This window comes from Gossypium arboreum, chromosome 4, assembly GCF_025698485.1.
Source record: "Gossypium arboreum isolate Shixiya-1 chromosome 4, ASM2569848v2, whole genome shotgun sequence".
NCBI lineage: Eukaryota > Viridiplantae > Streptophyta > Magnoliopsida > Malvales > Malvaceae > Gossypium > Gossypium arboreum.
In genome coordinates this window covers 120,816,791-120,943,932 of record NC_069073.1, presented here as the reverse complement: position 1 = coordinate 120,943,932, position 127,142 = coordinate 120,816,791, and the positions used below count along the sequence as shown (strand labels likewise).

Below are 127,142 nucleotides of genomic sequence, written 5' to 3'. Positions count from 1 at the left end.
TTATAGAGGGTCATATCCTTAAATGTCAACTCGAATGAATTATGATAGGATTGAGCGAAACTCACGTGTCGTAAAATTAATGAGGTATTTCAATTGCACATCGTTAAATGTAACTTCCTGATAAGGTACAGTTGATACGGTGATGTACCTGTGATGGGCGAAGCGTGTCCTCTACGAGATATACTTCTAGCAAAGCCTTTTGACAAGAATAATTGAAATTTATACCAAAAGTAAATATAAAGCAATATTTTAAATTTGACTACCACATAATTGAAATAAAATACAAAAATGTATAATTCTTTTAACTACAAGAATCCAATTTTATTTTTAATTTATTAGCCTCCAAATATAATCGAAGATCTCGTGAATTGTTTTAGGATATTAATTAATTTGGGAGAGCAACCAACGTTATGTTCCCTCGTTATAACTCATATTTGAGGGCACAACGATGAATAGGGAAAATCCAATTATGAGATGCCAGCAAAAGTCTTCCTCCATCAAAATCAAATCAATATTTTATAAATAATGGTTAAACTGTGTTATCAGTCTTTATACTTTTTAAAAGTTGTGGATTTAATATTTATAAGTTAATTTGATCAATTTTAGTTCTTATATTATTTGAATTGGTCAATTTTAGTTTTTGTACTTTTCGAATTTTGAAATTTTAGTTTTGAACCCAAACAATAACAATTAAATCTGTTTGGTTAAATTCAAGTGCTAATCATGTACTATTCGTACAATTGTAAATAATATGTGTAAGATTATACTTTTCAAATTTTTGAAAATTTATTTTTGATACAAATGACAACCGTTAATCCATTGATTGGATTTGTAGTGAGTAATATAGGGAAATAACAAGCCGATATGGTATTACACATATGATAATATGTTTCTCATATCAAATTTTGGAAACGCTAGAACTTAATGAATTTAACAATTATCATTTGGTGAGGGTTAAATTTTGAAATTTTGAAAAGTACTGGGACTATAAATAGCCAAATTAAAGTACAAAGATTAAATCCACAACTTTCTTAAAGTACAGGGACTAATAACAAAATTTAACCTAAATAAAAAACATTAGTAAGCTGTTAAATAGTAGCAGGATCTCTAATTTTTCTACAATTTCAACATTATTGCACATGCATGTTTGGTCAATGTGAGCAATTTGTTTGACCAAAACAGTTTTACATTCACTGATTTTCTTGGTCTTTTTTTTTTCTTTTGACTTATGTAAGTAGGTTCATGTATATCATTGTGTTGGTTGCTTGACACACATGCATGCATATAATTTATATATATATATATATATATATATATATCACATTCTAAGAAAAATAAATTATGTTTATTAAAATTTTATATAAAAATCAAAAGAATATTTTAGTTGAAATTGCAATGTTAAACACTTAAAATTTATTGTGTCATTTAGGGGTGTTTATTTTCAGTATGGTGTATTTAATTTTCTTTTTGTCTTACATTACAGTATCATTAAGTATTTAATTTTACTGTCACAATTATCTTTATATCGACTGTAAGTGAATTCACTGCTTATCTAGAAAAAAGATTTGTGGGTTTTAATTTAGGTCACCAAATTGAACCGGGTTCAAATTAACAGAGAATTCTAGATTTCAATTTTGGCGTCCCCACTTCGATTGGACCGGTTTTTCATGTTCATGTCTCACCTCATCAGCTTCCTTCGTCAATAGGTCATTTCATGATGCTGTCACTTAGATAACGAAATAAATTAATGTTGTTGAATAAAATAGGGAAAACAATTCAGATTAGGTACATTTCAGCTTTTAATATTGGCTTGGATAAATTGCACTTAAAGTCATTAAACTTTTAATAAATTTACGTTTTGGTCACTCAACTTTAGAAAGGTACAAAAATGTCACTAAACTATTCAAAAGTGTTCATTTAAGTCATTGGGCTGTTAAAGTCAAGGATGTATAGCCTTTTCTATTCACACTGTCTACAGCAATCGAAAGCTCTCATTCTCTTTCTCCTCTACAGTTGAGTTTTTTTTTTTGCCATGAAACAACTTTAAACGTCATAAATTTGCAACCAAAAATCCAAACAATTTTCTTTTCCGATCTCTGACACTATCTGCTAGATTAGTTTGGTTCTAAACTATGTTCTTTTACTTATCGATAGGTACTGATCCATCGTACCTATTATCGAACTGTCGTTTGGAGCTTGCTAGCAAGACTTAAAAAAAAAACAAATTTAACAGCCTAGTGGCTCAAATAAAAACTTTTAAATAGTTCAGTGACTTAAATGAAAACTTTCAAATAGTCCAGTGACTATTTTGTAACTTTTTAAAATATAGTAACTAAAACGTAAACTTACTAATAATTTAATAACTTTAAACGTAATTTACCTTTATATATATGTTTTTGCCTACACTCGTGAGATGTCCTGTGAGCTACAATCATTTACAAGAATAAGTTTTCATTTTTGGCCCTTCTTTTTTTTAAACTTCGTCCCTCCCATTTTTATTTTTTATTTTATGCCAAGCTCTCTCTCAAATTCACGTAACATCTATCAATTCAATCAATTTAATTGATTTAACCAAATTTTGTCTACATTTTTCCTTCCAGAAATGAGAAATAAAAGCAAGAATACAAAATCCAAGTCAACTTTTGTTAAAAATTTATAAATTATATTTAAAAATTAAAATAATATATATAATCGAAGTAGATTAAATTATGAAAATTTATAACCAACTTAAACTTCTTTTATTCGTCTACAATCAAATTAACCATTATAATCGACTTAATTACTATTAGTTAAATTGATTAAATCAATCAATCAATTTTCGTTTTAAAAAATAAATATTTTAAAATATATATATTTATATATATATATATATATATATGATATCGATGTTTTAGAATCAAATTAATGATCAAACCTAATCAGACCACCAATTCGAACAATTTAATTAAAAAATTAAAAATTTAATCGTTAATTCAATTAATCTATACCCATTTTTAGTCTAATTTGTTCAAAACCACTAATTTAAAGTGCTCCAATATTTCCAACAATGAATTTAGACAAATAATCCGCTCTCATTACTAAATATAACACAAATTAACTAATGCAATAAACCAACAATAGTATTCGCGTTTGCAATAATGATGTTGAAAGGGAGAGATATGGATCTATATGTCTATCAAAAATTTAAAACGCCAACCGCGTTGAAATTAGGTTTGTCAGTTAAGTAGGCCCTTGGACAAGGATTTAAGTAGAATTATTATAAATAAATAATTAAAATTATTTTTATTTAAATTTAACTATTAAATATATATATATATATACATTAATATTTTTTTTTACTAAATGAACTTGAAGTAAAAAATAAAAACAAAGTAAGTTGAACTTAGTTCGGTTAATATTATTGTTATAATAATTAAAAGGACGTGATTCTGAGTATGCTTAAGTACAGGGGTTGGCAAGGCCCGACCCTCTTAAAATAAAAACTATCAATTTGATCTTTTAAAATTTATGAATTTTTAAATCAGTATGTGGTAAAATTGTACTTTAACTCCAATAATAATAAAATTTTGATTCAGTCCTTTAAAAATATATAAAGATTTTAACTATTGCAACGGTAAAATTGAATTTTAACTCTCATAAAATTATACAATTAAAATCTATCCCCAAAAAGAATATTTGTTTCGCCAATGCTTAAGCACTTTTCTTCCAATTTAAGGCTTTGAACGATTATGGGTACTAGTAGGAATTGTCTAATAAAAGAGTAAAAACAGAAAATTTTGTGTTGTTGTGGTTAGCATCATTATTGTTGCAACAATTTAAACAACATGATTTCGAGCACATTTAAATGCTTAATATCTTCATTGGAGGGTTATGAGTAATTTAGACATCGATAATAAAAAATCATGGGCAAATATAAACGAGTACCGGTTCATAAGAATTAATATAAAAATTAATAGAAATTATTTTTATAATTATAATAATTATATTTATAATGCTTTAAGATAAGTCATGCAAAACAAATAAAAAAAGACATAATAATAAATTTAGCTCCTAACGTTTATCTATTTTGTGATTTTGGTCATAATTCTTTTTATCTAGACCACTTTGTCCCTCAACCTTAAAGTTTTAATCAAATTGGGTTTTTTTTTATTATGAAAAAGCAGATTGATTTGTGGCACTCAACGTGTACTTCATTATTGACATAAATATTTTTTTTAAAAAAATCTTTATGAACTTCTTTGAAATTCATTTTTTGAAATTTTTTATTAATTTCATGAAATACATATGGACTGTCACACGAATTATGACACCGGTCTCATCAAAATTTTAATAGTATAGTCAAATTTTCCGCCTAAAATTAAAAAGTAATTCGATTAAATTATGAAATTTAAGCGCCGAAGTAATCTAAAAAAATTAGGACCAAATTGATAAAAAATTAAATATTAGGGACTAAATTTATAATTATGCTCATAAAATTACAGCTAACAGTTTGAAAAATTACTATATATGTAACCAAAAACATCTATGGCGGCCGTAATGTGAACAGTTGATTGTTACAAAAATACTGAGTATTAATCGAAGTTACTGTCAGTCCTTTGTAGGCGTTTGATTTCGCTTTCATAGCATAAATTAAGGGCCAAAAAAAAAATAGTAATATAATCATCTGATCATTGAACCTTCTAAGATAGTCCCAAGCTATATATATACGTACATATATAGATGTCCTCATCATTGATCACTAACTTGGAGGCTTTAGCTTTCTTTTTCCTCTAGGTGAAATTACAAGACTTTTGAAACAAAGGGTATAATTGTGTAAAACCATGGACAACGGCAATGTTGCTTCAATGAGGATCAGTCGGTGTTTGGTCGAAAGAGAACGAAGGAAGCACATGAAATCTCTCTTTACAAAGCTATCTTCTTTGCTTCCCATTCAACAAACCAAGGTAATATATGAAACATATCCACTTGTTTGATTATATTCCGCTTTGGGGTTTTTTTGTTTTTTAATTTAGAAGCATTTGGTTTTTTAGATGTCGGTGCCGGAGATGGTGGATCAGGCGACGGCGTACGTGAAGGAGTTACAAGGGAGGTTGGAACAATACCAAGGGACTAAGGTGCAATTAGAACGGACTTGTGAAATGAGGAAGAGGAAAAGGATGATAAGGCCAGTTCTTAATGTGAGAGATTTGGGGTATAATTTGGAAGTGAATTTGATCACTGGGTTGAATTTGGAGTTTGCATTGTCTGATTTTATCAACATTCTTCAAGAAGAAGGAGCTGATATTTTGAGTGCAACTTGTCATCAAGCAGGAGATAAGGCAATCTATACAATTCTTTGCCAGGTACATAACCATATGCCTCAAAACAATGATAAGCATGATTTTGAGTGTCTGTGGCACCTTATATTAAGGTTTTCATGAAGATAATTAGGTTAAAAGAAGTTTGATACAATAATCTCAAATGGTTTTAAAAAAAGGGGTCATTTTATGTTGAGGTTGCCAAATATTATATATATATATGTATATATATACACACACACACATCAAACTTGAGATCATTCATGCAACCTCTCTTGTCCAGCCATATATATATATATATATATATATATGCTTGATCTCATTTTAAGTTTTTAACTTTCAAGCATATTTTAATTGGCTTTTTATCAATAATCAATAGTGGTCTTCTTCTATTATTTTTTATCTTTTAATATATTAGTAAATCATATAAATTGGTTCATGTTAAAGGGTGCAATATGGCTAGGGTTCTTTCTTTATTTTGATAATATTGAAAGAAAGATATGATATAATTAAACCTAGTTTGGATAATCACTGTATTTAGTTCTTAGTAAATGTAAAAAAGCTTTTGTATAGCAAATGACTCTTTCTCTCATCATTACATGCAAATAGCTTGCCTTTTCATAATCTCATAGTTTTTTTCATTTTTATATCCTTTTAACAGGCAATCTACCCTAGGATTGGTATTGAAACTTCAAGTGTGCATGAAAGGTTGAAGAGTCTAATATGTTGAAGAAGAAGAAGCAAAAGAAGAAAAATGTAGCATTTTCCTTGTGTAAATTAAAGGTGCAATTGCTACATATATATATATATATATAGGATGGGTTAGATAATTTGGATAGATGTTATGTTTAAATCATAATACTATTCTCTAATTGTATGGAAAGGGAAAGATGTAATTGCACCCATGTAATGTTGGTGTATCTCAATGTAACAATGGTTTTCCTTTTATTTTATGGAATATCAAATTCCTAAGTTTCATAACCATAATGTCATTTGATTTCCCTTTATGCATGCCTCTATAAATCCTTATTTTATATATATATATATATATATATATATATATAATATAGAATTACTTATCATTATATGTGTATCTTATCATATATATAGATATATGATACGATCAAAATTTAACAATCTTACCGATAAATATTAAGTGTAATGGTAAGGTTTATTGCACTTCTAATGAGAGAACTTTTGTTCGAATCTTAGAGATGACGTTATTGAGAAAGAAAATTATGAATCCAAAAAGGATTGATCTCCATTAACCATAAAACTTAATTATACAAAAAAAAAATTTAACAATCCTAAACTTGGTTTCATAATGATAATGTCATTTGATTTCCCTTTATGCATGCCTCTATATAGCCATAATATATATATATATATATATATATATATATATATATATAATACGATCAAAATTTAACAATCTTATTGATAAGTATTGGGTGTAATGGTAAAGTTTATTACACTTCTAATGAGAGAACTTTTGTTTGAATCTTGGAGATGACGTTATTAAGAGAGATAGTTACAAATCCAGGAAGGATTGAACTCCATGAACCATAAAACTTAATTATACAAAAAAATATATTTAACAATCCTAAACTTGGTATTGCAACTTCAAGTGTGCATGAGAGATTGAAGAGTCTAATATGTTAGGGGAAAAAAGTAACATATTCTCATTATAAATTGAAGGTGCAATTGCTATGTAATATTCATATTAGATTATTTAGAGAGATTCTATGTTTAAAGTATAGTGTTATTAGAAAGAAAAAGCATTTACACTCCGGGGATGTTGGAGTATCTAAATGAATAATAATTTTCAAAAGAATAATGTCATTTCATTTTCTTCATGCATGCCTCAATTCATAGAATTCTTACTATATATATTGTAAAATAGATTTATATAACTTTATACATGTATGCCTATTGATATCAAGTAGGATCACAGTGGTTGGTGACCATTCATCCCATAGGCAGAGAGCCTTAAGAGGTGTTATGAGTGCTTAGGAGGAAGAAATGAGGCTGGGAAAGAGGAGGGAAGGAGGGGAGAGAGAGAGAAACTGAAACATTAACCTTAAGGGGTCTTATAAAAGGTATCATCGACCCTTCCTAAGGTCTCACATGTTGGTCCTTAGTTGGCTTCGTACTCTTTCGAGCTCAACCGACCTATCAACGTTGCTTTCTCCTAGGTACGCATTGTCCTCTCAGGGTAACGATTAATATGATGTACAGATATGCTGCCTCAATTAGAGGTGTGGTCCTCACTATATGTGCACACGTTGTTGTAAACCCACGAGGTGGAGTGATATAATGATACAGTGACAACGGAAGAAGATCATATTCAAGTTGTTTAACTCGAAATAATATTTGAATTTAACCTAAAAAAAGAAACAAAACAGATTAGAAATAATGAAAATGAAGAGAAAAACAAAACATAAAATCAAGAAAAATAAATATTACGGTGGGATGAAAAAGAAATATTGAATGGAAGAAAAACGAAAATAAAATGGATGATGAAAAATTTGTCCCCCTTAAAGCACAAAGTTTCAATAAAAACAACCAATGATAATGAAAAGTCAATGTCCCATAAAAACCTTTGAAGAATGTTGTTCAACAAGCTCCACAAATGGCTCTAACCAACTCTCACCCTAGTAAATTGGAGGGTGAAGAGTTCTCCCACGCCTTCAAAACCAAGAACAAAACCTACTTCTATAGAAATCTCACAAAGAAAAATAGCTCAAAGAGTTGAAATTTATTAATCAATATATGTCTATAATAAATAATGAAGAAATCTTTGTATAGGCTAACTAATTACATTAAAATAAAACTCTTAACTATGATTAAACTCTAATTAATCTAAATAAAAAGTAGTTTTAGTAGAACTAACCTTTCTTGTTAACTAAGAAACATAAAACTCCTAAATAACTTTAAATATTCATATCGAATAAATAAATAATAAAATAATAAAATATAATAGATACAATATTGTGTTCCAATATAATCAAAATTAGACCTTAAACTCAAACCTAATATGATTTAAACTCGAATTAAAGCTCAAAACTCGTAATTTCCCATAATAAACCCATCCAAAAATTTTGCTCGCACAGTCTTCAATAAAATAGTCATAACTTGAGCTCCCGGACTCAAAATTGAGTGATTCAAAGTGTATTTTAAAGCTAAAAGTTGGCTCTTCAAATGTATGCAAACATCTCAGCACATAAATGTCTGGATCCTATCTAAAAATTAGTCGCAAGTTGATTATTCTTTTGAGCTTAAAAATTGACAACTTGATTAACTTGGCTTTAATGAATTTCAACCCATCCATGCATGTATCATGGATGTTCCCTATATCCTAATTGGTAGGATTTCGTGCTCGCAAGTCTCTAGCTCGTAGGGTACTTAACAAAGTCAACCGGATCGCAAGGTAAAGGTATAACAATATCTAACTTATTATACATATAAAATTAGAGATATTCTCACAATAAAATAATTCTAGAATTGGTATTACAACTTCAAAGGCTCAAGAGAGAAAGAAGAATCTAACATGTTGAAGAAGGTGTTTCAGCTTATGTCTTTATCCAAAAATTCAATAACTGCAAGGATTTTAGGTCCTTTGATAGGTAAGAAAATGTGGCATAGCCTTAACACACATCAAATTATCAAATTGAGATTATTTGGAAGTGTTTAATTTGCTAGTCTTTCAAAACCCACAAAAAAAATAATTTAAACCAAAATTTTTGTTCACGATCTTAATCAAATTTACCCAATTTAGAGCATAAAAAATATTTCTATTCAAAAATTTTACTCGCGCAATCTTCACCAAAATAGTCATAATTTGAGTTCCTGAACTCGAAATCGAGTGATTCAAAGTTCGTTTTGAAACTAAGAGATAACTCTTCAAACAATATGTAAACATCTCAGTCTAAAAATGCTTGAATTCCATCCAAAAATTCGTCGCAAGTTAACTGATCTTTTGAGCTTGAAATTTAACAGATTTGGTAATTTAAATTTAATAAATTTCACCCCATCCATACATGTATCAAAACTTGTTGAATAGATATTGCTACAGTTAAAAGCAAATATGTTATGATGCAAGGACCTATGGTATAAAATCAGTGACAGATTATGATGCATGGGACTTTGGTATAAATTCGAGTGCTGGACATGAATATTGCCAAGCGACAAAAATATGGCATAAACTAATGAACCAAAGGATCGGTGATGCTGTGAAATTTGAAATGATGCTGGAACGTGATGCCTTTGTTCTCCTATTCACTTGATTTTATGGATGCAATGGCAGCTGAACTTTGGGCCATTCGATATGCACTTGGAATGGAAATGTAAAAGTAAATGTACATTGATGAGAGTCTGATTTTTTGGTTGCCATGCGTAGTCCATGGCAATTGTTGGACTTATTAAAAGAGGCGACTGTTTCACATATATTTAGGGAAGCCAATGGGGGGAGGAATCATCTAGAATTTTCTTTGATTTGAAGGTGTCTGATGGCTACCAAGAAATTAAAAGGGCGGCATATTTCGGAGGTGGTGTTTTCTTCATGATTTTCGTTGACGCTCTAGATGTTCTTCATGGTTTTCCCACTAAGTTTCCTTGCATTGTCCCTTTGATTCCAAGGTGTCTGATGGCTACCAAGAAATTAAAAGGGCGGCATATTTCGGAGGTGATGTTTTCTTCATGATTTTCGTTGACGCTCTAGATGTTCTTCATGGTTTTCCCACTAAGTTTCCTTGCATTGCCCCAAATATTCTTTTACCATCTCCTCCGACGATCATGACATGGACATGCTCATTTGATGGCTTTATCATAGTTATTTTTAAGCATAGATGCCAAAATTATATATGAACTTTTATTTAATATGTAATTTTATACATAAACTTTAATTTTGTGCAATTTTATATATGAAATTTTGAGATTTATATTAAATCAAAGTTCATATGTAATTTAACATTTATTTTATATTGGATAAATAAACATAAAATGAAACTATATCAATAATTACAAGATTTTATATTTATATATTGCATATACAAATAATTATAGTTATCTAATATAAAAATAAAGGTTAAATTCTACCATTAGTCCTTGTACTTTACAAAAGTCGTGGATTTAATCCTTGAATTTTTATTTGGTCGTTTTTAGTCCCTGTACTTTCCAAAATTTAAAGTTTCAGTCTTCACCAGACAGTAACTGTTAAATTCATTAAATAAAGTTATGCTATTACTAAAATTTAATGCGCCAAACATATTATCGTATGTGTAATATCATGTCAGCTTATTCTTTTCATATATTACTTGTTTAAAATCCAGTTAATGGTTTAATAATTGCCATTTGCGTCAAGACTGATATTTCAAAATTCAAAAAATGCAGGGACTTAGAATGATCCAATTGAAAAAATTGACTAAATTAGTACAAGACTAGTAATTGAATTTAACCAAAAAGATTTAATTGTTACTATTTGGGTCAGGACTAAATTTTCAAATTTTGATAAGTACAAGGACTAAAAGTAACCAATTCAAAAAGTACAAGGGCTAAAATTGATCAAATAAAAGTACATGAACTAAACCTACACCTTTCATAAAATATAGGGACTAATAGTACAATTTAACCTAAAAACAAAGCAATGTATTGTTTTCTTTAAAAGTGTATGATTGAACCAAAATTAAAGTTCCATGTGTATACACTTGAACCAAATCAAAATTCATGTACAAAATTATACATTAAATCAAAATTCATATATATTCTTGAGATTTTTCCAACAATTTTTCCTTACGTTTTATTTATATATATACAAAAAATCTAATTTATGATAGGCATACAAAATGGATCCAATAGTCTCATAAGCTTGAAACTAGTTTCACATTTCAAATTCCATTTCAGAAGAAAAAAATTCAACTAAAAATACTAAAAAGAAAAAAGAAAAATCTGATTTGTTATACTCCTATTGAAAAGGGATAAGGATGAAATGGAATCACAGTTTTGTACATTTCTTTCTCTTCAAAAACAAACATTTAATTTGAATTTAAATTCATGATCGAAGTTATAATTGACAAAAATATCAAAATTAAGCCTAGAAAGAGAAATCCGAATTAACCTAAATTATTATTACAGCTATTTATGGACAGGGTGGCACAAAAAATATGTGTCGTAAAATTGATGTTACTAACCTGAAATTACTTTATTTCGCAATTTTAAAATCAATTTTATTTATGAATCTCAACATACTATTATTGTGAAAATAATTTGGATTTTAAAATTACAATTGAATTAATTTTGACTGAAAATAAATTATAAGTTTATATTTCATGGAAGTCTCTGATCTTTGAAAACTGAGAATAAAATTCAACCTAAAAACTAAGAAATGTCAAGTTCTATATAATGTACTACTTAATTTTAATGGTATTCTTCATTTCCTTCTTTTTATTTTCGTTTTGAGGATTAAAATGTTGAAGAAATTTTCGTATTATAGGATCAAAAGTTCAAAAATTTTATAAATTTTATAGAGAATATACACATTTGGACTTGGGCTCCAATTCATTACTTTTTATATATTTAATACATGTTTAATCACCATTCATAAATTAATTTTCACATTTAATAGATAAGTTCTTCACATTTAAATGATGACAATTATTGTATTGGATATTAATGGATAAAATAATAATAATAAAATAAATCTTTACCCCATTATCTACATGTAAAATTAAAAGTAATTTTATATTTTTTATAATTTTATATGATTAATATTTTAATAATTTAGCCAAATATGATTATGCTTCATTCACGTAGATTTATCAAAGTTCAGAATGAAATAAAATTTTACAAATATTTGTTTTATGTAAAAAAAAACATTACTACTGTTAAATATATTAAAATATTATCGTGCACTTAATTATATATTAACATATATTAATCCACTCATATTTATAAATAACTAATCTAAACTTATTTTAAGCCCACCCATTAATTTTTAAATTCTTTTAGAAAAAACTTGTCATTCTTCCTAATTTAATATTTAATAATTTTATATATTTTAATACATAAACATTAAAAATATTTATGCTATAGTATTATATATTACTATAGATTTAATTTATGTTACAAATTACATGATATATAAAACACATTGAATGGTCCATATTTTAAATGATAATTATTTAATCGCACCAAAAATTGTAAAATTGTACGTTAATATACCGATACATTTGCATTTTGACCTAAAAAAATTACTATTCAATTCTAACCCCCAAAAAATTAAAATTCAATTCTAGCCCCCAAAAGATATTTTTTTCTTCGCCCCTATATTATGCTATTCATATTATATTTTCATATTTTTTCTTGTTAACCATATAAACACACACAAAACACAAACTCAAGGTTTTCAGGAATGGGCTAGTGATTGAACCAACCAGGCCATCAATCCAACCGGTTCAACCGATATGTCCGGTTGAATTAAAAAATCATTAAAAATTTTAAATATATATTAAAAAATCCAGTTCAAGTTCAACCGCTAAGTTCAACCGGTTTGTACCGGTTCTTGGGTCAACTGGTTCAATGCCTTTCTCCGGACCCATACCCCGTCCAATTCCCGGTCCAACCGGTCCAGTTCAAACAACCTAGCACAAACTATAAATGTCATGTTGATAGTCAATCACTATACTAAAATTCCTTGATTATCAAAAACCTAGTAACCTGTTAGCGAACAAAAGAGATTTTGGATAAAAGGGCTCTTAAACTCAAATGAATGATTGCCTTAAAAACACCATGATCACCAGTTTTTTAAAATCCTACGTATTGAAAAACCGGTCAATTTGAATCCTAGCCTCCATTTGTTCACTCTTTTGCATAATAACAATGACAATTTTTTTTTCCCGATTAAACTATACAAAAGCAATTACGAAAGTTTTCTTTAAGTACCTGATTTTGCCATTGATGCATTTGAATGTGAGGACCATAAGGAAGCTGTACAAAGATGGTACCCTATCTGCTGGTGTGTCATTTTTCTCTGGCACCAGATTCATGCTGGAGCACCAACTTAAAAAGGAGTTAGGATGAAGGAGAAGATTGTGAACCACCCGTATCCTCGGTTGTGGTTTGGAATTGTTCCTCAGTTGTAGTTTGGAATTGTTCGATTAGTAAGTTCCGTATTCTCGTTCTCAAGCTAGAGGCTTCTTCAGGTCTGAACCATTGCTTGCCAAACTGAAAATTTGAAATAGGTTAACCGAGTAAACAGAATGAGATCACTTCTGTAACAGATCAAAGAGGAAGACACAGGTACCATTGCTAAATCTCTCTTTTTCAGTCTTTCAGGGGCCTCTTCAATGAAACGCTCCATAAAGAAAAGAACAAAGAGACCACAATCATAATCATTCTTTTGCTGGGGAACCTGGCAATATATATATCAACAGAAAACCTATCTGTTACGGTTTTAGAATGAGAAACCAATATTTATATCTACGAAAAGATAACCATATGTGATTTAGTCCTCAAAGTTGACCATGCCACATAAGTACTCCCCCCAAGATTGTTTCAAACATAAATTCTTGTAACAGACGTCAATTTATTTGCACCAAGCTACCAAGTTTGTTAGCAAGATGCTTTATTCGGCAAAGTATAAAGTTGAAACAATTTTAAAAAAGCAAAAAAGAAAAAAAGGATTTAGTGATTTGCTAAGAAAACAAACCGGTTTTCAGCAAACAGACTCAATGTTGAAGATTTTTATGTTTAGAAAATCTAAAATCTGGCAAAGGACAGTAGATTAAAGGGAAATATATATACACTTCAGCAACTTGAGGTTCAAAGTCCATATACAAATGAGGTCATTTAAGACCTTGCAAGTAAAAACTTACAGCTATTGTTTTCTCGTCAATCCTTCGTGGGAGATTTTCCCATATTCTGTCCGCAATTGGAAGATCTGAAGGAGCAACCTCTTGATTCAAATAGGTCCATTCTTCCCTCATGTAGCTAAAACCAAGATTTAAATTGTCTATTAGGTTTAAGAACCCAAGCATCGGTTACATATGTATGCTACAATATTACCAATAAAATAAACACAAAAATATATATATATATATATCAGGATTGTATGTGCTATGAAATGCATAAGTTAGGACATAACTGAAATCCACCCAAGAAGGCTTCAATTTAAATATTGATAAAAGGTGATTAGATAATGCAAGAAAATTCTAAAAAGAGCTCCTTAATATAACCTTTCCACCAACTCCAATGTTATACAAAACATTACAAAAGTAGTAATAGTTTGTATAATAGGGTAATGTTTTGTGTGATTCATGTTATACAAAACATTACAAGATTTGTAATAATTTGTCTAATTACACAAAACATTATGGAAGAAGTGATAATTTGTGTAATTATACAAAAGATCGCAAAGGTTGTAATAATTAGCATAATTGGGTATTGTTTTGTGAGGTTGGACCTGACGGAAAGCTTATTTAAAAGCTTATACTAGAACTTCTCAAATAATGGAACAGCTGAAAGATGCTGAAGATTCCCATATAACCAAATCCTTTTACTTCTATCACTTAAAATGAAACCTTTTACTTCTATCACTTAAAATGAAATGAATGAAGAGGTGTGCTGGTATCAAAAGCATGCTATTATAAACAGAAAAACCACTATCCTTATGATATTTCCTTTTGCAGTATCACATGGCTAATTATTGTTATGAATCTAGAGATAAAAGACAAATTATAGTACTACATGACCATTTATAATCCTTTGGCTTATTTTGTCTCACCTTTTAATGTTCTTAAAAACCAATCTGCTAGAATGAAGTCCCAATGAATCCAAATGAAGGATAATTGGTCCTAATTCCTCTTCTTTGTCAGGTATACAAATGATGACCAAACTCCAATGGTAACTGGATACAAGAAAAGCAACAACCAAATCAAAAGGTATGAATAAGTTCAACCTAATTTAGGGAGGCGTAAAGGAGGGAAGTATGCAGAAAGGTACTGAATCAACTTAATCAAACAAATGGCTTAAACCATTGATCCATAAAATTTTATCCTTTTGAAACAACCTATCCAGTTTATTTCATTAACCAATTTTCACTCAGAAGAATGGCAAATAGAAGCACTCATTAACCAATTTTCGTTGTCTCTCATTTTGAGAAAAATGTCTTTGCATGTCTACAGGCCCTCTTTCTCTCCCCTCTTCTTTCCTCCATTCTTTGCATATTTGAAGATGCATAATGCCTGTTTCCAGTGGCCCACCATATTGAAACAAAGGGCCACATTCTACCCTTCTCCAACTCCTTTCTCGTTTCCAAAGTTAATTTTTTCCTACTTTGTTACTGAATCGATTCTTTCTCAAAATGAAAATAGTGCTTTTTCCTAACAGTTAAAACCACCATTTTGGCATATAATTGTAGTTTCCAACCCATTTTCAAACCCATATCTATGTAATGTCACGCAAATGAAGTCCTGTGGCAGGACATTTAACAGGAACTCAGCAAGCATCAATCGATATAGGTTTAAATGGTACATTATACATGCTTGAAAGTACATATCTATAGCAGGAAAACTCACTCTTCATTAATTGGAATAAGTATATATGCTTTCTGGAAAATATTGACACCTTTCCACCACCTTCTGAACTTGATGAATAAGGAATCTTTGTCACTCCCCTATTTGGTAGAAAGCAAAAAAAGGACCTCACAAGTATGAGTTGGAGAACTATCAATCATAATAGTCGAATAGTTTGAGAATTCAGCAAATTACACACAGACACTACATTACAATCATTGATCTGGTGGAAGCACATATTTGAAACTAAATGCAGTTTCTAACCCACCAGTGTGAAAAAAGGTTAGATAAAAACTTAAAATAGCACATACATCAGACATATACTGTATTCTTCTGAAATTTAAAATTATTGTTGATCTCAAGTTGCTCTATCAAAAAACAAAGCTAGAATGTCTTGAAGAGTGAAGCATAAAATTATAACATTAGCTTATTATATATATAGCATAAAAGTAGCACAATACAACTCAAGAACCCAGTTCCACCAGATCAGGTTCGATAAAATGATTCCAGAGATCCCAAAGCAGCATAATTTATTCACCTTACACCGCGAAAAAGGCAACCATCTATAAGAGAACAGGAAAGATAAAACCTTGTATGATACAGCTTCCTTCAGCTTCGGGTAAAAATATGTGTTAAAAATATGATAGTCACATATAGCCCTGTTTGTTGGGGATGCCTGCTGCCGCAAATATCTGGCCAAAAGGACAAAACTGTGGCTATAACTAGAAGTACAGTGCTGCATATAGCATGATCTATTATCTAGCAAAAACAATTATATATTGATCATGTAGTAGCTATTCAACAAAATTTTCTAACTAAATTAAGCATTTAAACTTATTTTTCCCTAACAATGAAATTTTAACAAAATTGGGCTTTCCATGCAACCAAAAGAAAGATGTCAGACAAAGTATCAAATTTCAAAACTCAAGCAGACAGTTTTTTATGCTCATTTCACAGAGCATTCAAAGGCACAAAATCAATTGTAGAGGAAACCATTAGTTTCCCAGCATAAACATTGCTTCAATAAGCTACAACTTTAAAATTGAGCTTTTGTTGTCTAGCACTAACGTGCAAGGCATAGATGTGCCAAGGTGCACACCTTGACAACACTGCAACTGCCCAACCCACTTGAAACCAAATCTACTTCTACTTGAATAGTCCAAACCAAATTTATCTTCTATCCATAAATTCAGAACGTCAAGACTCAAATTGGATCTAACAAAATCCAGGATAAAATAAAAAATCGAAACCAAAGCTGATTAGAATTCAAAATGACCCAATGCAAGTTGAGAAGCTTGTCATGCGAGGAAAAAAAGATTTATTTGTAATCACTTAAACACTTACCGGATGTAGAAATTCATAATTTGAGATGTCAAGAAGGTTTCAGGAGCAAGGCTGTCAATATCACCAAAACAAATTTCAACAGATTCTGGATCATCCCTGTGTCCATAGACAAGGCAAAAAAGATATGATAGACCAATTACATTCTGCTAAAATTGTCTGCAGAAATAATCCATTCTCACCAAAAAAAAAAGGAAAAATCACAGACCTTGATGGATAATAGATCCTAGCATCCTTTTTGCTGAAAAATTTTCAAAATGATCAGATGTAGCTGGAAGCAACCAAATAATGATAAGCTATTATATAATGGGAAGAAAAGAACATATTGGAAGTTCCACTAACCAATTCGGAAGTTTAACTTCAAGCTCTGTTGTCTTTACTAACTGTGGTTCTTCCTCATCTACAATAACAACAGTCTGGCCCTGTTTCAGTTATATACCATTGAACCAGTCAATAAATAAAGACGAAAACCTAATTACAGTGGCAGCAGAAATTTTCATCACAGCATGGCAAAAAGGTACACGGACTACTTACAACAAAACCTATATTTACATGGCAGGACAAATCCCACATTCTTTCACTTTTAAGATTTTGAATTTAGAAAGATAGTCAAGACACCTACAATCATGCAAAGCTGTCCTTTCACCCAAATCCCAAAATCACCAAAGTAACCAACTTATATGAGTTTCACAGAGGGTCTATATGATCTCAGTTAGAGAATATTCGACAAAGTGAATAACTAATAAGTTCATTGGAAGGGATCAATTTTCAACTCTAAAGACCAAACAAACAAACGAAGAAAGAAAAGAAAAAAGAATGATCACAATATGGTACAAAAATCAATCTCCGAGCATAAAAAGCATTTTAGCATATTCTAATGTCCAGCCAGAAGCCTTTTTATTCTTTCGATAGACTTTTAAATTGCTCACAATAAGACAAGTCAATAACACAGGAATGGAGACACATGCCCTTCTATCATTAGTCAATAGAACAAGACAAGACAATACAGAAGCCAGGCCTCTTGAATGCTAAATCAAGACAAGATTGACAATTCCTAGAATGTGACTTGAAAAATCACAAAAATTAGAATTAGATCATATAGGATAGGACCTAAAAACTAAACCAAGAATCTGTTGTAGCCCTTAATGTTATTGAACAACAAAGAAAGCATTACAATAACCTATGATATCCTAAGCATTCCCAAACTACATTGATATTATCTGCACTACCGCAGTAACACATTATTACATTTACCTTAAACTCTGAACCTAAACTACTCCTGCATCAATAGTGAAATTCACAAACTGGGCAGGTGTTCAATATTAGATAATCATGACAGTTATAGAAGAAAGAGAAGTATGTGTACCTGCCTACACTTTGAATAATTTGATGGTTGGACTTGAATAGCATCCTTCCTACACAAAAGGAATGGGGAAATTCAACATGGAGGCAAGGCAATAATTGAACTACTCAAGTTAACTGAAAACAATCAGATCAAATAACAAAAATATGTCGAACATTAAAAACAATATCTTTAATGGACAACAGACAGTCAAAACTAAAATGTCGGAAAGAGAGAGAGGAAGAGAGCTGCAAGATATCAGAAAAATTGTTCACCAGATATTTTCAATTTCATCCAAAATGAGAAAGGAAACACAAGTGCACAAGCACACAGGAGGAGAAGAAGGAAAAAGAACATTTATGGAACTAAAATTGCTTACTTTGCAATGCTTGTCAAGTTGTCATCCGTGTTAAAAAGAGAAGATAATGTAGCTGTCCTACCCTTTTGATCACCAAAAGAAGGCTTCATTTGGTGTTGTGAATTCATCCGTCTTGGTGATCTTCGAACTTTCACCCTTTCACTCTGTGAAAACTCCCCATTGCATCTCGGTTTTCGGGAGTCACAACGATTCAAAACTGATAAACTTTTCTCAAATGTGTTGAGTGACCTAGAATCTGTCTGTAACATAAAGTACAAAAGCAAGTATGTTCCCTGGTCACATTCAATTACGAATTCCTATCCTGCAATCTATCATTTAACTTAGAAACATCTAGAAGAAACAGCATTTTGCACTGAACAATGCTAATAAAAGAGTAATATTTCAATTGAGTAGTAGCAGTTTACATTTTCTTCCAACTTTTTACAAAAACTAGCACCAAATGCAGATTGTGAGAAAGCTTCTTGTGATTTACACTGATGTTCAAAGCCATTAGAAGAACCTGCAGGAAATATTTAACTTCCTTAAATAGATTTCAAAAATCAGAATTCTAAAGTTACAAAGAAATTGTCCTGCTTATGCACGTAAGTCATCACTACACTAATCCTTAAAAGATAGCATATCTTGAGCTTGAAACAGTCAGAGCTCTAAGTACTAATAATGGCTGGATCAATAGAATATTACCATCATCATGGTAACCATACTGAGAAAGGAGGAAAATAACATAATATAATCCATCATACAAGGTTGATTTCACTCTAATTCAATCATCTACAAAAAGGGGGGAGGAGGGAGAGATGGTAACCATACTGAGAAAGGAGGAACATAACATAATATAATCCACCATACAAGGTTGATTTCACTCTAATTCAATCATCTACAAAGAGGGGGGGGGGAGAAATTCATCTGTTGCAACCAAATTCAGGCTATTTGATCAATATGGTCTTAAATAAAAATACAGTTTTCCCCACAAACCAGAGCAGGAAAGCTTTGGCCATTCTGCGACATTATCTCACGTTACACCCTTCTGTGTCATAAACCATTAGCTCTATTTCAATGCAGTAGAGCACAACAACAAAGGTTCATCCCATCTAAGATTACCAGCATCATCACTTATGCCACATTATCTCACATTTAGTTACATAACAGAAATGAACCATTTCAAGCTGAATTCTGTAACATATCAATAGCACAGTGTTAAGCATAAACAACGTCACCACAGTAGAATCTCAGAATTCAACAAAATTTCCTCGCTACTTGGAAACCAAAGTTCACCGAAGACTCCCACACAAGACTTGAAAAAAAAAACTCAAATTATTCAAAACCTTACCAACAAGATCTGAGCTCGGAGATTGCCCAGGCTTCTCACATTCATCAGCATTCTGTCCAACAAAAAAACAATGCAAACAATCAATGTTTTACATAGTAAAAGGGTCATCTTATTCTGAAATGTGAAACAACCACCCCAATTCTATTACCACAAAAAGAAAGGCCCTCTTTCCTTCTAAATAAATAATACTTGACAAGCAACAATGCAAGCAATTATTCATCAAGTATACTAGTAAAACACCTATAGCAAAAGGGGGAAAATTACTTTAAAAACACAACCATTGTCGCTTTACCCTAATTTTAGAAAATGTAAATCCAAACTCACTAATTAGTTAAATTAGTACCCAAAAAAAAAGTCCATTTCCCAAATAACCCATCATGCAACTTTCCCTAATTTCGTTCTTCCCTATTGTTTTCACTGAAACACCAAATTCTAGTCAAAGAACAAACCATTTTCGCTCGCGAAACCGTTCTCCGTCTTTTCTCCTCCTCGAGAAGCCGAAGCTGATCGCTAATCTTCTTCCCTTTATCCGGTAATTTAGAGCCAAAGCATTCCAGATTCCTTTGCTGCCGTAGAATCTTCTCTTCCAGCTTATCATCAGGCAAACTCTCCCAAAATTCCTCTTTCCCTTGATCATCGCCGCCGCCCATTGTGTCCGATTTCCTCGGTGATGGTTGTGGCTCAGCCTTGATAACCACTAACGGCGGCGGTGGCTCTTCATCTGCTACGTCTTTAGAGAGTAACTTGTTCCAATCAAGGTCTAGTTTCCTCTTCTTTGCTTCCATGCAAAATCAAAAATCAACCTAACATAGACGCTACAAAAAAAAAAAAAATTCTCCCCTTTGTACTTTTTTTTTTCGTGGATACTCCGATTTTCCCACTCTTTTCAGCGTTGCAGGTCTTTTATATATTTTTACTTTTATATATATATATATACATTTCCCAGATATTTGGTAAAAAAAAAAACTCCACTGTAATTTGAGATAGGTCCTGTACTCTTAAAAATTTATAATTTAGTTTTTGTATTCTTATTTTCATGAATTTAGTTTTTCTACTTTTCAAATTTTAAAATTCATGTCCAATTGTTAACATTGTTAAATTTTTTAGGTGACATTTTGAAATAAAAATGCTCCATTGGTAACCATGTAACTAAAAAGATGATGTTAAATTCAAGTCCCTATAATCTACGTAAATTTAGAATTTAGTCCTTATACTTTTATTTTTAGGAATTTAATTACTTTTTAGATTTCAAATTTTAGGTCTAATTATTAACGTTGTTAAATTTTCTTTGTTAAATTTATTAGTGTGATATTTTAAAATAAAATAAAAATAAAATATACTCATTGGGTCGTCATGTAACTAAAAAATGACATTATAATAAACTTGAATTTAACAAAATAAATTTAACAATGTTAACAATTGAATCTAAAATTTGAAATCTAAAAATAGAACGATTATGTTCCTATAAATAAAAGTACAGAGATTAAATTCCAAATTTATGAAAAATGCAGGGACTTATGGCATATTTTAACTAAAATTAAATAGACAAATTTGGGTAAAAATACAATAGTAGTCCCTATACTAGGGCTGAGCAAAGAAACCGAGTAAATCAAAAAACTAATTTGAACTAAATCAAAAAACTAATTTGAACTGATGTATTTAATTCGATTTGGATTTTGTATTGTTTGGTTAAGTTTTGAGTTAGTGTTATCACCCAAACCACACAATTCGGTTCGGGTTCAGATTAGTGCTTATTTTGGTGTTTTATATACAAAAAATAATAATAACTTTAGCTCTTAATTTTTACATATTTATTCAATTTTGTCTCTACTCTTTTATTTCGAGCAAATTCTCATTACTCTATTATTTCGATGGTTTATATTCTGCCATTAGATCATGTACTTTACATAATTTGTAGATTTAGTATCTATATTTTAATTTAATCAATTTTAGTATACTTTTCAATTTTTAAAAACTTATTATTGACCAAATCGCAGTCGTTAAATATGATTGGTTAAATTCTACTATTAGTCATGTATTATGCATGAAGTTAGAGATTTAGTCCACGGCCTCTAACTGGACTTTTTGAATTTTAAAATTTCAGTCTTGAAATGATATTTGTTGAATCATTTAAATGGCTTTTTTTTTTCTAAATAATATGTGGAGATAACAAGTTGATATAGCATTACATATGTGATAATATGTTTGAGGCATTAAATTTTGAAAATAACAAATTTAATGAATTTATCCATATTTGAAAATATGTTGGACTCGAATATTGAACAAAAGGCGTAACTAGAGGGGCAATTCAAGTCTTGGCCCTCTTAACTAAATGAGAAATTTTATTTAAGTCCCTTCAAGAAGTAAAACTATTGATGTAAGTCTTTCTTTTATCAAATAAAAAGATTATACCTTTGGTTCTTTTAATAATTAATAATTCACAATTTAAGTATTTGTTAACATAATTTTTAGTTATGGCCCTCTAACATTTTATAGTTTTATCCCGGCTCCTCTTATAAAAATACTTAACTTTGCTCCTATTGAATATGGTTATTTTCGTAGACAGAGTACGAAAATAAATAAAAAAATATTTATATATATTGAGATTGGAATCTATATTTATTGAATATTACGCTTTATGGATTATTGCATGAATCAACTAAGTCTAGGATTTACAATTTCTCCTACTTCCACATCAACCCTTTCTAGCCTACCATCTTTGCAATGATAGAAATACATCACACAAACCACCCATTTTATCACCTTCCCCAGACAAATCAAGCTAACCTCTAAAATCATCCACCACCTCTTTCCATAGCTTCCGTTGTTAAAACATATAAACCGTAACCCGATTCTCGACACAAAGAATACGAACGTCAACAAGAACCCTCGTCTTTCTTTGCCTCGGCAAAGATCAGCCGAGTGTCCTAGAGCATCCACTCCATGTACCTCCTCCGACGTCGAGATCACGATACTCATATTCCATATAACCATCCATTCTAAAAATTTCACCACCAAACCCACACCACCTATTCGAAGAAATGCCGCGGTGAACACGTTATAACAAAAGCTTCTCACAATAACATAATAGTTCATCATCAACCATGTCGAACCGAGTAAAAACCCATTCGAAACGAACTGAACATACGTTGAAGTAACAAGGATTCCTCTCCACCTTTCTTTGTCTACAAGTCTTCGTACCATCTCCGATTTTTTCTTTCTTGATACCGAGTCAATAGTAACCACCGCGACACAAAGCTCCGATAGATGAAGTGGAAGTAGCCGGAGGAGAGCGAGTTGGATCAGTTTATAAAAGAAACTATTTGCCATTGTTTTGGCATTGGGTTCTCTCAGCATATCCATGGCTGCAATGATTGTTTGTTGGAGCATCATTTCATGGAAAAGCAAGGTGAAACATAGGGGTATGGAGACCAAAAAACATAGTACGATGATGTTGGGAGATTTGTAAGGGATCATAAGAGCTTGTTTGAGTGTATTAAAGAAATTTAGCTTCTGGTTTATTGTATGGGTATGATTCTTTATCTCAAATTCCATCCATGTTTCCATTGAAGGGTCGTTTTTTTTATATAATTTAGTAAACGTTTTTGGGTCGTATACTTGGAAACTATGATCTAAAATGTCAAACCAAATGGGCATCTAAGCCATTGTTTAAACTTTGAATCAACTTTTCTTTAAGGATAAAGCCTGCGAAAATTTTTAATTTTAGACTAAAATTTTGTTGTGTACATTAGTTTTAAAATTTGACAAATTTTCAATTTAGTCCTTAAACTGAAATTAGTTTGAAAATTTAATATATATATATATAATATCTAAAAACACAAAAATATATAATTTAAAAATTAGTTCATGAAATAGATGATTATATTTGCTCTTTTTAACACAATATTTAAAACTACCCATAGTCATTCACCAATCCATAATTAAGAGTATAATGCGCTTTAATGCTCTATAGTCCATATCCTCCTACATTGACAATAATATTTATATTAATTAAATTAAAATTCAACCAACGAAATAAATTATTTAAAATTTTTTAAAATCATATCACTTTTGACACTCATGAAAACTTCTTATACATGTATCATATTCAAGTTATATTTCACATCAAACTTCTTATTCATGTACCATATCTTTCTTTTTGACTAAATCTATCTTGGGATTTGGGTACTTGATAATGTCATAAACTCTGGCTTTCGTTGTACTTGGTATTAGTAAATAGTAAACCTCATTTCTTTTCCCTTGCTTAGCCGTCAAAATTTTCATTTTATTAGATTTATAATTAGGGCATGGACTTTCATGATGGATTGAAACCGAATCAATTGATTGAATCAGATTAATAATCAATTGGTTGAGGATTATTATTTTTTTGGAACTTAAATTATTGATTAATTAGTTCAAATGTGATTAGTTAACTGAATTAATTCATTAATCAAAATTAACAATAATAAATAATAAATATATATTGGCACATATATTGACGGCTGAATGGTTAAGGAGTGAAGAATCATATCTAATAGGAGAGGTGTCAGAGTTTGCCGTGGTAGAGGAAGAATGGGACAAAATAGAGGTGAATCCGCTCGATCTACGAAGGTTTGGAGCAAGAAGTGACGTTAACAGAGTCAGAAGGAGGGCTTTGGAAATGAACCATAGGAGATGAAAAGTTACCAGTTTTTGAAGAGAAAAGTAGAGATTAACAGTGAGAGAATGCCATTACAAGTTGAATTAATCAAAAAAATATTAAAATTTTCAATTAATTAAAAAACCACAAATTAATCAAATTAATTCAATTTGAATAAATTCTAAATTAATTAAATTAATTCGATTCGAATAATATTAATATCATAATCATATCAATGGTGTTATATATCATTTTTATTATTTTTGCATAACTCATAAATTTAAGTGAGCAAAAAGCTAATATAAGATTAAAATATATTAAAATTGCCCCCAAGAAAAACTATATATTAAAGGTGATAATGGCGACCTAACCATAAGATTACGTGATTGACCACCAATCTATATACTATTATTTTAATTATTTTTATTTGGTGTTCGTATCACGCTTAATACTTATACCTAATTTTTATCATTAGCTACGCAATATGCACTTTCATATTTTTTATTTACTTTTAAAATTTGTATAAAACATGTCGATTTGGTCTTATCTCAATTGATATCGGTATTGTTGTTAATTAGGAAGACGTGAGTTGAGGAGGAGCTATGGGTAGTTTTAGACATTGTATAAAAAAGAACAGATATAATAAGAATCTATAATAAAATTAATATTAAAAAATTATTTAAAACATTAAAAATTTTAAAATATGCCACAAGTCCCTATACTTTTCAAAAATTAACAATTTAACCTCTCTATTTTAAAATTTTAAAATTCAAGTCCAACTAGTAACTTTATTTTATTTTTTTGAAATTGTTATTGTGACATTTTTAAATAAAAATACACACTTAATATACATGTAATTAAAAAATTGACTTTATAATTAACTTGAAATTTAATAACAAAATTTTAATAGTGCTATTAGTTAGATCTGAATTTTGAAATTTTAAAAATACAATGACTGTGGCACATTTTAACCTTAAAAAACTCATTTGCATTAAGTTGGAACTTTATTTTAATATTTTTAGTATATCATCCTAATATTTTTTTCCATTAATTCTAGTTTCATCTCAATCTCACAATTATAAAATATTAATCTTGTGGTCATTATTGTTTTGAATTTCAATATTCATGTTAGGACGTGAGCAATAAATAATAATGAAATTTCTTATCCAAATTGTTGATAATACTCTAAAATGACGTGTTTTTATATATTAATCATGTGTTTATTTTGAGCTTGAGCCTACTAATTTGAGCTATTTATGTCTTTTTATCTTTTAGGGACTAAATTGGAGGCAAAAAGTAAATTCAAGGGAAAAAGCGTCAATTTGGAGATTAAATGGGCCAATATGCAACGTGGGACAAATATGGTGCCAAAAGTGTGAACATGGAAGGCACAAGGACTTAAAAGCAAATAGAAGAGATTTTATTTTGGAAGACTCTATTTTCTTTTATTCTATTAGGATAATTAATATTAAGATAATTATTAGGATTATTCAAATTTAGGATTTTATTTTAATTATCTTTGTTTATCTTTAATTAAATGTATTTATCTTTTTAGAATTTAAGTTCAATTAGACTATCTCCCTAGCACTATAAATAGGGGGTGAAGTGACTCTATTTGGGCATCTTTTTCTGTAAACACTCTCCCCCAAAAGTCTTTTGTTCTTTCTTATTTCTTTTCAATAAAATTTCTTTTTCCATATTTTTATTTATTTGCTTTCCCTCCATTATCATGAACCACTAAAAACCTTTCTAGCCAAAAGTTGTCAATATTTCCCCAAAAAGGGGTCTTGAGGCCTAGAATCCGTACTTAGCCTTCTCGCCAAGTATTCATCGTTTCTCCGCATTACGGGCTGACGCTTCTGTCCATGGCCCTTAAGAAGTAAGCTTTTCAGCATATGCAAAGGCGGCCGCTTTGTATGTTTTGGAAGGACTGCATAGTCGGTTCGTTAACTTACTGCGTCAGAGGTTGGCGAGCCAATGAGACAAAATGGCGTGGGATTCGCCATTGAGAAGTGTTGATCTAGCATAGATTACTGGCTAGAGTCAAGTTCCCTAAAAATCGTAAATCTAATCTTTGGAGCTGGTGGTCGTAGGCGTCCTCTTCCACTATAACTGGCTTACTTGAGTCGAGAAGGATCATCCAAAAGCCAAGGATTGAGCCCAAGGAGGAATGAGACAACCGGAGGCTGGAACTTTCCCATAAGAATTTCTTTTCACTTAAAACTCTCTTTATTATTTTTATTATTTTCGTAATCATAATTTCAGTAAACTTTAAATTCTGTTTTTATTTTATTTTCGCTTCCAAAATCAATTCTTAAATTCTGTTTTTTTTTTATTTTTTTCCAGGAACGCAGGTTTTCTTGGGCACGATTCGCTTGAGATTTCGAGAGACAAGCATTCGTATAATCCGGTCCCTGAGGATTCGACCCTACTTCCCCTTTACTATTTCTTTTTCATTATTTTACAGGGAATAGGATATTTTTTGTGCTCTCAACGACCGCATCAAATTTTGGCGCCGTTGCTGGGACCGGCAACATACTAATCTTGTTTTTCTTTGTTTTCTATGACCAATTGCTCCGGTACTCTTGCGTTCGACTCGAAATCGAAAAGATCTGCAAAGCTAATCGAAAGGAAACAAAACTAAGGAAAAAGCGATCGATGGTGGTTGGAACTCAAAGCAATCCACCGCCGAAATTAGAATCGACGACGAAGTAGAGTCTAGGGTTAACGAAAACCCTACTCAAACGTTAGAAAGTAAAGAAGAAGAAGTCGATTCCCGAAGAAGTCTGAACACTAGGGTTGACGAAAACCCTAATTTAACACCTTAACTTATGGCTCGGACAATTCAAGAATCGGCAAGCGGCCGACGAACAATCGCCACTATGCATCGCGTATCCTACTATGGATAATGATTTTGAATTAAAGTCGCTTAATTCACTCTCGCCAACTTTCCGTGGGTTACAAAATGAAAACCCCCACAAGCATTTAAAAGAATTCCATATGGTTTGTTTGAGTATGAAACCTCAGGGGGTAACTGAGGATCAAATTAAATTGCGCGCTTTCCTTTTTTCCCTAGCAGATTCACCGGGAATGGTTATTTTATTTACCTCCTGGATCCATTACAACTTGGTGATCTATCTCGTTTATTCCTTAATGTGTTTTTTCTGCATCACGAAAGTGAGTTAAGAAGAGAAATCGTGGGCATAAGGCAAAAAGATGCGAGACTCTATACGACTATTGGGAGCGATTTAAGAAGTTGTGTGCAAGTTGCCCACAACACGGTATATAATGTAACGATCTTTACTCCAGTACTTTTATGAAGGCTTGAAACCCATGGAGATGAATATGGTAGATGCCGCGAGTGGAGGAGCATTAGTCAACATGACTCCACAACAAGCAAGAGACTTAATCTCCACAATGGCTGCGAATTCCCAGCAATTTCGAGCTAATCCTGAACCCCCTAAAAGGGTTCACCAGCTAAGTAATTCTACAATTAAAGATGGACTTGATAGACTTACTAATATTGTGAATTCCCTTGTTACAGAAAAATCGAAACCAGCCCGAGTATGTAGAATATGTGCTACACCTGAACATACGACTGGTGCGTGCCCTAGTCTGTGTGACGATTCTGTGGTCCATTTAGATGCTGTGGGAAATTTTCCTGGGCCACCACAAAGACGATACGACCCTTACGCCAATACCTACAACCCAGGATGGAGGGATCACCTTAATTTTAGTTATGGGGCTAATCCACGATATAACCAGCCATACCAAAATCGAGCCCCACAACAGTCGCAAGATTCAGGTAATTCTTTAGAAACTTTGGTCAATAAATTAGCAACTAATGTCCTTGATTTTCAACAGCAAACTCTCAATTTCCAAAGAGAAATGAAGGGTTTTCAGTAGAAAACTGAAGCATCCATAAGGGAGTTGACCACATCAATTGAGAAATTAAACTTTCAAGGGAAACTGCCATCACAAATAGAACCAAACCCGAGGCAGAATGCGAATGTAGTAACGTTACGAAGCGGAAAGATCCTGGAACCAGTTCCTGGCAAGAATCTTGGTCAAGAAATCGCCCAGGAAACTCCAGGAAACGACGAACAGATCCGAGCGAAACCCCCATTGTCAAAAATCCAACCTCCATTCCCAGGACGATTAAATCAGTGTCGAAAAAGTAAGGAAGACAAAGAGATCCTTGAAACATTCAGGAATGTTGAGATCAACTTACCACTGTTAGATGCCATTAGACAGATTCCGCGGTATGCCAAGTTCCTCAAAGAACTTTGCACCAACAAACGAAAACTAACAGGTAATGAAAAGGTAAGTGTTAGTGAGAATGTTTCCGCAGTTCTACAGCGAAAAATGCCGGTTAAATGCAAAGATAGGGGTATGTTCGCTATTCCATGCAAAATTGGCCATTTGGGAATTAAGAAGGCTATGTGTGATCTAGGGGCCTCAATAAATGTAATGCCTTATTCTATTTATGAATCACTTAACGCGGGTTTTTTGACAAAGACAGGTGTTATTATTCAATTGGCAGATAGGTCTATTGTGCATCCCGAAGGAGTCCTCGAGGACGTCTTGGTAAAAGTTAATGAACTTATTTTCCCTGCAGATTTCTACGTAATTAAGATGGAGGAGGACAACACTGCTGGATCTTCGACCTCTGTTGGGCGACCCTTCCTTAGATCGCTAGCACCAAGATCGATGTCCAAGTGGCACTCTTACGATGGAATTTGATGGGAGATTGTGAAATTCAATGTTTACGATGCCATTAGCCATCCAAGCGAAATCTTGAGCATAAACCGCGTTGACCTGATTGACTCATTAGTGGGCGAGACTTTTGAGTCAACTTATGAAGACAAATCAATATAGATATGATGATTATGAATTTGTTAAAACATTATTATCACCTTCGAAACTAAACTTCTACCTTCACATTGCGCTCCAGATTTGGAATTGAAACCACTTCCGCACATCATCTCAAGTATGCATTTTAGGAAAAGGTAATACCTTACCCATTATAATCTCAAATAAACTCTCTAAACCCGAGGAGGAAAGTTTGATCCAGGTACTAAAGAGTCATAAGGAGGCGATTGGCTGGACCATTGCTGACTTGAAGGGGATAAGCCCTTTGACATGCACCCATAAGATTTACTTGGAGGAGAACACAAAACCAAGAAGAGAGGCACAAAGACGCTTAAACCCGAATATGATGGAGGTGGTGAAAAAAGAAATAATTAAGTCTTTGGATCTTGACATCATTTTCCCCATTTCGACAACCAGATGGGTAAGTCCGGTACAAGTCGTGCCCAAGAAAACGGGTGTGACAGTAAAGAAAAATATTGAGGGCGACTTAGTACCGGTCCGAGTGCGAGCGGTGGCGTGTCAGACGATTCAGAGAAGTTAAACGCTTATACTAGAAAAGATCATTTCCCTCTTCCTTTTATAGATCAAATGCTTGAACGTTTAGTTGGTAAAACTCACTTTTGTTGTCTTGATGGATATTCAGGTTTCTTCCAGATCCCTGTTGCGCTAGAAGACCAGGAAAAGACCACTTTTCCATGCCCGTTAAGACGCGTTTGCATCTGAGAGGATGCCATTTGGACTTTGCAACGCACCAGCTACCTTCCAGAGATGCATGATGAGTATATTTTCTAAATATGTAGAAAAAATTATTGAAGTTTTTATGGATGATTTTACCGTGTATGGAAACTGTTTTACTGAATGCCTTGAAAACCTTACGATAATTTTGAACAGGTGCATAGAATTTAATCTTGTCTTGAACTATGAAAAGTGTCATTTTATGGTAGACAAAGGTTTGATTCTAGGTCATATAGTCTCATCTAAGGGAATTGAGGTTGATAAGGCCAAAATTGACATTATAAATTCTTTGCCATATCCCTCTACTATTAGAGAAATACGTTCTTTTCTTGGCCATGCAGGATTTTACAGGCGTTTTATAAAAAACTTCTCAAAAATAGCTGAACCATTGTGCGAGCTGTTGCAGAAAGACAAAAAATTTGAGTTTGACTCAAAATGCATGGAGGCTTTTGATACACTTAAGCAAAAGTTGGTAACCGCCCCTATAGTACAAGCACCAGACTGGAACTATCCCTTTGAAATTATGTGTGATGCAAGCGAACGTAGCGTGGGAGCCGTATTGGGACAAAAGATAGCGAAAGAGCCTCATGTTATCTGTTTCGCTTCAAAGACCCTAGATGCTGCATAAAGCAAGCTTAGAGGTCTCTTTATTTTTCATATGCGTTTTTAACTAATTTTTATGAAACTTTGGAGTGGTATTTCTTTTATGGCAGAATCTAGCTTTCACAGTCGATAGGAACCATACTTGAGGGCAAGCATGGGCTAAGTAGGGGGGAATTTGATAATACTCTAAAATGACGTGTTTTTATATATTAATCATGTGTTTATTTTGAGCTTGAGCCTACTAATTTGAGCTATTTATGTCTTTTTATCTTTTAGGGACTAAATTGGAGGTGAAAAGTAAATTCAAGGGAAAAAGCGTCAATTTGGAGATTAAATGGGCCAATATGCAACGTGGGACAAATATGGTGCCAAAAGTGTGAACATGGAAGGCACAAGGACTTAAAAGTAAATAGAAGAGATTTTATTTTGGAAGACTCTATTTTCTTTTATTCTATTAGGATAATTAATATTAAGATAATTATTAGGATTATTCAAATTTAGGATTTTATTTTAATTATCTTTGTTTATCTTTAATTAAATGTATTTATCTTTTTAGAATTTAAGTTCAATTAGACTATCTCCTAGCACTATAAATAGGGGTGAAGTGACTCTATTTGGGCATCTTTTTCGTAAACACTCTCCCCAAAAGTCTTTTGTTCTTTCATATTTCTTTTCAATAAAATTTCTTTTCCATATTTTTATTTATTTGCTTTCCTCCATTATCATGAACCACTAAAACCTTTCTAGCCAAAAGTTGTCAATATTTCCCCAAAAGGGTCTTGAGGCCTAGAATCCGTACTTAGCCTTCTCGCCAAGTATTCATCGTTTCTCGATTACGGCCGACGCTTGGTCCATGGCCCTTAAGTAAGCTTTTCAGCATATGCAAAGCGGCCGCTTTGTATGTTTTGGAAGGACGCATAGTCGGTTCGTTAACTTATCGTCGTCGAGGTTGGCGAGCCAATGAGACAAAATGGCGTGGATTCGCCATTAAGAAGCGTTGATCTAGCATAGATTATTGACTAGAGTCAGTTCCCTAAAATCGTAAATCTAATCTTTGGAGCTGGTGGTCGAGGCGTCCTCTTCCACTATAACGGCTTACTTGAGTCGAGAAGGATCATCCAAAAGCCAAGGATTGAGCCCAAGGAGGAATGAGACAACCGGAGGTGGAACTTTCCATAAGAATTTCTTTTCACTTAAAACTCTCTTTATTATTTTTATTATTTTCGTAATCATAATTTCAGTAAACTTTAAATTCTGTTTTTATTTTATTTTCGCTTCCAAAATCAATTCTTAAATTCTATTTTTTATTTTTTTCCAGGAACGCAGGTTTTCTTGGGCACGATTCTGCCCAGGATTTCGAGAGACAAGCATTCGTATAATCCGGTCCCTGAGGATTCGACCCTACTTCCCCTTTACTATTTCTTTTTCATTATTTTACAGGGAATAGGATATTTTTGGTGCTCTCAACGACCGCATCATTCGTTTTATTATTTAAAAATAAAAAGTATTAAAAAAATATATTATATTTATATTTATATCCATCATACACTAACTTAATTTAGGATGGGTTTGGATGGATCGTGCGTTTACTTGTGTTTAGTGTAAAAATAACGATTGCGGTAAGATTAAATATTATAGCGATACTATAATAAACAGCTCTATATATATAAGAGTAGGGAGTAGCCAAAAGGACAAAGTGACTTTGGACCCACTTGATTAAATAGATTAATTGTTATTTTAATACTTTTTAAAGTAAACAGTTTAATTTAATCCTTTTTAGCTTGTTTTAAATAGAAAAATTATAATTTTAGCCCCTTTCAATGTTAAAGAGGCACAATTTAAGTCAATTTAATACAATTTTTTTTAGCTTTGGCCTCTCAAGGTTTTTTTTTCAGTTTTATCTCAACTCCCCATCACATAATTTATAGTTTCCACCTTGATTAAGAGCAATTGGTATAATAAAATTAAAACAAAGTCTTAATTAGATCGTAAATTAAATGTTTTATTAATGCAATTGGCATAAGTTTAAATATCTTCATATGCATATTTTTATGGTTTTTTTAAGTAAAAAGACTAAAATACCCTCGAATAAAATTACTTATTTTAATTACAGAATGGCATCCTCGTAACTTCCTAACCGAGTTGGTGACTCAATTGAGGGTGGCACCGACTCAGTCAGGAGTTTAAATAAAGTATAAATAAAATATTTAAAATCTATATCAAAAATAAAAACTTCGATAAGACTCACAAGCCGTTTGAACCAAATATTACTAATTAGCTAAAATTCAGCTTGATTGATAGCTCGAGTTGATCAAGCTCAGCTTGTTTTTTAATTAAACTCGAGTAGCTTGCGAGTAATAATGTCTCATTTACATCCCTACTTCTAGAAAGAAAATTCATATTCAAACTTTGAAAATAACATTATCGAAAAATACAATTACGAAACCCCAAAATAATCAATCTCCATGAACCATAATACCGAAACAAACAATACATTAATCATACCAAGGGCTAGTTTGGCAATGTTTTTGAAAATAACATTATCGAAAAATACAATTACGAAACCCCAAAATAATCAATCTCCATGAACCATAATACCGAAACAAACAATACATTAATCATACCAAGGGCTAGTTTGGCAATGTTTTTGAAAAGTGCTTTTGAGAAGTGCTGTGGAAAAGTGCTTTTGAGAAGTGCTTTTGAAAAATTTGGTTTAAAATTTGAGTGTTTAGCATTGCTGTCAAAAAATGCTTTTGAGAAATAAAATGTCTATTTTAGACATGTTATTATCAAGTAACAAATATACATTTAAATAATATTTAAATTAGTTAATATTATTATATTTTAGTAAAAATATAAAAAATATATATTATAATTTCTTGTTAATATTTTAATATATAAAATATAAATTTTAAATATTTTAAGCAATAAATATTAATTATTTATAAAATTTAATTAGAGTATATAAACTATATTTTAAATATTTAAATATAACTATTAAATATTTGTAATTAGTATTTTAAAAATATTTTTTATTTTTAATTAATGATTTTAAAACATTTGTAATTAAGTACCAAGAAAAAAGAGAAGTCCTCTATTATTGAAGGGTGAAAAGTAATTAAGCATTAAAAGTGCTTTTGAGAGAGAGAAGCTAAAATTTTAACTTCTCCGTTTGAAATCTTTTGAAGCATTCTAAAAGTTAAAATTTCAATAAAAGCAATTGTTTCAAGACAACTTTTCTTCCAAAATACTTTTGGAGCTAGAAGTCTTTTGAAAAGCAATGCAGAACTGGCCCAAATCAATCTAAGTTAATCCTATATATTGTATGATGAAACAGAAATGGAAATGTATTAGTGTCTCTATCTCTCCAATGTGTGTGTCTATATATATATATATACATTTTTATAGTCATCTTTTTGTGTTAAAAGAAAGCGATGGTTTTGATTTAACTCATTCTTCTTTTTATACAAATGCTTTTATTTTATTTTATTTTACTCATTCTATTGGCTTTTGGGCATGCATGCGGGTGGGTTTAGTTTTCTTAAAGTCATGGGGTTAGAAAGTGACTTTATTTATCCTAAAAAAATAAAATAAAATAAACATGTGAACATTGCTTTCTTATCTCTTTTTTTTTAAAGTTTTATTTTATTTAAATAATTTTTTATATTTTTATATAATAAATATTTTTTTACAATTTATGTTAAATAATTTTGAAGGATCAATTTAGAATATATTTTTGATATATTCGTTGGTTTTCGATCAAATCGATTTTACTAATCTATCGATCTAATTTTAGCAACATTGTAAAAATATTATGTTAATTTATATATGTGTTTTATGTCTATTATGTCTTTTTTTTTGTGATAAATACAAAAGGTTTATCGAATACTATAAAATTTATCACATGCGTATGTACGTGGAAATCATAAATTCGAGAGAACAAATACGTGTGTAAAACAACATATAATAAATAATGAAGTATATTACTTGAAATTAATTAATAATAATTACATGTAAAATATGTATGATATTAAAATAAAAATTAGATTTAATTGTTTATCACTATGTTGTTATTAATTTTAAGTCGGTGTCAAGTTAACTTGAGACACAAACTCAATAAAATATATTATTAAATATTAGATATTTTATCATACACGTATGTATATAAAATTACGTATTTAAAACGCATGGTGCGTTTATAAATAATATATAATAAATAATAAAATGTAAATTTTGAAACTAGTCATAATAACACATTGCAATATGTGTTAATTATTATTTTAGTTGAAATGGTAAAATTTATAGAGTGCATGTTTGGTGTTCTGGATTTAGGTCCCATTGGAAGTAAAATACTAAAATACACTTAACTTAATATTTATTGCTTTGATAAAGTAAGGGCATTTAAGTAATTTGATAATTGAGTTGGGACCCGATTATGTGTGACCGCAACTCATTTAGAATCTTTATATATAGTATAGATATACAAATTATGGAAGTAATAAAATGTTCATAATTAAAATTAAAATGCATAAAAACCATCAAAATAAAGTTTTTGAGTAGTAAATTTAAGGTTTTAATAATGTATTTGGCGTGAGTTCAAATTTCATCATATGCATTTTGTTTTTGTTTTTGTTAAATTGAAATGACTAAAATACTTTCGAATAATATTACTTATTTTAATTACGGAAAAACATTCTTGTAACTTGCTAATTGAGTTAATGACCTGATTGAGGGTGACACCAACTCGGTCATGAGCTTAAATAAAAAAATATATATACAACTGATAGAGGTAATAAAACGTACACAATAAAACTAAAATGTATAAAAATATCAAAAAAAAAAAATCTTTAGTTGAATGGTGAAGTAAAGGTTTTTCTAATGAATTTGAGGTGGGTTTGAATTCCACCATATACATATTTATATTGGTTTTTAAAGTGAAAAGACTAAAATACCCTCGAATAATATCACTTAATTTAATTATGGAAAGGACATTCATATAATTTGCTAATTGTAATTTCCTAACTAAGTTGATGTCCATTTAATTCGTGATACCAACTCAGTCTAAAGTTTAAATAATAATATAAATATACCATTGAAAGAGATGATAAAATATGCATAATAAAACTAAAACATATAGAAATATTAAAAATATTTTAGTTAAGCAATTGGTGTAGGTTTGAATCACCTCGTACTTGTATTTTTAAAGCTTTTAAAGTGAAAAAGATTAAAATACATATAAATAATATTTTATAACTACTCCGAAATTAAAAGATTCAATTTACTTATTTATAACTTTTGATTAAATAAAAATATATAATTTTAAAATTTTTAAAAATTAATAATTTAATTTAAACATTTTAATACAATATTTTTAACTTTGGCCCCAAATTTTATAATCTTATCTCGAAACCCCTAAACAAATATTCTAACTTCGTCCTTACAAATTTACTAAATATTTGTATTTGTAAAGTAAAAATAAGCTAAAAACTAAAGCAATGACTAGGTTTAAATATTTGGATATATTATTTATAAAAGTAAATTAGAAGCGGATAAAAGATAATTAAATCAGAATCTATTATCTGCCTGTAAAAAGTAAAGTTGATTCGATAATGGATATAAAACGATCATAATGCACACCTACTTATCTTTAAAGAAATCTAAATATTTTCCGAATTTGTAACACATAAATCAGAGATGTTTGATGGGTTCTTTTAAGGAAAAAGGGACCATGAGGATGTATTTGATGAAGTTTCAAGAACATGTGTTTGACTAAAAACCAGCAACCCCTCTTTTGATAATTGCTTTGCTTTCCCATTTATATAAAGCTTTAATTATATGAACCAACAATCCTCTTATCAAAGCGATTTGGGAATCTCCTTTTCTTTTTTCACATCACATTGCCCCTTTTCTCTTATTATCACAACCACAATTTCATTATTATTATTAAAAGGAAAAAGTTACATTAATGTTATTAAATTATTAGTAATTTACGTTTTTGATCACTCAACTTTAAAAAGTTATAAAATAATTATTGAATTATTTAAAAGCTTTCATTTAAGTCACTGTGTTGTTAATTGTTTTTTAAGTTTGGCTAACGAGCTTCAAGCGATGATTCGATGATTGATATAATGGATTTGTACCCATCATCAAGTAGAAGAACATAACTTAAGTCCAAGCTGATCTGACGACTAGTGTCGAAGATTAGAGAAGAAAGTTGTTTCATGAAAAAAATCTGAACTATAGATGATAATGAGAACGTGAGTTTTTAATTAGTACAACCAGTGTAAACAAAGTAGGCCACATGAAATAATTTTAACAGCATGATAACTTAAATGGAATAATTTAATAATAATTTTGCAACTTTTTTTTATGTGCACCACATAATGGAATTTGGTAATTATTTTAATTACTGATTTTTAATTAATTTAAATAAAGTATAACTATATTTTTCTTTTAAAAAATACATAATAATTGAATAAAAAATTTCACAAGCTTACTAAAGAAGCTCTATTTAATTACCATATTATCATACCAAACTTTCATGGCCAAGTTGTTTTAATGATTAAAGTAATAGAGATTAGGTGATCATAAGGTCCAAAAGAGGAGAAATTTCCAACTTTTGAGGGAAAAAATAATATTTCTTCAAAAGTTGTAATATTTTAAGAGTATAAATTAATCTATAAGTATGTGATTATGAAGCGGGATTGAATTGAGTTATTTGATTTTTTAATTGATTAAAATATATAATTTAATTTTTCGAGTTTGAATTGAGTTGATATTTAAAAATTGAATAATTAAAATAATTAACTAAAATTATTTTATTTTTAAATTTACTAAATTTTTTACTTTAGTGTAAATACCCTTCCGTTCCTATTATTTATATTAAAAAATCGACTAATGATAGTTTTAATAATTATATATCATTAAAAAACTAAAATATATACAAAAATCAAAATTTGAAAAACAAGCACTCAAAATTACAAAAATTAAAAGGAAATGTAATTAAAAATATCTTAAAATATCCAAAATGTTGTTAAATTTTTTAAAATAAACAAAATATCTCAAAATTTAAAAATAAAAAAATATTCCAAATTTCAAAAGCTTATTAAAATTAAAAAAATCTAAATCATATTGTTTTTCCTCTTTTCAAAACTTATAATTTATAATAATAATATTCTAATTTAATTAAACTTAATTCGAGTCTATTAATTCGAATCAGTCAACAATATCAAAATATTAATAATACAAAATTAAAAAAATATTTAATCGTACAATCACATAAATTTTCTATTTAACCGGAGTCGAATCAGATTGGACTCGTCAAAGAAGGCAAAACTTCTCTTAACTTGTTTTCTTGTTTCATAAGAGTCAAATCTCCAGACTTTTACTAAAAAAATTGTCAAATTCTTTACTGCTTGATTCAGCAAAACCCAGGAATTTTTTATTATTAAATTTGAGTAAAATTTCCATGGCTCATACCCCATTTTTTATCATTTTCATTTCTCAATTTCAACAAAATTGAAAACAATAAAAGACTGTAAATCCATGAACAAAGCTTATTTATTTATTAATATTTTTTATTTCAAGTTCCACATCACATTGCCATATTGCCATCATCTTCAAGCTTTAGTTGAGCTATTTTTAAATTTAATTAGCAGTTATCCAATAAGAACTCTTGCCATCAAAGAACCAACTACACAGCAAATTTAAAAAAAAAAAACTTTTTTTTTCCCTTTTAAAAACAATTCATCCCAATATTACTTGTTTTTCATGTTTTTTTTCTTTATTACTAGAAGTTTCTCTATTAAAGTTTATTGCTTGTTTCACTTCTATACTTTGGGGGTTTTTTTTTGGTGGTATTGTTTTTGTTCTTTGCTTTTGACCCTCCATTGATGAGTTGTTCAACTGCTATATCTACAAATAGAAGAAACCTTTAAGACTTTATCAGTGTTTATATATATACACTTGGGGGAGGCTCTTTTAGCAAATGGGCATTCTTTGAATCCCTTCATCTATGGATCTAGAGACTGGTTTTCACCATGTTAAGGTAAAGATTGGTTTTTTTTTTTTGTTTTTTTTTTCAAATTTGTGTTGGTTTCACCATTTTTGTGTAAACCCAATTTTATTTTTATTTATTTATTTTTTTTTGTAGAAGGAATCATGGAGAACAGTATTGACTTTAGCATACCAAAGCCTTGGTGTTGTTTATGGTGATTTAAGTACTTCCCCTTTATATGTTTACAAAAGCACATTTGATGAAGATATTCATCATTCTGAAACAAATGAAGAGATCTATGGGGTTTTATCTTTTGTTTTTTGGACTCTTACTTTAGTCCCTTTGCTCAAATATGTATTCATAGTGCTTAAAGCTGATGATAATGGTGAAGGTGGTACTTTTGCTTTGTATTCATTGCTGTGTAGACATGCCCGAGTTAACTCACTCCCTAATTGTCAATTAGCTGATGAAGAACTGAGTGAGTATAAGAAAGATGGTGGTGTTAATGGGTTATCACCAAAATCAAATTTGGGTTCAAGGTTGAAATCTAGTTTAGAGAAACATAGGGTGTTACAAAGGTTCTTACTTGTTCTTGCTTTGATTGGAACTTGTATGGTGATTGGTGATGGTATACTCACACCAGCTCTTTCAGGTATGATTATGGGATATTTTTCCTCTAATTGTGTCATTGAAACTCGATTGATTGATTGATTGATTTATTCTGGGTTTCATATGTAGTTTTCTCGGCAGTGTCTGGCTTGGAGCTTTCAATGTCGAAAGAGCATCACAAATGTAAGATCTTTTTCCCCCTCACATGATAAAAGTACCATGGAAGCTGGTACTAGTAGTCAGATTGTCAAAAAATGAGCAAATTAATCTCTGAACAATAGATCAAAGAGTGACATCTCACGTGTGCCTCATGATGACATATAGTAGAAATGGATGGACTTTTTAACAGAAACGACTGGTTTGCTCTTTGAACTAACGCACAAAGACTAATTTGTTCATTTTTTGAGATAAAGGGAGCAAAATGAATTTGACTCCTAGTACGAGGTCTTCCATTGTAGTTTTGCCCCCTCATACTTTGCCTGCAGTTAACTGTGTGGTGTGAACCAGAAAAGTATAATTATCGATCCTGAAACTCGGATTTTAGACTAAGTTTCCATGTACTCTTTCACTAGATACTTATAATCCATGTGCAAATTCCTGTTAATAGTGTTGTTTGGTGGATTATGGGTCCTTTTTGATTGTTATCTACTGCCCTTTAAGTTCTTCAACAACCTAACGACGTGTTTATGCAACTCAATTATCTTTCGGGTCCCTCAAACCCTGAAACAAGTACTGTGTTTGTGGAGCCCTGGGATTGACCTTTCAATCAAGTTGGTTAAACTTACCAATCAACATGGTAAACGGGGCACGTATGATTATGTATATATTCTGTTCAAACTAGTAGATAAAGTGTGTTTGGTCATATTGACCCACCTTGGGACAGGGACTAAGCCAGGAAACTGCTTTAGGGGGGCCAGAGATGAATCATAAATTATTGGGGGTCAAAGTGCAATTTTATCATTATATTAACATACAATATCATAAAATTTCAAGGGGCTAAATGGAAAATCTACCATTTGAAAGGGGGGGGGGGGGAAGGCCACTGCCTGCACCCCTTTGTCTCCGTCCCTGCCTTGGGATATCGAATGACTGCATGTTTTACCTATCAATATGTTACAGTTCCGAAAAGAATGACCATGTTGTATGTTTAACTGTAATTTTTCTTTTTCATTTTTGCAGATGTAGAGGTTCCAGTCACGTGTGTCATACTGATATGCTTGTTTGCACTTCAACATTATGGCACGCATAGGGTCGGGTATTTGTTCGCACCTGTGATTCTAATATGGCTTCTTTGCATAAGCAGTATCGGTTTATATAATATCATATACTGGAACCCTCATGTATATCGAGCTCTTTCTCCGTATTATATGTATAAATTCTTGAAGAAAACACAACAAGGAGGTTGGTTGTCTTTAGGCGGCATCCTATTGTGCATAACAGGTAACCGTGTTCGTGTCTGTGATCGAGTATGTCTTAAGTATATGTATATATATAGATGTTGATTAAGTTAAATTATGTTTCAGGCTCAGAAGCTATGTTTGCTGATCTTGGACATTTTTCACAGTTGTCAATAAAGGTAGAAATGTTCACTATTGTGCAAAAGAACTTCCTAGAGTTGCGTGCTTGTATGTAACTGGAATTCCGGTTTCTGCAGATTGCTTTCACGTCTTTGGTTTATCCATCTTTAATTCTTGCATACATGGGGCAAGCTGCGTATCTATCCCGGCATCATAATATTGAAAGTGATTATCAAATTGGATTTTATGTATCCGTACCAGGTAGGGACCTCGAGTTTTTCTCAAAGAGACTTAAGATTTTAGGTGAGTTTTCGCCATTTTGGGCTAACTGTAACTAAGTATATCCAATGTGTTCTTGCTTCAGAGAAGTTACGATGGCCGGTTTTAGTTATAGCCATACTCGCTGCAGTTGTAGGAAGTCAAGCCATCATAACTGGAACATTCTCGATCATCAAACAATGCTCTTCTCTTGGTTGTTTCCCCAAAGTCAAAATAGTCCACACATCGTCCAAAATTCACGGTCAGATCTACATTCCGGAGATTAATTGGCTCCTGATGGTGTTATGCTTGGCGGTCACTGTCGGCTTTAGAGACACACGTCGCATGGGTAATGCATCAGGTATGATAATGCTTCCTTGTATTGCTCGTACAAGTCTCAATATAAATGTTGTTTTATTCCGAGAAACCATTTTACGTATCTTACATCCATCTTGATACGAAACAGGTTTGGCCGTTATAACTGTGATGCTGGTCACTACTTGCCTAATGTCTTTGGTAATTGTGTTATGCTGGCAAAAGAGTGTGTTCCTCGCTATTTGCTTTGTTTTCTTTTTCGGCACGATCGAAGCACTCTATTTCACAGCTTCCCTAGTCAAGTTCCTCGAAGGGGCATGGGTCCCGATTGCCCTTTCGTTCATCTTCCTGATAGTCATGTGTGTTTGGCACTACGGCACATTGAAAAAGTACGAGTTTGATGTTCAAAACAAGGTTTCCGTCAACTGGTTACTTACATTGGGTCCCGATCTAGGCATAGTACGGGTTCGTGGGATTGGACTCTTACACACAGAGCTTGTATCAGGAATCCCCGCAATCTTCTCCCATTTTGTCACTAATTTTCCAGCCTTCCACCAAGTCCTAGTCTTCCTTTGCATCAAGTCTGTCCCAGTCCCTCATGTTAGACCCGAGGAACGGTTTCTCGTGGGTCATATTGGTCCTAGGGAATGCAGGATTTATAGGTGCATTGTACGATATGGGTATCGTGATGTTCATAAAGACGATATCGAGTTTGAGAAAGATCTCGTTTGTAGCATAGCAGAGTTTGTACGGTCCGAAAACAGTTCCCCTCATTATGTTAAAGTAGATCGGGAAACTGACAATGACGATAAAATGAAAGTTGTCGGAACATGTTTGACCCATTTGGACGGGATTCAAATGAGCGAGGATGATTCAGACAACATAGAAGAAGCCGGTCCATCGGAGTTGAAGGAGATACAGTCACCCACAATTAAACCCCGAAAAAGAGTACGGTTTATCGTGCCGGAGAGCCCGAAGATAGAGTCCGAATCAATGGAAGAGTTGCGGGAACTTACGGAAGCTAGGGAAGCCGGGGTAGCTTACATATTAGGACACACTTGTCTTAGAGCTAAGCAAGGATCTAGCTTGATAAAAAAACTCGTAATCGATTTCGGATATGAATTTTTGCGGAAAAACAGCCGGACGTCTACACTCGCATTAACCGTACCTCATGTCTCGACGTTGGAGGTTGGGATGGTTTACCATGTTTAATTTTGGTAATGTAGAAATAGTGTAATATGTATCATATGCACGTTTACAAAGCTAGTTAAATAGTTACTGAAAGAGCTATCCAACAGTTTTGGTTGATTCACGTAATGACTCGAATCTTAAAGCTTGAGCCTCGAAACAAGTTGAACTTGAAATTAATCAAAACTCAAAAGACATGAACTAAAATGACTTTGGGTCTAGATTGATGTGACTTAAAATTAATTCGATTGATAAGTCTAAATTCATGTATAATGAGATTGAAATATTATTACTATTGTTTGAATTGGACTGGACCAATGATCAGATAAGTGACATTGGAAAGTGGCTGGGGTAACGGTCTTGGATAGGATATTGAATCAGTTGACAACTGGACATGAATCGGATTTGTAATATATATATATATATATTCATTTATTTTTATATTTTTAACAATCTATTTAATTGAACTGAATGGACCAATGAATCAATGACGTGATCAACTTGACTACATATTCGATTTTGAAAATCTTAAAATATTATTTTAATTTTTACTTATTTGATATATATATTTTGATTTTTTGATTTAAATAATGTAAAATGAACTAATGTACCCTTTCTTTTTCAGAGAAAAAAAATAGAAGTAGTTGTAAAAAAATAAAAAATTACTGCTCTATTATTTTATCCTTTTAAGCTCTAAATTGAGCATGGATTATAATTTAAACACTATGATTTTCATTCTAAATTGGTCCTTAAATTTTAAAATATTTTAGTTATATTTTTAAACTAATGGTATTATATCAATAAAGTCTTTCCGTTACTAAAATTGTTAATTTAAGCATTAGATGAGATATAATTTAAAATGAAAAAAATTAAAGAAAAATGAATATTGTAAAAATCTTGGTTTTGTGATTTACTGAAGCTTTTATAGAAAATATTATTCAATCTCTCTTTTACTTTTTCGGTTTTACTTTTTATTTAGTTTTAATTTTAAAAGTTACTGCAGAAATAATTTACTTTTTAAATAATATTTTAAATTATGTTACATAAGATTTTATGTGTCATTTAATGGTTAAATTAACGGTTGCAATAATAAAAGGACTTGATTGGTATAATGTCAATAGTTTAAGGAAGTAACTAGAATATTTTGAAGCTTAGGGGCTAATTTAGAATAAAAGTAATAGTTTGAGAATGTTTAGTGCAATTAACTCTTAAAATAATATCCAATCATAGATATTTATTTTACACCCTAATCTCATCCATCTTTTTCTTAAAGCCCCACCTTCCCATTTGCTGTTGTATTATTGAATGCTGAATTTGTTGCTTCAATGCAGCAAATGGTAACCATGGAAAAATCTAGATGTAAAGCTAATTTAATAATTAAAAAAAATAAAAAAGTAATTAAAAGGGTAAATATTCTCAATAAAATTACTTAAGTGAAAAATTGCATTTTAAAGGACATTTTTGTTCATTAGAAATAGAAAGGGTTCAATGTTGGAGGGGCCAAGATAAAATTTTAAAATTTCGGAGGGGTGAAAGTAAATTTTTTGTTTGAAAGGGACTTAAATTGAATACTTTATAATTGAAGAGACTAAAGTTGATACTAGCTTAAGTGGCCAAGGCCTTGTCTACCCCTTTTAACTACTATGTGACGTAAAGTATATTTAAAACACATAGATCAAATTTTAAATACGTGAATACTTGCTTCATGAACAATTTGAACTTGATATGATAATAAAAATATCATTAAATTTCGGGAGGGTATTTCTTTTATTTCCTTTTTTAATAACACGCTAAGTTTAAGTTATTTGTGCTATAAGTGCATACAAGTTTAAAATTTAATCAACATGTTTTAAATATATTTCATATTTAGGTTTGAGCGGGTATTTAGTGTCTAAGTTGTTGGCTAGACTGAAGAAAATATCTAATGGTTACGTTATTAATAATTTGAGAACTCAATTACAATGTTTATGAAGTAAGAAGATCAAATTAAAATCTGGAAAATAAACTGAAATAGAAAAATGGAAAAACAATTTTAGATTTTTTTTTGAATAATCTCATTATAAATTTCAATCTTATTTACTCTTTTTGATACAGTGACTAGAACTACTCATAACCCAACGTACTCGAACCCAAGTCGTTAGATTTAGGTAGGGAATAAATGTAAACTTTGCTGTTAAACCATTTATAAAAACAAAAAAGTTAATATACGATTTGGTACTTGAATTTAGTTTCAATGTTTAAATGTTAAGCCACGTGATACCGTTTGATAGTATTAAATTGAACATTAAAACCAAATAAAAATACCAAATTAAGAAAAAAACACTTAAATACTAAATTAAACATTGAAACCAAAATAAGGACTAAATAGTATATTAACCCAAACATAAAAGACTGTAGCATTTAAGGCTCAATACATAAATCACAAGTCTCATCTTTCCGGAAAAGAAAAGCTTTTCATATTTTTACTATTATTAAAAAAAAAAAAAAACATCATTGAAGAGGCACCTTTTTCTGCCAAAAAAAAAAAAAACAGAAAAAAAAAACCCAGATTCTCAAATTGGGTTTTTAGCTTTCATTTTTCCAATGTATAAACCTTGAACACTCCTTTCATCCACAAGAGCTCTCTTTTATGATTTTGTTTTTCATTTTGTGTGTGAAAACTAGCAATGGGCAAAAATGTATTAGCTTTGTGTGTGATAGCTCCTTTGCTTCTTCTTGGAGCTGTCTCTTCAGCTCCCACTACTTCTTCACCTGCAAGTAAGCTTTCAAAAGAATTAAACAAATTTTTTGCTTCGATGAGAAATGAATTTGATTTATTGCTTTTTTTTTGCAGGGATTCTTAATGGGTTTTTCTCTAATGCTTTATCTGCTTCACTGAAATGGTTATGGTCACTCAAAACCACTACCAAAACAGGTTTTTCTTCTTTTTTTAGATCTCTTTTACCATTTGAAACCCACATTTGCTTTGGTGATAGGTATCTGATTATGGTGGTTTCCATGTGATTTTATAGGTAAAAGTAATATGAAGTCCCTGTACTAGGAGCTAGATTATATTTTGTCCCTTTTACTCGAAAAATAGCAAAATAGTCTTTATACATTAAATTAATGAGTAAATTTCATCCATTTTTACTGATAAAAACTAATATTCCTGACAGAATAAACAGTTACACATGCCCTACAAAATGTACCTCATTTTGACATATAGACACCAAATTTTAACTAAACTTTTAACAGAAAAAGCAGCTTACTTTTTGATACAATGCACAAGGACTAATTAGCTATTTTTTGCGGAGAGGAGGCAAAATGCAATCTGACTCCTAGTACAAGGGCCTCCATGGTACTTTTACCGATTTTATTCTATGTGTGTATATTAGCTATTACTGGGCGTCCCATGGTGAAATTTGAAGGTGGATACACTATAGAGACTGTGTTTGATGGAAGTAAACTTGGGATTGAGCCTCACACTGTTGAGGTTTTGCCTAATGGGGAGCTTTTGATTTTGGATTCTGCTAATAGCAACCTTTATAGGATTTCAGCTTCTTTATCTTTATGTAAGTGGATATATTCTTCTTTCTTTTTAATGTTTTTTTGGTTTAATTATGATTTTTAGTCCCTCTGCTAAGCTGAAATTTGGAATTTAAGCCCTTTAATTTGTTAAAACTTGGTTTTTCTTACTTTTATAATGTTATTAGTAGGTATAAATTGATGTAGTTACTTGTTGGAGTTGAAGAGATCACATGGATTTTTTTGATTTTAAGAACAACTATAGACATTGGACTGATATGTAAATTTGTTATTGTTTAAACATGGTTGACTATAGGGGTGAAGGTAGAAAAAAAAAATTAGGAGGGCTAGAATTGAATTATAAATTCTTAGAGGAGGGCAAAAGGCAATATTAACGATATACTAATTTATATTTTTATAATTTTCCAAGGGACCCTAGAAGCAATAGTATCATCTCCTCTTGCATTTGCCCTTGGTTGACTTAGAGTTTATTAGAAGTAGGGGTGAAGCTAGAAAATTGCTTTAGAGGGAGCAAAAAATTAATAATTAAATTTTGAAGGATTAAAGAGCAATTTTACCGTTATATTAACTTGTGATTTCATAAAATTTCAAGGGATTATATAGCTAATTTACCGTTTTGGGGGAGGGGTGTAATGGAAGGAATTGACAGCATTATCAATTTGAACATACTAATAACATTATAAAAGTAGATTATAAAAGTAGATTATAAAAGTAGGTGACCAGGTTGTGCTAAATAAAAACACATGGAATCTCAAACTTTAGTATAATAGAGGGACTAAAATCACAATTAGACCTTTTAATTTTTATTGCTTTCTTTGTCTAAATGCATCTTTTCACACAGATTGTTCTAAATCCTGTTATTATTGAAAACTCATGAGATAATTTTTCATTTGTTCTAAGTCTAGTTGTGTCGTGTGTCGGATAAGTTTTGTTTGGACATAGGTTTCTTTAATTTTTATATATATATTCCCATCTATATGAAGGATCTTTCGAGGGTTATATCTTCATATTCTTGTTAGTAAATGCATCAAACATGAGTGCCAAATATAAGTATTTCAAGAAAAACGAAGAATTGGAGGAACTAGCATTACTTATTGTGCTCTTGCCTCAATGTTATTCATATTATGTTGTTTTCTTGCTTTACTTACGACAATTTTCAAGCGAATTTGCATTGGTCTAATTGGCTTCGTGCATTTTTAAAACCTCAGGTAAGATTGATCGTAAGTAAAGATATAAGTATTCGCTTGTGCAATTTCGAGGTTGTGCTATGATTTCGATTTTGTCCATGAGAAAAGTCTTTCGTTGTGATTGTTTCGTTTAAATTTACTGGAGAATTGCAGATACTAGACCACGGCTGGTTGCCGGATCACCCGAAGGATACCCTGGACATGTAGACGGGAAGCCCCGAGATGCAAGGATGAATCATCCAAAAGGGTTAGCCGTAGATGATAGAGGGAACATTTATATTTCGGATAATATGAATATGGCAATCAGGAAGATAAGTGATGCAGGTTAGCAATGTCGACTTTTGTTTATATGAGCCATTGTATATTCTTTTTCGATAAAAGTACCATAGAGGCCCTTGTACTAAGACTAAAATTGCATTTTACCCACTCTATTAAAAAAATAGACAAATTAATCTTTGTACGTTAGATCAAAAAGTAAATTGGTTCTTTCTATTAAAAATTTCATCAATTTGTACCATTAAAAACTGGCGTGGTTAATGGAATAATTAGATAATAACACGTGTCATGTCACGTTTACCTCATGTTGATATACAGGGACCCATTTTTAATAGTAGAAATTGATGAAATTTTTAATAGAATGACCAATTTACTCTTTGATCAAACAACCTAAAGGGATTAATTTGTCCATTTTTTGTGGAAAGGGGGCAAAATGTAATCCGACTTTTAGTACAAGGGCCTCTATAATACTTTTACCGTTCTTTTTCTTAAAAATATGAATGAGAATCCTTTGGTGAACTTTTACAGTTATTGTTATGCTAATTTCCGTAATGTATGTCATATGATTGAAATCATCTTCAGGTGTTACAACGATTGCTGGTGGGAAATGGAACCGAGGAGGGAGACATGTGGATGGACCGAGTGAAGATGCAAAGTTTTCTGATGATTTCGATGTGGTCTATGTTGGAAGCAGTTGCTCCCTTCTGGTAATTGATAGAGGAAACCGAGCCATCCGAGAGATTCAACTACGTTTTGATGACTGTGCCTATCAATATGGAAGTGGTTTTCCTCTCGGTAAAACTAATCCCCCTTGGATTGACCTTCGTTAGTTGGTATTGGAGCTTTATGGTAATAATTTTCTTTCATTGCAGGAATTGCCGTACTTATCGGTGCCGGATTCTTCGGCTACATGCTAGCTCTGCTGCAACATCGTGTAGGCACCATTGTATCATCCCAGAACGTGAGTATGCGGTATTTTACATATGATTGGCTACTATGTTCCTCCAAGTCTTCATTTTTCTTAGATATTCAATGCATATCCAAAATCTTATAAAAATTAGCGATTTTTTTATACACTCTTGAAGGATCAGGATTTGGTTAAAACGGATGCTACCTTGTCGAGTCCGTATCATAAACCCATGAAAATGGTCCGACCGCCTTTAATTCCGACCGAAGAAGAACAAGAGAAGCAAGACGAAGGCTTCTTCGGGTCCCTTCGGAAGCTTGTTCACAACGGTGGTGTTTCCATTTTGGAAGTTTTCAGAAAGAAGTCACCGAGACTGCACCAACAACAACTGAACCATTCAATGCCTTGGCCACCACAAGAGAGCTTTGTGATACCGGATGAAGATGAGCCTCCACCAATTGATACCCGAGCCCCAACTCCACGGAAAACATATCCTTTCATGTCCAAAGATGCAGAAAAGATCCATCATTTGCGTCAAAGCCGAGTCTTCTACAATGGATGGGATGCCGATCCACAGCAGCAGCAACACCATCGTTATCTGTTATCCGCACCGCATACTTACCATGAGCAGAGCCATGAGAAAACCAACGAGATCATTTTCGGGGCAGTTCAAGAACGAGACCGGAAACGCGAATCTATGACCATAAAATCGGTCGACAACAGTAACAACAGTTACAATCATCAAAATATTTGCTCCCGATCGAATTCTTTCAATCGTGGCTATTAAATATATGACATAGATATGCAAGTACCTCATTGTAAATTTTGGAACTCAAAATCCAAACCGGGTTTGGATATTATCTTTTAAGGATGATTGCATAACCCGAGTTAAAACTCTGGGTTCTATATATAGTAAGCTATTGTAAGGCTACTGTTATTATTATAATATTATTAGATTCAAACAATAATGTTCGGTTCGGTTTTTATTGAATTCGGCTCGGTTTTGATTAAGATATTATTTGATTAAAATAAATAGATTAAATTAGAAATACTTGTATTTATTGCATGAATAATTTGAGTCTAATTTGTTAATATAAAATAGCTTTAATAAAATTTAGTAGACCCTTTTCTTTAATTAATAAGATAAAAATTGTTCATATAGTAGATATATGTAGATATACGCACATATTTATAATATGATCATGTGTTATATACATGCTTCATATCATATTTGAGCTGCTACATTGACGGAATTACTAATATACTACCGATATTTTTAAGATCAATTAGAATGTTTTAATGCTTTGGACCACTTTAAAATTTGAATAAAAATTCGAGGATGTTTGAAGAAATTAACCCATAATGAAAACTGTTTCAAGTCAAAAACTGGTTTTTTTTTTTTGAGCAAACAAAAACTGGGTTTTCAATGGGAAACCCGGGGGTGAAAACGATCCCTCCCCACAAGCGGTCAAGTTAAAAATTAAAAAAAAAAAAATTAAAATATATAATAAAATTTCATAAAATTAAAATATATGTTATTTTAATAAATTAATAAATTATAATTATAATAGATAAAAATAATTATAAAATTAAAATAGAAGCTTTTAATAAGCTATTTTTCTAATATCACACATGATTTTATGGATTTAAATTATGTAATTTATTAAACAATATAAATTTTCTGGATATAATTAATATAAAGTAATATTATTCAAAATTAATAATTTAATAAGCAATAAAATAAATATTGATTTATTTAAAATTTTAAACCCGTACTTATATATAATATAAATTCTAAGTATATTGAGATGAGTCGAGATGGATTTATTCTAAACTCAATTTGACACTAAATTTTTTTTAATGAAAAATTTCAATCTTAAACCCGATTTTCTAAAAAAAAAACCATCCTTGAAACCAAGGATTTGGAGATTTCATGCTGCATGGTCAAAAAGACAGTAGCCAAGCAACTTCCTGTGAAGAGCTTTTAACGTCAGCAGGAGAACAATGGTCAAAAAAGACCAAGAATTTCAAGTCTGCTTGATCCCCAAGCAAAATATTTGCTTTATAAAGTTCCCACAAACACATGTTGTGCAACAAACCATATAGCATCAATCAACTCAAAAAAGCAAAACAGGAAACTCAGTATCTCTTCATTGGGTTCCCTTTTGATTTATTTTTTTCAATAGAGTTTAAACCTGAGATGAGCAAACACGAGAAAGGGAGCTCGTCGTGGGCATCGTTTTTAAGGTCGATGCTGTCTTCATGTTGCCGTCCGTTCTCAAAAGATACTAAATTCGAAAGCACGAAAACTGCGGAACCGCGTGGCCCCGAGGCTAAAATGGTTGCTGCGGCTAAACATTTTAGCCATAAAGTACACCTTGGGTAGTTCACTTCCAGCATTCGCACAACTCAAACATAGCACCAATGGGAATTTGGCAGTGGCAAATAAGCAAATCAATAGCAAGTCTTAAAAGCCCTAAACAAGGCCGCTTGGTTGCATTTGTACAGCATGTAGGGTTTATTTTGATGTTCATATCTTTGGGATTTTACAATGTTTTTAGATTCAAGTAAGTGGTCAAACCAGTTAGACCGTCGATTTGTCGATCTGACTAGTTAGATTAAAAAATAATTAAAAAGATAAAAGATAAAAGTTCGGGTCAATCGGTACTTGAATCAGTTTTTGATCCGACTCGTCAGTCTAGCTCAAACATCATTGAGACTTTGAACATTTGTAAGAATTTGATTACTTTGATGAGTAAGGGTATACGTTTTTTTTTAGCATTGTGGGATCAATTAATCATGTTTATAAGTTCGAGTCTCATTTATTATAAATTATGTACGGGTTTTTAGTCTAAATTCTATTTTGATGTATATGTCTTTCGTCTATTTATTCTAGTCTAACTTCGAATAGATTCTAGTTATTAGTCAAATAGTATTTTGTAATGATTAATTATAGTAAATAAATATTTAATGAATTTCATCGTAATATTAAAATTTCAATAATTATATTATGAAAATAATGATTAATTTTCTTTTTCTAGCTAAAATCATGTAGTAAATATCTTCAAGATGTGAAATATGTGTCCAAAATTTGATTTTAAAGTTCAAGATGAAGGAAAAGGTGAAGATATCTACGAGTACTTGGATTCTCCGGAAGTTGTTGACAGTGGTAACTCTACCATGTCAAAATCTGTAAACGAGACTAGAAAGAGGAGGAAGACCTTATTAGGATAGTAGGAGTGCTTAGTGATATAGGTTAGAGTCCCCACTCAACAATCTAAGCAAGAACATCGTGACCAAAGCAATGGTCGTTCAAACATATGAAACCTTGTTCGAGGAATTGTCCAAATTCGAAGGATTGACTGAAAACGAAGTAATGGTCCCTTCAAGTAAATTCACCAAAGATGTCGGATGTATGCTAGTGTTCTTCAGTATTCCAGCTCACCAAAGGGTATCTCAATTATGAGTAGTTCTAATATTAGAATGTTATGTTGTCGAGCACACTAGTTTTTGGATTTTACGTTGAGCAACCTTACCAACATCGTTAAATTTGCAATTGATAAAGGGTAAGAATTATTCAGGGATTAAATTTGGGATTGGTGTGAATTAAAGACTTAAAATATAAGTATTTTTCCACTCCGTTTGTAGTTCAGTCAATTAATTTGATATATTTCTTTTGTAAGTATAGAAAATTGATGCAAAAGGTTGAAATATTCGTGTATGTGTTTTTCTTTTATTTGATTTGTGTTTAGTGTTTTTGTGAGCATATCCTTCAAAGAGGTCAATTTTCCTATTTATATGATACAGTCCCTAGATGTGACGTCCTAAGTAGACCCCATGCATGCCAACACATACCTTATTTTAAGGTTAACACGTGTTCCCTAAGCATAGGTTCGATTACTTAATGATGCAAACCTACCACGTGCAAACTCATACAGGTGATCACTTCTGAAGTAAAGAGAATCGGGTCGGTTCTAATCACATAAACAAATAACGGACAATAATGGTAAACATGATAGCAATTTGTAATCTACGCCATTAATTTTGAAGTCTTTGGTTTTATTTGAGGATAATAATAATAAGCAGCCAATTAGTCGTTATTTTAAGGTAACCCGTCATATAAATTAATGCCATTAGGTCACTTCTTTTTACGATTTAATTTGTATTTAATTAATTTCTTAATTTTAATTTATACTTAGATAATTTTATAGTATAAAGCAACATTATAAAGAGATAATTTGTCACAATTTGAGAGAATTTGTAGGAAAAAAAAAACCCTTTTTTTGTTATCTATTTTTGGTTAAATTATGCAATTATAGTATAATTTTCACACGTGTAATATCATGTCAGCTTATTAGTTTAACATATTACTCATACATAATTTTATGCATAATACAAGACTAACAACAAATCTTAACTGATTGGATTTAATTGCTACAATTTGAATTTGGACTAAAATTAACTAATTCATAAAACAATGACCAAATCCACAAATTACATAAAATATAGGGATTAATAGAAAAATTGGACTGCTATATTTTGATGAAAGAATTTCATTGGTATCTTTTAAGTTCCAAATTTGGGGTTAACATGAAATAATTAGAGACCAATCTCTGGTCATTTTCATGACAACAATAGCATATTTCAAAATAAATAATCATAAAGCTTTAGCACCAAAAGAAAGTGAATGAAAGCACCCTATCAACGGCAACTCTCAAATCTCAATCACCTTAAAGAAAAAAAAAAAAAACACCACCCACTTATTGTGTAATCTTCGTGTTATAATCGTGTTTACGATATATTAAAATTCGAAAGACGAGTAAAATAATACATAAATTTTGATACATTCATGTAATTTTATTATATTGTGTACTTATATATGGTATGATTCGAGTAATGAAACCTTTTGTCATATTCTAAAATCGTTTTCTTCGAGTCGATTGAGTCTTAGCTCGATTGAAATGGGCATGGGTTTGAGTGCGCTGAAGCGCATTATCCTCCTATTTATGGGTTAGAGAGGGGCTATCGGTAGTTCTAGCCATTATGTCAAATAGAGCAGATATGATCAGAACCTATAATGAGATTATTCAAAAATAAATCGTTTTCTTTGAATACCCAGAGGTCCATCAAGTTTTTGCTAGCTTCATATGGATTAATCGATAATCATTTTGTAAAGTGCATTCTTTTATGTGTTAAAGATATGAGTTTGAATATGTAAAGATAAAGTTTGAAGTTTAAAAAGAAAATATCGAAGGATTTGTAAGTGTCTAAAGAAGATAATTTTGACTTGTGCCTATGATCGAAATCATATATTGTTTTTTCAAAATTGTTAGAATTAAATTATAAAATTTTAAAGATGTCAAAATATAAATTTATCATCATATTAACTTAGAAGTTTACAATTTAAAGAGAGATTAAATTATAAATTTACCATTTCTTAAAGGAGCTAAAGTTAAATTATAAACTTTTGAGGATCTAAAATGTAATTAACAAATTTTGAGGCAAAGGCTCCTCCTTACCTAAAAGACAGGTATGTAGCATAAAAGAGCAAAACCTTATACTGGCAACAATGGCGAATCTAACGGGTAGGTAATGGACTTAGACCTCTCTAAATGATAAAATTGCTTTTAAATTATTTTAAAATTATGAAATTATAAATTAGTACAATAGTAAAATTGTCTTTTACTCCTAAAAAATTTATAATTCAATTTAGGTCCTTTCAAACTTATTTTTACCTTTGCACCTTAAGAGACTTAGGCCTTCTTTAGAAGGGTGGTGACTGTGGTGCGGTAGAATCTTTACCTCGTGATTATAGTAATTAATTTCACCGTCACTGTCGTTTTTAATCTTATTAAAAGTAAACGCATCGTCCATCTAAACTAAACCCTATAATACTCAAAAGAATAATTTTAAATTATACATTCATGAGACACTTCGAGAAATTAATTGATTCGTGACAATACCATATTTAAAATTATGGGTTGTAATCAAAATTAGGTAAGCCAAAGCAAATACCAACCTCTTTTTATTTTTCACACATTCCATCACCCTTTTTCTTTTCCTTCAAGCACATCCCTCCTGTTGTTGTTTGAGTATTTTCTAAAACTAAACCTCACTTGCTCAATACGTACTCTTTCAAGAGATTCTTCAAATATCTATAGCCTCATCTTTAAACATCCATAAGAACCCATTGCCATCTCTTAATATTTTCTCAATCTTTAAGCTATTTTTTTAATCCGTTTTATTCTGTTCTTCATCATTATTATTGTTATGCACATCAACTGTTCGGCAAATTGTCTGTTCCATGTAATATAAACGAAAAAACAGAAAACTCAAATCATCGAAATTACAAAAACAATGCCTTTTGGTTTAGTTTCAGCTTGGAATAAGCGTCGAAGAAGCAAATCCCAGGATCATACTGACCCATGTATGTTATTTTTTGTCCTTGAACTATGATATAATTAGATTTTTATATGTATTTTTTTGCTTACCTACTTTTTTTTTTTTGTTCACAGGGGTTTATAAACCAGTTGAGTGTTGGCAAATTGATGAAAATCATGCATCGAGGCCGATGAAAAGACGCCATGGATCATCGGTTTTTACTCTGAAGGAGATGGAGGAAGCAACGGGTTGTTTCAGTGATGAGAATCTGCTTGGGAAAGGAGGGTTTGGTCGAGTTTATAAGGGCACTCTTAGATCAGGAGAGGTATATTTTTATGATCTTGGTTTCAGTGGCAAATTCCAATTCGTTATTTCAAGATAAATTAACTCGATTAATTTAAAATTTTTTCATTCAGTTCGACTCAATTTGATTAAACACTCACCCCTACTCGTTAAAGAAACAAAATTTGCTCTTTTTGTGTGTATTGTTTATAGGTTGTTGCAATAAAAAAAATGGACCTTCCAGCATTCAAAGAAGCAGAAGGAGAACGTGAATTTCGTGTGGAAGTGGATATCTTAAGCCGACTCGACCATCCAAATTTGGTGTCTTTGATTGGTTATTGTGCTGATGGGAAGCATCGGTTCTTAGTCTATGAATACATGCAAAAAGGGAACTTGCAAGATCATTTAAATGGTGGGTTTCGATTTAAATAATAATTTTTTTTAAAAAAATTAAGAGAGTTGGATGGACACGGTGCGTTTACTCGTGGTTAGTATAAAAATAGCGGTGACAGTGAGATTAAATACTGTAACGATACTATAAGATTAAATAGAAAATAAGCTAAACGCACCGCCCGTTCAAACTCATCCTAAGGTGAATTATAAAATATATAAACATTTTTAAATATTATGAACATAAGTCAGATTAGGCTGAAAATGATTTTGGATTTGACAAGTTCTGTATTATAAGAATTGGTTTAAATTAGTCTCCATATAATTAAAATGAATAAAGTTAGTTCATGTATTAGTAAAAAGAATCAAATAATGATAAATTTTAATAGAGTTAAGATTAGTTGTTCCGTTAAAATTTAGTCATATTCAATTTTTTTTATTAATACGGAGAATAAATTGATCTATTTAATAATAAAAAGATTGAATTAAACTAATCTTTATAATATAGAAACTTGATAAGTACTTTGATTGATTAAAAAGTATTTACGGAAGTAAATCGGAAAGTTATTTATTGAGTACTTTTTTCGAAAACAAAAACAATTTTAACCGTAACAACAACAGGTATTGGCGAAACAAAAATGGATTGGCCTTCAAGGTTGAAAGTGGCACTTGGTGCAGCTAGGGGGCTTGCTTACCTCCATTCAAGCTCTGCCGTTGGAATTTCAATTGTTCATAGAGATTTCAAGTCCACCAATATCCTTCTCAATGCCAACTTTGAAGCCAAGGTAAGAGTATGATATCGGTGGATATAAGCTTTCATAGGTAATATCGGATTGGATTCGAGCCGGACTATCAATGTCATATATAATTATTTAAGTTAGTTTAACTTGAAATATAAACTTTAATTTTTATCGAAATATGTTCAGATTTGTAAATTGTTAACCTAAAGTTTATTTTTAGATTTACCTGTATTAATTTTAAAAAATATTATTTTTATTTAATGATTAGTACTTATATATACAAACATTTTTACTACAATTAGAATTTTTTCTTTTCTAAATTTCTAAACATAAATTACTTAACACATTTTTTAATTTACATTATATTATAACATATTTATTTTTCATATAATACAAATTACATAAACATAAAATAAATGAAGAAAAAACCAACCATAGACTTTGGCATCCTAAATTTTGAAAATTTCCATTATGCCCTTTAAAATTTAAAAACAAATTAATTAAGCTCTCTAAAATTTTTGGAAATTTTCATTAATCCTCTCAAAATTTTAAAATTTTATTGACCCCCCAAAGTTTTAAAAAATATTTAATTAAACCTCCCAAAATTTTTTAAAATTTCCATTAGACCCTTCAAAACTTAATGAAATGTTTTGCCATTGATTACAAAGTTAAAAAACGAGTCAGGATTGAGCTTTGAATATTAAAGTCCAAGTCCTACTCATATTTCAAACAAGCTTAATTATTTTTGCCAAAAGTTTATTTTTTAAATCTAGTATTTCTGTCTAAACTTTCTTAAATAACATACAAAATTTTAAGCTTAGACGGATAACTCTACCCTTGAACAAGTTGTAACTGACCCCCAACTTTGCCATTGTTTCCTACAGATATCTGATTTTGGACTGGCCAAATTGATGCCAGAGGGTCATGACATTTATGTGACAGCCAGAGTTCTTGGAACATTTGGTTACTTTGATCCTGAATATACATCAGTATGCTTCCTTTTTATACTTTAAAATTTTTCCTTTTTTTAACTAACAAAAATTAAAAGTGATAATCACAAACCTCAAAAGAATATTCATGAACCATAAAATGGAGTGCTCACGAATTTTGCTTTTTTTTTTTTTTATGACAGACGGGTAAACTAACTTTACGCAGTGATGTTTATGCATTCGGAGTGGTTCTTTTGGAGCTTTTAACGGGACGCAGAGCTGTTGACATAAACCAAGGACCAAATGATCAAAACCTTGTACTCCAAGTTCGTAAACGTTACTTCTTCATTTTTTCAAAAAAAAATCTATTCATGTCTGACACTCATGTTTAATACATATTTAGTTAATATGAATATATGACGATCCAAAACTCTCTAAATACATTAAAAAAATAATTGAACATATCCGTCTTAGCCATATCAATTGGTGGTGAATCTTGGTAATAAATTTCGGGGGCAAATTAAAATTTTTTTCCAAAAATTTTTAAGGGGTTTAATGAATTTTTTTAAAAATAAGGGATCTAATCAATTTTTTAAAAAAATTTGACGACATAATGAGAATTTTCAAAAAATTCAAACACCTAATGAAAATTTCCAAAAATTTGGGAGCCAAGGTCCCCTGGCTCCCATTACCATCCGACCCTATGGTTGGGTTTGAGTAACTCAGAATGCAAACAGAATAATAAGTTGGTGATACATATTTCAGGTTAGGCATATACTGAATGATCGAAAGAAGCTACGTAAAGTGATCGATCCAGATATGGCTCAGAGTTCATACACCATTGAATCTATAGCTATGTTTGCGAACTTGGCATCCCGTTGTGTCCGTGTTGAGAGCGGAGAGCGGCCGTCAATGCCGGAATGTGTGAGAGAACTCCAACTTATTTTCTGCACAAATGCAAAAGGCCTAGGCATGGGTTTTAGGATGCGGTAAAGAGTTTAAAGAATGGAGAAAATACAAAGTTGTTTTTAACAGCACTGAAATTGTATCATATATATATATATGATACAAAGTTTAAAGAATTATGAGCAAAAAAAAATGCATTATCACTGTGCCAATTTGGTATCGAAAGATATCCGTGTAGGATCTGTAGACATCTAATTTTGTTCGAGATTGTTCACTAAGTGATAAAATATTTTAATATGTTTAATTGTAGTCTAGCATCACTTGTTTGTTTGTCAATGTTTTGCATATTGGAGCCAAATGCATGCATTGATAATTTGTATACAATATTGTGAAATATAAATAAAATTGTGAACAAATTGCTCTCTTTTGCTCTTTAATTCCTTTCACCAATAAATGCCTAAAAATCATAAAAGATTATAAGTTTATTACTAATTGAGTCTTAGTATAATTGGCATCGGCATTATTGTTGGTGCAAGGAGATGTAAGTTTGAATGCGCTGAAATATATTATCTTTTTATCTCATATGAAAGAAAGTAAATAAATAAATAAAATATTATAAGCTCATTAATGATTGATGGCGTAGTTAAGAATTTTGAATAGGAGTTAAGTTAAAAATTTAAAGATGTAAATTTAATCCTCCTATTTTTTTAATTTCTCAATTTTAATTTTTAATTTTTAAATTTTGAAATTTCGGTCTCAACCTAAGTAACCACAATTAAATTCATTTGGTTAAATTCGGTATTACTCTTGTACTATGCACAAAATTATAGATTTAGCCCATTTTCTCTAATTGAATCATTATCAATCTCTATATTTTTCAAATTTCAAAATTTTTATTTTGACTCAAAATGAGAGTCGTTAAGTCTATTTTTTATAAGTAATATATAAAATATACACACTAAATACATAATTTATGTATAGTATAAGGACTAATAGTGATATTTAACTTTTTTATAGACATGTATGCCATTAAGTGCTTACTAAGCAGCAGGCACGTAAGGCAGAAAGCAAAGAAACAGTCATGGAAATGGAGTTAAAGGCTTAAGAGAGTGGCACCTGTTTTAATTTGGTCAAGACAATTGTTGTTTATTACAACAATTTTGAATTCTTCCTATAGACTAGTTGCCTTTTTGCCCCAGTCTTCAAAATTCATAAATTAGATTCCTTTTTTTCATGTTTTCATTTTTTTGACCCAAAAAAGTTCCAACGTTTTTTGTAGAACCCATTTTGGTTCTTGTTGAAGAACACAATTTGAGGACTTTATATAGTGTTTTAAGGGAAGTAAATCTGACCCAAAGTGCCAAAACAAGCTGAGAGCTTAAAACCAGTTGAGCTATGGGGGTTACAAGTCCACTCAAAGGCCATTCTAACTCTTATTCTTTAAACAAGAAGCTCTTTTTGCCTTGTTCTGTTTATGCCCCTTATGCCCTTTTTGCTCTTCTTCTCATAGCTCTCTTTCGATTGAATTTTCACCCTTTCTCATCTTCCGTTAACCAATCTCCTGTATCTTTCTCCAAAGGTACACTGTCAATGTCATTCATTTGTTTTTTTGGGTTTTCGGTATTGGATTAGGTGTGTTTATTGTTGCTCACATGTGTTTGTTTATTTGCCGCAGAGGGGAATGTTTATGAAAATCCATGTAACTACAGCAATGGCAAATGGGTGCATGACAGGGATGGGCCTTTATACAATGGCACAACCTGTGGTACAATCAAAGAAGGTCAAAATTGCATCTTACATGGCAGACCTGACTTGGGTTATCTTTTTTGGAGATGGAAACCAAGGAAATGTAGGCTTCCAAGGTTTGATCCCAACACTTTCTTGCGCTTACTTAGAAACAAGCATATAGCTTTTGTTGGTGATTCAATGGCTAGGAACCAATTGGAATCACTTCTTTGCATGTTAGCTACTGTCTCTAAGCCTAACCTGGTTTACACAAGTGGGGCAGATAACAAGTTCCGTAAATGGCATTTTGATTCTCATAAAATTGTTGTATCAGTTTATTGGTCACCATTTCTAGTTAGGGGTGTTGAGAAATCAAAAACTGGTCCAAATCATAATGAAGTGTATGTGGATAGTGTTGATGAGAGGTGGGGGGCTGATTTGGTTCATATAGATATGATTGTATTATCAATAGGTCATTGGTTTCTTCATCCAGCTGTTTATTACGAGAGTGGTTCAGTATTATGTTGCCATTACTGTAATGGACTAAACCATAGTGAGATAGGGTTTTATGGTGTGATGAGGAAGGCTATAAAGACCGCTCTTAAGACCATAATTGAAAGGAAAGAGGCTGATAATGGTGATGGGATTGATGTATTCCTCACCACGTTTTCACCTTCGCATTTTGAAGGCCAATGGGATAAGTTTGGTGCGTGTCCGAGGACAAAACCTTATAGGAAAGGAGAGAAAAGGGTTGAAGGGATGGATTCAGAGATGAGAGCTGTTGAAGTTGAAGAAATGGAAACTGCAAAGCTAAATGCTAAGAAGTTTAAAGGTAGGTTGAGATTAGAGACATTGGATGTAACCAAATTGTCTTTACTTAGGCCCGATGGTCATCCGGGGCCATACATGTATCCGTTTCCGTTTGCTAACGGGGTTCACGACCAAGTTCAGAACGACTGCATCCATTGGTGTCTACCAGGTCCTATAGATACTTGGAATCAAATAATGTTACAAGTTATTCGGAGATGGAATAGTCAATCAAGGAGAGGAGTGAGGCTAATACCATAACCATACCATATATCGCTAGGTCTTCGGTTTCAGCGTTGTGGGGATGTAAATGTTATAAGTGTGAAATGTATAGAGGAATTTTAAAGATCATTTGCAGTTATTTTATTTGTTTTATAGGTCACACTTCATTGGGAAATTGTGTGTGTGTGTGAGAGAGAAGTTTGTTTTAGGCTTGAATCTTGAGTACCATTTTGGTGTAGGGAGTTTGATTATGTTCTGTGAGGGTTTATGCAGAGAAATTTATAAAATTTTACTTGTTGATTTCATAGCATTGAGTGTTTGGTATATGTTTTTGTAATATTGGTATTTGTTAATGTGTTAAAAGTATGTTGAATTTATATATATATATATATATATATATTTGCATGTACTAGGGATATATGTGTAGGGGTGAAGCCAAAAAATTTACTTAGGGTCGAGATAAAATTAAAAACTTTTCAAGGGCTAAAGCTAAAAGTTTCTAGCGGGGCTAAAGCTAAAAAGGATTAAATTGCATTATTATTATTTTTGGGAGGTCAAAAATAAAAAAAAATGTCATTCAATTAAGAACTAGAGGGCTTAAATAAAATGTTTGAGGGGCTGAAGAAAAAATTTTCTACTTAACCAAAGGGGTCAAGGCTCCAAAATATATATGATTTTAGTATAAATATATTAATTAATATAATGGTAAAAATACTTTTTAATTCTTATTAAAATTTATAATTTCATTCTGTATCTCAAAAAAAAAAAAATTCTACCTTCGCCTCTGGACTATAACGGATTATATTTTCAATGATCTCCAAACGAACTAATTTTTTTGGGGGACTTCTAAACTAATTAGTTTCACTTGTTGCTTTGTAATTTTAACATAAAAGTACTATGGAGATCTTTATATTAAGAGTCGGATTATATTTTGTTAGATCAAATAGGAAATGAGTCTTTATATTAAAAATTTCATTCATTTCTACTATTAAAATTGATATTTGTATGTCAACACTACTTCTCTGAATATTCTATCAGTCATACTAAATTTTAATAGTAGAAATGAGTAAAATTTTTAATGAAAAGACCAGTTTATTATTTGATTTAACGTGTAATATTTTTTGAATAAAATGAATAAAATATAATCTAATTCTTAATATAAAGTTGTTTATATTACTTTTACTGTAATTTTATTTATGAAAATTTAGAATTTAATTAAAAAATCCCTTGTGGCTTTCTCTGGCTTCGCCCTGGTTCTTTCCAACTCATCAAATCAAAATCAGCATGCAATCCGAATTTTAAATTAAAAATGGGCATTTCACTTTAATATTTAATAATTAACCTCATAACATGCATGCGAATATTATAAATGTGAGGCTATCTTCACTTTAATAGACATCGGGCGGGGTTGCCATTTGTTCTAATATTCTTATTATAATTTTACTTTGGTTGGATCCAAAATTAAAATATTAATTTATTTGTTTTGAATTTAATTCGAAAAGTCAAAGTTATAAATATAATTATGTTAGATTAAATATTAACAAAAATTTACGGACCAATAATTTTTTTCAATTTGACTGTTTGTAACACTACATACCCGATTTTATTCTAAGATCTGAATACGTGATGTCACATTACGTTGTTAAAGTAACTCAAATTATCTCATTTAATTAAGAATTTCAATCATAATTGCCAATGCCTCAACATTTATATACATGGCAAACTCAATTTCGAATATTTATCACATTTTCCAAATATTACCTATTGAGCCTGTTATTCAAAGTTTATATGGAAAGATATTGTTACTTCGATGCATAGTCATATTGATTAATGATTAATTAGTCTATGGAAGCAAATTGAAATTGAATTCTAGAAGCACAAACCGCAAAATCTAAACAATGTTTGATTTTTCTTTTCTTTTCTTTTCACTTTTGACGTTTCGGTAATATTTTTATAGTAAACATCGATAACGGCAATAGAATGATTGCAAAATAAGAAAAATAATAATAGATAGATTTTACGTGTAAATCCTTTTAAGGAAAAAAAACTCACGGGTAGAGAAGAATAAATTGACTAATGTTGGAAATACAAAAGGAGTTTCGACTACATTTATTTAAGGGTTGAAAAAACCTATTCTAATCAAAATCAAATAGAAGAAGTGTAATTCTATACGGATTCTATTTGTGCAGCATGGTACAGCCCTTGGTCTCTCGCCCCCATAAATCCCCTTATTTTGTCACTGTATTTATTTATTCAACAAGTAACGCGATTCAAGTCACACAAATTCTAACAAATACAATTACGAAAACGTCATTAATCACATAATTCAACACAAATCAATGAAATCAAACATGACTGCATTTAATTCAATTTAATCCTTTACTACTCTAATGTTCAAAACACTTATCTTTCACTAGCTATCCAATCGGATTTAGATTCGACTTAATAAATATAGTATAGGAATATCTATTTATCAATTCACAACATGCTTTTCTGATAGCTTTCAACTTTTCACTAAAATCTTAAGCATAAAAGCTTGTATGAATATTAACCTTTAAACCCAACATTCTTATGAGTGTGTAGTTATCCCTCCCCCGTTCTTAAATAAAAAGACAATGTGCTTCAGCGTATTTGAACTTACATCCTCTTATATTGACAATAATGTCCATACCAACTGAGCTAATACTCAATCGACATATTATAATATATATACACTTAGCTTAATGAAATGATTAATGGCAAATTTAATCTATTAATAATACACTATTACATATATATTACAACCATATTAATAGTAATATCATTCCACTAACCCAAAAGTGAGTTGGTCTAATTATTCTATAGTCCCTAACTTAATTTCTAACTAAGTCCCTTTTATTTCTTAAATAAAAAATTAATAATAATTACGTTTTATAATTTAGTCCCTATACTAAAATTATCAATAGAACTAAATAATTTAACCTATCACTATCATAAACAATATATAAATTTCCACTTCCAAAATTAATCATTTCGTGTTAGCAATTCAAGTCCAAAATAAGGTTTTTTCAATACCACTAGATATTGGATAGTTACACTGCTCAAGTTGAAAGTTCTCATGCATTTTATTGATGGCACTTTTGACCTACCACAAAATACCATTACTATCAACAATGAAGTTGTCTCCAACCCAAAATACAAACTAATTTTTTTCGTCTGGAAAGCGGTGAAACGCATTCTTTGTTACTTGAAACAAACCTCCAGCTATGGCCTTCAGTTCACTCACCATACGGATCCAAATCTTTATATGTACTCAAACATCAACTAAGCTCATGATCACACTAATCGTAGTACGACATTGATCCTCAAAAAGCCAATCTACCATTATTTGCTCCTCCACTGAAGCTAAACATCGAGCGGCCGCAACTATTGCCTCTGAAACTCTTTAGGTTATGAATCTAGTAAAAGAACTCAAACTTTCGCTACTCAACAGCATTTCATAGTCAACATCCGATTTCACATAACAAAAATGAAAGCATCTTGAGGTGAATTTACATTTCATTCGTCATTATGTTCATTGAAAAAAATCAAATGTCACTCCCATTTTTATTGTTGCTCAAAATGTTGATACACTTATAAAAATATTATACAATACATTTTTGAAAGAACGTACTATATTTTGCTATGTATAAAAAAAATGATAAAATTCGAATCTAAATACTTAAAACACTTTTGATCTTTGCCATAGTAGCAACAACTCGGAGTTATTTATTTTATTTCTCAAAAATCTTTTAATTTACTATTTTTTTCCCACATAAACTATAATTTACTTGAATCTCAACCAATGCATGCCCACAATATCTTCTTGAATGTACCCAAAAAAGAAAAAGAAAAGCCATCAGAAATCTGCAACTGACCAAATTTAATGCTAATATTAATTGAAAAAAAAAGTTCCCCAATCACCTTTTTCTATTTAATTCTCATTTCTTAATCACCCATTTGTCCATCCACCATAGCTTATATTCAGAGCAGAAAGGTATATTTACAGTTTACAACTGCATTCCATTGTTGAATTTGCAGACATGGTTAAGGAAAAAAAAGGGGTAATTATTATATATATTAAGTATTACTTAAGGACCTAAGGTGAAAAAACAAAAAAGAAGCTTCATTGGTGTAAGGAAAGAAAAAAGCTTTCTTCTTTACTTGGTCAGAAAGCTCAGAATTAGCTTTATTCATTTTGATTTGCTCCCCAAATTTTAATACTATTTTCCCTTTCTTTTTCTTCTTTCACACTATATATAATTAAGGCTAAATTGTGCTATTAGTCTCTATACTTTGTAAAAGTTATAGATTTAGTCTTTATACTTTAATTTGATCAATTTTAGTCCTTGTAATTCTCAAATTTTAAATTTTAATAATGACCCAAACGAGTCACGTACTATGCGTAAAATTGTAGATTTAATCTATATTCTTCAAGTGAAATCATTATGAATCGTAAATGATAATCGTTAATTTTTAATTAGATTTTTATTGAATAATATGTGGAAATAACAAGTTGACATAAGGCAGTACAAATATGATAATCTGATTGTGTATCAGATTTTGGAAATACCATAATTTAATAAATTTAACTGTTATCATTCAATGAGGACTGAAATTTTAACAAAATACAAGGACTAATAGCAGAATTTAACCTATGATTGATAGAGTAATTTAAGCTTACTTTGGTAAAGGTGACGGTGGACAGATGCTCTTTTTTTTTTTTTTTTTCACGTACTGCAAAAACTTTAGCTTTACGTGATTGAAGAAACAAAGGTATGTATGTGAATATTAAAATAAGTTTAGAAATTCAAAAAAGAAAATCCTTTTGGTTCAAACTTCAAACACCATACAGGAATTTTTTGCCCTTTTGCCCCTTTTTTCCTCTTCACACTTCACTTTTTTACACTCTTATTTTTTTAATTCTTTCTTTTTGCCCCCTCAAGTTGCTTCCTTTGTTTTTTCTCATTGGTGTGTAAGTTTAAGCTCATTCCCCCCATTAGTTTGTGTCATCACCTTTTTATAGTTCCTCTCATTTTGATTTTGGGTTTTACTTGTTTCCTTCATTTTTGTGGTTTAGGTGATTTGGGTCTTTTTTTTAGAGTTTGGGTTTGATAAAGTTTTGATTTTCATAAGGTTTGTAAGTAATGGCCGGAGGTGGAGGTGGTGGTGGTGGTGGTGGAGGAGGAGCTGCGCCACCACCAAAGCAAGAAGAGCTACAACCACATCCAGTCAAGGATCAATTACCTAACATTGCTTATTGCATTACTAGTCCTCCTCCTTGGCGTAAGTTCTTTTTTTTTCGTTTTTTGTTCTTCATTGTTTGAGCTTGTTTTTGAATGGTTTGATCTATATGATCTACATTTTCCGTTTCTGGTTTTGTTTTTCATTGCATGTTTCGCTAGTTTTATGTACAAGTAACATGACCTCAATGTGTTGCTATCGATAAAAGTATCATAGAGGAACTTGCCTAAAAGTGGTATTCATTTTGCTCCCTCTATTCAGAAATGGACAATATTCGTCAATTTTTACTATTAAAAATTGATCCGTATATATGTTAGAATGTGGGATACATGACGTTCATATCACTATTTAATTATTCTATCGGTTATGTCGGTTTTTAAATGTGAAAATAAATTATTCTTTTGACAAAAAAAATTCAATTTTTTCTATGCAAACAGACACTTAGTAGGAGATGGCATTAGCCTCTCAAAATGGTAAAATTCCTTGTAGACCTTTCAGAATTTAAAAAATTACAAGTTATTGTCATGATAAATTCCTAAAGTAATTTTCTAGTTTCGCCCATAACCATAAACTTCGAATATTAATTTTCATATACCATAAAACGGACATTGAGGAACAAAAAATATCTCTTCAACATTGCTTTTACATTCAAGTCTTATAATTGAATCAAAATATCTTTTTGTTGGTCTATCGTTGCAGCTGAGGCTATATTATTGGGTTTTCAACATTACTTGGTGATGCTTGGGACAACTGTTCTTATACCAACATCTCTAGTTCCACAAATGGGAGGTGGAAATGTATGTTTTTATTATTACATTCAATTAGTGTTCTTCATGTTTTTGGTTTTGTTTTTTTTAGTGAACTACACCCAAGGTTATTAAACTATTCGAATGTTTTTATTTAAGTCACTAAACTATTAAAGGGTGCTGTTAAGTTCAGTGACCATTTTGTAATTTTTTGAAGTAGATTGACCAAACCGTAAACTTACTAATAGTTTAGTAACCATGGGTGCAGTTTATCCCTTTTTTGTGTGCTTATGCGCTTCACCATTGTGTACGATTCATTGTATTAGGAAGAGAAAGCCAAGATGATCCAAACATTGTTATTTGTAGCTGGTGTGAACACGTTGTTTCAAACGTTTTTCGGTACCCGTTTACCGGCAGTGATCGGAGGTTCATACACTTTTGTCCCAACGACAATCTCGATCATCTTGGCCGGCCGGTATAGTGATATTGTGAATCCCGAAGAGGTTTGCCTTTTTCAATATGATCCTATAGCTTTTGTAGTGTTATATATAATGTAAATCCGAAAAAAATCTGAATTGGACCGGCTTTGATCGATGAATATGCAGAAATTCGAGAAAATAATGCGTGGAATACAAGGTCCTCTTATTGTTGCTTCGACTCTTCAGATTGTTCTCGGGTTTAGTGGCCTTTGGCGTAATGTTGCTAGGTGAGCTAAAAGCATTGCTTGTGGTTTAAGTAACTAATTTCTATTCTGCTCTGTTGTGCTACCTTTCGATACAAGAAAGGTAACGATATGTGTGATTGTAGTAATCATGTTCGATTTAGTGTTTGATTGGAGACTTGTGGTAGCTTCGTTTGTTTGTTTTTATACCCTTTTGATGCTTATACAGGTTGTTAAGTCCGTTGTCTGCTGTTCCGTTAGTTGCTATGTCCGGTTTTGGGCTCTATGAACTCGGTTTTCCCGTAGTACGTATCAACATCTTCTACAATGTCACCGTAAAATTGCTTGCTCGATTTCTTGTTTTCTTAAGTCCAGTCCACCTCTTTTGTAGCTCGCGAAATGTATAGAGATTGGGTTGCCACAGATCGTCCTTCTCTTAATTTTCTCACAGGTAGTTTCGATGCTCAGCAATAGTGACACTAAATAGGTCGATAATTTTGTTGGATCGTAACGAACACTTCAATGAGTTTGTTGCAGTATATACCTCATATGGTACGTGGGGAACGGCACGTGTTTGATCGTTTTGCTGTCATATTCTCAGTCGTGATTGTTTGGATATATGCTCACCTCCTCACTGTTGGTGGGGCATATAAGAACACCGGACCTAAAACTCAATTAAGCTGTCGAACCGATCGTGCCGGGATTATAGGTGCTGCTCCTTGGTAAGGCTTTTTTTCTCAAGGCAATATAATCTTACGGTGATACGGACCCTATCAATTATGAAATTATTACTGAATGGTGATAGGATAAGAGTTCCATATCCGTTTCAATGGGGAGCTCCTTCATTCGATGCCGGAGAATCTTTTGCTATGATGGCAGCCTCGTTTGTCGCTCTAGTAGAGGTTCGTTTCTTCGTTTTCATAATCTCAATATCCATTTCCTAAAATATTTGCTATTACTCTGATCTTTTTTATGATTAAACAGTCTACCGGTACCTTCATTGCGGTTTCGAGATATGCAAGTGCTACTCCGTTGCCCCCTTCTATTCTCAGCCGTGGCATCGGTTGGCAGGTAAAATGTTTTATGTTCGTCCGATGCCAGTTTTATTCCGCTTCTAATGTCATGTTTTGTTTCGATTGTAGGGTGTTGGCATTCTCTTTTCTGGGATTTTTGGAACCGGGAATGGATCATCTGTTTCGGCGTAAGATTCTTTTGAGCATTGATTGTCTAAATTAAGAATTTTATACTTTCTGTTTAACCGACTTGCATTCGATGCAGTGAGAATGCCGGTTTGTTGGCACTAACTCGTGTTGGCAGTCGAAGAGTTGTTCAAATATCTGCAGGGTTCATGATCTTCTTCTCGATTCTTGGTCAGTTTCAAATGGTGAACACCATCTATCCACCTATCTTTCATACATGTTTATAACTTCCCATACATTCTAAATCAGGAAAATTTGGAGCTGTATTCGCCTCGATTCCAGCCCCGATTATCGCAGCTTTATATTGTCTTTTCTTTGCATATGTGGGTTCAGCCGGTCTCGGGTTACTTCAGTTCTGCAATCTAAACAGTTTCAGAACAAAGTTCATATTAGGTTTCTCGGTTTTCATGGGCTTATCAATACCACAATACTTCAACGAGTACACCGCTGTTAACAGTTACGGTCCGGTTCATACCAGAGCCAGATGGGTAACTATCTCATTTTCATTTTACCCTTTTGATGACTCCATTTAATGATCTTCAAACTCATTAAATCCCTTGTTATTTTGCAGTTCAACGACATGATCAACGTGCCTTTCTCGTCGGAAGTATTCGTTGCTGGTTTATTGGCAATGTTCCTTGACGTTACATTGCACCGGAAGGATAACGCTACTAGGAAAGATCGCGGAATGCACTGGTGGGACAAGTTCCGATCGTTCAAAACAGATACGAGAAGCGAAGAGTTCTATTCATTGCCCTTTAATCTTAACAAGTTCTTCCCATCAGTGTGATATTTTAGGACATGGTTTTAACTTGTCCATTTTTACCATAGTTTTAAACTCAAACTAAAACAGAAAAAAAACATATAATGTTCATTGAGTTTTTTTGACCCGAGACTGTTCCATATTTGTGTCCGACACATTTAGGATGGTCCATGTCTACACTAATCAGAACTGTTGGTTATTTTATATGAATTTTTCATTTTTTTTAAAGTGGGGTATGAGAATAACATCTTCTAAATATATGAAAAATACGAAAAAATGATTATACTTGTGTATCATATGGGGTTTAGGGCCAAAATGAGAGAATACGTAATCATGACATTAATGGTTAATAACATGGTGGTAATTGATAGTCCTTGTGGTAAAAATTAAAAATATTTAAAATTATAAAAATTTATTTTTTTACACTAAAGAAATGAATCTCAAATAGTGATTGTCAAAATACTTTTGAACCTGAACAATGATTTTAAAAGTAATTTTATAATTTTTAGTTTTTAATAAAATGTTAATTTTTATATTATTTGAAACTAAAATATATAAAATTTTATATTTATAAAATATATTATTTCACATCATATTTTACAAAATATATAAAATTATTAAAATATATCCAGAATAAATCTAGATAAATAGTTGCTATTTATCCAAATTAATTCCTTGTGCTTAAAATTTTATATTTATTTATTAATTTTACGTGTCAAAACTTGAAATTACTAAATTTCACCATGATATTAACCGTTAATATTACACTAACATATTTTAGCGGTATCATTACTAAGGTACCAAAGTGTACATTGGAATTGAAGTTTAAATACTAATTAGGTCAAATAATACAAGTGACCAAGTTGAGGGAGCAAAAGATATATTAACTCTAGTATATATATACTGTATTTGAACAAAAGTAAATTAATCCCTACAACAAAGACGAAATAACAGTCACAAAGAATGCACCTTTTAACCCCTGTTGCTAACTCAGTGTGTCAACTCAACAATGAATCTGTTTCATTCCACTTTGAAACCAACCTAAGGTTCTTTCTTGACCACAAAAGTAATGCTAAACTAGCCTTACCTATTTCCTTTCATGAGTTGCCGGACCATTTTTTACTATTTAAAGGCGGCAACTTAGATTCCGCCCAAGTTGGCATGTCACTAACCCATAAAACCTTGCCGGTTTCTTTGTGTTTGAAATCGGGGTATTTTTCCTTCACCTTGCCGTTTATCTGCGAGTGGCAAGAAACAATAAATCAATGACAAAAATAAAACTCAGTTCAACCAAAGAGTAGAACAGCACTCATTTATACCTTTTGCAATCTATTGTCCCACCACTTATTCGGGTTTTCAACCAAGTCCTTCCAGGGTCCTTCCACTAAATCTAGTCAAATTATAAGACACCATGCATCATCATCATAGATGCTATATTCAAACCATTGCAATGAAGCCAATATGATATCTATTTAAAAATTATACCTTTAGGTGGTTTCAGTTTAGGAATATCGAATTTCAGTCCTTCGAGTTCTGGTACAACCCACTTTGGTGCACTATCGAGCCAAAGTGCAAGAACACCATCTTTGTGTTTAAAATCAGGATATTTGGGTTTTACCTGTTAAATAAAACGATAAGCACTAATTCCATGGCAAAGAAGGCAAAAGATGAATCGAATGAGAGGATTACTGATCCATTAAGCTTATGTTCACGGTAATCCATCCATTCTTTTGGATTATCTAGAAGATCTCTCCATGTATTCGCTGCAGGTTCAGCATCTTTCCCAGTACTATCTGAAAAAGAGTTACGAAGTCTACTTAGTGAGCTCGGCGAAGACTAAAACCAACAAAAACATAAAAATTAAGCCCTAGAAGCAACTTTCAAACAACAATAAATTTCAGTAATGGAGATGATAAGCATAAGCCTTTAGATTGAAAACTGAGATCACTCAGGTTCCGTTGGATTCATTGATGGAATCAATATACGAAGGTAAAGGTACCATGGAGGCCCTTATATTAGGAATCAGACTGCATTTTGCCCACTCTACTAAAAAAAAATAGGTAAATTAGTCCCTGTACTGTTAGATTAAAGAGCAAATTGGTTCTTTTTGTTAAAAGTTCCATCTATTTGTATTATTAAAAATAAGCGTAAGTGATAAAATAACCAGACATTGATATATGACGTGCCACATATTCCTCATGCTGACATATAGAGATCAATTTTTAATGGTAAAAATAAATGAAAATTTTAACAGAAGGACCAACTTGCTTTTTGATCTATCATACAATGATTAATTTGCCTATTTTTTTAGAAGGAAGTCCACCACAAATAAAAGGATCTCCATGATACATTTACCATATATGAAACAATTTCTAGTAGAATACAATGCATATACATTCTAGTCAACCGTAACCTAGCATCAATGCCGATAGACATAATAAAAATCTCAGCTTTGATGAAAGACTTAAAATACAAAATATATCATCTAAAAGAAATTAACTTATATTCATCCATGATCGAAAAATACTATAAGATAAAACCATAGAGCCTCACCAGAATGCCTTGAGGTCCTTTTGGTTTTAAAGGAAGCAATGTTTTTTGTCTTGGGAGATGATTCATCGACAAAGTTGATAGCATGCACCATAACCTACCATGTACAAGCTAAGGATATTACACCATCTGGAGATGGTATCTCTCAACTATATGCACAATACATCTTTTTATTAAGAAAAAGAAAACTATGGACATTGATGATAAAAAGATATCTTCATCAGTTTCATTTGTAAATTAGGTTACACAGTTAACCTAATAACATTAGGACAAATCTTATAGCTGCGTTATGTTTGAGAGTAATATTTTTACTAGGCAGGTTATTTTCCACCATATGCTCAATGAACCACACATTTATAGAGTGATGAACTAGGGTGTAATCGAGTCAAGCCCAAATACCGACAAGCTCAAGCTTGACTAAAAATTTGAAGCTTGATATTCTATTTGAGCTCAATCGAACATCTATTTTTAAGCTCGAGCTCAGCTCGAGAAATAATCAAGCCACTTGAGCTCAAGCTGGTAAAAGTATCATGTAGGCTCCTGTATTAAGAGTCAGATTGCATTTTGTCCCTCCACTAAATAGGAAAATTAGTTACTTTATATTAGATCAAAAAGCAAATTGATTCTCCCATTAAAAATTTCATTCATTTCTATAGTTAAAAATGAGTCTCTCTAGTTATTCTGTCAACTACACAATTTTTATCAGTACAAATGGATGAATTCTTATACAAAAATGACCAATTTGCCCTTTGATCTAATGTATACGAACTAAATAACCTATTTTTTGAGTTAAAGGGGCAAAATGTAATCTGACTTCTAGTACAAGAGCTTTCATGGTACTTTTATACTGCTCAAGCTCAATTAAGCTTGTTTATCAATTTTCATAACTAAGCTCAATCAAGCTCATACTTATTTAAGCTTGAACTTGAGCACGACTTAATAATTAAACTTAGGGTTAATAATACTATAATTAAAGGTAATAATGCAATTTAATAACATAAAAATATTAAAAACAAAAAGCTTGATAAGTATAGCGAACCCTTCAAGTTAGATATTACTGAAGATCAAATTCGACTCAACCGATAACTCGAGCTGCTTGAGCTCAAACTCAGCTCAATAATTACCATTCGAGTCATGCTCGAGTAACTTTCGAGCACCTGTCTCTCATTTACACCTATTATGAACTTAATCCTAATATCCCAATATTTCTCAACTGCTAATCATATACAAAATAAAATGTTTTCCCACAAATACTTAGAACAATTTAAGCTTCATACCTGTACACTGGCTTGATTACGAGTTGCATTAGAAGGTGGATCAGCACTGAGTTGCCCATCAATGTAAACATGATCATTTTCTTTAAGATGACAAGCAGCCATGTGAGCCAAATCACCCTCAAAAATAATCGGAATCCTAATATGAAAAGAAAACGCAAGTAAAATCATGAAACTTGTAAAATAAAAAACAGTGAATTTCATTAAAATCGAAATAAAATGGGAAATTTACCAAAGAGGAGGAGAATCATAGGAAGGGTTCTGTGAAATAACAGTGCCAGCCCAGAATTTCCCATCGGAAGCTGCTTCGAATTGTACGGGCATATTAATGTAACCGGAAAGGGTGACGGAATTAGCCGCCTTGGGTTGGTAAGGTATCTTAGAAGGCCTAGGCCATTCCTGTGCTGTTGGGGGTTTAGTGTCGGAGGGTATGCCGGATTTAGAGCAGCGTTTGGCGGCGGTTGAAGTGGTGAATAGCTGCGAAGCTAGCCACCTTCTTGAGGCATTATGTGATTGTGAAGCTGCGAATTTTGCTAGTGAGTTCATTGTTTTGAGTGGTGTTTTTGGTGGAGAAGAAGAAGAAGAAGAGCTACGGCTTAACTGAGCTTTAATAGTTAAAACCCTTGCCTATTTCTTTTAGGCTCACGCTCAACCAAATGTCGGGTATGCCACTTATAAAATAAAGGGATAAAACAACAATTAATCCCTGGACTTGATAACTTTTTTTAACTTGATCCCTATATTTTTTTTTGTCTATATTAATTTCAAAACTTGATAATTTTTCTAATTTAGTTTCTAAACTGAATTCTCTTAATATATGATAACGTACGTTGATATTATATCTCATCATTACCTGAATATTTAAAAATTATATAAAATCTAAAAAATACCAAAATTTATTAAAATATTTATAAAGAAAAAAATTTCAAAGTGATGAAGTGGCATTGCAATGCTGCATCCAAATTTAAGGACCAAATCAAGAAAAGCTGCTAAATTTTGAGACTAAAATATATCAAATAAAAATTTAAAGGTTAAGGTGGAAAAAATGCTTAAATTCAAGGACAGAATTCTTTTTTTCAGAAACAGAGCAAAATAGATTGACAGATAAAAGTGTTACAGTACATCACTTCCCCCACGGCCTCAGCACGTATGAGGTTCATACAATAAGGTTCGAAATATTAGCTTCTATGGCTAATTTCAATCCATCCTTGAGAGCCTAAAGCTCAGCTTGAAATTTCCCTGAACCAACTGGTTCATAGCCATAGGAGGCCATATGCTGTTCCACCATTGTTTTGTGACTGAGCAGTTCCTAAAAAGGTACTCGATAGTCTCCTGCTGTTGGTCACAAAAAGGGCATGTCTGCACCTACAATACGATTACATATGTCCTGTGTTCTTCCCTTGGCCAGAAATTTTAGGATCACTTCTAGATGCACGGATGGGCTTCCATCTTTTCTCCTCACAAGCTTTATGGGTTTGCAAGCTTAGAAATTCCATGCACTTGATAAACAAGTAGGGTGAGAGTAAGTCTCCTTGTCTAATGACTCGAGAAGGTTCGACCATAGGAAGTTGTTCACCATTAAGGACCAACAAAGTGGAAGAGGATATGCAATCCAAAATCAGATTCCTCCAGTTACAAGGAAAATCAAACAATTCGAGATTTTTTTTTTTAATGAAACTCCATTCAAGCTTATCTGGAATGGACAACTTGCACAATAACAGCATTGTCCGTAATTTGTCTCCCAGGAACAAAGCTACCTTGCAGTGGAGAGATCATTTTCTCCAAAAGAGGCCTTAATCCGGTTACCATCAGCTTAGTGATGATCTTATACGTTGTATCACAAAGGCTGATAGGCCTATAATCCTTAATCGAGCTAGGGGCTTGAGATTTCGGAAAGAACAAACAACTTTCGCGATTTCCACCTCACTCAAAGGGGCAGTAAGAGAATTTCTCATCCAAGGTAAGTCTAGGCCACTGAAGATCAGAATGTAGAGGCGACAACTCATTGACCTCCCTACTAGATCTAAACAAATCATGAAAATAGCTTCGAATGATTGAGCTGATCCTCTCCTTACTAGTTGACCGAGTGCGGAAATTGTTATTTAAACCAATAATCCTGTTGTGACTTCTTCTCTTAACAGTAGTGAGGTGGAAGAAGCTAGTAACCTTCAACAAGCCACTCCACTCTAGATTTCATAATCCCAAGGTCCGCTTCTTGATCAAGAATCTCTTGGTACTCTTTCATGCTCCAATAAAACCGAGATCTAACATGTTGCAAGCATTAAGACAATCATGAAAAGCATTAATACGGGAATGATCAACAGGAAGACCACCTTTTTTATCAAGCCTAGATAACACCTCATTAACGTCACCCGTGATAATCCAAGGTAATTTATGCTTACTAGTCACCTTTTTTATCAAGCCTAGATAACACCTATTTCAGGTTACTCCATAACAGTTTACGCTCAGCAAGCCTAGGGCTAGCATGTACAGCAGATAATAACCAAGAGATGGAAGAAGCACGTACCTTGACGAGTGCATGGGTCTCTTGTTCCGTGCTACAAGGTTCTTCGACAGTGACCATGTTGGATTTCCAAAGGAGCCAAATCCCATCTTGGTAACCTATGGTTCGAGTGTCCATGCATCCATCAAAAGGTAGATTGTCCACAATGTTTCTGACGTCACCAATACAGGCCCTGGTTCCCGTGATGATCATCAAATGAGGGTCGTAGAATCTGACCATATCCCAAACAGATTGGCGGAATTCATGGTGATGAGCAACTCTGCAGTGCCACAGATTATTGTGGGTGGAGTTTGTGGGAGATTCAGCTCCCTGCGTTGAGGGTTCTACCTGTCTCCGAGGAAGTGGAAACAAAGGTCTTAACTTCACCCTGATGGGGTCCCTTGAATCAACAAGGACTTCACCCGGATCGAAAAGTATAGATTCTCGGATTGACCAGAAGCTCGAAGGCTGATATCGCTTGCCTTTTCAGGTGAGCTTCCATCACATCCTGTTCCAATCTTTCCCTCAGAATCTCCATGAACGATTGGCCATCTCCCACATTGTTTCGGTCTCTCTGGACAAGAACTTGCCATGCTGAGCAAGGGAGATTCAGAAATGGCAGCATAGGTGGAGGAGAGATAAAAATGGGAACCCGGCTTCGAGTCGCTTCTACAAACTGACTTCTTAGATTCCACCTCCTGTACCTCTCCCTGCATTCCTCAAATACCTAGGGTTGGAACTCCCTAAAGCATTCCTTCTTGTTCGCATCTCTTGGTTCACTTCCATATACGAAGACTGGTTGTCTTGTGAAGGTAGCGTCTCATCCATTCCCTCCCTCAGGTTCCTCCTGTTGAGCCACATTAGTGTCTTTCTGTCCCGAGCTCGTCTCCATGTTGAGTTCTCTCGTTCCCTCCTTTGAACTCCATTGCCCGTCATTTCCAGGTTTCAAGTTTGAATTCTCAGGTTTAGAACGATGAAGCAGACACACTACGGTACCTTTAGTATTTTTGGTTTTGGATTATTCTGTTTTGAAATATAAGTTTTGTCTTTTAGTCAATCAAACCACCATTAGTTCCAGCAACAATTTCTCCAAGTAAATAAACAATTAAAAATTCATAAAAAATAATATTTATTCATCAATGAAAATGCATAGGTAAGATTCTAAACATATTTAGATAGGTGGTAACGTGAATGGGAATCATTGCTACTTGTTTTGTCTTTTATTTTATTTTTTCCATAAAAATTATATTGACAATTATACTGATTAGTTTAATAAAATATTTTTATTGATATTTTTCAATTTTTAATCGAAATCATTGGTTATTTTCGAACAGACATGCTACAACTTTTTTGTCTCAGTATCTATTGCCGGATTATTACACTTACCTTAATCCTCTATTTAATACCCAAAATTCTCACATTTTGTGAGAGATTTAATTTAAAAGCCTTTTTTTTTTTTCATTTTTGTGATGAAAAATACTATGGGGGTTGATGGTGTAACCGGGGAAGACGAAGGGTTAAGGCGACGAGGGTGTTCATGCGGAAAAGACGACTTTCTCCCTGAGGAATCGTTTAAGAGCTGGGGCAATTACGTCCAAGCGCTGAAAGAAACTCCGAATCGGTTCATGAATCGGGTTTTGACCCGATCGCTTGACTCAACGGAGCTCCATGAAATCAAGGCTCGAAGCCAACATGAGATGAAGAAGAACCTCTCGTGGTGGGACCTTATTTGGTTTGGTATCGGTGCCGTCATCGGATCCGGAATTTTCGTTCTCACCGGACTTCAAGCACAACAAGTCTCCGGCCCCGCAGTGGTTTTGTCCTTCGTGGTGTCCGGAGTGTCAGCCATGCTTTCCGTATTTTGCTACACTGAGTTCGCCGTTGAAATTCCCGTTGCTGGTAAATAGTATACTAATAATTATCTGAGGTCTAATTCTAGTTTCAGTCCCTCTATTGTGCTGAATTTGATATTTAATCTCTAATTAAAATATGCTACAATTTCTATTTATTTTTTAAGTCCAATAATTAACACATTGTTCCCCAAAATGAAAATTTTATAGTTTAATCCTTTTACAAATGGTAGAATTATAAATTAATATATAATAAAATTACACTTTAATCTTTTCTTTGAAAATAAAAAAAATCTATTTAATTTCTTAAAATACTAAATACTCATTAATTAATAAATGATAAAATTATATTTTAACCTCTAAAAATTTATAATTCAATTTTGAATATTACTAATAAGATTTCTATATTCACTCCTAAATAAATTTATTTTTTATATGATTATCAAGTGAATTTTTTTTAATTTCAAAATATCACAATTTTAAAATCCAAAAATTTTGAAATTAAATTTTCAGAAATAAGTATAAAGAAACTAAATTACAAATGTATGAAAAATATAGGGATTAAAAGCATATTTTAACATTAATTTCTCTAAATTAATTTTCATTTTTCAGGTGGCTCGTTTGCATACCTTAGAGTGGAATTAGGTGATTTCATTGCCTATATTGCTGCCGGTAACATCCTCTTGGAGTACGTTATCGGTGGTGCTGCGGTGGCTCGGTCGTGGACTTCCTATTTCGCCACCCTTTGCAACCATGATTCCGATGATTTCGTCATCATAGTCCACAGCATGCCCAATGACTACAGTAAACTCGATCCTATCGCTGTCGTTGTCGTTTGTGTCATATGCGTTCTCGCCGTCCTTAGCACAAAGGGCTCATCACGCTTCAATTACATCGCTTCCATCATCCACGTCATCGTTATCCTCTTCATAATCATCGCCGGTTTTACGAAAGCCGATACCAAAAACTATAGCAACTTCGCTCCCTTTGGTGTTCGTGGTATTTTCAAGTCTTCAGCCGTGCTTTTCTTCGCCTACGTTGGGTTCGATGCTGTTTCGACGATGGCCGAAGAGACAAAGAACCCCGCTCGCGATATCCCTATCGGTCTTGTAGGCTCGATGGCGATAACAACGGCTGCATATTGCTTGCTTTCCGTTGTGTTATGCTTAATGCAACCGTACCCGAAGATAGACAAGGACGCACCGTTTTCAGTAGCGTTTGAAGCTGTAGGGATGTCATGGGCTAAGTACGTCGTGGCCGCCGGTGCGTTGAAAGGCATGACGACGGTCTTACTTGTCGGTGCCGTTGGTCAAGCTCGATACCTCACACATATTGCTCGAACACACATGTTGCCACCATGGCTAGCACAAGTCCATCCGAAAACCGGTACACCAATCAACGCCACAATTGTCATGCTTATCGCGACCGCGATTATCGCTTTCTTCACCGATCTCAAGATTCTCGCCGATCTTCTCTCGATATCGACGTTATTCATCTTCTTGCTCGTGGCTCTCGCTCTTATAGTTCGACGTTATTACGTGAGCGGAGAGACGAGTACGACCGACCGTGACAAACTAATCACATGCCTAATTCTTATTTTAGGGTCTTCGACCGCAACAGCTACTTATTGGGGTGTAAGTGAAAACAACGATTGGGTTGCGTACGTGATTACGATGCCGATTTGGTTCTTAGCCACCGCGGGAATAGCGGTGTTCATCAAACAAGCGAGGAAACCAAAGGTATGGGGTGTACCATTGGTGCCATGGTTGCCATCTTTGTCTATAGCGATAAATATATTCCTATTGGGATCGATTGATGGTGCATCATTCAAAAGGTTCGGGATATGGACGTGTGTTTTGTTGTTGTATTATTTCTTTTTCGGGTTACACGCGTCGTACGATACGGCGAAAGAATCGGGAGAAAATCGGATCGGAGATGGGTGGAAAAGGGTTGAAGAAGGGCAAAGTGTTAGTACCGTTACTGCCAGTGGTGTGTCTTTAGATGAAGCCAAGTGATATGCATGCATGCCTGCCTTACAACGTATAAAAAAAATTGTTCATTAATATATATATATGCTTGTGAAAGTAATTAAGGTGGCTTGGCATGGAGATCTTAATTATTTCTATTTGGAATTTCTGTTTCTCAAGTTGTTAATAGCTTATATTAAATTGTACTATCATACACAAAACTTTCTTATTGACCTACCATCCTCTTATGTATCTAAATTGAAGGAGAAAAGTCCATAGTTAGAATTTTAATTCCAACTCAGAAATTTTCGTTTAATTAATTCAAACACAAATTCAATTTAACTTGATTTGATTATAAAAGAATCGGTTGAATCGGATTTTTGATATACATTTTTATTTTTATAATTTTTTAATAAATTATTTAATTGAACCGAATGTACCAATCGAACCGATTGGATAAACCAGTAACCTGACAGTTTTAATCGCTAATCAAGTTCTTAAAATCTTGAATACGGCAAATAGTCTTGGCCATCCCAAAATAGTAAGAATTCTTTTTTATTTACTTCCTTTCGTATGAGTATAGTATCACAATTCTTAATTTTTGTGTTTTTGATACAATATTTAGAATTACTCATAATTTTCTCCAACCCTTAAATAAAATGATAAAATACTTCACTACACTCAAACCCACGTCACAACAATGTTGATGCCAATTGAGCTAAGACTCAATCGACAAAATAATAAAAATCTAAATCACATGAAAAATTTAAATTATATATAATATGGTATAATAATAAAATTACCTTTTTACCTTCTAAAATTTTATAGTTCAATTTTAGTTTCTTTTAAAAAATTGTATTTAAATTTAGAGATAAATCTCAAAATTATACATGAAATATGATTTAATGTACAATTGTATACATAAACTTCAATTTAGTACAATTATACACGTGAAACTCTAATTGTAGTTCAAATGTATACTAAACTTTAATTTTGATTTACTCATATACATTTAAAAAATAAATACATCAATTTATTTTATATTAAATAAATATTATTATTTATGTATGTAATCTATAAATACAAAATAATATTATATCAATAATTGTATTAATAATGCAAAAAATTAAATCAAATTAAAATTTCATGCATAAAATTACATAAAATTAAAATTTATATATATAATCCACGTTAAACCATAATTTATATATTTTAAATTTAAAAAAAACCAACCTAAAGTAGTCAAATTTCGAAATAATTCAAACATATGATAATACAATTAAAGAAAATCCCAAGATAATCTAAAAATTTAAAATTATCCGAACTCAAAATTGAAGATGAAAAAAATCAAAATCAAGTCATTTGATTGATCATTAATTGAGGAACCCTAAAAAGGCCAACAACAACATTACAAAATATTACAACAAACAGACCATATTTACATTGTCTTATTAACATCAAAATGAATAATGAATAACACCCCAAAAATAAGACCCAAAAACTATTACACATTCACAAATTTAAACAAATTTTTAAATAAAATAATAATAAAAAACTATATAAAGAGCCTTCACTTGCTGTGGTTCCAATGCCTGTAATTTTTTCATATATGAAAAGCCTTTTATATATATTACTTGGAAGTATGGATAAAATTAATGAGTGCTTTTTGTTAACTCATTTGTTGGTAAGGATCGACCCAACATTCATCATCCTTTGCGGCATTTTCCCATCGTTTCCGGAACGTTTGCATTTCGATGAACGATTGTCTTCTTACTTCAGGTCTATTGTCGATTTTATGGGATTCGGATGGTGCCTGCAATGTCAAAGACGTTACGGTTTTTACAACTTTGTCACAATGTTCTTATGTTAGGGAAATTCGGGTTTTATGAAAAAACATACAGGTGATTCCGATTTAGGTAACTGCTGTCTCTGAGTGATTTTAACTTCCGTGGAATTTAGCTGTGTTGATGAGAAGATGAACAAATCAGAGATTTAGCGGTGAAATATGTCGGGGAAAAGTGTTTAGAACTAAGAGTAAAAGATCACTTGCCTCGTTTTCCTCAGTAACGCCGAGTGTAGGAAGACCAAAATGAACTACGTACTGAGCATCGACTACGCCTACGTTTTTCATACGATCGCCCTGAATGAAGGATTGAATATCAGTGGAATGCTGATGAGAATCGGAAAGGGGTGTTATCTGGTTTGGAAAATTTTACCTGTGCGCAATAACCGAGCTGCATATCGAGACCCCAAGCATGGATCAAGTCATTCTGTACGGTAAAGGAAGATTAGCGAATGGTTCTAGAGATCATAAATGAAGTTCAATAAAGATGACCAAAACAAAGGTGCATTTCTCGTCGGTTAAAGTACCAGGGAAGTCTATAATTGAATCAAGTTAGTCACTCTATTAGTGAATGGATCAATTTAATCCCTCTACTATTAAAAAGAATCAAATAAGTCCAAACTGTAACAGAATTGACATTTACTGGATCAATTTTGAAGACATTAACTCTATTCCAGTTTGGCCTTATTTGATTCTTTTTAAAAGTAAAGAGACTAAATTGATCCATTTAATAGTAGAAGGACTAATTTGGCCAAGTCCCTATAATATAGGGACCTCTCAGATAAATTCACCGTTTGTCGTCAAATATTCAGTATTTATGAAACTGAATGGCCCGAGTGCTTACGAAAAGTACTTCATACCTGAATCATATACCACACGCATCGCCATGCAGCTCTTGAGAATACGGGGGCCATCATTTCCACCCAACTGCAAAGCATATCGAATTAACCGCATAAGAATAACAACGAATATTCTATGTCTTGTTTTTCAAATAACCGAAGCAATAGATTGTCGTAATACGAAAGGTATCGAGTTTTAAAGATAGCATCCAAGAACTGAGAAGTTAGTACTAGTTTTACCCTATGCATGGAGGAGCTGTGCTTTGACTATCGCACCTTCCGTGGCCTTTAAATTTGTACATCCTTCTGTTAGAAAACAGGGACCAAAAACCAGCAAATCAAAAGAACATCATATGTCATAACAAGTTAAGGTTTCGGCTCTTAATTTCCCACTAACCTGTGAAATTTTGAATTCTTTCTCCGTGCTGTGATTGGATGATGCACCTCTGATTTAACAGGATCGAGTGCCGGTTGTGATATCTCAAGCCCCTCACCTTCAACAATAGATAAATATCTACACAAGGTTTTTAACATGATTTAAGCTCAGTATCAATTTCTACAACAACTGTGTGAAAAAACGAGTAGGGAAGGACGTATACTTACTGCTTCGGATCAAAGTTATCTACTCCGAGATCCTCATCCCAAAGGAATATATACTTGTATTTGGAAACTATATCAGGATGCAAGAAACGTTTGGCAAACCACCTACGACAAAATCCCATAGCAACAGACTAGCACGTATAAGACATGCATGCAGGTGCGGACAAGAAAGATGAACATCTCGGTATAAACAATGTTACCATTTTGTTTGATTCACTGCAGACACGTGAATGGCACGATCACTCCACTCAAAATCTTTCCATTCATCCACGATACCATCGTAGTGGAAAAGCATAACGACGTAATCACTTACGGGAAACTGCAGATTAATGAATATTATTAAGCTTAAAATGTAATCCAATATCTGAGAGATAAACGAAAGGATCGGAGAACGCGAGGCACCTTTTTAACAATTTGGTCCACGATTTCCTTTTGCTTAATCCCGACAGCAATGGCTAACAAGTTTGAAGATGTCTCAGGATTGACCTGAAATTTCAGTGTATAGCACAAAAGACAATTGAATAAGATCAAATCGTAGCACAATGTCTTATTCCAGAAATTATTTTTATGCATACGTTTTTCACACTGTCGCTCCATAATGGTTGCATTTGCAAGTTCGATGTTTTGACCACGATTCCTTGAGGTAATGCTTCACTCCCAGGTGGCCTGCATTGATTCTGTAAGGGAAAAGAAACATATTTTCAAGAGATTACGAATCGGAAAAACATTTCAAAAGACTTGATCAACTATTCTAAAGACAACTGACCTTGCACGTAACAGATTTTGAATTCCGAAGCATATTAATCACTTCCCATCTCGAAAATCTCTGTATACAAGCATATTAATCACACCCATGAAAAAAAATACAAAAATTGAACTTCAAACGAAACGATTACAAAAAGGAGAAACACATACATCTTTGTATTCATTAGTGATAAATGCATTACTAATGAAATAAGCACCGCAGACCAAAGCTGCTACGATAAAGAGACTGCGGAAACATGCCCTATTCTTCGGATCCGAAACTACATAAGCCTACAAGGTAATGAAACAACAGTCAAGCGGAAGAAATCAAGCAAGTCAAAAAGACCAAATCATTCAAAATTACCACATACATACATATATATTTGTTTATTTAAATTAGAAATATGGTCACCTTTCTTAGCATACATACATACACACACACACAAATACATAAAACAAAATATTACTAAGTTCACTACCCCTTTTTTCCCCAATCTTCCCTCTAAACAAACTATATTTCTATGCCTCCACTGCGCTTGGAAGACCTCACCAGGTCAACCATCACACATGGAGACCTCACTCCAAGGGCACCCTTCAAAATGGAAAATTACTGCTTTAGTCCCCAAATTTTATAAAATTTTAAATAAATATAAGGTAAAATTATAATTTAGCCCCCAAAGATGCTAGAATTTCGAGTTAGTCCTTCTGAAAACTATCAAGATATAAGCCAAGGGTGAAATTACATTTTAGCTCTCATAAAAAATATAAAACTTAACCTCAGCGCCCTAAAAAATTTTCTGGCTGCCTTACTCGGGGTACTTGAAGCTATATAAGCCAACCCCTTATGACCCAAAAGAAGGGTCTAGAAAGGGAGAGCTCCCCTCCCACTTCTCTTAGAAGTCAACCTACGGCTCTCGGCCTCCAGCGAACCACCGGCCTCCGCCAAACCCGTAGTTGGCCATCAACACTGGATTATCCACAAAATTCAAGGAATATTTCATACCAACAAGCACAAAATAGGATTAAACTTTTTTTAATCACCAGTGATTACAACTTTATAACCTTTTTTTAATCATGAAAAGAACCAAATAAAGTTAACATTACCACTAAACATGCTGTGGATTCTAAGTTCTAATATCTTAAACTATAATCACAAGTAAAGCCATATACATACATATACATATATATCAGTTAGATAATTTAAGCAGAAAATTAGAGACAAAACAGGAAAAGGGAAGGAACTTTAACTCCATAAATGGTTTGAAACAGAGACTTACACAATTGAAAGGCTTCATCTTTGCATGAAAAAAACAAAACCCGGATAGATTGATAGATACCCAAATTAAAAAAAAAACAAAAAAGTTATCTTTTTTCCTATGATTTTACATTATTATGAGAAAGTTTAGAGAAGAAAGGAAGAAAAAAAAGGGAGAATCTTTGATAAAAGAGACACAAGAGAAAAGGGATAGGGGAGAGTCTTAAAGCAGTCAACTTCCGCAATAGAAGGAAACGATGTCGTAGAGACAAAGCAAAAGTAAAATTCCTTCTGGAAATTTTTTTTTAATTATATAAGCAGTGGAACACAGGAGGGAAGCATTTAAAAGCCGTTTTTTTCCTTAGTTATTTTGTTTGTTTTTATTAGGGTTAATTATGGTTTTAGTCCCTGTATTATTCTGAAAGTTTGAATAAATCCTTTACTTTAATTTGATGTAATTTAATTGATACTATGAAACGTTTCTGGTTTAAATGCTAAAAATTTATTTGTAAAATTAGTTAAGCCCTAATAAAAAATAATTTAATTACCCCTAATAAAAATTATTTAATTATACTCAAGTTGGAGTTTAATAGGAAATTAGCAATAAATTAAGCCATTTAAATTAATGACAAACCAATTAAATGATGAAATAACTTATGCGAAAGAATGATTACGTTGAAGATTAGTGTAATTTTTTAATTAAGGGTTTAATTAAATTTTTATTTTATTAAATAAAATAATTTCACTTTTGATATTTAATTAAATATAAACTTAATATCTTTGACTCCTCCTAAAATTATAATTCAAATTAAATATATATATTTGCTCTGGTCTCAAAATTTTGTAATTTTATTTCTATCTCGACACATAATTTTCGACATCGTCTTTAGTAATAATAAATTTATATGTTAAATGAGTGCTTTGAAAATAAAAAATGTTATCAATTCTGATAAATTAATAACATTAAAAATTAGAGAATCAAATTATGTCAAAAAGATTAAAAATTTTAAATATCAAATTTTGTAAAGTATAGGGACTAAAATCAAAATTAGACCTTCGCATTGTGTTCTTTTATGATCCTCTGTTCTGTCGTTGTCAAAGTTGGAAAATATGGACACGCGCCGCTTTCCACGGGATATAATATAAAGAAACGTGCAAAAGAAGCGGAGGGTTCGAGTATAAAATACACAATGTACTCGCTATGATCTGGCCACCACGTCTTATGCATTATCCATGTTCTCTTTTTACTACCATTTAAGGATGTCGTAGTAGTTGAATTTGTCTTAAAGTTTAATAACTACACCCGTAATTATGAGTAAATTTACATTGTAATCATTCAATTTTAAAAATTTTAAAATAGTCATTAATTTACTCATAAATTTTATTTAAATCACTTAATTATATATTACTTCGTAAAATTAAAAGACTTATGATTGAAACATGGCACCAATTCGATCAAAAACTTAAGCAATAATATAAAATCTACATTTGTATTTATATCTTTAATTTAATTTAATTTAATAATATAAAACTTAAGTAATTTCTAAATTATTAGAGCTGCATTTGTTATTATACTAGTCAAATTTATGTAACATTATGATTAATTGTCCTTAGTTATTCACTTTCGAAATTAAGGGATTAAATTGTTCCGATTCTTTAAGAGACACGGATTTGCTCAATATCAAAATTGAGAGAGACTGAAAATGTCGTTTTACCTATCTTATTCAAACCAACTAATGACATTACGAAAACAGAAAATAAAACAATATCAAACTAAATTATAACAGAGGGACCAAAACAATAATTTAACCAATTTAATGGACTGGATTAACATGTGCAATATATATATATATAAATTGCAGATGTTAATATGTATATAAGTTGAATATTGTTAATTTGTAAATACTTTAATGAAAACTAACATGGGGATAGCATGATGTTTCAACTAAACAAGGGATCCCTTAAACTTGTAATCTTACTCCTCCTAAGTTTAGTATTTAATAATAAATTATTATTTAATTAATTAATATAATATATATAATACAGTACGAATTAAGAATCGAATCTTCACAACAAGAAGACTTGCAGAAGGATATTGGAGCTAAGTACAAGGACTAGTCATTAAATTTGACCTTTTTCAATCCCACAAACAAAGGAAGTTTCAGTTTCAAAACAAAACATGAACAGCCCCAGGTTTTTGTTATGGGATTTTCTTAGAACAGCAAAAAATGAATTAAAATTCATGCTGTTGTTCATCATTTAGAACAAGCTATCAAACTTTCAAAAAGAAACAGAAGCTTTAATTGGTCAAAAAATATTTTTACCTTTTTTAACTAACAGTTGAAGTGCTGCTGAATAGCATCAGTGAGAAGCAATGCATCTTCTGGTCTCTGACCACTCTTGAAAACTTTGAACCGTAACCGTAACTCATAACAGCTCGAGCTTGATTCGCTCCATTGTTTAAGTACTTTCATCGAGTACGGTCCCTTGGTGTTACCTTGAGGACCAATGCAATACCATATAGAACAATCATGATCCTGTAATGTTTTATGGCTCAGTGCAGGACTAGCATGTTCTGTTTCATCGTCACTTAATTCGATGACCTCGAATTTGCGGTTTAACAACTTTGAATGCTCAATGATATCAACGGGCTGAGGTAGTTTTTCCCCCATCTCACCGTCTTTATGTTGATTTGATTCTTCTTGGGGTGATAAGTGAAGAACGGATGTCCCGGCCAGCTAGGGCTTACTTGTTGAGAGTTTTGGTTCCCAGAAATAATCGGCTTCTCCAGGTCTTGTTGCTTTCCTTCTGGAATAGGGACACCAAATACTTTTTATTCAGTTAAGCTAAATGATTTGCTAGATGCATTTTAACCGAAACTCAGGGCAATGGTTTCCCTCAAATATCAGTTGTCCCCCTGGAGGGCGAGAATTCATGCAAAGAAGGATCATTTCATCTCCTAGAGATTCCAAAAATGTTGAGATCTTCATTTGACTAATAGGTAATGGGATGCACTAGCGGAATCGGTTAATTCCGTGATTAGAGAACACAACAAATGAAACTAAATCATATGCATATCATACCATACCTGCAGCATTCATTCCATCGTTCTGGCAACAAGGGACGACATTGTTCTCCGAACTGCATTTTTGAATTTTAGAAACTGATCTCGCGGCTATTGGTTCCAGTGATGCTTTATGCTCTTCTCTATATTCTCTCGGTGAGTCCACGGAGGAAGGTTCAGACTCCGCAACCACTTCTGGAACCTCATGAATTAGGCGTGATTGTTCTGAAGGTGTCTGAAGCAGTTGCATTTTATACATGTACTCGGAGAGCGTAAAAACAGGTTAAGGGTCATATTCTCTTATTCTCAAGATATGCATACTACTTTCGGTTTTTCGATGGAAAAGCACATGTAGCACATAAATGCATAAAACAAACTTGTATTTTGTTAAATTTTGGCACTAAAAAGTGTATAACAAATGGATGATGTGAATCAAACACATTGTTGTTGTTACCTACGGAAATACTCGATTAAGTATCGAGAGTTTTGTATATATCTTAGTACTATAAACTTGTGAAACTTTATCAAAGGATATTCTCTCCTCCATCCTTTCTCGTTCGCCCGATTGATCTGGCTTCGTAATAAAGCCAACTCTTTCGTAATCCACTGGCACATTATTCTTAATCAACATATTTAAGATCCATTTAAAATGCATTGCATTATGCGTTCCAACAATATCGAATTCAGAATACGTACATGTTTCGTTATATCCTCGTGTAAGCTTCTAGCTTTCTGCTCAAGATCCAGCTGGTCCAACAAGGCATTCGGGTTAGTAATAGTGCATGAAAAAATGCTTTCACTTCTAAAAGAAACATGGTAACGGTAATAGACCGTTAAGTTTCCATGGCAGACATTTAACTTTGTCCAGTAAAAGATGCCACAACTTTATAAATCGATGATGTTATCATAATTCACCTTAATTATCATCAATGTTTAAAAGGCTGCTTCGATACGGCACAGTATATGAAGAAATGTAAATAAATTGTAAATCCTATGTAAATTCCTAAATTAACTTTAAGAGCTTACGACGGTTGGCCTTTCAAGCATGCGAGTTCTCATTCGCCGATTTAAATCATCAATTTCTTCCTGCAAACAGTAGTACACATTGAACATGAAATTTGGCTTAACTAGAAAAATCGATATTTTATATAGTTTTCACGGCTTAACTAGAAAAATCGAGATTTTATATAGTTTTCACGGATAAGGAAGTTGTTACTCAGGTTAATTCCGACCTGACAACTACTAAAACTCTGTAATTCTTTTTTGGAAAGAAGAGGGACGAATACCGAAACGTATTAAAAACAAGTTACCTCAGTGAAGTCATCGTCTGATAGTTTGCAAACAGGAATATCTTTTACCATGTTAGAAACTTGCAAGAGAATCGTAGAATTCGTATTTTCCTTCATTGAAGTGTCCTTTATACCTACGAAGAAGTAATATGAAGCAGAAGGCTAATCAGTTAAGTTAGAGTAAATTCGAGATATAAATATATGATAATCACATAGCACATTAAAAACGTCAACCGTTGCAGCACCAAGGTAAAACCGTATCATAAAACGACATGTTCAAGACATATTGACAACAAATTACCTTTAACTTGCACTAACATGTGAGAGTTCTTCTGAAAATAGTCATTCGGGTCCGATTTTACCCTCACGAAACTTCCGACCATTTTATCGTAAAATGTATCAAGCTGTGCTAGTTCCAGTACCAAACTCTTCTTCAGATAGATGAGCTTAATGTTTCTCGAAACAATGGCCGCCAAACAGCTTTCTGATGGACTTGTAGCTGTTTCTTGTTCCTCAAACTTCCAATCCGGACTCGACTTTCTCTGCCTTTTATTACAAGGCACAGAGATATTATCATCTTCTTTCGAACTAAAACAAACCGAATCTTCTGATTGCTCCAAGTTCTCGGAAAAATGAACCGTTAGTAGCTTATAGATACCGTTTCTATTAACCGATTTCCTTCCTAAAAGAGACTGCAACCTTTCATCACAAATAACCGTCTTCTTTTTTTCCGGGTGAAACAACTTGTTCTCCTTGCAGTATTCAGTAACTATGGTTGCAACATCGTATTGAGACAACTCTCGCTTCACGTCTTTACCAACGAATATTAGGAATTCAGTAAGTTGTTTCGATGCCCATCCAATGTATTCCATTTTCTTCGATTTTCTCTTTCTGTTACTCAAAGAAAGTTTTCCTTTCGTTTCTTTTTTACGTCGTGCTTGATTATCAGCCCAATCATCACCTTCCGATATACTATCATCTTCAAAATCCCCAGTATCTTCTTCTCTATGATTACAGTTCATTTGAAAATCATAGTTTTTACCATCCTTCAACAACCGATCTGAGGAATGCAGTTGTTTCAAAGTTAAGCCTTCTTTTTCCTTCACCCATTCCCAATAGCCCTTGAAAAGAAATTCATATGTTTCTCTATCGTTAAAATCTACTTTCACCTGCAGATAAACTGGAAATTGGTAAGTCAAAAACATATCTTTAGCTGCAAGAACGGAAATCTCGAAGAAAAGCATACCCCATTGGCATTGACATTCTTCTTGTCTTCGATAAGCAAAGCAAGCTCTAAACACGTATTACAAAAAGCCCTTTTCCCTTTGACTATTGCGAATTCAACGTCACATAAACAACGCCCGCATATGGCAGATGGACAACAAAAGCAATGAAATTTTGCAGGTTTACTGCAAATGAAACAAAAGTGCCAACCTGAAACATAGATACACCATGTTAGCTATTACACAATATGTTCTAACAACATGAGATGTTTGTATAAGACGAAATTTATGCATAAAAATTATATTTTTCTTATCAAATTACCAAAAAGAAGGGGGAAAATTCGTTAATTACCACAAAACCAGCGTTCATCGGTTTCCAATAGAGAATCATCCCTTCCGACGCATTGAGGATGAAAACTTTTGAGACAGTTCCTGTAAGAATTCAAGTTGCAACAATTAGCTCATCATAGAAATGTTGTCACCAACCAAAAGTCTTTTGCTTTTTGAAATCAAACCAAAAAGCTAGTCGTTAGTTGCTTTTTTAAAGCACATTTCGAACGAACCCACTTGTTAAAAGCACTTTTCAAAGGCACGAGAATGCTAAACTTGCTCTAATCATAATAACAATTGGGTAATAAACAAGCATTATTATTGATAAACATTCAAACCAAGGTGACAACTTGTCTCCTTGTACCTTGTTGTCCCTGTTATTTACACCCAGACCTCCGAGTCCTGGTCCTGGACTGTAAAAGTACAATACACACGTACATACATACATGCATACACATAAACAAAGAGCTTTTGCCTTAAAATCAAACCAAAAAGCTATGTTTCTAGAGCATTTTTTAAAAACACTTTTCAACTGCACGAGAATGCTAAACTAGCCTAAAGTTGCTCTAATCACAGTAATAATTGGATAATAACAAGCATTGTCATTGATAATATTCAAACCAAGGTGACAACTTGTCTCCTTTTACCTTGTTGTATTGTATATATACTTAAACCCCGTTTGGTCTAGGGCAGTGTGTAAAACCAGAAATGGTCCTACAAGCATCAGTATCAGCGGGAACCCACCATTATAATTGAATAAACAATGTCTTTCAAATCATATCGAAGTAAACATCTGAACCTACCAAAAACTCGAAATGACTGTACAAATAAAACTTAATCAATTATTGGGTAAAACTTAAAAAGGGTTGAAGATAAACACTTACTTATAATCACAAACCCTGAGCAAACCACCATCTTTGCAAAAAAAGCAGTAATCTTCAGCGATTTCTTCTTTTTTTCTCGTGTTTTTCCTTGCCATTTTCCTTCAAAAATTTTCTAGGGAAACAAACAAGAATTATACAAAACCCTTCTCTTTTTTGAAAAAATAAAAACAACCCAAAGATGAACATACCTTATTAGAACCTCAAAACCCCTTGAATGCAGCTCTGTTGGATTTTTTTTCAAAGTGTTGATAAAAGGGAATGCGAAAAAACCATTACTACTCAAAATACTGGTAGAAAATAGAAAGGAGAAGAAAGAAATGAAAAACCAATACTAGCATTTAGTGAATTATATTGTAACTTTGTATTCTTTATTTTGTTTTCAACATGATTGGCTTTTAGTTTTCTCTCAGTATCATGTTTTCTCTTCTAAAATTAAACATTAAAAAGGTAATGCATGTGTGTAGTGTGATTTTATGATGCTTCAAAATTGGAAAAATGAAATGTACTATGCTTAAAAAATAAAGCGACTAATTAATTAAAAACTTATTTTTTTAAGAAAATAGTACAATTCTTTAATTATTTAGAAAAATAGAGTAAAATCTCTATTAGTAATTTTGTTCATCACTCTACATGTGTGTCACATGATACAATATTATAAAATCATTCGTCAGTGATAAGTTCACAAGATTGTACACAACATATAAAGTTAAAATAGGCATATGATTTATTTGATCTTCAAATTTTTAAAAAATATTTTTAATTTTTAATTTTTTCTATTTTTTTAGTCATTAATATTGCATTATTTGTTAATTTTATTCATGTGACATTTATTAGATAGTTCATGTATATGTCACATTAGTAATTAAAAATTTAAAAATATATTTCATAATTTTTATAGTTTTTAGTGATTTCAATAATTTTATTTTTAAAAATTAAGTGACTAATTATTAAAAATTATAGCCATTTTGATTTTTTAAATCCTATAATTCTTTTATTATTTAAGGTTTTAACTCGCATGATACAATTATGTGAAATCATTGCGTCAAGTGATAAATTTAACATGTAATATTTAAAGGACAATTCATGTATATATCACATTAATAATTACTTAATTTTTAAAAATTAAAAATATATTTTAATTGTTAACCTTATATATAAATAGTAATACATGTATATGCCTATCACAATTAGAAAGAAAATGAATCCTGTTTTTCAAAACAATTAAAATTAACCTGTTTCCTTAAATTACATCCAACATTCTACAACATGCTTTGTTAAGATATATTCCTTGTGGTATTCTTATAAAACATTTTAAATTTGAGATAAATTAATTTTTAATTTTTTCTTATATAAAAACTCTGGTTAAAATGTGCTTTAGCTTCCTACACTATTCAACATTTAAAATTTAATCCTCAACTTTCATTTCAAAAATTTTAAAATAAAAAAATCTTCTTTTAAATTTAAATTCACTGAAGTTGACCATTGAACCATAATTTTAAAATCGATAAATAAGACTAAATTCTTGAAAAGGATTAAATTCTAAATCCATGAAAAGTAGAAAAACTTGTAGCATATTTAACCAAAAAGTAACTACTAAATATATATACTTCAAATAAATAAATGTTGCACTATCATTATTATTAGCCAAGTACGATCCATTTTACGTTTTTAAACGATTTCTTTTTAAACACAATCAAATAAACTACACATATATCATTTTAAACATTACATTAATTTTTACCCAAATTCATTAAAAAAAAAGATTTTTTTTAAAAGCAATGTTCTGTATTTGGAAATTCGAGAAGTAGTGTCGTAACGTACTTTGTCTCCATTTTTCTCGTTTAACCCAAATGACCGAATATCCTTTTAAAATTAAAATGCATGAGTTTTGAAAATCAAAAGACAAGTTTGTTCTCGAGAGTTTAAAATATTGTGTCCTAACGTACTAGATGTGACGTTTTATTACTTTAGGACAAGAAAGTCTTTAGCATCCGCTTCGATTTATCCAAACATTTTTTGTAAAATTAACATTAATAAAAAAAATGGGAGGATTGTATTTTTAAATTCTTTATTGATTTTCAACTTTCGACATTAAGACATTAACTAATCAATTAGGTGCCAATTTTGGGCGTTACGAGGGTGCTAATCCTTCGTTATACGTAACCGACTATCGAACCCATTTTCTCGAATTTCGTAGACCAAAATCGTTGTTTTAGTAAAACAAAATATTTTATTAAAATAATCAAATTTCGAGGTAATCCGATCACACCTAAACAAAAAAGTTTGGTGGCGACTCTATTTTCATTTTTAAATAAAAGTCGACCCTGAACTTTTTAAAAAAAAATGGTTTTGACATATATAAAAATAGAAATGTTGAAATACCCAAGATAATGATTTCCATATTTTATCATTCTTTTAAAATTAACCCTTAATGTAAAAAAAAAAAAAAAGAAGAAGAAGAAGAAGCAAAACTGCAAAAAAAAAAAAAAAAGATTACACAATATGTAAATGTTGAGAGTTAATTTTTTAGTATCAAGACTAAATTAACATAATTTATAATTGTTGAGGGTTAAAGTTGGATACTAAAAAAAAAAATTTGAACTGTTGATGACCATTTTGTAACTTTTCGTAGTTGGATAATCAAAAAAAACTTACTAATAATTAGGTGACTACTAGTGTAATTTACCCTTTTAAAAAGAACTTTGGACTTTTAGAAAATAAATATTAAATATTTTACTTTTTAAACTTATTTAAATGACTTATATGTCAAAAAAAGTCCTTAAGAAATTACAAAAAAAAACCAACAACAACAACTAAGCCCTCTATTAAATTCACACCCAATAAAGTCCCTGCCGTTAACTAAAAAAATCAATTAAGCCTCTTCGTTAACGGTTTCGGTCATTGACTATGTTGACCAGTAAAATAAATTGACAAATTAATTAGATGGTGACACATGGTAGCTTCGGTTTTATCAATCTTTTTCCCATAAAAATTATTAAAAAATAAATTATTAAATATTAAAAATATTAACAATGATATAAACTTATTATAATTATAAAAACATTATAACAAAATTATAAATACTATCAAAATGTAAAAATATAATAAATTATAAAAACAATAAAACTTATTTAAAATATCTAAATTAAAAAACGTATTAAAATTCTTAAAAATAATAATAAATTGTAAAAAATTAAAATTAATATAAACTTAAAATATTTTAAAAAAAATCATAACAACTTGAACTGGACCAATTAGCTTGAAATCGACAAGGTTACCAATTCAAGGAAAGCTATTAGATCGGTTGACTTAGGAACCAGACAGTTGAATCGATTTTTTATTTTTTAATAATTTTATTAAACTAAAATCTCATTATCCAACTATTAACATATGTCAGAATGAAAAATTCTAACCAAGGTTTTTAGAATTGGGTTGGTCGTCGGACTAATCATGACATCGATTTGCCAATTTGTCTGGTTCAATTAAATAAAGAATTAAAAAAAAAAGACTCAATCGTCCAATTCCCAAGTCAACTAGTCTAATATCTTTCCCCGCATTGATATCCTTGTCGATTTTTTAATAATTTCTTATGATTTTATTAATTTCTATAAGTTTATATCAATATTAATAGTTTTAATTTTTTTATAATTTTCATGATATTTATAGAATTTTAATACGTTATTTATAAAGAAAATTTAGAATTTATTAGATTTCTTATATTTTTAATATTTTTATAACGCTTATAATATTTTATAATATTTATAAATTTATATCAATTTTATTTTTAATATTTTTAATATTATTAATTTTTATTTTTTGATAATTTTTCTAGTTCTCATAAATTGGTATAATTTTTTTTATGATTTTAATATATTAATAGAAAAATATTAGATTAAACTAGAAGCTATCATGTGTCACTATTTGGTTAGTCAATCAATTTATTTTAATGGTCAATGTGGTTAATGACTAAAAACAAAAGGGTGATTATTTTAGTTAGCAATGAAACTTAATTTCTAGTTTATAATAAATTTTATATTATTAATAACTAGTGAAAAATCTAGTTTGAATGGAATGTTTTCTACAACTTTATTAAAGGATAAATTTCAAAATTATGTATGAATTTTGATTTAATGTACAATTTTATATATAAATATTGATTGTGTACTTTTATACATGAAATATTAATGCAATTCAATTTTAAAAACTACTAACATAGTTACTGATATAGCACTATTTCAAGTATACATGGTGTAATACAAATAATTATATATAATTAATATTAAAATAAATTGATGTATTTATCCCTTTAAATGTATTCAATTAAATAAAATTAAAATTTCACGTATATATATGAACCACAACCAAAGTTTTATATGCATAGTTGCATCAAATCGAAATTCATATATAAAATTGCACATTAAATCAAAGTTTGAGATTTTTCTAATTTATTCATTTAGTAATATAATTATAGTAAAACGTTTCTTATTTAAATATTCGTTAAGAAAGAAAATGTGTGAACTACTTACGAAATCCGCTGTAGTCTAGGTGGTTAGGATACTCGGCTCTCACCCGAGAGACCCGGGTTCAAGTCCCGGCAACGGAAGTTTTTTTTTTTCAATTTTTTTTTAACCCTTTGGGCTTTATCTGCTCTGTTTGTAGGTGTATGTATCCATTTGTTTACTGCCAATTTTCATTTAAAAAGAAACAGAAACAATGACAGATATTCTCAAATTTACTATATTTTGATGCCTTCCATTAGAAGAAAATATTATCTTTCCCTATAAAGGAAAAGTGTGTATAAGGAAAGACCAAAGTGATTAACAAGTTACAAAAGGATGCCATCTTTTTCTATTATAAATCAAAAAGAGTTTGACTTTCAGACTTTGGAAATTTCTACCTTATTGCTCTCCTCTTATATTATCTTCTTCATACAATTTTATGTTTCAGGGATAACACAGACTTGAAACCTTATGGACATGAATATTATTTTCTCTACTTATGATGTCATGTCATTGTTTATAATGATGATTTTGCCTGTTGCAGCATTGTATATTCGGTTTATATGTATTTATATCTGAAGTAGAAAAGAAAAACGAAAATCACCTCTTTGTTTTGCTGTTTGTTTCTGGACTTTTCTTTATTGATTTTTCTGTGTGAACTCTTTGTTTTTCTTTTTGTATTCAATCTTCTCTCTGTCAAAGTTTATATTTTTTTGATTATACCCATCTAAGTGGATCCCTCCTATTATATATTTCTATAAATATTCTTGCAAATAAGGAAAATTTGCTTGCTTGGTATAATTTTTATTGTGCCATCTGTACATGCTTTAATATGGAAATTTTAAATTTTATTAACTTTAATTAAAACAATCCTAAATGTTAATTTTTAAATTTATAAAAGATAATTAATTTTAATTACATATATTATAAATTTTATAATTGATTTTATGAATAACCAAGTAAATTCTAAATATTATTTCATATCTAAAATAGATCATTTTATTATATTGTATACTTTTGCATTTATACCATTGTTGTTATAATTTTACGAATCAAAATTCAATCACCATTAATTTAGTGACATTAGTTATAGTTTACCCTATATATTTATAATAAAATATCATATTTACTAATTAAAACAATATTTTCTACCTTATTTGAATAATTTTTTTTTTTAATTTTTAATTTTGGGTTCTCCTCTATAAAAGGAGAGGAGAAAACAAGAACAAACCAACAAAGATTTCTGTGTTTTTTTTCTTTGTTTGGTTTTCATACTATTGAGGTTTCATACCATACTATTGAGGTTTTATACATAAAATGGGGAATATTTTTCTTAGCATAAAGCCGGCATTGTTAATGGTATTGGTACAGATTATATTTGCTGGTATTAATGTAATGTATAAGTTGGCTGCTAATGACGGGATGAGTTCAAGGGTTATTGTGGCTTATAGATTCATGTTCCCCGCTGTTATCATGGTTCTGCTTGCTCTTATTTTTGAAAAGTTAAAGCTTAATCTTTTTTGTTTTCAGTTGTTCTTTTATCAGTTGTTTTTTTTTTTTTTTTTGTGTTTTGTGTTTTTTTTTACAGGGAGAGCTTGAAGAAAATTAGTAGAAAAGTACTCCTTCAAGCATTTCTTTGTGGATTATTTGGGTATGTTTAACTTAAATTTATATGTGTATATATGTATATATACAAAAATCTGTTTGTTTTAAGATAATTGTAAAGGTATTTTACTGAGGATCATTGGTTCAAAACTTGTACCTAGAAAGCTTGGTGCATACATCTGCAACATTTGTTGCAGCCGTGGTCAACCTTGCTCCAGCCTTTACTTTTATTTTGGCCATTTGTTTCAAGTACACTTCTTAACTCTTGGTTGATTTTGATTTTTTGTTTTCGTTGGATGCTTCAATGGGTGTGTTATTGGGTTCCTGGTGTTTATGTTGGATTTTATCTCTAGTTTTTGTTCTGACTTTGTTGAGAGTTCTAGTTTTTACATGTATTGAAACAAAGTTAATTATGATAACAGGATGGAGAAACTGGCGATAATAACAAATGCAGGGAAAGCCAAAGTGTTTGGGACATTAATAGGAATAGGTGGAGCAATGGTATTCACATTTTACAAAGGTATGGACATAAACATCTGGTCAACAAATGTAAACCTTTTAAAGCATCATCACCATCAAGAAGTAGGTCTTGGATCTTCATATCATGGCACTGGTCACTTCGCTATCGGTGCTGTTTTCGGTCTTTTGAGTTGCATTTCTTTCTCTTTGTGGTTGATCATTCAGGTAAAACTTAGGCTCTTTTACTTTTCCTATTTCATCAATTTCACTCTACTTACATGGTCTTTTTTCGTACTTAACTTTTGAACTTTGTTAGGCTAAAATGAATGTGGGGTTCCCTTACTTGTATTGAAGCACTGCTTTGATGTGTTTGATGGGATCAGTACAAGGAGCATTGTATTTAGTTTGTACTGTGAGGGATTGGAATCAATGGAAGCTTGGGTGGAATGTTAGGCTTTTAGCTGTTGCTTTTGTGGTATGTTAATGGCTACATGTTGGGTTTTTCTTTTGGGGGGAAATTTAACATGAGTGCTCTTGCTATCATGGGCTGTTAAGTTGAAGGGACCATTGTATGCAGCTATATTTAATCCACTGGGGCTTGTGCTTGTTGCTATTGTGGGATCTTTGTTACTCGATGAAAAGCTGCATTTAGGAAGGTATATTATGTCATATTTGCTTTACTATTTTATTATATTCTTATAGCACTAACATAGTAATTATATTATGGATATAGATACAATGGTGGCAAAATAAGACCGAATCTCGAATAACTTAGCTGCAAATGGTGTTTTAGTTTCTAATTCTTTCTCTTTTTTCCTGGGAAATCAACAGTATCATAGGGGGATTAATGATAGTATGTGGAGTATATGTGGTGCTATGGGGCAAAGCCACAGAGATGAAGCAAAAAACACTGTCAGTACCAGTACCAACAGTTGATGAAGAGTCAAATGAAATAGAAGAAGATGAACAAAGGGAAAATACTGGAACTGATGAAGAACAAGAGCATGAAGGAACTGAAACTCCACCTGAAATAGTTTTAGCTTAAAATTTCGTCTTTTTTTTTCCCTCAAAACTAGAAAAAAAGAAATTTGGCTATTAGCAGCAACTTACAGTTTACTGCCAGATATATTTGTTGTTTATTATATATTATTATAGCTTTGTAGCAGCAATATATAGCTAGCAATTTATACGTTGTTTTTATGAGTAGAATTATCCAACGGAAGGGTTTTCTTTGTGTTGTGTGCGTCTTGCCATAATCATCATCTCATCTCTTAAAATAGTTTTGATGGTTGAATTTAACATATATTTAAATTTAATATAATTATTTAAAATCGTTATTAATTTATTATGTGTAAATGGTGGATTTAATTTTTTTTTTGGTAAAAATGTTTAATATCTATGAGCAAATTGATTCTTCTTAAAAAAATTAAAACAATTTAATCTTTCAATTTTAAAATAAACAACTAATTAAGGAAAATTAATCATGGTTTTCTGTTAATTATATATAATTTTGATTGGTATAATAATAAATTTAGTGCTTAATGTTTATATATATTTTGTGTTGTTAGACAGAATATGTAAATGTTACAAACTAAATTTGTTAAATCAAGACCAAAATTATAGAATATGTAAATGTTTGTGGGTTAAATTTGTTAAACAATACCAATTTGACACAATGTGTAAAATTTTAAGGACTAAATTTATTATTATACTAATAGAATATAAGGTAAACTATCTAGTTGGTCATTTAACTTTCAGGGGGCTTTTATTTTGGGCCCTAGCGATTTTGTCATTCAACTTTAAGGTGCTTTCAGTTTAGTTACCCAATCGTTAAATTTTTAACTACTGATTAACTATACAAACTAAATTATATTCTTATTTCCATTTTGGTCACCAAAAAATATTTTTTTTTAAAGTACTGATTGTCGTAAAAAAACTAAGGATTAAGTAAAAAGGGTAGAAACTAAAATATTGTATTAAAATATTTTCACCTTGCTGACTTTTAAATATAATATTCACTGAGCAATCATGCATATGTCACGTTAATAATTAATTAACTTTTTAAAAATTAAAAATATATTTTAATTGTTAATCCATGTATATGCCTATTACAATTAGAGAGAAAATGCATCCTGTTTTTCAAAACAATTAAAAGTTACCCTGTTTCCTTAAATTACATCCAACATTCTACATCATGCTTTATTAAGATACATTCCTTGTGATATTCTTATAAAACATTTTAAATTTGAGATAAATTAATTTTTAATTTTTCTCTTATGTAAAAAACTCTGGTTAAAATGTGCTTTAGCTCCTACACTGTTCAACATTTAAAATTTAATCCTCAACTTTCACTTCAAAAATTTTAAAATAAAAAATTCTTCTTTTAAATTTAAATTCACTGAAGTTGACCAGTGAACCATAATTTTAAAATCTGATAAATAAGACTAAATTCTAAATCCATGAAAAGTACAAAACTTATAGCATATTTAACCAAAAACTAACTATAAAATATATATACTAACATATACATTTTGGATCAACAGGATAAAAGTATCAAATTTTAAATCAACATTCCAAAGACCAAGTGGAAAGGCTTGAACATCTTCAAATAAACCATCATGTAATGTAAAAAGTTTCAGGTTAAGAATTAAGATACCACAACAGCAACTACAGGGGGATAAATGAAATAATCAAATTCCTCATCATCAAGAGATTTTAGTCTTAACAAAAATCATTTTCAACTCCAATTATCTTTGGAGTTGTTTTCAAGGTTTAACTTTATTTCAAGAATGGTTTTTTTTTTTTCCATGTAATAAAAATACATCATTGATCAAAATTCTTCATTTTGTCACAGTTCCAAAATATAGGTGAAATTAATAAAACCAGAGACGAATCAGGCGGTTGATTCCTTCAGGTATGCAATCAGGTCGGCACGATCTTGCGGCTTCTTCAATCCGGGGAAAACCATCTTTGTCCCGGGAATGTACTGCACAAACAAAATATACCAACAACCCATTCAACAATTAATATATATATCTACTTCATACTCGCACCGAAATGCAAACAGCACACGTAACAATACTAATAGCCAACGCAATGCAATTATCGATAATCAGATAAAAATATAGAAGGCATATGTTCCCAAAACAAGGACCTACTACCACATGGGAACGATCTCATAAGAAATAAACCTTGTTGCTAGACAAAAGGAGCTGATTTCTCAGAACCCACGGCATACTCATCCTTTGTACTTAAATAACATTCTCACCACTTTGTATCCTTTGTGCCACCCATGTAATCTTTCATTAATGGAGGCAATGATCAATCGGTAGCCCAGATAATGTAATGCCCACCCACAAGGCAATCAATATTAACTAGGCTCGACAATAGTTAGCACACAACTACCCCAATCCTATCCTACAGAACTAGTCGATACACCAGCTTCATCCCCATAAGAGTAAGAACACATGTTCAACTCTGGGAAATGCATTTTTTGAGAGAGCTTTACCTTAAAAAAGCTCTTGACCGGACAATGGATTAATCTTAAGTTCAATGTGAATAGTGGATACCCCGGGTTTAGAGTTTAGACCAAAAAAGGAACTGATTGTTTAACAGACAAACAGTTCATAAGACAAGTAAATAGGAGAACTTTCGTGTACTAGATTCGATATTTAGAAAACAGGACACATTTACAAGCTTACAATAGCGAGCAAAAGTCATAAACTTTATACTAAAAAAATACACAAGACTTGCACATACCTTCTTAGGATTAAGCAAGTAGTCATACAAAGTATTCTCTCCCCAAATCACAGCCATATTTTTGTTAGCAGCGGAGTACGAGTATCCCGGTGTTGTCCCGGACTGCCTTCCGAAAAGCCCATTCAAATTTGGCCCTGCAATTTTTTAAAAAGATCTCAACTTATTATTCATTAAACTTTTAAAAGTATTCAAAATTAAAACTTCAAATTGCTTTAGTTATGGAAAATTTTGTGCAGATTAGTCCTTTTGGATTGGTTTTAGGTCAGATCAGATCCAAGTAAATTTCGGATTTAACTTTCCAAATCATAATCAGGACTCTGATGGATGATTCAGGTTTTCAACTTTTTATGATCAAATCAGGTTTAAATTCGATTTGACAGATCGGATCAGGCTTTCGGGTTCAGGTCAAAACCATCTAGTTTCAATGCAAATCTAAGTATTCAAGGAACTTACACATCCTTTTTAAATTTTAAAGCTATATTTAACCAAACCAAATAAAAACCATTATTGAATCCGAAAGAACAAGCAAGATCAAATAATTTTTTTACCAAAAAAATTAATTAAAAAGATAAAAACCAAGAGGAAACATATACGAAAACGACGTGAAAGAAAAAGACTATATATAAACAAACTGATAGAAACAGTTAATTAATTAAAAAAAAACCACACAAAATCAAGAAATTCGACATCAATCGAGACTCCACATTAAAAAAAAAAAAAAGAAACAGATCCGAGAGAAGCCAACCTTGCTTGTGACCGGCGCCTTTATCGACGGTATGACACTGAGCACACTTGGTCTTGAAGATCTTCTCCCCAGCTTTCGAATCACCAGGCGGTGCTTGCTCGAATGAGGCCATTGCTTTTGATTCTTTTTTCCGAATTAGGGTTTTTGAGGTTGTTTTTTTTTTCAAAATCAAAGCGTTTGTTTTTCGTTGATGGTTTTTGGTTTTTATATAAAATGGAACGGCGAAGCTTTATTAGGGTTTTGGCGTACTACTAATATATTAAGCAATTTTTTAAAATAAAAAATGTAAATATTTATTTAATGAGAGTAGAATATAATAGTAGGCACTAGGCGGGCACACGAAGCATGCTCCGACACCACACGTGAAAGACAACACAACTATTGTGTGTTAAAAAAACAATGTTTTTTAAATTGAATTAATGATTAAATCGATCAAATAATTAATTTATTGGCCGGACTAATTTATTAAACAAAATAAAATTTTTAAAAATAAAAACAGAAACTTGATTAAATTAATTATTTAAATCGGTTCAATTGGTTTATATTGATTTTTGGTTTAACTAGTTTAAAGTAATTTGTTCATAGGCTAAGTTAGGTCGAGGCTCGATAACAAAAAAAATTTTAAGCTTGGTCCCCATTTTTGGTCATCCTCGCTCAAAAAACTTGTTTTAATATATTTATATATTTATATATTTATATGATTAAATTTAAATTTAATAATATTTTTATTATTTAAATTGAATTCGAGCCGACTTGAGGTACAAAAATATTTATTCATGCTCGGCTCAATTTGAGTTGTGCCTACCGAACCAGGAGGAGTACCCGACTCATGGATAGGTCTAATTCAAAGTCATTCTTTGAACCGATACCTTAACCAATTCGATTCGATTCAAACAACATTACTTATAAGTATTTATTGGTCAACACAAACTCGATTTAAAATTTTAGTTCAATTTTGTCTAATACAATGAGTAAATTTTTTATATAAATTAATAAATTAATAAAATATTAAAATATTAATATTTATTATTTATATTTTAATATTAATTGAATCAAATTAAACTGATTTGACATAAAAAAATAGTCCAAAGTAAACCATTTGATCAATCAACAAATCTATTTTAATAATAAAAAAATAGCTTAAATATTATTAAAAGAATTTTAATGATATTAATAATTAATTTATTTTAAATTTGAAAATTTAAAAATTATAAAATAAAATAACTAAAATTTACATAATTTATATATTTTATATATTTTATTTCAATTGGTTCAAAATTGCCTTCCATCGTCGTTGACTGGAAAGATCAGTCGTCGAATCTTATGAAAAGCTGTCTGCTTTTGAACATGGAACTTTCCTAGCGCTGTCTTTTCTTTTATTTATTAGTAATTTTAATTTTTATTGAAATAAAATAAAAATTAATATATCATTTAGTATTTACTTTATTTTATGATTTTTTTAAAAAATTATCTTTTATAGTTTTGAATAAAAGTTTAAATGTTTTAATATTATTAAAAATAGAAAGATATTAAAATGTTATATTTTAAAAATATCAATTTAACATTATTGATAAATAGATATCTCTATCTACTTATCTTAAATATTCACCATGACACATAATTTTTCTTAATTTTGTTTCTTTTTATTTTTAATTTTATTTAATATTTTTATATAATAATATTTTACAATTTAAAAAAACTTTTAAATTTTTTAACATAGAGATTAATTAATTTAATTGATTTTTTTACAGAATTTCAAGGGCGTATATATACCTCTTTAACCAAAAATATTGAACTCTTTATCAAACACAGAATATTAACATTAAAACTGTAATAAACAACAATTTTAATGGACGCATATAAAAGAAGAGAAGAAAAAGGAAACGGGTGATTATAAATTTCTTCAAACAAAAACCATATCTAAATTAAAAAGAAAAAACAACCCAAGAATAAAAATCCTTATTGAAAGCTAAACCCTTTACAATCAGTTTTTTTTTTTTCTTTACCACAAAATTGATATTCACCACAACTACTCAGTTTCCTTGCCTACTCTTTTTTTTCTTTGCTAGGGTCCATGAACATGTGTAGGAGAAGACATCATTGGCCAACCCACAGGAGGAGGTGACCCGGGTGGGTTTTCATCTCGGCTAGGAGAAAAGAGGCTCAGTTCCACAAATGGCCCGGACGAGGGTTCATCTCGTATGAAAGTCCGAAAAGAAATCGATCCGCGTTTAGTAGAAGCATCAGAATTCCGCTCTGGGCTGATTCCAATGCTTTCATCAAGATGAGTCTGATTAGCGATAAGGGATGCGGTGTCATTTTGATCATCGAGAATAACCCTTCTCCGAGCCTCCAAGTCATTAAGATTACCGAGTGCAAGACAATCAGCGACCGGACAGTATACGAGTATGACAATACAGACCCCAGCACAACATAGTAGGACAAGAAAGGCTGAGAATGCAAGAGCTTCAAACAGGAAATGTTCTGGTCTAGATAAAACAGATAAACCAAGTAAAAGAACCCTTAACGGAAGTAAACTCGAGACCGAGAAAATTAATGTATAAACTCTCTTCTGCAAACCCTTATTGATAACCAATTTCAAAATCCGTCTTCCGAGCCAAATCAAATACGCAGTCAAGACGGTGGTGAAAAGACCAAGAAGAATAGTATTCAGTAAAGGGTAAGAGCAAAGAGCTATGTCATTGGAATTTTGCATCGATCGAGCTGTTCTAGTGAAATATGGCGGTAACTCTTTCCTATTCTCGCGTAACTCGGGTCCAATCAAAATGAGAAATAGTTGAAGAACGAACACTGGGAGGGCAAAGAGGAGAACACAGCTTGCTGTTTTCCCATTCCATTTCCTGCTTAGAATACCTGTGTCTATGTTCTGTAAAGGTGCACGGAGAAGAAACATGAGAGTGAGGAAGAGGCACGGTTCGGCAAAACCTAGATTCGAAACAATGTAAAATTTGCAGACGTTCTCTTGCCATTTAAAATCAAGTACATTCAACACTCTTCCTGGCCTCCTTAGATAATTTAGCCGAATGATTTCGCCGAAACCCCACCAAATGGTGAACAAAATGAACGTGATTCGGATGATCCAAGGACCACTGAAATAACTGAGCAGGATAAAACGTTGTTTAAGAACACGCGAACGCAAGTAAAATGTGTATCCGATGCACACCAAACCCAGAAGAACCAACAGACCAACTAGACAAATTGTCAACACACCGAATGCTTCGGCAGAATATCTCGTCAGGGGCATTACCCGAAACACAGATTCCACGCATGCTCTCTGCTAGCATGGATACAAAGGATCCTCTGATGTACAAGCGACCTCCTGAGAATTATTTCTAGAAGCTATTACTGAACCAACACTGGATGATACTAAGATTAATCGCGTGAGAAGACGAATAAGCAGCATTATCAAACAGAACTCATATATCTTCTTGCCAATCTAACAGATCCATGTAAAGCATTAATCGATTCGAAACTAACAAATTTCACATGTAGATAGCTGTTTCAACCACTAACCTTCAAGTTTAAGGTCAAGACTTCAATTATTTGATCCGAGAACCTGCGGAAGGAACAGAAAAGAGCAATGAACCAACTAGCAACCAAAAAATCTATGAATGAAAAACTATAACAGAAAAAAAAAGATTTATATAGCATGCAGAGAGCCCCGATGAAATCCATCACATTCAAGCACACACTATTTCACCTATAAAAAGGAAAATCAAAAAGGAAAAACAAAGCAACACTTTCAGATGCATATGACCAGAGAACAAGTCAGTAAGACAAAGCCGCTCATTCACCTAATACACAAGACATTCTCGTGAGATGTACTTCAAATGTGTTTGATGAAAGTCCTAATAAAAACCAATTATATAGACTCCATATGCAAGCGTTACGAGGCAGACATGCCACGTTGCACTTGTGCACACTCGTCCAAGTTACCAGTTACCATATAAAAAATGTAACGCCAGTCTCTTTTATAGAGGTTTATGAAAATTTAAGAAAACAATACCATTTATAGTTAGTACACAAATATTATTGCCACATGCACACTATGTGAGTAGGACAACGAATTCTTGCCTGTCATCTTAATTCAACATTTGAGACAACAATCAATGACAAATACAGGCCATAAATTTCCACATCAACATTAGTTAACAATAATGCATCATGATTAATGACCATATAACCAGGACAACGAATTCTTACGTGTCATCTTAATTAAACAACTGAGACAACAATGAATGACAATACTTTCCAAAACAACATAAGCAACGGTAACGCATCATTGGTGACGCAGATGCTCAATCGAAATACCCACGCAAGTCCTAAGCGAAAAAGGCTATAAAAAAACTTCAAAGCAAATTATTAAGTAACAGACACCAACAAAGTAGCTTCATTTTCTCTTACAATATTCATATTTAACACAAAGTGAACAATATGCCTATGCACGCCCTTAACAACAAAGAAGATAAACATCGCTAGTACTACCTTATCTCCCTAGTCGTTAGCATACTAAGGAGCATTATCCTTGAAATAGAAAATGTTCACCGAATAAGCCGGTAACTTAGTTCCTTACAGTCACAACTCTGAAATATATATACACATGACATCATTAGCCGTCGGCATAAAACCTCAGTATAAATCTAAACAAGTTCCACAGTTTTCCATTACATTGAGCTTAGACAAGAACAGTGCTACCAAAATTCAAAAGAGGAGATCTTTCTTTCAGCAATTAACCCTAGAACATGTAAGTATGGTTTCCCCTCTAATTATAATTATAAAGTACAAGTTACAAAATCTATAACTTTCTTCTCTTTTCTCTTCTCTCCGTGTATCATCAACTACAAATTATTTCAAATAAAGCAAAAAATTATCACTTTCAGCTACTTCAAATCTAAGCGTTTCGCGAACAAAAAAAAAACAAAAACAAAAACAAAAACAAATCAACATCAAATTTCCATCAACAGTGCATGCAGTACAATCATTAAGCTAAAAGTACCAAAAAATCCTAAGAATCAACCATAAAAAACAGAAAACAAACGAGTAACGTCAATCAGACCATACAAAAGCTAAACAAGGCCAAAATCAATGAAATTTAGATCGACGAAGAGCTTACAAAGAGGAGATTCACAATCCGGCGAAGTCAAGAGACGAAATGCGGAATCGAGCAAAAACAGATCGAAGAAAACCCTAAAACTGGGCTGTAAAGTGAGAAAAGCGAAGATGCGGAGAGAGAGAAACAATGAGAAACGTAGTTAGGGGAATAGGTGAGTGGAACTTTGTTGGTGACAGCCTGTCTCCAGCTGTGTGTTATCCAAACCACTTGCTTCGGAGTTCGTCGTTAGGTTTTAGGCTCGGTGTGATTCCCGTACCTAGGTGGACTTTTTATGGCTTGGCGGCGTTTTAAGCCGATCGCAAGAAACAGGATTTATTTTTTTTACTTTTTCATAAACAAATATCGAGATTTCAATTTTCTTCTTTTGGTATGCAATCTCATTAAAATAAATATATTATGTTGGGTTAATTTCTCTAAAAGTCCTTAAATTATAATTTAGATTTTAAATCAGTCCTGTCCTTCAAAACTTTTTAATTGATTTCTTAAAGTATAGTATCCTCTCAATTAAGTCTTTTTCATTTAGTTATTAGCTTGAATGTTATATTCAAAATCTAGTATAAAGAACATTTAAAATACATTGATTACATTGTAAATATGTGTCTTTATTACATAGATAGCTTGAATCTAATGTGTTAAAAACAAAATTAAAATATGCTCTAAGTTTTTATACTATTCATAAATTTAAAATTGAGTCCTGTACATTTATTTCAATGAATTTAATCTTTCTATTTTTTATTTAAAATTATAGGTCCAATCATTAATCTTGTTAAAATTCAACTGTTAAATTAAGGCTCATTGTAGAGTCATTTTTTTATGGCAATCCAATGAGTATATTTTTATTTCAAAATGTCACACCAACAAACTTAATAGATGAATTTTAACAATGTTAATAATTGGATGTAAATTTTAAAATCTGAATCGTAGAGTGTAGGGGTGAGCGTTTGATCGAATCAAGTGAAAAAATTCGAGATAATCAAGTTCACGAGTCCTATCTTATCATCCTAATTCAATTTGAAAATTTTTCGAATCGAGTAGAATGAAATAAAATTTGAGTCGAGTCGAATCAAGCGAAATTATTCGAGTTAAATTAAAAAATTAAACATGTCAAATAAAAATATTGTTATGGTATAACTAATTCCATGTTAGAACACATAAATTTGAAATCATAAATATTTGAAAAAAAATAAAATACTTGAGTATGATAAATTTGAATCATTAATTAGGGCCTAAAATTATTATTTTAGAACATTTTAAAATTTTAACTTTTTATATTCATTTTAGAATTTTTAAAAATATAAAATTTGAATTTTTAAAAATATTTTATTTTTGTTCTTGTAATTTTTGTTGTGAAAGCAACCAATTTGCTTATTTTCAAAGTTGACAAGGATCAAAAGGGTATTTACACCAATCTATTATTCGATTGTAAAATTCAACTCGACTCAAACTCGAAACTCAAAACTCGAATCAAGTTGACTTAAATAACTCGATTCGATTAACTAGAAATTTGAATTTTTTTCAATTTTTTCGAATTAAATCGAGTTTTACTCACTCTTAATAGAGGGATTAAATCTTAAATGTACAAAGAGCACAATAACTAGAAGCATATTTCAACCTACAAACAAATCAATCCTCCTAATTTCAATGGCATTGCAATTTTTGAACGTATTATATTTAAGTTGTCATTCTAGTAGAGATACATGTGTTTATAATTTGAGCCACACATTCCAAATATGCTCCACACGATCTAGTAAATTAATGGCTAAATTGAAAAAAATACTTTATTGATAAAATATTGATACTTTAAGGACTCAATTAGAATTTAGAACGTTTTGAAGTTTAGGATCAATTTAGAATCTCAACAATAGTCTAGGGACTTTTAGATAATTAACCCAAATATTATTTGTAAGAAGTAATAAATTGTTTACTTAATACGGTATATATGAAAGTCAACAATGTTGAATTTTATGTAAACCTTATGTAACGTACCATGAATTGTATTTCTTTGAAAATTCATTTCATTTATTACTAGCTTACCATACAGGGGCGGCGGCCCCTAATATAGAAATTGCTTTTAAGTCCTTTTAAGTTTATAAAATTATAATTTACCTCTCAAAATGATAAAAATTTGATTTAATCTTTTAAAATTATAAAATATAAATTAATATTTTAGTGAAATTTAATTCTTATAAAATATATGACTTAATTTCAACCTCTCCTAAAAATTTATCACTTCACCCATATTATCATCTTTTAAATGTATATATATATATATATATATACTTCTTAAAATGTATAATGAAATACCAACATATGTTGGATGTGGTTTCAAGGCAAATGGCATTCTTAAAATGAAGAACTCGAGATGAAATTTTGAAGATAACGTCAACGGATAATTACAAAGCTCGAAAAGATTAATACTGAAAAATAAATTTAAAAGTGTCATAAATAAATTATAAATTTTATCATTATACTAACTTATAATTTTATAATTTTTCAAAGAATTTATAAGCAAGATTCTATAATTTCATCTATTTAGTTAAATAATTTGATATCTCGTATTTTTATATTTTTTCCCAAAAAAAAAACCTTTTTATCTATGAATATTATTTGTGTGGTTTTTTTTTTTAAATCTAAAACTGAAACTAATGTTATCAGAATTGGATCGGTGGTTGAATCAGTCAAGCCACCAATTTATTTGGTTCAATTAAATAAATCATTAAAAAGTTTAAAAAAATAGAAAAGTTCAGTTCAATCACCCTATTCAACCGATTTTTTTGTCCAATTCAATTGATCCGTACAGGTTCTCGGGTCAATTAATCTAATAGCTTTCTTCAGACGGATACCCCAACCAATTTCCTGTCTAACTGGCCCTATCTAATTCAAACATTATTGAGTAAAATAGATTAAGTTATTCATTTTACCTATCATCATCATCATTATTTATTGGATCAAATTATAGAGTAAATATTTGAATATTAAAATATACTTCAAGTCTTTGTACTTTTTGTATATATGAAATTTAGCCTTTGTACTTTTAATTTTAGATATTTAGTCCTCTATTTTTTATATTTAAAAATTCAAATCAAATTATTAACACAATACCATTAATTTCTTTTGTTAAATTCATTGATGCGATATTTTGAAATTAAAAAATATTCACTTAGTAGTCATATAACAAAAAAAATAGCGTTGCAATTGACTCGGATTTAACAAATAATTTTAATAGTGTTAACAACTTTTAAAAGTTACGTCGGGTTTTGATCAAAATAAAGTATTTGGACTAATCAGTGACATTTTAAAAAATTGAGGTATCAAAGCATGTCAAAAGTTGAAGTATAAAGATTGAATCTTAAATTTAAATGTAGCATATGAATCAAAATTGAAATTTAACTATTATTATATAATCTTAAATTTGATTGTAGCATAGGGATCAAAATTGAAATTTAACCATTTAAAAGAGAGAGATTAATACACGTGTCAACCAATCATATATAAAAGTTATATGTTGAATCTTATATAGAAAATTAAAGGTTAGAATATGCTTATAATCTCTCAAAAATTAGGAATTTAATTCTAGTATTTGTATTTTTGAAATTTTGTCTTTTACTTTTTAAATTTAAAATTTAGATCTAACTGATAATATTATTATTATTTGTTAAATTCAAATTAATTGCAACATCTTTTTTAAGTATATGACTACTAAGTGAGTAATTTTTTTATTCTAAAATGTCATCACAATCAATTTAAAAAAAAGTTCAATAGTGCTAACAATGAACCTGAATTTTGAAATATGAAATGTAGAGGACTAAATTTCTAGAAATACAAGTACATGGACTAAATTCTCAATTTTTGAAAAGTAGATGGACTATAAGCACATTTTAACAAAAAAAATAAAACTGATTTTGTTTAAGCTTTAAAAAGAAGTTTAAAATTATGGATAAATTTGTATTAACCAAAATTACCATTTTTTTAGGTCTGCATTTATGTCTTTGTTTGGATAAGAACAATTGAGCTAATTGTTTACACTACGAAAAAAAAAGAGGTTAAAATTTGCAATTAGTCTCCACAGTCTGCATAAAATATGAATTTAATCCTTACATTTTAAATTTAATCAATGTTAGTCCTTATACTTTTTGGATTTTAAAATTTCAGTAATAAAACAAACGTTAACAATTAAATCTGTCAGGTTAAATTCCGCTATTAGTCTTGTACTATGCATAAAATTATAGATTCAATAGATGTTCTCCAATTTGATTATTCTTAGTTCACTAATTGGCTTTTTTTTTTACGAGTAATGGGTGAAAATAGCAAACCGACATGACATTTATACATGTGATAATGTGTTTGTTGCATAAGATTTTGAAAATAGCATAACTTAATGAATTTAACAATTATCACTCGATGAGAACTAAAATTTCAAATTTTAGAAAGTAAAGGGACTAACTCTATAATTTATGTATAGTACAAGGACAAATACCAAAATTTAACCAAAAATGTTTTATTTAATTGCATTTATTTCTTGACAGGTTTACTTACATTTTGTTGTCTTATAATACAAAATTGTTACTTATTTTACAACAACAACAACAAAATTGTCTTCCTTTTTGTTATATTTTTACATTATCTGTTAACTTTACTTGTATTTTGTTTTAATTGTTTTGGGACCTTGATTTTCCATTTTATAATTTTTTTCTAGTAAATGATGCAACATAAAAATTTTAAACATGTTTGGGGACCTTATTTATGGGATCATTGAATACTACAATGAGATAACAAGGTTTTAAAATTATGGGTTGTATTTGTTCGAAAGAAACTCAACCAAATCAATACATTGAGAACAACCCTGGAGAAAAAAGAAGATGCATCCTCGAAAAAGTGGTCCGATTCTTCTAAGGACAACGACATTACGGTGGACGCAGATGCCACTGCACGGTTGATATCGAATCAACAGTCTGGTTCGGCATCTAGGTCCCTTTCTAATGATGAGAGGTCTAGAAAGGACCTATCACAACTTCAAAGGTTGCCAACGATAGATGCAACGACATGGGGTGGACAAAGGCAACCGAGGATCACTAGGGTCATGAGTGGTGAAAGAGGTGGTCAAGTAGTTACCGGTTGGCCTTCTTGGTTAGTAGCTGTAGCTGGAGAAGCCATTAATGGGTGGATACCTAGCAAGGCGGACTCATATGAAAAGTTGGAAAAGGTTTGCACAATAGTTATATCTTTTTTAATAAATATTTAGTCTATGAACTTGATAATTTTTTCAGTTTGATCCTTGAACTATTTTCGGTCTACATTAGTCCTTAGACTTAGATTTCATCAAATAGTTGTGATTATGTGACATTCTCACAGGGTGTCACATAATCACCTTTTAACAATTTATAAAATAAAACTAATTTATTTGATGGAATTCAAGTTCAAATATTAATAAAATTTAGTTCAAAATTTTATATTTTCCTATGTTTAAGTTATTTGTCTTTGCTAATTATATAGATCGGTCAAGGAACTTACAGCACCGTGTACAAAGCTCGTGATATTGAATCGAACAAGATAGTCGCCTTAAAGAAAGTGCGATTTGCTAATTTGGACCCTGAAAGAATTCGTTTCATGGCAAGGGAAATTATTGTTTTGCGTAGGCTTGATCACCCGAATGTCATGAAGCTTGAAGGTCTTATTGTTTCAAGGGTTTCTGGATGTTTGTACCTTATATTTGACTACATGGAGCATGATCTTAGAGGGCTTGTAGCAACCCTAGAGACTAAGCTCACTGAGGCTCAGGTATATTCATATTGCATAATTCATTTGGGTGTTTTTGTTTACATGCTAAAATTCCTGTAACAAATGTGTAGATCAAGTGTTACATGCAACAATTGCTCAATGGCCTTGACCATTGCCATAGTCGCGGTGTTTTGCACCGCGACATTAAGGGTGCAAATCTCTTGATAGATCATAATGGTAACCTCAAGATTGGCGATTTTGGATTGGCAACTATCTTACTTCCTAACCAGACGCAACCTCTAACGAGCCGCGTAGTAACTTTGTGGTACCGACCTCCTGAGCTTTTGCTTGGTTCTACTGATTATGGAGTTACTATTGATCTGTGGAGTTCTGGTTGCATTCTTGCGGAATTATTCACAGGAAAGCCTATCATGCCTGGAAGAACTGAGGTACTTACCCATGTAAACGTCTATAATATCTACATTTTTGTAATTCAGTCATGGTAATTGGTACATCGAAACACATCGATACTATTACATACTAGTACCAAGACAAAAATGATACGCCCACTAATATGGTATTGACTATCGAAACACATTGTTTTGTAGGTGGAACAACTACATAGAATCTTCAAGCTTTGTGGATCACCTTCCGAAGAGTATTGGAAGAGATCAAAATTGCCAAATGCAACCGCGTTCAAACCACAACATCCTTATAAGCGTTGTGTCAATCAGACATTCAAGGATTTCCCTACTTCTACTTTAGCTCTTTTGGACATGCTCCTTGCAGTAGAACCCGAGTGTCGTGGAACTGCTTCTTCAGCACTTCAAAGTGAGGTAAGATTAATATTTTTCATTGAGATGGTGGAAGCTCTTGTTTTGTCGGAGAATTTCCAATATTTAGTAGCCGCACTAGGTTGGATGTTTAAATAGGAGGCAAACTGCTCCCACCACTATTTTCTTAATCTACAAGACTCGATTCTAAAATTTTATTTAAGGGACATCGAGCTCGTTACCACCAACCCTTAAATAGGTATACTTTCCATATTAACTGTATTTAAACAATATCTCATTCAACTTTGATGTTTTTTTTTTCAGTTCTTTACAACGAGTCCTCTTCCTTGTGATCCATCAAGTTTGCCCAAGTACCCACCTAGTAAGGAATTTGATGTCAAGCTTCGAGGAGATGAATCTGCAAGGTATTTTTTTGGCTTCCAATGTTTTAAAAATATGATCGATAGTTAAATTGATTAAATTATTGATTTTTGTTCAATCAATTTGATTATCAATTCAATTTTTTTATCTCGATTATCAATTTTTTATCAATTTCGAGTAATTTCTCAGTAGCTAGTTCAATCTCTTTTTCCAAACAGATACTCGAACTCAATACTCGAAATCTAATTTGACTTGAGTTCGAAATCTTAACCCAATCAATTTGAACCCAAATTACCTATCCTAATTTGATTATAAAAAGTCAACACTCGAAATCCATTTAATCCAAATTCAAAATGATTTAAATATGAATTGAATTCAATTTAGAATGGTCTTAACAAGTAACATGAAATGAATTGAACCTGAAATGACTTTTGCATGAAAAATTCAAACCTTAAACTCGAATTACTTGAACCTAAAATGAGCACGAAATGCCTGTAACTAAGTCAAATCAAAATGATCTGGAAATCCTTGACTCAATCCAAAATCAATTTAACTCGACAAATTGAAAGATGTTGAGAATTAGGGAAATATCTTAAATATAATGTTCAAAAAATTGGTTCAATTGATTCAATCATTGATTTCTTATATTGAATTCCGTTTTTTATTGGTTCATAATAGTTTACTTTAGATTTGATTACATACCATTGATCGAACCGGTTGGTTCACTAATTCTCGATTCGAGTGATTGATTTGGTCCAATTATGATGTAACTGTGTTAAATCTCTTACACCCCTAAGTTTTGTGAAAAAGTTTTAAAACAACTGATCTGCCTGTTGCTATTGGGAAACTAGGCAAAGAGCATCTCGTGAGAAAGTTAATGGAAATGATCGAGCTAGAAAAGCTACAGCGATTCCTGCCCCAGATTCCAATTTTGAGTTACAAGCATCTATACAGGTAACCTTTCAAGTTGTAATATTCATTTGATAATGCGTAATGGCTTATGATATTTTGTGTTATTGCAACTAAGGTGTTTGAAAAAAATTCGCAGTCGAATACTAAAAGTGTTAATGGAGTAAATAATCCTGGCTTCCCTGTTGAGCCTCTGCAAGGAACATCGAAACCCGTATGTTCCCATGTTGGTCCATCAATGCACCTTAGTTACGCTGGATCTCCACAGAATATGAAGGCTTGTGCTCGAGCATTTGGTTCTCCGAATCAGGCGAAATATGTCCGTCATGGAGCAACGACGTTATCCCAATTTTCAAATTCGGTTTCGGTTAGAGGCAGATCACGATTAGACATGAGCAATCCGCAATGGCACGAGGAGCATTTTAATGGTGGATATGACCATGATGATAATGTTCAGTCCACTCACCATTTATTTGATAGGCTAAGTACTTTGCACTTACCTTCCGAGGAATCAACAACGGTAAGGGAATTATGGAAATTGATTTTTTTTTCTTTATCAACGAATTCAATTTAAGTTGATTTAAACTTAAAAATTAACTTGAAAGGTCATTTGTAATGACCTGATCCCAAAATTCCGAGTCTCAAACCCAAAATGATTGAAACCAAAATTGACTTAAATCGAAATAATTCAAATGATCACTTTGGAAGTTTACGTTTTAGTCACTCGAGTTAAAAAGGTTACAAAATAGTTATTTAACTATTTGAAAGTTTTTATTAAAATCACTGGATTGTTAAGTTTTTTTTTTAAAGCCTGACTAGTGAGCTCCAAGCAATGACGATTTGACGATTGATACGGTGGATCAATACCCATCAATGAGTAGAAGAATATATTGTAGATCTAAATTGGTCTGACAATCAGTGTTGAGATTGGAGAAAAATTTTGTTTGAATTTTGGTTCATAGACTCGTGATGTTCAAAATTGTTTCGTGAAAAAAGACTGAATTGAAGAAGAGAAAGAGAATGAGAGCATTCAATTGGTGTAGGTAGTGCGAATGTAGAATGTCATATATTTACTAATAGTTTAATGACATTGAGTATAATTTACCCAAAGTTTTTAAAACCTGAATTGGTATAGTCTAATCAAATAAAATATGCTAATAGTTTTGTGGGTGAATTCAAGGTGCAGGGTTATGTTCCAAAAGAAAAGCGATTCCATTATTCCGGGCCATTGATGCCATCAAGTCACGGGCGAAACCTTGAGGAAATGCTCAAAGAGCACGAGAGACGGATGCAGAATGCCGTCCGCAAAGCTCATTTGGACAAGACGAAGACGTTGGCAAGAAACAGCGTCGACAATAATAGACAAACTGAATCGCTACTCTGTGTTGCAGTAAACGGAAGGTGACAACACAACCACCTTTATTTTCAGCTTTTTAGTTTCACCTCGGAGCTCAGCACCGGCATACTACACATAGAATGTCATAGATTAATTGTTGGATAGAGTACCAGCAAAGTTTGTAATTGAGTAGATATTGCAAGTTAATTGAATATTCATTTAATAAAAAAATAAAAAATATTTATTATAAAATATTTATTTTTTGATAATTAGATATGCTTTATTAAATAGCATAAACTGAAACATTAAAAGAAATTTCAAAATGGATGAGTGAAGTTCCGAGAGATGAGTGTTATATATATTTTCATCTACAGTTTGAGTCTCATCATGTGTAAGTTTTATGTGTGGACTCTAGTCGAATTTTTTCTAATCATACGATAATTTTCATGTGTGGATTTTCTCTCATATTATTTTTTAACCAAAGGCAAATTATAGCAGAGTTCATTCAACTATAAAAAGTTATAAAACGATTACTCAATTATTTAATCATGAAAAGTTATAAAATAGTCGCCAACTTTTTGTTTAATTTTAAATGATAATTATTTATAAAAAGTAATATTTTTAAAGAAAGCTAAAACAAAAACTTTTACATTTAAAAATGGGATAACATAACATAGTTGTTAAATTTGGTAATCTTTTTCAATTTGGTCCTTATTTTTTACACTAATTTCATAACTTAATTTTTTTTCAATTTGGTCCATGAACTTGAATTTCACGCTATCGCTTTAAATTTAAAATTCTTTATAAAATCTGAAAAATATATTTCAAAAACCCAACCAAATTGGAAAAGAACCCCCTACTAAATTACGAGACTAATATGGACAAAAAAGTTCAAAGAGCAAGATGGTAAAAATTACTAAGTGCAGGGACTAAATGTTAATTTATACCTTTAGAAAATCTCAGGCGGACAGTTCGATTTGTAATAATTGAAATATATATATGGGCAACACTGCAAAAAACCAGCTTCGTCGCAAGTGACATCAAGCTTTGTGCGCTGAAAAAGACTGAAATTTCAAGAGAATGACTGAAGTTTCAAGGCGTAGATCGCTGCGACTTCTACTGCTTTTCGCTTCGGTTTCTCTACAATTCATTTCAGGTTTTCCTCTCTACACCGCTTTGTACTCAGATATTTTGTTGTTTTCTTAACGAACCTCAATTATTATTATTTTTTTTTCAAATGAACTTGGTCGAAACTCGAAATTCGAATCATTAATTGCATGAAATTCAAGTTGATTTGTGAATTTTACTACATCATCGTAATTGGAGGATTTAATGTATGGATGCTATTCGAATCTCACCTTTATATTTTGTTTAATTAATTCGTTAAATCTCTCAAATTTGCCAGGTTTTACTGTTGCTTAGTTTTTCTTTTCTCTGTTTTGCTTCTGAGAAAATTAGCTCCAAAAGAACTGCTTTTTTTCGTATCCTTTCTATAAATTTTGTTGTTTGCTTTTGAGGGATTGTGATTCCGAGAAAATTTCAACTTATGAGGTTAGAATTTTGACTTCGAGAATGAATAGAAAGGTATATATATTTACACACCTATCTCTGCAATTCCGATTTGCTTTTGAGAATCTCGAACTTTGTAATAGATATGCTATTTAGCAGTATAAGCAGGCAATTAAGATTTCGCCCTACTTGATCCATTTTCCATGAAATTTGGGGAAATTTATGATCTCTGATGAGATTTTTTTAACTCTATAAGTGGATTAAGAAAATGTTATGTTTACTATGACATCTATTTGGTCGAGTGATAAGGAGCTCGATGTCTTTTAAGCATAGACTCGTATTCAAGTTTTGTAGATGGAAAAAATAGTGTAAGGAAAGCGGATCTCATCAGGTGCAGTGTAACTACCAAATACCGCAGTCTCTCACCAAACAAATGAAAGTTCCTGTTTCTTATTTTTCTAAATTTAAGGTCCTGTGGTTTCTTAATCCCGCTTGTGGGATTAAAAAGATTCCACCACCAAATAATTATCGATGATAAAATGGGTTTCACATGAAATTATGCTGTTACACATAGTTCTTGGTATTACACTTGCTTTTTAGGCTTATTTGAACCTTCTTCAGCTGAATTTGTTAGAACAATGATTAAGTTGCTGTGAAGGGCTTTAAAATAGAATTCTTCTTATTTACTAACTGGCAAATTTTTTAAAATGATAAAACAATTTACTCCAATTTGTTTCCTTCTTCTTTTTTCAGGGTTTTCCGGCGACTCTACAAGTTCAATCAGCTTAAACTCAAAGTCTAATGCAAATAGTAAAAATGGGACCAAGTTAGTCATCATATTGATTGTGCTGGTTGCTGTTGGGTTGTTTTCGTTTTTCCTTTTCAAGGTATGGCAAAAAAGGAAACGAGACGAGCAATATGCCCGTCTTTTAAAGTTGTTCGAAGAAGATGGTGACCTCGAGGCTGAACTCGGCCTTCATGACTGACAGCATCAATGAAAAACTGAGCTCATCCTCTTTGAGGTGTGTAGATAAAACTGTCTTTGTGATCTTCAATCACCAAGATTCAGTTAAATTCCTTGTTTTGTTTTGCAAGGACGTATTGTAGCAGTTGCATGTAAAAGAAAAAATTTGTAATCCTATCCAATTATGTAGATCTTTGGGATTCACTATAAAGGGCACCCTCCTTATGCTGTGTTGAAGCTTGAAAATCTAGTCTATGATACTATAATATCCATCATGTGCATCTGTGTAGATCTGTCTCCTTTCTGCATTACCTATGCATGCAACAAAGTAGATAATAGACAAGTTGATGACAATGGGAATTAATGTCATCATTGATGAGGAATATGGATCTTATGTTGGAGTTGTATGGCCCTTGATGATCATTAAGACTGCCTCATGTTGATTCTATTGATATACTTTGGCTATCTGGTTTTGCATTTTATCATCCTATCTTTATTATTGGAATAAAGCAACATCAAATCCCTAAACTTGTCAATTTTTTCCAACTTGCTCTTTAAACTTTTTCTTTTTTTTTTGCCTATAGCTTATGTTAATTGGATGTGAGACAGGGGTAAGGATCTAAGTGTCCAACTCGAGTCTTTAAACTGGACAAATTTTCTCAATTTTGGTGTTTGTGATGACATGGCACTAAGATTATATAATGTCATTGCTTATTTTTTAATAAAAAATTATAATTTTTAGGTGATAACATAACACAATATCAAAGTACTAGGACTAAAGCGGTTGAAAAAAGAGTTCTAGGACTAAGTTAAAAAAAGTTACCAAGTTCAAGGACCAAATGTTATTTTATCTTTTTATTCTTTTAGCTCTTAGCACTTAGTTTCTATAAAAACGGAATTCATACAGGACTAATGTGGATGAAAAAATTTCTGAAACTAAATTAAAAAATTTACCAAATTTAAGGACTAAGGCTGAAATGGCAATAACTTTTCAACCATGGGTTGTATATTTGTAATTAAAAGTTGAAATAAATTTCTTCTTCATTGAAACCTTGGAATATCAACAAAAAGAAAGTGAAATTAGAGTGTTATTTGAACCAAAAGGTGGCTTCTTCTCCACAGTATGACTTTCATCACTTAAGCATATCTTTCGGGAAGAAAATGAAGTATGCATAAGCATGTCTTTCGGGAAAGAAATAAATGTGCTGATATACTAACTCAACTTGAAAGTAACTTTTGGTTTGACTCTTCTACTTCTCAAGCCCTTCAACCCCCACAGCACAAAACTAAATTCTTTCAAGCATCTGTCATAGCCATTTCATTTTCATGAATAGAAGCATAAAAAAGTTTATCCATCTAAAATATCCATCTAAAATATCTCAACTACACGATGAGACTTTGAAAAAAAAATACTTATTATTAAGTCAAAATACAATACAATGATTTTATCTTATAATAAATAATAATAGTAATTATCATCAAGAGAGAATGCTGCATATGTATGACTGTAAGTAAGAAGAATCTTCCAACTATATTAGAGGTTTTTGACTAAAATAATTAGGGCATAGGTTATTTTTAACTAAAGTCATCCTGATGGGGGATTGATATATGAATCAAAAGGGATCAATGGAGAAGGACAACCTAGATGTGAACCATCATTGCTCGAAACTGAGTAGCGAGTTTGACTAGCTCTTCTTGACTCAACATCCCATCACTGTAAGGGTCATCTTCCTGTCTTGGCTCGTTTCATTCCAGTACCGTTAAAGGGCGACATACTAGGGCTCATAGTCGGGCTCATTTTCGGACTCTCTTCCCTTAATGTACCATTTAGTAAAGCTAACTCCCTAAGCTGTTGTTTCTTATAGTTATCCAAGGATTCATCCTGAAGAATCGTAGAAATGGAAGAGCTGAAACATATACAGAAAAAGGAAAGACTAACTTTAAAAACAACAATAAGATTTTTCTTTTGTTCATACCACAGGTTTCAGAAGATTTTCTAGTATGGCAACAGCGTAGTCCAAACGAGAATTTATCACATCTTCGGGAAGTTCAGCCTCCACCAACACATGCAACGGCTCATTAAGGTGTTCGAATCCGGGTTTATCTTTTAGTTTCTCTTCCTACATGTTAAAAAAAGGTAGGCAGCCAATGAATAACAAGTGAAGCAACATCAAAGGAGAACTCGGTCTTCTTATATTCAAGAAGAAAACGCACAAAAAGAAGCCAAGTCTCGTCTTTAATTAGGTCAGACCTTGATTTTGCATAACTGTATTTTTCACAAGAAGGTACTTTCCTTAGTAAAAGTGATCATTTCATTGATCATAATACTGAAAGTTCTTCATAAAGCATGTGAAATGCAAATGGAGATGCATATGATCAGAGCATATATAAGATTAGCCGAGCAATTTTCGCATCACCTACAGTCCAATATGGCCTTGTATTGGGAGGAGAGATGAAAAAAAAATGAATATCATAAAAGAATTTATGGTTGAATTTACCTTAACAGAATCTTTGACAGAACCTTTGCCTCTTATGTACACCCTACACTCAGTCACAGCTTCAACTCTCTTTAGGGAGTTTCCTCGTGGTCCCAATATTCGACCAACAAAATTATACTGCAAAGGGTGAGAGTCAGTAATATTATCTTAAAAGAACAAGAAAACTTCACTCCAGGTTTCAGCTTTACTTACACTAGGATATTGATCCACAGGTACATTGAGTCTAACAACTTTCTTTACAATCGGTGTTGTTGGAGCTCCTGGCAAACCAGGCCAACCCATTGATGCAGCTTGAACCGGAGCAACTCGTTGCAGATGCCCATTTTCCTGAAACAGATAATCAGGTCAAAGAAATTTCCTTTTCCTTTTCAGTGAACATTGATGAGAAGATAATTTTGTATCATATTGGGGGCTGATAACAAGGCACTTGTATTCATTAACCTCGTAAGAACTTACAAACTCTTTTTGGCCATTTGTTAGGAGGGTAAGGGGGAGAAGTAGTAAAAATAAACAAGTCTTTGTTACTGCACCAATGGCTTAGTTAATAACAATTAAATGTTTTTAAATGATAAAATACATAACATTATATGGCATCACCTCTGTTTGCATTATGGACCATCCTTCCAAATCCATTTGTCTTCCATTGGGATGATGACCAAATGACCTAATAGGACTATCATGCTCAAATCTCTCATGATCCAATAAACTCGAACTAAAACCTGAGACCCTTCTGATCTCTGCAATGCATAAGGGTTAAAAATGGAAAAGTCAGTTGATATATTGTCCAAATTACATGCTTTAGTAGAACTCTCTAGGTTCTGCTTGGTACAAAGGATGGATAGGTGCAATAATGGAAAATTTGTCAATTGAATGGTTAAGCTACAAGTAGGAAAGTTATTACGAATTTTAACCATTTCATTAACAAATTTTCTATCCTTCCTAGCAAGCAAAGCCTTGAAACCACACAGAAAATATAGATTATGCCATTCCACTAATGTGGAGGTTTAAAGTTTTAATTCATTCAAGAATTACTCGATAATCAATTTAACCCTTACTAGTTTAAATCATTAGTGTTTCATCCTTGTATTCATGTGATTGAATCTGTATATTGCGGGGGAAAAAAAAAAGAAAACAGAAGATTCAATAACCTTGATTAAGAAGCCTGGTGCATTGAGGAAGAACTTGTGTGAAAGGTCCCAACTTCTCTTTCTCTGTGAATAATTCAGCTAAGTATCTGCCATTGTTTACTTGATTTTAAACAATCATTAAACATATATAACTATATGAAACCAGCAAAACATACAAAGAAAACAAAAAACCCATCAATAAAAACATGGTATTGGATTGATTAAAGTAATAAAAAATTGACCTTTCACGATCTGTAGGAATAGATGAAGGTCTATGAGGAGAAACAGAAGGGAAACCACGTGGAGGGTATTGAAAATAACTCCCTGGTGAGATTCTTTCTCCCATCATTATATATATATTCAACAGCTTCACTGATTCTTCAACCTTCATTCATTCAAGAAAATAGCAATAATCAAAAAGCCATTAAAAACCCAGGATTTATATAGATATGTTAAAGGTAAAAGGTGAATAAGAAAAAAGAATAAAAAGACTTACTTTTGATGATGAGAGAAAAAAAGGGCGCAGAGATGCAAAGTTTGCTGCCCTCTTTATGCGTTGAAGAGTGTGGAAAGCGAGACTAAAGCCCTACTCTCAGTCCGAGACAGAGAGGACTCTTTGATTTTCCCCTTCTTTTTTTTTCTCTCTTTTTTTTTTTTTTTCTTTTACTTTTTAATCGACATAAAATGCCGTAAAAAAATGGCAGATTATATACTATATAAAATAATAAATATAGCAACTACCTTTCTTTGTCTCGTTTAATAAAAAAATTTAACCTTTTTTTTTTTTCATATTTTCTTCCTTTATACAGTTTAATACTCTTGCATGGCGATTTGGGTATTCCTTAAAAATTATGGATATGCTGTGAATAATCGATTGATCATCAATTTCGTTTATAGAAGACGTGATCTCAAGCGATGGTCACTTTTTTCTTTGGTGATGTTTTCTGAGGGGTCAATCATTTGCGGGGCAGGGGTTTTGGAGGGTAATAAGGGGAGTATGGACGGGACCTAGGTGGTTCTCCCCCTCTTGCCGCCGGCTCTCATATTGTCCGGTAAGGAAGAGCAGATTGGCTCTCATATCATTTTGGGTTTTATTGTTGGTATGTTGCTCTACCACTATATGTTCTCATTTGGCTCCCCCTTGGACAAATTGTTGCCTCTATCAGTCCAGATGGTGTAGTTCTCTTGATTTGCCATGTTGTGATGTTATGTTACATCAAGAGAATGTTTCATTTTCCAGCATATACATACGTGGTTTTATTCCTACCAAACACCATTTATGGTGGGAAGGCTGAAACAAAGACCAGATCCTCTGCTGTTGTGATGGATGATATGCGAGTAATGAGTCATTGCCAGCATTATACTTCTCTGTCTGCACAGATGCCGTTGGATTCTTCAGTTGTTGGGGAACTTATCGTCACAGTTTCACACTATCATAGGTTTTGCATTATGTGTGCAGTGAGTCGCAGCAGCAGCAGCCAGCAAAGCCAGGGTTTGCAGTTTTTTTTTTTTTTATTTAACTGTACGTATGGAATTAATTATTCTAATATTAAATATATTAATTTAATCTTTATATTATTAAAAATTAAATAAAATTAATTTATACTATTTTTATTTACGGTTTAAGAGAGTTAAATGTTTTAAATTTTAGTATTTAAAATTGAAATCTTTTGTTTCAAATTAAACTGTAATTTAAAAAATTATTTTTATTTTTATACAATAAATATTAACGGTTACAATTTGAAGTTATTTGATTTTTCTAATAGTATAAATATTAAATTGATCTATTTAATAATAAAAGGACTAACTTGATTTAATCTCTATAACACAAGGACCTATCATGTACAAAGCCCTTAAGAAAACACAAAAAATTAATTAAGTTATTGTATTAAATTCACATTCAATTAAGTTTTATTGTTAATTAAAATAATCAATTAAGTTCCTTCATTAATGGTTTTGTCATTAACCATGTTGATTGTTAAAATAAATTGATTGATCAATTATATGGTGACATGTGGTAGCTTTTGGTTTAATTTAATATTTTTCCTATAAAATCATTAAAAATATAAAATAAAAATATTAAAATTGTTATAAACTTATAAATTTATAAAAATATAAATATTATAAAATGAAAAATATAATAAATTATAAAAATTTATAAAATTAATTAATCTTATTTAAAATATTTAAGAATTAAAAACGTATTAAAATTCATAAAAAATAAAAATTATAAAAATTTATTAAAATGTTAAAATTCATATAAACATATAAAAATTATAAAAAGAAAATATAGAAACTTGAACTCAAATGATTAGCCCGAAATCGACAAGAATACCAATCCAAAGAAAGCTATTAGATCGGTTGACCTAAGAACTAGACGATTAAATCGATTTTAAATATTTTATCAAATCAACAAGCTACTGATTTGCTAGGTCCAGTTCAATTAACTAAAACATTAAAAAAAATTTTAGATAAATCAATCTAATGGCTTTCTTGAACAATACCCTTGTTAATTCGATCTAATAAATCCAACCAACTAGTTCGATCTATTTCAAGTTTTTATGTTTTTTTAAAAATTTTACAAGTTTATATCAATTTTAATACTTTTAATACATTTTTAAATTTCAATTTGTTTTATAAAATTTTAAAAATTTTAATATATTTTATTAATTTTATAATTTTATAATTTTATTGTTTTATAAGTTTATATCATTTTTATATTTTAAATATCCAATAATATTTATTTTAATAAATTTTCTATGATCTTTTAAAAAAATTATAATATTTATGATTTTAAATATTTTTTTATGAAAAATACTAAATTAAACTAAAACTGTCTTGTATCACTCTCTCATTGATCAATGAGAAAAGGAATTATTTCAATTAATATAGACCTAAATGATTTTTTACATTTTATAAGCGCATATACCTTCACCTTATCTTTTGGTATATAGACAAAGGTTATGACCCTGCTTAACTTTTGCAAGTGGATTTTTCGGCATGGTTACTTCAAAATATTAATTAAATCAGCCGCTAACTTGTTAGCATGAACCGACAAGCAAAACGAGGTAGCTATAAAATCCCATCCATGGCCATAAAAACACATCAATTGATATAATAAAAGATTATTGTCCAAAACTCATCATGGTTTAAACGAAAAACAAAATTCAAAGTTGTGGGCAATCAGAAAATGGAACAATCCCTCCATAAAAAAAACATTCCTATGTGGTCAAGCTTTAAGCTTCCCATAGAACTTAGCCTTTTCTTGTGTTGTCTGGAAACGACCATGACCGAACTTAGATGAAGTATCAATGAACTTGAGCTTAATCTCTTCAAGTGCAACCCTTGATGTTTGATTCAACAGTGATTGCCTTAATGTCACAACACGTTTCTTTGGTCCAACACAACCCCCTTTAATCATCAAATAATCTTCTTTCACCACTCCATAATGGGGGAATCCACCAATTGGTGTAATATCCTTCTCAGTCCTGCAAATACAAAGAGGGCAATCAACCATTTAAGACAAACTTCCGGTTTAAGTCAGTTTCAAGCACAAGCTAACGAATTCAATCATTTCAAAGTTCAAATCTTTACCTGTCATAGTCAGTCATGGCAGC

General features: G+C 31.5%; 20 protein-coding genes and 1 non-coding gene across 34 annotated transcripts in view; 12 read left to right on the top strand and 9 right to left on the bottom strand.

The window, feature by feature from the left end:
* The first annotated feature begins 4,698 nt into the window (after positions 1–4,698).
* On the top strand, positions 4,699–6,278 carry LOC108459125 (transcription factor bHLH168-like). Its single transcript, XM_017758486.2, has 3 exons — positions 4,699–4,943; positions 5,031–5,342; positions 5,959–6,278. Exons 1-3 carry the CDS (start codon positions 4,821–4,823, stop codon positions 6,025–6,027), a joined length of 504 nt encoding a protein of 167 aa, XP_017613975.1. The 5' UTR covers positions 4,699–4,820; the 3' UTR covers positions 6,028–6,278.
* A 6,358-nt stretch (positions 6,279–12,636) lies between these two features.
* LOC108460878 (ubiquitin-like-specific protease 1D) lies at positions 12,637–21,175 on the bottom strand. 5 transcript variants are annotated; one of them, XR_008281357.1, is made up of 15 exons: positions 20,704–21,175; positions 20,255–20,306; positions 19,332–19,426; positions 18,928–19,166; positions 18,573–18,621; positions 17,549–17,628; positions 17,415–17,447; positions 17,210–17,305; positions 16,404–16,557; positions 15,869–15,966; positions 15,076–15,198; positions 14,168–14,282; positions 13,597–13,704; positions 13,236–13,517; positions 12,637–12,944 (listed from the first exon to the last, which is right to left on the bottom strand). XR_008281357.1 is itself a non-coding variant. In XM_053026629.1 (14 exons), the coding sequence occupies exons 1-14, from the start codon at positions 21,037–21,039 to the stop codon at positions 13,365–13,367; spliced, it is 1,731 nt and encodes a 576-aa protein (XP_052882589.1). In that variant the 5' UTR covers positions 21,040–21,175; the 3' UTR covers positions 13,031–13,364. The 5 variants fall into 5 exon arrangements, 2 of the variants coding, with proteins under 2 accessions (XP_052882589.1, XP_017616057.2); XR_008281356.1 differs by having other exon boundaries at positions 12,637–12,934; XR_008281358.1 differs by having other exon boundaries at positions 12,637–12,934; positions 16,455–16,557.
* A 1,669-nt stretch (positions 21,176–22,844) lies between these two features.
* LOC108459123 (uncharacterized) lies at positions 22,845–23,946 on the bottom strand. Its single transcript, XM_017758485.2, has one exon. It carries the CDS (start codon positions 23,909–23,911, stop codon positions 22,910–22,912), a length of 1,002 nt encoding a protein of 333 aa, XP_017613974.2. The 5' UTR covers positions 23,912–23,946; the 3' UTR covers positions 22,845–22,909.
* Positions 23,947–38,403: 14,457 nt separating this feature from the next.
* On the top strand, positions 38,404–43,088 carry LOC108457938 (potassium transporter 6-like). The gene is made up of 8 exons (XM_017757155.2): positions 38,404–39,150; positions 39,256–39,751; positions 39,838–39,891; positions 40,888–41,148; positions 41,232–41,284; positions 41,363–41,486; positions 41,590–41,844; positions 41,950–43,088. The coding sequence occupies exons 1-8, from the start codon at positions 39,118–39,120 to the stop codon at positions 43,008–43,010; spliced, it is 2,337 nt and encodes a 778-aa protein (XP_017612644.1). The 5' UTR covers positions 38,404–39,117; the 3' UTR covers positions 43,011–43,088.
* Positions 43,089–45,421: 2,333 nt separating this feature from the next.
* On the top strand, positions 45,422–49,849 carry LOC108457732 (uncharacterized). Of its 4 annotated transcripts, none has more exons than XM_017756829.2 (7): positions 45,422–45,743; positions 45,820–45,900; positions 46,361–46,537; positions 47,852–48,022; positions 48,557–48,769; positions 48,847–48,935; positions 49,066–49,849. In XM_017756829.2, the coding sequence occupies exons 1-7, from the start codon at positions 45,653–45,655 to the stop codon at positions 49,666–49,668; spliced, it is 1,425 nt and encodes a 474-aa protein (XP_017612318.1). In that variant the 5' UTR covers positions 45,422–45,652; the 3' UTR covers positions 49,669–49,849. The 4 variants fall into 4 exon arrangements, with proteins under 4 accessions (XP_017612318.1, XP_017612317.1, XP_052882587.1 ...); XM_017756828.2 differs by having other exon boundaries at positions 49,060–49,849; XM_053026627.1 differs by having other exon boundaries at positions 49,036–49,849.
* A 4,833-nt stretch (positions 49,850–54,682) lies between these two features.
* On the top strand, positions 54,683–58,925 carry LOC108458296 (probable serine/threonine-protein kinase PBL28). Its single transcript, XM_017757641.2, has 7 exons — positions 54,683–55,308; positions 55,397–55,587; positions 55,758–55,956; positions 56,556–56,719; positions 57,559–57,663; positions 57,807–57,929; positions 58,369–58,925. Exons 1-7 carry the CDS (start codon positions 55,239–55,241, stop codon positions 58,594–58,596), a joined length of 1,080 nt encoding a protein of 359 aa, XP_017613130.1. The 5' UTR covers positions 54,683–55,238; the 3' UTR covers positions 58,597–58,925.
* Positions 58,926–59,557: 632 nt separating this feature from the next.
* LOC108459458 (xyloglucan O-acetyltransferase 1-like) lies at positions 59,558–61,642 on the top strand. Its single transcript, XM_017758831.2, has 2 exons — positions 59,558–60,088; positions 60,185–61,642. The coding sequence occupies exons 1-2, from the start codon at positions 59,905–59,907 to the stop codon at positions 61,300–61,302; spliced, it is 1,302 nt and encodes a 433-aa protein (XP_017614320.1). The 5' UTR covers positions 59,558–59,904; the 3' UTR covers positions 61,303–61,642.
* A 4,342-nt stretch (positions 61,643–65,984) lies between these two features.
* Positions 65,985–70,122, top strand: LOC108459372 (nucleobase-ascorbate transporter 7). Of its 3 annotated transcripts, none has more exons than XM_053027087.1 (14): positions 65,985–66,057; positions 66,418–66,567; positions 67,225–67,322; positions 67,598–67,774; positions 67,877–67,977; positions 68,162–68,237; positions 68,324–68,383; positions 68,470–68,654; positions 68,738–68,834; positions 68,917–69,003; positions 69,075–69,133; positions 69,211–69,302; positions 69,381–69,619; positions 69,703–70,122. In XM_053027087.1, exons 2-14 carry the CDS (start codon positions 66,429–66,431, stop codon positions 69,919–69,921), a joined length of 1,629 nt encoding a protein of 542 aa, XP_052883047.1. In that variant the 5' UTR covers positions 65,985–66,057; positions 66,418–66,428; the 3' UTR covers positions 69,922–70,122. The 3 variants fall into 3 exon arrangements, with proteins under 3 accessions (XP_052883047.1, XP_052883048.1, XP_017614222.1); XM_053027088.1 differs by lacking the exon at positions 65,985–66,057 and adding an exon at positions 66,122–66,252; XM_017758733.2 differs by lacking the exon at positions 65,985–66,057 and having other exon boundaries at positions 66,122–66,567.
* A 635-nt stretch (positions 70,123–70,757) lies between these two features.
* On the bottom strand, positions 70,758–74,382 carry LOC108458358 (protein OSB3, chloroplastic/mitochondrial-like). The gene is made up of 7 exons (XM_017757720.2): positions 73,951–74,382; positions 73,722–73,857; positions 72,448–72,541; positions 71,584–71,687; positions 71,380–71,512; positions 71,214–71,284; positions 70,758–71,132 (listed from the first exon to the last, which is right to left on the bottom strand). Exons 1-7 carry the CDS (start codon positions 74,262–74,264, stop codon positions 70,992–70,994), a joined length of 993 nt encoding a protein of 330 aa, XP_017613209.1. The 5' UTR covers positions 74,265–74,382; the 3' UTR covers positions 70,758–70,991.
* Positions 74,383–77,653: 3,271 nt separating this feature from the next.
* LOC108459122 (cationic amino acid transporter 1-like) lies at positions 77,654–80,086 on the top strand. The gene is made up of 2 exons (XM_017758484.2): positions 77,654–78,120; positions 78,684–80,086. Exons 1-2 carry the CDS (start codon positions 77,691–77,693, stop codon positions 80,084–80,086), a joined length of 1,833 nt encoding a protein of 610 aa, XP_017613973.2. The 5' UTR covers positions 77,654–77,690.
* A 1,283-nt stretch (positions 80,087–81,369) lies between these two features.
* Positions 81,370–85,553, bottom strand: LOC108458382 (uncharacterized). 3 transcript variants are annotated; one of them, XM_053026625.1, is made up of 15 exons: positions 85,342–85,553; positions 84,841–85,031; positions 84,236–84,355; positions 84,087–84,146; positions 83,896–83,997; positions 83,723–83,806; positions 83,521–83,639; positions 83,324–83,425; positions 83,118–83,234; positions 82,961–83,026; positions 82,742–82,808; positions 82,255–82,308; positions 82,089–82,178; positions 81,938–81,997; positions 81,370–81,851 (listed from the first exon to the last, which is right to left on the bottom strand). In XM_053026625.1, the coding sequence occupies exons 4-15, from the start codon at positions 84,117–84,119 to the stop codon at positions 81,708–81,710; spliced, it is 1,038 nt and encodes a 345-aa protein (XP_052882585.1). In that variant the 5' UTR covers positions 84,120–84,146; positions 84,236–84,355; positions 84,841–85,031; positions 85,342–85,553; the 3' UTR covers positions 81,370–81,707. The 3 variants fall into 3 exon arrangements, with proteins under 3 accessions (XP_052882585.1, XP_052882586.1, XP_017613238.1); XM_053026626.1 differs by having other exon boundaries at positions 84,875–85,031; XM_017757749.2 differs by lacking the exon at positions 84,841–85,031.
* A 1,832-nt stretch (positions 85,554–87,385) lies between these two features.
* On the bottom strand, positions 87,386–92,632 carry LOC108458484 (uncharacterized protein At5g08430-like). Its single transcript, XM_017757905.2, has 11 exons — positions 92,298–92,632; positions 92,110–92,221; positions 91,248–91,327; positions 90,919–91,106; positions 89,974–90,841; positions 89,694–89,806; positions 89,410–89,469; positions 89,080–89,130; positions 88,919–88,989; positions 88,408–88,655; positions 87,386–88,127 (listed from the first exon to the last, which is right to left on the bottom strand). Exons 2-11 carry the CDS (start codon positions 92,202–92,204, stop codon positions 87,937–87,939), a joined length of 1,965 nt encoding a protein of 654 aa, XP_017613394.2. The 5' UTR covers positions 92,205–92,221; positions 92,298–92,632; the 3' UTR covers positions 87,386–87,936.
* A 4,007-nt stretch (positions 92,633–96,639) lies between these two features.
* On the top strand, positions 96,640–96,712 carry TRNAE-CUC (transfer RNA glutamic acid (anticodon CUC)). Its single transcript has one exon. It is a non-coding gene; the product is annotated as a tRNA-Glu (tRNA).
* A 1,213-nt stretch (positions 96,713–97,925) lies between these two features.
* Positions 97,926–99,894, top strand: LOC108459121 (WAT1-related protein At1g25270-like). The gene is made up of 6 exons (XM_053026824.1): positions 97,926–98,110; positions 98,197–98,259; positions 98,636–98,897; positions 99,027–99,120; positions 99,202–99,328; positions 99,504–99,894. The coding sequence occupies exons 1-6, from the start codon at positions 97,926–97,928 to the stop codon at positions 99,715–99,717; spliced, it is 945 nt and encodes a 314-aa protein (XP_052882784.1). The 3' UTR covers positions 99,718–99,894.
* A 1,456-nt stretch (positions 99,895–101,350) lies between these two features.
* Positions 101,351–103,435, bottom strand: LOC108458280 (cytochrome c). Its single transcript, XM_017757615.2, has 3 exons — positions 103,177–103,435; positions 102,432–102,565; positions 101,351–101,658 (listed from the first exon to the last, which is right to left on the bottom strand). The coding sequence occupies exons 1-3, from the start codon at positions 103,286–103,288 to the stop codon at positions 101,566–101,568; spliced, it is 339 nt and encodes a 112-aa protein (XP_017613104.1). The 5' UTR covers positions 103,289–103,435; the 3' UTR covers positions 101,351–101,565.
* A 1,539-nt stretch (positions 103,436–104,974) lies between these two features.
* LOC108460658 (uncharacterized) lies at positions 104,975–108,582 on the bottom strand. 3 transcript variants are annotated; one of them, XM_017760235.2, is made up of 3 exons: positions 108,311–108,582; positions 106,711–106,753; positions 104,975–106,516 (listed from the first exon to the last, which is right to left on the bottom strand). In XM_017760235.2, exon 3 carries the CDS (start codon positions 106,439–106,441, stop codon positions 105,242–105,244), a length of 1,200 nt encoding a protein of 399 aa, XP_017615724.1. In that variant the 5' UTR covers positions 106,442–106,516; positions 106,711–106,753; positions 108,311–108,582; the 3' UTR covers positions 104,975–105,241. The 3 variants fall into 3 exon arrangements, with proteins under 3 accessions (XP_017615724.1, XP_052882583.1, XP_017615723.1); XM_053026623.1 differs by lacking the exon at positions 108,311–108,582 and adding an exon at positions 106,992–107,034; XM_017760234.2 differs by having other exon boundaries at positions 104,975–106,753.
* A 4,464-nt stretch (positions 108,583–113,046) lies between these two features.
* Positions 113,047–115,273, top strand: LOC108459120 (probable serine/threonine-protein kinase At1g09600). The gene is given in 6 exon segments (XM_017758483.2): positions 113,047–113,172; positions 113,174–113,513; positions 113,804–114,088; positions 114,160–114,477; positions 114,637–114,864; positions 115,126–115,273. Coding segments are annotated over 6 exon segments (1,392 nt in total). The 5' UTR covers positions 113,047–113,098; the 3' UTR covers position 115,273.
* A 624-nt stretch (positions 115,274–115,897) lies between these two features.
* On the top strand, positions 115,898–117,679 carry LOC128291775 (probable serine/threonine-protein kinase At1g09600). Its single transcript, XM_053027102.1, has 3 exons — positions 115,898–116,136; positions 116,231–116,611; positions 117,272–117,679. Exons 2-3 carry the CDS (start codon positions 116,330–116,332, stop codon positions 117,494–117,496), a joined length of 507 nt encoding a protein of 168 aa, XP_052883062.1. The 5' UTR covers positions 115,898–116,136; positions 116,231–116,329; the 3' UTR covers positions 117,497–117,679.
* A 744-nt stretch (positions 117,680–118,423) lies between these two features.
* On the top strand, positions 118,424–120,146 carry LOC108459403 (uncharacterized). Its single transcript, XM_017758766.2, has 2 exons — positions 118,424–118,583; positions 119,690–120,146. The coding sequence occupies exons 1-2, from the start codon at positions 118,508–118,510 to the stop codon at positions 119,920–119,922; spliced, it is 309 nt and encodes a 102-aa protein (XP_017614255.1). The 5' UTR covers positions 118,424–118,507; the 3' UTR covers positions 119,923–120,146.
* A 1,151-nt stretch (positions 120,147–121,297) lies between these two features.
* Positions 121,298–125,000, bottom strand: LOC108458375 (KH domain-containing protein At1g09660/At1g09670-like). The gene is made up of 8 exons (XM_017757741.2): positions 124,022–125,000; positions 123,768–123,910; positions 123,547–123,632; positions 122,996–123,135; positions 122,591–122,725; positions 122,399–122,515; positions 121,877–122,020; positions 121,298–121,782 (listed from the first exon to the last, which is right to left on the bottom strand). Exons 2-8 carry the CDS (start codon positions 123,872–123,874, stop codon positions 121,624–121,626), a joined length of 888 nt encoding a protein of 295 aa, XP_017613230.1. The 5' UTR covers positions 123,875–123,910; positions 124,022–125,000; the 3' UTR covers positions 121,298–121,623.
* Positions 125,001–126,614: 1,614 nt separating this feature from the next.
* LOC108460737 (60S ribosomal protein L3-2) overlaps positions 126,615–127,142 on the bottom strand; it is a 2,830-nt gene continuing 2,302 nt past the window's right edge. Inside the window, exons 4-5 of the mRNA XM_017760357.2 lie at positions 127,120–127,142; positions 126,615–127,013 (exon numbers count right to left, since the gene is read on the bottom strand). The exon at positions 127,120–127,142 is cut by the window's right edge and continues 692 nt beyond it. Of these exons, the coding sequence (XP_017615846.1) occupies positions 126,755–127,013; positions 127,120–127,142 (282 nt within the window). The 3' untranslated portion in view covers positions 126,615–126,754. The remainder of the gene's footprint in view (positions 127,014–127,119) is intronic.

Coding starts and splice junctions, on each gene's coding strand:
- LOC108459125 (XM_017758486.2), top strand. CDS start 4,821: ATGGACAACGGCAATGTTGCTTCAATGAGGATCAGTCGGTGTTTGGTC. Junction 4,944..5,030: donor TTCCCATTCAACAAACCAAG/GTAATATATGAA, acceptor TTGGTTTTTTAG/ATGTCGGTGCCGGAGATGGT. Junction 5,343..5,958: donor TCTATACAATTCTTTGCCAG/GTACATAACCAT, acceptor TCCTTTTAACAG/GCAATCTACCCTAGGATTGG.
- LOC108460878 (XM_053026629.1), bottom strand. CDS start 21,039: ATGGAAGCAAAGAAGAGGAAACTAGACCTTGATTGGAACAAGTTACTC. Junction 19,427..20,254: donor TCCGAGCTCAGATCTTGTTG/GTAAGGTTTTGA, acceptor TATTTCCTGCAG/GTTCTTCTAATGGCTTTGAA. Junction 13,705..14,167: donor TTGACGAGAAAACAATAGCT/GTAAGTTTTTAC, acceptor ATATATTGCCAG/GTTCCCCAGCAAAAGAATGA.
- LOC108459123 (XM_017758485.2), bottom strand. CDS start 23,911: ATGCCCATTTGGTTTGACATTTTAGATCATAGTTTCCAAGTATACGAC.
- LOC108457938 (XM_017757155.2), top strand. CDS start 39,118: ATGGATCTAGAGACTGGTTTTCACCATGTTAAG. Junction 39,752..39,837: donor ACTCACACCAGCTCTTTCAG/GTATGATTATGG, acceptor TTTCATATGTAG/TTTTCTCGGCAGTGTCTGGC. Junction 39,892..40,887: donor GTCGAAAGAGCATCACAAAT/GTAAGATCTTTT, acceptor TCATTTTTGCAG/ATGTAGAGGTTCCAGTCACG.
- LOC108457732 (XM_053026627.1), top strand. CDS start 45,653: ATGGGCAAAAATGTATTAGCTTTGTGTGTGATAGCTCCTTTGCTTCTT. Junction 45,901..46,360: donor CAAAACCACTACCAAAACAG/GTTTTTCTTCTT, acceptor TGTGTATATTAG/CTATTACTGGGCGTCCCATG. Junction 48,770..48,846: donor TGGAAGTGGTTTTCCTCTCG/GTAAAACTAATC, acceptor CTTTCATTGCAG/GAATTGCCGTACTTATCGGT.
- LOC108458296 (XM_017757641.2), top strand. CDS start 55,239: ATGCCTTTTGGTTTAGTTTCAGCTTGGAATAAGCGTCGAAGAAGCAAA. Junction 55,309..55,396: donor CCAGGATCATACTGACCCAT/GTATGTTATTTT, acceptor TTTTGTTCACAG/GGGTTTATAAACCAGTTGAG. Junction 57,930..58,368: donor ATCAAAACCTTGTACTCCAA/GTTCGTAAACGT, acceptor TACATATTTCAG/GTTAGGCATATACTGAATGA.
- LOC108459458 (XM_017758831.2), top strand. CDS start 59,905: ATGGGGGTTACAAGTCCACTCAAAGGCCATTCTAACTCTTATTCTTTA. Junction 60,089..60,184: donor TCCTGTATCTTTCTCCAAAG/GTACACTGTCAA, acceptor TATTTGCCGCAG/AGGGGAATGTTTATGAAAAT.
- LOC108459372 (XM_053027087.1), top strand. CDS start 66,429: ATGGCCGGAGGTGGAGGTGGTGGTGGTGGTGGTGGAGGAGGAGCTGCG. Junction 67,978..68,161: donor CTTTGGCGTAATGTTGCTAG/GTGAGCTAAAAG, acceptor ATGCTTATACAG/GTTGTTAAGTCCGTTGTCTG. Junction 68,238..68,323: donor ATGAACTCGGTTTTCCCGTA/GTACGTATCAAC, acceptor CCTCTTTTGTAG/CTCGCGAAATGTATAGAGAT.
- LOC108458358 (XM_017757720.2), bottom strand. CDS start 74,264: ATGAACTCACTAGCAAAATTCGCAGCTTCACAATCACATAATGCCTCA. Junction 73,858..73,950: donor TATGATTCTCCTCCTCTTTG/GTAAATTTCCCA, acceptor TTTTCATATTAG/GATTCCGATTATTTTTGAGG. Junction 72,542..73,721: donor GTAATCAAGCCAGTGTACAG/GTATGAAGCTTA, acceptor TGTACATGGTAG/GTTATGGTGCATGCTATCAA.
- LOC108459122 (XM_017758484.2), top strand. CDS start 77,691: ATGAAAAATACTATGGGGGTTGATGGTGTAACCGGGGAAGACGAAGGG. Junction 78,121..78,683: donor CGTTGAAATTCCCGTTGCTG/GTAAATAGTATA, acceptor TTCATTTTTCAG/GTGGCTCGTTTGCATACCTT.
- LOC108458382 (XM_017757749.2), bottom strand. Junction 82,809..82,960: donor ACAGCTCCTCCATGCATAGG/GTAAAACTAGTA, acceptor TATGCTTTGCAG/TTGGGTGGAAATGATGGCCC. Junction 82,179..82,254: donor AGCTCGGTTATTGCGCACAG/GTAAAATTTTCC, acceptor TCCTTCATTCAG/GGCGATCGTATGAAAAACGT.
- LOC108458484 (XM_017757905.2), bottom strand. CDS start 92,204: ATGGCAAGGAAAAACACGAGAAAAAAAGAAGAAATCGCTGAAGATTAC. Junction 89,807..89,973: donor CATGTTAGTGCAAGTTAAAG/GTAATTTGTTGT, acceptor ACTTCTTCGTAG/GTATAAAGGACACTTCAATG. Junction 89,131..89,409: donor TGCTTGAAAGGCCAACCGTC/GTAAGCTCTTAA, acceptor TTGTTGGACCAG/CTGGATCTTGAGCAGAAAGC.
- LOC108459121 (XM_053026824.1), top strand. CDS start 97,926: ATGGGGAATATTTTTCTTAGCATAAAGCCGGCATTGTTAATGGTATTG. Junction 98,111..98,196: donor CTTGCTCTTATTTTTGAAAA/GTTAAAGCTTAA, acceptor TTTTTTTTACAG/GGAGAGCTTGAAGAAAATTA. Junction 99,121..99,201: donor AATGGAAGCTTGGGTGGAAT/GTTAGGCTTTTA, acceptor ATTTAACATGAG/TGCTCTTGCTATCATGGGCT.
- LOC108458280 (XM_017757615.2), bottom strand. CDS start 103,288: ATGGCCTCATTCGAGCAAGCACCGCCTGGTGATTCGAAAGCTGGGGAG. Junction 102,566..103,176: donor AGGCGCCGGTCACAAGCAAG/GTTGGCTTCTCT, acceptor AAAAAATTGCAG/GGCCAAATTTGAATGGGCTT. Junction 101,659..102,431: donor ACTTGCTTAATCCTAAGAAG/GTATGTGCAAGT, acceptor TTGTTTGTGCAG/TACATTCCCGGGACAAAGAT.
- LOC108460658 (XM_017760234.2), bottom strand. CDS start 106,441: ATGCCCCTGACGAGATATTCTGCCGAAGCATTCGGTGTGTTGACAATT.
- LOC128291775 (XM_053027102.1), top strand. CDS start 116,330: ATGCACCTTAGTTACGCTGGATCTCCACAGAATATGAAGGCTTGTGCT. Junction 116,612..117,271: donor CTTCCGAGGAATCAACAACG/GTAAGGGAATTA, acceptor GGTGAATTCAAG/GTGCAGGGTTATGTTCCAAA.
- LOC108459403 (XM_017758766.2), top strand. CDS start 118,508: ATGACTGAAGTTTCAAGGCGTAGATCGCTGCGACTTCTACTGCTTTTC. Junction 118,584..119,689: donor TTCTCTACAATTCATTTCAG/GTTTTCCTCTCT, acceptor TTCTTTTTTCAG/GGTTTTCCGGCGACTCTACA.
- LOC108458375 (XM_017757741.2), bottom strand. CDS start 123,874: ATGATGGGAGAAAGAATCTCACCAGGGAGTTATTTTCAATACCCTCCA. Junction 123,136..123,546: donor CACCAGGCTTCTTAATCAAG/GTTATTGAATCT, acceptor TATGCATTGCAG/AGATCAGAAGGGTCTCAGGT. Junction 122,726..122,995: donor GGTCCATAATGCAAACAGAG/GTGATGCCATAT, acceptor TATCTGTTTCAG/GAAAATGGGCATCTGCAACG.